Source organism: Euprymna scolopes, chromosome 26, assembly GCF_053919585.1.
Source record: "Euprymna scolopes isolate OS-2025 chromosome 26, ASM5391958v1, whole genome shotgun sequence".
Taxonomy (NCBI): domain Eukaryota; kingdom Metazoa; phylum Mollusca; class Cephalopoda; order Sepiida; family Sepiolidae; genus Euprymna; species Euprymna scolopes.
In genome coordinates this window covers 80,497,148-80,641,326 of record NC_136507.1, presented here as the reverse complement: position 1 = coordinate 80,641,326, position 144,179 = coordinate 80,497,148, and the positions used below count along the sequence as shown (strand labels likewise).

Genomic DNA, 144,179 nt, shown 5'->3' with positions numbered 1-144,179 from the left:
TATATAGATACACATATATATACACATATACATACATATATGCATATACATATACGTATATATACATATACATATATATACATATATATATGCATATGTATATACATATACGTATATATACATATATATATGCATATGTATATACATATACGTATATATACATATACATATATATAGATATACATATATATATAAATATATATACATATACATATATATAAATATATATGCATGTACATGTATATAAATATATACATATATATATAACATATATATACATATACATATATATACATATATACATATCTACATATATATAAATATATACATATTTACGTATATATATATATATATTTACATATATATACATATACATATACATATATATATACATATACATACATATACATATGTATACATATACCTATATATATATATGTATTTACATATATATATATACATATACATACGTATATATATGCATGTATATATACATGTATATACACATATATATCCATATATATATGCATATATATATGCATATATATACGTACATATATATACATATATATACACATATATGTACCTATATATACATATATACATATATATATACCTATATATACATATATACATATATATACATATACATACATATACATATATATACATACACATATATATGTACATATATATAGATATCCATATATATACTTATATATACATATATATATACATATACATATACATATATACATATATATACATATATATACATACATATATATAGATATATATAAATACATATATAAAGATATATATACATACTTATATATATACATACATATATATATACATCCATATATATATATACGTACATATATATATACATACATACATTTATATATATACATACATTTACATACATACATATATATATACATCCATATATATATACGTACATATATATATACATACATACATTTATATATATACATACATTTACATACATACATACATTTATATACATACATATATATAGAGAGAGATATATATACATACATATACATACATCTATATATATATACATATATATAGATATATATACATACATATATAAATACATACATATATATGATGATTCTAACGTCTTGTCAGACGAGTGCCACTTCCTCAGTCACTGAAATCCATGAGCCCGAAAATAACCTTTTTTTTTAGTCCTGCCAGCGAATTTACACGCTCAAGAAGACAAGACATTGAAGACGGTCCTTGGCATACATACATATATATACATATACACACATATAGGCACATACATACCCATAAACACATAAACATACACACATGCACACATCCTTACATACACAATACACATAAAACATACATACAAACATATACATACACACATGCACCCACATTTACATATATATGCATACACATATATGCTATCATATACAAATACATACACACATATACATACATATTCACATACATATACGTACACATGTATTCACATATACATGCATACAAATAATGTTACATACATATACGTACACATACATATATATGCCCCTATACCCATACATATATATATATGCATATATACATATACATATATATATATACGTATATACATACAAACACACATAAACATATATACACAATAAATAAATAAATAAAAATATATACACACATACATATATGCATACATATACAAATAAGTATACATACGCATACATACACTAGTACATATATTAACATACATACATACATACATACATACACACACATGCATATATAGAATGATGGCAGATCAATTATTACATGCTTCCAGCATTTCAGGGCTACACACATGACACTTTTTTCCATCGCCACGGACAATGTTTATATACATGCATATATATACATATGTATACATGCATATATATACATACTTATATATACATATATATACATATATACTTATATATACATATATATACATATACATACATATACATACATACTTATATATACCTACATATATACCTACATATATATGCATATATAGGTACATACATACACATACATATATATACATACATATATATACATACATATATACATTCACACATATATATACATATATACAAACATATACTTATATACATATATACATACACATATATATACATATATACATACATATATTATATATAGATACATACATATATACATACATACACATATATATACATACATACACGTATATATATATATATGTACATACATGTATACATACATACATATATACATGCATATATACATATACATATATACACATATATATATACATATATATATACATATATATATATACATATATACATATATTTATATATATATATACATATATATATACATATATTTATATATATATACATATATATACATATATTCTTATATATATACATATATATACATATATTCATATATATACATAAATACATATATATATATACCTATATACATATAAAAATATACATATATACATGAATACATATATACATACATATATACATACATTCATATGCATACATATATTCATATATATATATACATACATTTATATATATACATACATTTATATATATACATACATACGTTTATATATATATGCATACATTCACATATATATACATTCATGTATATATACATACATTCATATATATATACATTCATATATATATACATACATTCATATATATATATACATACATTCATATATATATACATACATTCATATATATATACATACATTCATATATACATACACTCATATATATGTATATTTATACATACATTCATATATACACATCCATTCATATATATATACATATGGATACATACATATACATACATGCATACATATATATATATATACATATATATGCATGCATATATAGTTATATATGCATATATATACATATATTTACATATATACGCCCTTATATATTCACATATATATATACATACACATATTCACATAGATATATACACATATATACACACACACATATATTCACATAGATATATACACACATATATATACACGCACATATATATATGCATATATATACACACACATATATAAACACACATATATATATACACATTATATATATACACACACATATGTACACACACATATATATACACACACACGCATGCATATATATATATATATATATATATATATATATATATATATATATGTATATATTACGAGGAATAATTTGCATAGTGGTGAATTCGCAAAAATAAATAAATAAATAAATAATGATAATATCGTCCATCAAATTCTCCCTGCCTTTGTTTACAGAATCACGTGAGCTGAAATTTGAACTGGATAATGAATGTCCTGGAAAAGTCACTTCTGATTAATGTTTAGTTTTAAAACATGCAAACGAAAAAAAATATTTGCGGGGATTTTTAATGGTATCTTCTTTTATCGTATATTGGACTCATTAATAGGAAAAAAATCAATCTAAAATGATGAAGTACACCCGTGCTTGAACAGGGGCTCATTCGTTCCGTAATCGAATTATCTACTATTGAGCCATATACCCAGATGCCAATAAATCTGTCTTTCTTTTTAAGAAGAAATGATTTGCTACGGTATTATTGTGTCTTGCAGGTGTTGTTACGTAAAACATTCCCCTATAAAAATTCTTCTTTTTTTATCCATAACAAAGAAAAAGTATTTTGGGGGTTGCATTTTGTCGATATTCGATAATTATCGATTTATTTCTGTACAAATTATATCTAAGAACACTGCCAGACATATAAATTAGCTTTGTGTTAAATTTGCAAAAGATAGGCTCAGCCGTTTCAGAATCTATCAGGAAAAACTTTTTTTTTTTACAAAGGCATCAACACTTATCAAAACCAAGATGCAACTCAAGGATAAGGGTTAAAGAGTGTACAGTAGACAATTGGACAATATAGTAACCGTTAGTAATGGAAATTCGGTAAATTTGTTAACTTACATGGAACGGCTCATCAAAAACTTGTTTATGTTAGACTTGAAGACAACCATATTGTAGTCAGCTGGAAAGCAGGAAAACGGAAGACAAATTACACTTAAACACACAAAGTGACTTTTCTATAATAGTAGATATGTATGTGTGTGCGTGTGTGTGTGTGAAAATATTTAGAAAGTACACTGTTTAATTTAAATTTAAATGTTTTGTTAAGACCAGACGAATACAAGTTTTTTTTTTTTAAATAAACATAATTGTTCATTAAAATTAAATTCTATTGAATTCGACCGGCGCCTTACACCGTATCGAATTTTAAAACAATTATTCATTAAAATTAAAACCTCAACTTCGAAATACATCTGAGGACATGCCAAGCATCAACACCAGAAGTGAACTTCTTCAGTGGAATACAAACTTTATTAAGTCACCTGACAAATACTTGTGGTCTTGACGGACCACTTGCCCGAAACTTTTAGCATGTCTAGTGTAGCGTTGTCTATATCAATAAAAATATGTCTCTATTTTTTTGAGCACTCTTAATAACCACGTAGAATTCACGAGAGTATTTCCTCCTGAATACCTTTTACTTATATATATATATATATATATATATATATATATATATATATATATATATATATATATATATATATATATTCAAGATTTTTTTAGGGGGGGGGATACAGTAAAAAGAAAAATAAAGTCAGCTGACTCCTTGTATTTTTCTTTCCTCTTCTTTGCGCCTTTTTCTTTATTTTAAAAGGCATTTTACTTCTAATCATGAATTAGAAAGTCTTCCCTCATAATTGCAATATATATATATATATATATATATATATATATATATATATATATATATTATGGCTATGTAAAGAGTAAATTTAAACTTGTTCGAAAACATTATTTATTTTAGATTGTGAAATTAAAAAATAAAATAATTTAATAATTCATCCCCCCTTTTTTATATATATATACATATATTCCTTCCCCCCCCTACTTTTTCATCTCCGATTCATTGTTCCCCGCCCCCTTTTCGTTTTAAAACGTAATTAAGCTCGACTTTAGCTCCGTTGAGTGAGCTTCGAAACCGGTCAGCTGACACATTCATTTTTATTTTTTAATTTCACAATCTAAAATAAATGTTTACGAACAAGTTTAAATTTAATCTTTACATAGCCATAATAAAATTTTGTACCCCGCAAAAAAAAAAAAATATATATATATATACATATATATATATATATATATATATATATATAGAGAGAGAGAGAGAGAGAGAGAGAGAGAGATAGATAGATAGATAGATAGATTGTATTTTGTATACAGAAAGTTGTTAGATGAGATAAGTCATTGTTACCGTCGGTTTCGAGCCCGATAATTAGGACCGTTCAAGATATCCATATCAAGCTCTCTTCAGCCAATACTCATCTCCTTTTTTTAAATTTATATAATACAATAATTTGAAATCTATAATACATTTACGATTAAAATCCAATTTCACAGACTAAAACCAATTTTAGCATTTAAAAGTTTAATAAATTTGTTATATATATATATATATATATATATATATATATATATATATATATATAATCAAAATCTAGGTTTTGTCTTTTTCACTGACCCAGTTTATTAGGAGTGCTTTCCTTCTATGTGTACACATTTTCAAAGATTCACTCCTCACATTTAAACATCTTATTCCTTATTGCCCAGAGGATGTGGTATTTTCTGCATTATAGAGCGAGCATTAACTTAATTCCGGGGCGTATGCTGGTTTGTGCTCGATTTTTCTCCATTTTATGGAACCAGGTGTATACTTTTCTTTAAGCTCCCGGGTTTCTAATGCTGTATTTATCCTTGTTTTAGCTCTAAAGGAGCTCATATGCGCATAGTATCTTTGTTTAAATGAGCCTTGTGTCATACCTATATATTTTCCGGTATGTTTGTAGATTGGTCCGTTATTGTGGCCTCATAAACAAAGGATTCAGCTTTACAATTGTCCTCCAATGGGCAAATATTTTTGGTCCTACAAGAGCAGCCTGCGTTATCTATCTTTCTTGGTTCCTTAGATATGATCGACTTGATTGATGGTTCTGTTGAGGAACTAACTTTCAGAGTATTTATATTAAAAATTTTATTCAGTTTGCGTTTTTCTGAAAAATGCTTATCTAGAAGTCTGAGAAAAAAATGTCCTACTCTAGTTTTTGTATTCAATGAGAACGGAGGTAAGAACTAAATTATCATCCGTCTCCTATTTCGTTTTTTATTTTCTCTTTTATCCTGAGTCTGTTGAAATTTTATGTTTTCCCCGAACCCACTTTTATGTAGTGCTTCATTATAATATGGTACTGCTTGTTCGAACACTCAGCGTTCGAAGAAAGTCGTGAAATTCTTTTGCTAATATTTGTTACCATATTTTTAAACACTGTGGGTGGGTGGCATGAACCCTTATTTATGTACATAAGTTTTTCATTTAGGTTGTGGAAGCGTTTATGTATTTTTTCTCGAGATCTACAGTTGCATCTAAAAAGTCTACTTCATCTAAATTTGTCTTTATGGTTTTTTTTAAGCCTAGCTCCTTGAAAAATTCAGCCAGGTCTTTCCTAAGCCTGTCTAGGGTGCATCTATTGTAGTCACGCGATAGGCAAAGTCCATCATCCTTATATAAACCAAAAAAGTGGCCTGGGGATTTATTTTTCATGGTATCTAGTAGGAAAAGCTCAACCAGATCGCAGATGTATGCACTGTCATACCCCATCGCGACATCAAAGGGGTCTTCGGGATTTGATTTTTTTTACCCATGTTTTATCGTCAAAAATTAAAAGGGTCTGCCTTGCTTGTATAATTGATTCCTTATCCAGCTTATCTTATCTTTTTATATTTTGATTGGAAAAACAATGATATTTTTGATTGGAAAAACAATGATATTTCTAGAATTTCCTTAGAAATTGAGGGGTAAAAATCGACGATATTCAGTTGTGTGAATTTACATTTGTGTGGTTCAGTTATGCTTTTAAACAAATCCAGTACGGCGCTTGTGTCTACCCACAAATTAAGATTTGATTTCCTTTTTATCTCTTTTATTATTTCTCTAATTATAGACTTGCTAGCTAGACCGATCTCGCTTTTAGCCGGGTTTATTAGCCTGCAGGCTGGCTTATTATTAAAATTTTCCTTGTAGTTATAAACACATTTTCCTTTGCTAACCTATTTACTCTGTATTCTATGCCTAACTTTGTGGCTACTTCTGTAGCCTCTTGGTTAATAGATTTATAAGTATCTTTTTCTGCTAATTGGTATTTTTCTGTAATAGAGTTTAGTACAAGCTATTTGTTTTCCTTTTCCATTTGATATAAATTTTTCGTTTAATCTGCGAAAACAATTGTCTCATTTTTTCTTTTCATTTTTTTTTTATATCAGTTACTATTGTTTTTGGAAATTCATTTGATCTATGTGTAAATTCAAGCTTTGGGATAAGGTCTAGTAAATTTTTTTCGAATTTTTTTAATTCATCGACTTTATCCGGGTATGAGTATTGGCCGAAGAGAGCTTGATAGGGATATCTTAAACGGTCCTAATTATCCGGCTTGAAACCGACGGTACCAATGATTTGTCTCATCTAACAACTTTCTGTACACAAAATATAATTACGCTCTTACATTTTTGATTTTCCTTTTAGTTGAGCACTCTGCTGGAATTCTTTTTCCAAAAGAAAAACTAATCATATATATATATTTAGCAAATATGGTAATTAGTAAAAACCTAAAGAAAGTGCTCAATACTATTGCAGAGCAAATATATGTTTTATTTTTTATTACCGTTTTATCTGCTTAGTTACACATGTTTTGGTTACCGAATCATATTAAACGATCCAGTAACTTCATCAGACATTACATTTTCTGCAATGTCTGATGAAGTTACTGGATCGTTTAATACGATTCGCTAACCGAGACATGTGTAACTAAGCAGATAAAACGGTAATAAAGAATAAAACATATATTTGCTCTGCAATAGTATTGAGCACTTTCTTCAGGTATATATGATGATTGCAACGTCTTGTTAGACGAGTGCCACTCCCTCAGACACTTACTGTCCATGAGCCCAAAAATGACTTCCATAGCCACAGGACCATTTTAATAGACAAATGTCTGAAGGAGTATCTATACACAGATGATGTTAGAGAGTCTTAGCTTTGTACGACAGCTAAGTCTCTCTCTCGGTTCAAACTGTTGACATACAGCAACAAGCAAGAGCAAGATAGCTAGCAACAAATGAGGGTACTGGTCTCCCGCTTTATGGTTTTTTTTTTAATCAGAGATTTGCTTCTCCTAGAAAGGTTGCCTTCACCACGACTTCACACACACACATACACACAAACACACACAGTGCTAGTTGGCCGTTGGCTCCGAAAAAGTGTTTATTCGCCTTTTGAAACGTCTTGTTTTTAATCCTTCAGGGAGATTAGCCACCCTCCTCACCAAACAAGTCTGGTGGGGGAACCAGTTTAGTCGCCGGTGACCCGACCATGAAGCAGGTAGTACTGGGTTACATGGTACCAGTAGCATATGACATGACCTGACATATATATATATATATATATATATATATATATATATATATATATATATATATTTTTATTTTCTTTTACACAGTGATCACCACTTATCAAGGCCCGGAAGCCACTCAGGGATAAGGGTTATTGCAAGTACATTACGTTAGTGAGGAGATTTGATGAAGTGTTTAATTAGGGGGGGCGGTTCATTAGGAATTTGCTAACATTAGACTTGAAGACATCCAAGTTGTAGTCCGGAGGGAAGCAGGCAGACGGAACAGAGTTCCACAGGCGTGCAGTTCTAAGAAAGAAGCTTTGTTCATGAAATCCGCGTTTTGATTTAAGCACAGATATATATATATATATATATATATATATATATATATATATATATATATATGAACGGCTATATGCCCGCCTGTCTATTGGTTTGTCTGTTTGTCTGTCTCCGTATTTTCAAACTCTATCTCCTAGTCTATCCAAAAGTCGCAGAGCGGCGCTAACAGCCTAAAATAATTGTATTTTTATATGGGTCGTTCTCCCATGGGTTTTTAAGGGGCCAAAAATAGGTCAAAAATGAAAAGCATCATTAAATATCTTGTACATTTATCTTACTTTATTTTGAATTTTAGATCGGTTTATATGCGTGTCACGTTGGAAAAGTGGTAACGTCACCAGGTTTGAATGCTAGAGTTTCGGTTTCGATTCTGGCTGATTACACTTAAATGCTTTTTGGGGGGTTTGGAAATCACGCCTCTGTAATACAGTAGAACCCCGGGATACGGCACTAAAAATCAATAACAAAATACAGTACAGTACACATGTATATAATCAAATGACATTATAACTAACACGGAGCAAATACCGTAATCAGGGGCCGTAAAAAAACATCGTATTCCACATCGTACCTGAAAAAAACGTATCCTATGGTCAACGTATCCCGAGGTTCTACTGTATATACGAAATGTTGACAAATTAAAATATATTTAAGCATATTTACACCCGCCGCTAGTAATATATATATATATATATATATATATATATATATATATATATATATATATATATATATATATATATAAAGAGAGAAAAAACAAACCGGTTAAACCAAGATAGAATATGTGTCTCTGTGTTTTAATATATTTATTTGCTTCCCCACCAAAGGAAATCAGGCACAAGGCCGTTTTCAATGTGGGGTAAAAACCAGCTCCCCTAAAATAGGCAAAAAGGGGGCACTCTGGTTACCAAAAATAATAATTGTTCCAGTATAGAGGGTTTCCCCTCCATTGACTGGTACAAATTATCTTAAGTGCAGCATCTGCAGAACAGATGGTATTTATTTGCTCCCCCGCCGAGCAAATTAGGCACAAGGCCGATTTTTAATGTGAGGAGTTAAGGGGAAATGGGGACCAACTCCCCGGGGAGTAGGGGAGCTGGATAGTGACAATTGGTATGAAGGGTTGCCCCTACATTGACCAAGGTCTTATATGTGGGGTTTCCCCCACATATGGTCTTTGCTTGCAGTATCTGCCGGAACAGATGGTATTTATTTGCTCCCCCACCGAGCAAATTAGGCACAAGGCCGATTTTTAAAGTGAGGAGTGAAGGGGAAATGGGGACCAACTCCCCGGGGAGTAGGGGAGCTGGATAGTGACAATTGGTATGAAGGGTTGCGCCTACATTGACCAAGGTCTTATATGTGGGGTCGCCCCCACATATGGTCTTTGCTTGCAGTATCTGCCGGACAGATACTACACTTTGATCCCGGTCCGAAGGCCAAGAACAACAGAAAAAAGACAAGCCTGCGAATAACCAACAGAATATGATTCTTTGTTTCTCATAGTTACTTGGAAATATTCCAGATTTTTGTTTTGTTTAATGTTTGCTTTTGTCGTTGTTGTGGATTTTTTTTTCTGATTTCTGATGGTTAAAAACCAGTGAAGTGTGACTGTTCCGTTTGGATACAGCTTTATTGAGGTTTCTATGAGAATGTCTACTTACAATTCAAATCCACGCATCGCTGGACAACACTTGACTGATGACATGTGCTGACACGCAGTTACTGAGTTATCGTCATGAGCAACACAAACCTCCCTACAACAGACACATTATATACACACACGCGCACACACGTACAAACACACACATACATATATGTGTGTGTGTATATTGAACTTAATTAATTGTGGTGATTTGGAAATGAATTTATAGAAAATATGCTTTAAAGTATATGTTTATATACAGGGTGACCCCAAATAAACGGGCCCAACTATAATTAGGCCCCGTTTCTTAGTGTTTTGTCTGAATGAAATTAAACTTTGGTCATAACTAGTTTATTATATTCAAGACATCTCATCAAAACACTAGGGCCTTTGGTCTTTTTTTCTCCGTTCTACAGAATATGTTCTAGATGGCCTCCATTTAGCTTTTGTTTTTTTTTGGGGGGGGCACCCTGTGTATACATATATATATATATATATATATATATATATATATATATATATATATATATATATATACTAGCAAAAGTACCCGTCGTTGACTAGGTTCAAAAACAGCCTACAGAAAATGGACTCTGGTTGATGATAGTATGATAGCTTATGAAAAGGAAGGGTTGTAAATTTGGGTTGAATTTGGGGGTATCAAAACCAAAGCAAAATATGATGAAAGTAAAAATAAAATAGATAAATCCCATAATTTATTATACCATACCTGTTCACACTGAAACACTTATCACAATATTCCGTGGATCTATATTAAAAAACCTTGTTAAACTTTGTGACATATTTGCATTCTATGGAGGTCAGGTGCAGACGAACACCCCATAATTTTATTATACCATATTTCTTCAAACTGAAACATAATAATCAAAGTATACTTGCACAGATAGATATGAAAAGTCTTTATGAAAGTTTGTGCCTATTTCCATTCTATGGAGACCAGGCGCGAATGCAGACCCCACAATTTTATTATACCATTCCTATTTAAGTTAAAACATACTTATTAAAGTATTATTAAGTACATCTATATCAAAAACCCTTGTAAACCTTTTTTTTTTAATTTTTTAATTTTTTATTTCCATACTTTGTGGACCAGGCGCGAACGCAGACCCCACAATTTTATTGAACCACTGTTCTGCCATGGATGGAATACTGTTGCCACATCTGGGCAGGAGCTGCTAGAAAAGTCCTGTCTTGATAGAGTTCAAAATAGACTTCGTAGCCTCGTAGGAGATGTCCTTTTCTCTTCCCTGCAACCTAAAGAAGAACCTCAGAGGAGAGATGTTGCGAGTTTGTCTCTGATGTATCGTTATTTTCATAGAAAGTGTTCGACTGAGCTTCAGTCTATGGTCCCCCCTCGCTAAACTTTCACAAGAAACACTCGTCTAGCTGAAAACACTATCAATAATTCCCCCACTCTTTATCTGTGCCTAAACCTAAACGTAGATTCCATGAACAAAGCTTCTTTCTAAGAACTGCACGCCTGTGGAATTGTCTTCCGTTTTCCTGCTTTCTGGCTGACTACAATATGGTTGTCTTCAAGTCTAACGTAAACAAGTTCTTGATGAGCCGTTCCATATAAGTTATCAAATTTACCGAATTGATTACTATATTGTTCAATTTCTACTGTACACTCTTTAACCCTTATCCTCGAGTGGCCTCTTGGCCTTGATAATGTGTTGATGCCTGTGTAAAGAAAAAAGTCACATAATCCGACCAATCATCTCTAAAACTAGTTTTATACTTAATTTGACGAAATTTCCACTACTTATGTTTACTACGCTATAATCACATTGGCTAATGTATACTCATTAACCCTTATCCTCGAGTGGCCTCTTGGCCTTGATAAGTTGTGCCTTCTGTGTAAAAAAAAAAGTCTGCAAAATTGTTATTGCTGCATATTTAGTCACGTACTTATCAGATGTTTACATTGAGAAAAAAACTAAGAAAACACACCATTTTAGGCAACTTACATGGTTCATGCAACCGACACGCTCTGCCGTTCCTTTTCGTTTAGAAAAAAAAAAAAAAAAAAAAAATATATATATATATATATATATATATATATATATATATATATATATATATACAAGCACATGCATATATATATATACACACGGATGTATAATATACATATATATAAATTATTTATTTTGACTATGTAAGTATATATATATGTGTGTGTGTGTGTGTGTGTGTGTGTGTGTGTGTGTGTGTGTGTGTGTGTGTGTACTAATGGCTGTGAGTATCTCCATTTTTGGCTAGCAAGAGTCATTTTTTTTATTTATATATACTCAATGATATGACGTCATCCATGACGTTATTGTAAAAAAAAAACAATCAGGAATATATCAGGAATATATATATATATATATATATATATATATATATATATATATATATATATATCCATGTTATTGTAAAAAACAAAAAGGAATATGAAGATTATATAATATATATATATATATATATATATATTCCTATTTGTTTTTTTTTACAATAACGTCATGCCATTAGTATAAACACGCGCGTGCGCACACAAACATAAGTATATTTCTGAATTTTAAAATTTGTATTAATGACTCCTTTTCTGTTTTCCTTCTTTCGCTGTCTCCTATTTCTTCTATTTCTATTACATTTTCTTTGGGACCTGATATTAACCCGATGTAAATGTCTAGGTTACGGTGATCCTAATAACCCAATTACCATTACTAATTAGTCTAGATCAAATATTTTATATTTCATTTATATTGTCATATTTGATGAGACCTTATAGTGTTTTTTCTCTCTTGTTGTGTCCTATATTCTATTATAATTTTAATATTTTTAATATATTAATTTAACTAAATATTTATAGGATAGCGTGTGCTATTTATTTTGTGTTAGATGTGTGTCATTTATTTTATGTGTCACACCTTACATCCGAGTAACTGTCATATAATTGTTATGGAATTCCATTTCTTGTAAAAATAATTTTACCAAGAATTCTGAATAAGTTCTGATTTCGGTTTCGATTATAGCTGGTAGCACTCCAGTAATTAGTTTTTATAAAGAATTTTATCAAGAAATCTTCATAAGTTTTGGTTTCGGTTTCGATTATAGCTGATACACCCATGTCATATGGATATAGTTTTTTTTTATTTTATTTTAGAAGTCGCCACTTTATAATATATAAAAATCGATAGAACATTAATTCTATAATAATGTATACGACATCTACAAAAATAAAATAAAAAAAGCGTATTAAAGCGTACTTTATGGCTGGGCTACGCTGTGTGTCCTTGCCAGCTTAGATAAATACTTTTTGCAGTTTTAACAAAAAGGCTACAAAAATATCTGGGCATCTCCATTTACGCTGAATATTTACAGAATGGCAACATCAATATATTACATATGAAGTAGACCCCTGTGGAATTTCCACAAGCTACGTTAGCAAAATACTAATTGTATAAAAAATATTTCCAGTAAGCATCATCTAACAAATGTTATAAAAAGTCTTTCGTATAATAGTTGGAAATGTCCCAAAAACCCAATTACCATTAGTAATTAGTCTAGATCAAATATGTTATATTTCATTAATATTTTCATATTTGATGGGACCTTACGATGTTTTTTCTCTCTTGTAGTGTCCTATTATAATCTTCATATTTTTAATATATTAATTTAAATATTAATTAAAATGTATTAATTGTATAAGAAAATTTTCAATAAACATCATCTAACAAACGTTTAAAAAAATATTTCGTACAATACGTTTGTGAAAATATTACAGTCTGCAATGAATTTGATCTAATAACGTTTAATGGATTGCTTAATACGTCCCTCTATTTGGATTATACCTTTCTTCATTGCTTTGGATCTAACGATTGTGTCTATGGTTTTTCATCGAACCTGACTACACCATGGAAAATCCTTTTTTTTTTAATTCTGGCTTCTTTTAGGCTTTTGATGCAAGCTTGTTAGTTTTTTTCAGTCTATTTTAAATAGCAAAATTTATGACTGGCTATAAACAGTACTTTGCTAAAATATTTACTCTAGCCATTTATTTAAAATCCATGAATTAAGTGAAAAAACTTTAAATCTTTTGTATTCCTTGCCGAATAATAAATTTGTCGTAATTTTTAATTTTTAATTTACTGAATTTCATTTCAATTGTGTCCCAAAAGAAGCTGACGGATTTGAAATTAAAATTCAACTGTAAGTACCACACTATGATAAATATCAACTCCTTGATGGTGTAACGACGCATGATGACTTTAGTAGAGTTAATCTAGATTTTCTGAAATCTTTTTTCGATAGTTTGGTGATTCTATTGTTCTATCTTATATTTGATTATTTCAGTTTCTTTTGGGGCAGCATATATATATATATATATATATATATATATATATATATATATATATGTATGTATATATATATACATATATATATGTATGTATGTATATATATATATATATACATATATATATATGTATATATATATATGTCTGTATATATATATGTATGTATATATATATGTATGTATGTATGTATCAGGTCATGTCATATGTATGTATGTTTGTGTCAGGTCATGTCATATGCTACTGGTACCATGTAACCCAGAACTACCTGCCTCATGGTCGGGTCACCGGCGACTAAACTGGTTCCCCCACCAGACTCGTTTGGTGAGGAGGGCGGCTAGTCTCCCTGAAGGATTAAAAACAAGACCTTCCAAAGGGCGAATGAACTCTTTTTCTGGGTCAACGGCCAACTAGCACCGTGTATATTTGTGTGTGTGTGTATATGTGTATTGGGGTAGAGAGGGCTCCCGTAAGCCGTGGTGAAGGCAACCTTTCTAGGAGAAGCAAATCTCTGATTTAAAAAACCATAAAGCGGAAGACCAGTACCCGTATTAAGCTGGTCTGCAGTTTAATTTGTTGCTGGCTATCTTGCTCTTGCTTGTTGCTGGATCTCAACATTTTGAACCGAGAGAGAGACTTAGCTGTCGTACAAAGCTAAGACTCTTTAACATCGTATTTGTATAAATACTCCCTCAGACATTTGGGCTCATGGATTTTAAATGTCTGAGGGAGTGGCACTCGTCTGACAAGACGTTGCAATCATCATATATATGTATATATATATATGTATGTATATATATGTATGTATATATATATGTATGTATATATATGTATGTATATGTATGTATGTATATATATATACGTATGTATATATGTATATATATATATGTATGTATATATATGTATATATATGTATGTATATATATGTATGTATATATATATGTATGTATATGTATGTATATATATATGTATGTATATATATGTATATATATGTATACATATGCATATATATATATATATATGTATGTATGTATGTATATATGTATATATATGTATGTATGTATATATATGTATGTGTATATATATGTATGTATATATATATGTATGTATATATATGTATATATATGTACGTATATATATGTATGTATATATATATGTATTTGTATGTATGTATATATATATATATTTGTATGTATGTATATATATATATATTTGTATATATATATATTTGTATATATATATATATATTTGTATATATATATATATATATATATTTGTATATATATATATATATATATATATATATATATATATATAGAGAGAGAGAGAGAGAGAGAGAGAGAGAGAGAGAGAGAGAAAGAGAAAAAAGCGGAGGAGAGAGATGTCAAAAATGTGCGCTGTTGCCAATATTTTTCTATTTGTGTATACCTATCCATTTTTTTTTAATTAAAAGCTTCATAGTTAAGCTATAACAAAGGAACATATACAAAAATAACTATTTTGCTATATTCCAAAGTCGAAGGCTTTATTTTTCTTACATTTTTTCCAGAAGAAGAAAGCAATATTATAATTTTCACATATATATATATATATATATATATATATATATATATATATGTGTGTGTGTGTGTGTGTGTGTATATATATTAAATTCATACAAACATTGATGGCTACATATGTGCATACATATCTCTGTAATCACCCGTTATTGGGGAGATTACGTCTTCAGACCAGGAATTACCCATGGAAACTGAAATTCCAAGATACAAGTATCTATAATAAATCATAGCTTTATTCATGTTTTGTGTAGAAATAGTTTCCTCTGTGTATGTGTATGCACGTAAGTAAATGTACTATATATATATGTGTGTGTGTGTGTGTGTGTATGTTTATGTTTTTATGCATACGTATATGATATGCGGGTGTGTAGATGGTTATATATGTAGATATATGTGTGTAGATGTAACTACGTGTATAGGTATTTATGTATATTATATGGATGTGCGTTTAGTTTAGTGTCAAAATATGGAACTGTATATATACATTTTATGTGTATGTATGTCTATGTATATATGTATGCGGGTGTATGAGTGTATAGATTTTATGCATGCATTTATGTATATTCATACATGTAGAAGTTGGTAGTTTTCTTATATTTTATATTAATTTATATTTTATATTTCTGCGCGTATGTGTTTACCAGACAAAAAAAAACTATTTATTTTATATAAAACACATTGTTAGACACAAAGGTTGAAATAAAACCAGAAAAAAATTTCATTTTTATTATTTTTTTATCACTTATATTCATTATTCAAGGCCGCTATATTGCTTTTAAAATTTGGCCTTTCTACAGTTTGGCAGATTGGCCTTTTTAAGCTCTTTCATTTTTGGCCGCCATATTTTTTTGTAATGAAAGAGAGTAAAAAAGCCAAATTTGGCCTTAAAAATGCCAATCTGCCAAACCTAAAGAAAGCCAAATTTTAAATGTGTAAGGCGTGCATATTTAGTCTAATAAAAAATGCTAAACAAAAACATAAAAATTATTTTTTTTTATTTCAGCCTTTGGGTCTAATAATGTTTTATACAAAAATAGTTTTTATAATTTTTTTGTCCGTCAAATAACTTATACCGCTAAACTACACATTTAACTTTATTTTTTTGTAAGGGCACTTTTTTTACTGGCTTTTTTTTTTGTAAATAAAGGAAATTTTAAATATGCTTTTTTAGGGGGGGGGGGCTTTTCGATTTGCTTTTTATTTGTCGTTTTATGTTTCTAATGTAATCCCCCCCCCAAAAAAAAAATTGAATTCGTCATATTTTTGGGTTTGTTTTGTTTATTAAATTGTTAGGTGAAAGTAGAGAATGGTCTCATAAAAAATAATTAAATTTATCGTTATTTTATGTTTCTAATGTTATCCCCCCCCCAGTTTTTCCCTCCCCTCAATCGCCAAACTTTAAAAAAAATGCTAGAGGTGACATGTCTCGTTGAACGCTTGGTGGCCAAAAGGTGGGTGCTCATTTTCCGTTAAATTTATATAGAAAAGTGATCCCCCACACTAACATGTTATTTTTTTTTCTTTTCAAAATTTCTAATTTTTTTGCACTTATTTGCACTTCTGCAAACTAATAATATTTATAAAGGCTGTTTAAATGTATTAGGCTGAAAAAAAGTAGATCTCCATTTTTTTTTAGGGGATGAACGCCGCTGGGTCACGTCCTATAAAGTTACCTTTTTAATTAGAAAATTAAGTTTGTAATCGATGAAATTAACGCGAAAAAAGGAAAAAGTGTAAATAAGGGGGTAGTTTCATTTTTTAGGTATTAAACGACGCTGAATTACGTGGAAAAAATTTACCGATTTCTGTATTGTCGTAAGCAATAACATAAAACAAATAAATGAAATCTTTTCAGTTTTTTATTGTTTTTTATATTAAAAAAAAAACAATAAAAGGCAAACATTTTTTTCTATCTACACGGAATTATTTTTCCAGCTAGAAATTAATGAAATTACCAAATGATATTTGGTAAACGTTAAACGTTTTTTTATGGACAGCATCTAGGGACAAATAACTCCAAAAAAAAAGTTTAAAAAAAAAAGGTCGCTGTTGGAAATATTAATTCTAAAAAAATTAAATTAAATATATTATCAATATAATTGTTGTTTCAAATTTATTTTAAAAAAAACAATTTTAAATAGAATACTAAAAATAATTCTCTCGCTAAAAACATCAACTAAGATACTATTTAGTAAAATCAATTTTTCTTAATGTCATATGCAAATAAGGTGATCTCTTAATTGTATATTTTTCCAAATATCGTACTATATATAGAAATAAATGAAAGATTAAAGTAAGACACGTTTTGTATATATTAATCAAATTGTGAACAAACAAACAGAAATACGAATTTATAGATATATATAAATGTTTAATTTTGTAAATATTGTTAATTTCAATGAATACCGTTTTCGTTTAACGGGTTGAGACTGTTATGATAAAAACTGAATCGCCGTTTATTTCGATTGAAGCTCAATGTATCTATTTTATAGGTGCAGAGCATATGTAACACTGAAGAGAGGCCACATCAGACCTGTAGGGTTGATGTGGCGTTTCTTTTGGTTAAAAATAATTTTTTGTTCCCGGACGATGATCGGGTTTTGAAGGAATAAAAATTATTATTAATTTTTTTTTGTCAATAAATTCTGAGCTAAGTCTGTTGTTGAGATGGCGGCGGCAAAAGTGCCTTTGTAGCGAAAAGTTAAATCACATTCTAAACTTCAAAAGCGAAAAAGAATGCATAAAATATTTTAGCCAAAAATACACAGGCGTTTGATCTGAAATAGCCGAAATCATAATTGTACAAGAACCAGATAATTGGGGATTGCACACCCGCAATTGGCAAAACTATGAGCCAAGTTTGATCTGTGAGTTTGACAGTTGAAAAAGTCGGGTTGTTTTTGATCTGAGAGAACGCGCAGTGACTCGGCATTGTGTTTTAGAACAAAGAATAGGAAAAAATGAATTGTCCGAAATTTCAAAAATATTTTTATGACGTATCGAGAATTGTCATTTGGTGAATCAGGTCGAACGAAAATTGAAGTTATGAAATATTTTTGCTCGGATGGGAAAATGTGTTGTCCGATAAGTTCAAAGCGACAAATGCATTCTTGGTCTTTTGACGTAATCAAAATGTCTGATATAATAGAATGGTCGACAACCAGAACTTAATTCAAAGATAAACTAAAATTCCTTTGAATTATCAAAGCGAAAAATGAGATCAATAGATAATTTTAAAACAAATAAAATCGCGTGATTTACTTTAAGTCAAAGGAAAAATAATTTTCCCGGATATGGAAAAATTCCATTAGTAAGCCAGGGAGGAGTTAAATAATACAACGTGTAAGTTGGGCGTTAATTAAAGGAAGAGTCAATCCAATTTTGGAAATGGACCAATGAAAAAGGGCCCTGTCGAAGTATAATCAACCAATGAGAAAAGGCCCCGTCGAATTATAATCAAGCAATTTGATTGGTCGATGACGAACATGGGTGTCGTCATCATTCCATAATTGTATTATAAAAGAAATGAAAAATCAGAGATTAAGTGAGAGTCCGGGTCTGAGATTGGGAATCAGAGTCAAAGAGAGCTAAGTCGAGTTGTTCCGTCTCGGCAGAATCACCTCTCCTCTCTCTCCCCCTCGCTTGTTGCCTGATAACTCAACGCTTGTAACGTGTCGATCACTTAACGAGAATTACGCAAAGTCCGCGATACCGACCAGGTATTTCAACAACAGAAGCTCAGTTGTAGAACTAACTGCTTGCTTGAATTAATTGTCAACTATATGTATATGCTGTAAATACTTCTTTTATGAATTTCCGAAATATATATTATATTAACCAACCTCCGGAGTTTTGTTGCTGATGTGCGTTGATCCCTATATGTGTATATTTCTTTATTTGCCATTTGTGACACCGTATCCGTCAACGAATACCCAGAATAACCAGACGATCCACGGAGAACAGGCCTTGAGGACCGAGCATCCGAGAAGAATCCCCAACGCCTTAACGAAGAACTCACTGGGTGACGCGACGTACTAACGGTTGGCAGATCTGGTTGCCCAGTCGACATATCATAACTGTACCGACCAGGGTGCAGATCATAACTGGGCCGCGATAAGAGGTTCAAGGTCGTGTAAGACCACGTTGCAAGGTCACACATATATAGTACAAAACGTGTTGAAATTCAAAGACTTACATTTTTTTCTTTTTTGTAACTTTTGTTTATTTCATCTTGAGTTTCTTCATTACAGCTGTTCCGTTAATGGGATGGCAACTTTATGATTTTATGTGTTCATAAAAATTTCCTGGTTACCACCAACTCATCAGATGTTGTTTCCATTCGATGTTACCCACAAAAAGTTGATTTTGTACATTATAAACCTATATATATATATGTGTGTGTGTGGGGGGGGGAATTTAATCTATGCAGTTCGATGTAACTAGAGAGTATACACAAATAAAACTCAAAGATAGCATAACTAAAAGAAAACTCAATTTTATCTTTTCTTCCGATTTTAAGATTCTGTAATCATGCCATATTCGTATATTTTCTTTTAAAGTTGAGTTCTTTTTCTCCTGATGAGTAATGGCGGAATAAATCCAAAATCTTACATAATAATTGCATGAATGATTCTATGATACGAAACAGGTGCTGACAAGCATTGAACATTTTAACATGCTTAATGAAATGGGCAGTAAGACAAAGTCCTGAAATTTGAAATATAGACCTTTTGTCATTTACATATATATATATATATATATATATATATATATATATATATAATTATTACTATAATTATTTTTAATACCTACGGACATTAGTGTTTTATATTTTCAGGAATCATCAGAAGAGGGAGTGACGATTACAATCGGTGGGGAGATTCCAACCCGGCCACAAAACTATCCTTGATTCAATCAGCAAGGAACAAACCACACGACTAACGTTAACCGCGAGAAATACAGCTAACACTGACATTTATATAAATGTGTCTAGACGGCTTGAGTGGCCTTATGATTATAACATCATGATCTGCGCATGTCGGCTTAATTGACCGACTTTAATTTCAGCTTAGAGTGCTCAACAATACAGTCCAAGTTCTCATATAAACTGATGTGTACACTTTTAAGTTAAGCTGCGTGCGTTCAATTTATACGGTTCAGCGATGAAACAGAATTTTATGTTATATGGCTTACAGTTTATATTGGACTGCCTATTATATACATATATATATATATATACATATATATATATATATATATATATATATATATATATACTAGCTGTACCCTGCCACGCGTTGCTGTGGCTTAATTTGGTGTAATGGAAAATTCTAATAAAAAGAGAAAATGCATGTTTCTTATATTCTTAGTACAGCAATCCACTCCAAAAGGTTTTTAAAAAAAAAGGCGAAAATGAAAAAAAATGGTAATCTTGCAGAATTGGATTCTGATCCTCGAGATTACCGTCAATCATGGCTTGGGCTCGACCAACAATCAGTGGATAAAGCTGAACGAAGCAAAAATGTTGAAACGCTAAATTTTTTGTTGTTGTTTTGTTTTCTGTGTACAAAAATGTGAGTTAGTAATTGATATTTGAGTGATGGGGGTTACTATACACAGATTCGAAAAGTTGTCCAAAAACAAATAAATGAAAGCAAAGGTAAGTTATGTTTCTACCTAACTGGATAATTGTTTAGTGTTTTTTATGTGAAGTAAAATGTTTAATCAGCTCGAAAAACAGAAATGGTTGCAGACTCTGTTGAATACGTTAAGTTTGGGAAAGTAAGTTGAAAACTAAAAACTATACAATACAGTGTCAAAACCCCACCGAATATATGTTACCATGACATAGGCTGACATAATCGGTGGGTTTGTGACAGTATTTTGTATAGTTTTTTTTAGTTTTATCTCACTTTATCAAACTTAACATAATCAACAGTGTCCGCCACCATTTGTAGCTTTCAAATACACCGATAAACACTGTTTTTCGAGCCGACTAAACGTTATATTAAATGAAAAGGGTTTGTATTACTAAACACAGATACAAAAAAGTTGTCAAAAAATAAATATATAACAAATAGATGTTATCAAAGGCAAGAAAATTAAATGTTCTACCTAACTGGATAGGATCGTAGTGCTTTTATGTAATGTATAATGTTTAATCGGTTCAAAAACATGCAGTGTTTATCGGTATATTTGAAAAATACAAATGGCGGCAGACTGTATCGAACACGTTAAGTTTGGGGAAATTTTGGGAAAATGAGTTTAAACTAAAAAACTAGACAAAATACTGTTAGGAACTCACTCAATATATGTTACTGTGACGTAGGCTGACATATAATCAGTGGTTTTAAACTTTTGCTTGATACAGGTGACGACTTTTAAGAGTCCCTTTTAGTGATTACCTGGTTTGAGGATATTTGTACAACTAAACGGCAAATCTGCCCCCAAAATTCGGTATTATTTTACTTTAAGGCCCGTCTCATGTTCGTATATAACGAAATATTTTATTGTAGATTTCGGTGTACTAAAAACGAATCTGCAAACCGTTTCCGTCGCAAAAAGAAAGTTTTCATGATATGAAGAAATTACTTTTTCGAAAAGTGGGTGATCACTTTTCAATGTAAATTTAACTTAGAATGAGCACCCGCTTCCTGACCACCTGAGAGAGGGGCATTTTTCTGTGTGTTTCTTGGCTAAAAAGTTTTTTGTTTGATTTCTTTTGCATGGTAATAACCCTCGAACTCTGGGACTATTTTGCATTTCACAGCCGTAGCCTTCGTTTATGCTACACGCGAGCATAAACGAAAGCTGTTTAGCCAATAAACATGGAAAAATCCCCCCTCTCTCAGGTGGCTAGAAAGTGGGTGCTTATTTTAAGTTAAATTTACATGGAAAAGTGATCGCCTACTTTTCGAAAAAGTAATTTCTTCATATCATAAAAACTATTTTTTGCGACGGAAACGGTTTGCAGATTCGTTTTTAGCACACTGAAATCTACAATTTTTTTTTTGTTATATACGAACGTGAGACGCACGGCCCTTTATGGAAAATTTTATCAAAAATCCGGCAGAAAATAGTTTTCAATAAAAACAGCAAATGAATTCAATAGAAAAAAATGGATGCTATTTTTTTTTTAATTTCTGTGTGTTTCTTGGCTAAAAAGTTTTTGTTTGATTTTTTTTTTTGCATTTTGCAATTTAAACAGGTAATTTTAAAGGATTTTCCAAGGGTAGAAAGAAAGTCTCCCCCCCAAAAAAATAATAGCCACAAAGTGGGTGATCATTTTACGTTAAATTATTATGGAAAAGTGATACTCCACTTTTTTAAACTAACATTTCTTCATATCTTGGAAACTACTCGTTTGCCTTAATTATAAACGTTATTTTCGTTTTCAGTGACCCCGAAAACCTAAAAGAGTAGTAATTTTAAAGGAATTTTCGAGGGTGGAATAATTCTTCATATTTACCTTCTTTTTCTCTTCCAATAACATAAGAAATTAAGAATTAGACAAATTTGTTTTAGGTAGGCTTCACCAGGAAAGCTTTTAAAAATAAAAAATTAAGATAAACAAATGGTGCTTGTGCACTTACCGATCCGCGTTATTTTTTAAATCGTATTTCCAAGTTTAATTAAAGTTTTATGATATGTTTTTTTATTCAATTATAAGGTTAAAGTAAATATATATATATATATATATATATATATATATATATATATATATAATTTAAAAAATAGGGAATTTTTTTTATCCATCTATTAAATAGATAGTTAAATGTTGTAATTCGAAAGTCGGCAACGTGTGATGCACGTGAAAGGCTAATTTCTACCGGAAATGAAATGGTGGACAGTCTCGTAGTTACGAAAAATATTTTTATTTTATTTAATATATTTTTCGATCTTAACGATCTTAATTTATTTTAATAACATGCAAACATTCCTAGACTTCACAGATAAATTTTCTGAAAATTTCAATTAAATTGGTAATGAAGAAATATGGTTTTATGAACTTTGAACGAACCAAGAATTACACACATATAAATATATATATATATATAATTTTCAGAATGTGAGAGATTGTATATAATAAATTCCACAGCCAAACAACGTCGCAGCCCACAAGAGACATGACAGTCAAAGAACCGGAAGTCCAAGACTCGAGTTTCGCCCTCATTTGGGCTCATCAGGTAGACACATCCGAGCTCAGGATTCGAAACCCGAGCCTCTTGCATGCAAGGCAAGCACTCTACTAACTGAGCAAACGCCCTGCACACAAGAATTTCTATAGAAACGCCCTGTACACAAGAATTTCTATAGAAATTCTTGTGTACAGGGCGTTTGCTCAGTTGTTAGAGTGCTTGCCTTGCATGCAAGAGGCTCAGGTTTCGAATCCTGCGTTCGGATGTGTCTAACTGATGAGCCCAAATGAGGGCGAAACTCGAGTCTTGGACTTCCGGTTCTTTGACTGTCATGTCTCTTGTGGGCTGCGACGTTGTTTGGCTGTGGAATTTATTATATATATATATATATATACATATATATATATATGCATACATATATACATATATACACACACACATATATATACACATACATATATACACATATATATACACACACACATATATATATATATATACACATACACGCACATATATACACATATATACACACATATGCACACACATCTATATATATATATATATATATATGGCATACAGTTTATATTAGATTGACTATTATATATATACATACATATATATACAAACCCACACACACATATATGTTTGTGGGTGGGTGTGTGTGCGCGCGCGTACGTGTAGGGTGATTGTTACAATCGAAACCTGAATTATTATAAGGATTGGCCGCATTGATTATGAAAATAGATTTATTGAAAGAAATCGTTCAACTGTAAAAGAATATCTCTTATAAATTAATCATGTTTGGACTGGACGAAAGTTGTTTTAATATTCTATATTTTTTATCTCTATAGTGTTTTAATTCAATGTAAAACACTGGAGATAACGCTCGTAGAGAGTACTCGATTGTAATAGTATTCAATTGTCGCCTCAGAAAAGACGACACGATTCCATTTTCGTTTGATGAAACCCGTTTTTTTTTCCTTTTCTCTCTCTCCCTCTCTCTCTCTCTCTCTCTCTCTCTCTCTCTATTGCAAGCCATCTACTAGTTGGCCAGTTGTATACAAATCCCAAGAGCGATAGCAGCCTTCTATCATGTTTAAGAGTGACACAATGTTCAACGAGAGAGATCGGAGATGCGCCTCTGTACAACTAATGCTCACTACTGATCCAAGTAATGGCAACAGGACTATTGCCAGCATCCTCCAAATGCATCGCCGAATTGCCACGAATACCAGGGACGTTCCCAGGGTGATAAAAACAAAGTTTCTGACCACATCAATGCCATCTTACATCTTCGAAGTCGGCTTGAAGGTCAACAATAAAGTGTACCTGGATGTGCTAAAATGTAGTGATTTTGTTGCCTTATCTCACTAGCCCCCCCCCACCACCACCAGCTTATTCTCCGACCTGAATCCGCTGGACTACTTTGTTTGGTCATACATCGAGGACATCACCAACATGACCTCCCACAACACCAAAACCAGCCTGATCATCGACATGGCATTTGTGTAAAAAAGCAGACCCGTATTGAGGTGCTGATTTGAGGCTGAAAGCGACTACATTGATTAGATGTCAGCTCTACTACATAAATAAGTTACCTGAATTTATAATAATGATAATGTCGTTCATAAAATTCCGTCTGTGTTTGTTTACAATATCACGTCAGCTGATATTTGGGCTTGATGATAAATTCCCTGGAAGGATTCTGATTAATGTTTAGTTTTAAAATATGCAAACGAAGAAATTATTTGCTGCGATTTTTAATGGTACCTCTTTTATCGTAAATTGAACTCATTAATAAAAAAAATTAAAATAAAATTGTGAGGTACGCCTACGCTTGAACGGAGAATCATTCGATCTGTAGGCGAATGCTCTACTACTAAACTACATCTCCAGATTATAATACATCTGATTTTTAGGAAGAATTGATTTGTTGAAATTTTATTATCTCCCTTGCCTGGTATAAGGTAAATTATTTCCCTGTAAAAATTATTCCTTTTTTATTTATAAAAGAGAAAAACTATTTTTAAGATCGGATTTTTTTTTTCAATTTTCGAGAAAGAGTGTTTAAAGATGGAAATTTTTCGATTTTCAATATTCATCGGATCATTTTTTTTTTTTTTTTACATTTTCACCCCAAACAAAGCATATTGTCACTTTGATGTAGGGGCTACTATCAGGGGTACTATGTAGGGAGTTTAGCAGCAAGATGTCTGTTCACATTGCACTTGAACTTCTGCATGTCAGTACAGTTGGGGAAGCAGGAAGCCGGAAGAGAATTCCAAAGTCCTGCAGTTCTGGGGAAGAAGCTATTAGAGTAAAAGGCTTTCTTACACCTAAAGATCTCAACTCTATAGGGGTGGAACTTTTCTGCTTGTCGGGTTTGTCGGGGGTATTGTCGTCGAGGGGGTAAAATTGCTTGTAGTTCGTCAGTGTTGTGGGGAAAAATAATAAGAATAATTATAAAATCCATAAGAAAAATGTATAATTACCCATATCTATTTTACTAATAACATTTCCTCCGATGAGATGAGCCATTCTATGAAAATCCACGGATTAAGACCGATTAAGAACAACCTAAAACTTTTTGCAAGAAATAAAAAGGAATTAGAGACGCTAATGGACACAACCAGAATCTTCAGCCAGAATATTCGAGTAGAATTCAGAATGAAAAAGTGCACACATATGAAGAGGAAAACTAGTGGCAACAGAATGCATGTAACTACGCAACCAAGCAGAGATGGGGACTCTAGGCGAACATGAAACCTAAAATATTTTGGATTTCTGGAAACAGACACTATAAAACCAGCATAACTAAAAACAATTAGAAAAGAATATCTAAGAAAACTAAAACTCTTAGAAACTAAATTATATCATAAGAACCTAATAAAATGTATAAATACATAGGCAGTATCGCTAGTGAGATACTTTGGATCGTTCAGAGGATAAACCAAACAACTGAGACATCTCGACGCTGGCTGATGGCTGGTTAATATAGAAGATGGATTTCGACATGGTTTGCTTGATCTGTATTAGTTAATAGACTTTCTTTTGTGTGGTGCGGTTGCTCAAATAGCAGAGTACTCATGTTGCAGGCAAGAGACTCGAGTTTCGAATCCCAAATTCGAGTGTGTCCAACTGATGATCACAAAGGAGGGCGAAACTTGAGTCTTGGACTTCCGGTTCCCGTTTGTTGGCTTTCAGGGCTTTTGTGAGATGCAAAATTGCTTGACTGTAGAAATATATATATATATATATATATATATATATATATATATTATAGACTACCCGTGACCCCTTGGGTCATTATATGTTATAGCTAGGTATGGAATGGTGAGTATACAGAATTAATGTATAAAAGTCCAAGCGAGTATATAGAATTAATGATTAAACGCATAAAAATTAACTGCCCGCGCACGCGAAAACAAACGTGGCGACCAGTGAAAATAATAATCAATTTTATGCGTACGCGCAAAAATTGAATGTAAGCCCGCATGAAAACAAACATGACAACTAACAAAAACAATACGGAATACATTGGATAATCGTAACATCATTGCCCTTCGATTAAATGAAAAATCTTTTATATAAGAAGGGTGTAATCCGTTGAAAAAAAAAATTGAAAAAAAAAAAACGAAAAGAAATACAAGGATAGAGTATGCATCATATAGGTTCCCCTAATTTTTTATGTGTGTGAGTGTGTGTGTGTGTGTGTGTGCGCGTGTGTGTGTGTTAACAGCCTTAAAAATATCAGGAAATAATAACTGATTAAGCAATATATAACAGTGAGACATTTTCAAAGTAAATCTACGAAAAAAATTGAAAAGTCCCCCCCCACACGTTTTGAAGTGTTTCTTCGTATTTTTAAAATGTTTGGAATTTATGTCGCCAACCGCACCCATTTTCCCTTTTTTACCTCCACCCTCGCCACCAAACTTGAAAAAAATTGAAACGATTACATGTCTCGCTACGTCACCAAGAAATGGAGTCTCATTTTACGTTAAATTTATGATAAGTGATCACCCACGTTAAAATCTTAAATTTTGACTATCTTTTTTTTTTTTTTTAAATTGCTTCTTTAATATTATCTTTAAACGCGGTTGAAACGCATTAGCCAAAAAAAACAAAGTAGATCTACGCTGGATTGAGTCGTAAAAAAAATCAGTTTTTTTTTTTAATATGTAAATTTATCAAGTAGTTTTTTTTTTTTTTTTACATCAGAAAACATATTTGCTTTGTTTTTTATTTTGTTTGAAAACAAGTCCAACTTGCAATAGTCAGGTTCCTAATGTAATTTCGTGGGAACTTTTTGGAGATTTTCAAACCTATACATTTTTGGAAAGGTTTTTGTCTCAGAAATCAGAAAATCAATGTTTGTATTTACCCAGATGCGTATATGGCGGCCATATTGGATTTACAAAATGGCTGCCGTAAGATGTATGTTTTGTAATATCTCGGCTTCTAAATAAGCTGAGACACTGATTTTAACTGCTAAACCTGCATTTTCAGGGTCATAGAAGCCAATGGTGGCAGTTATAAAGCAACAACATTTTTAACAATAACTTTTAGATGCATAACTGGGTTCAAACTGAGGTGGTGTTGTTTTATTGCAATATCTTTGTAATAAAAAATATGTATCATTTATAAATTCATACTTCAGCTGTTCCTAAGAAAATCTTGCTTTTACATCACTAATTCAAATTGTTAATTTACTTGTGATATTTTGAGAACGTAGTTTTTGTATTGCTATTCTAACATTACTAATTCTCTCTGTGTTTGTAGGTTAAGCATGAGTAATGAGTCGCAAAGTAGAGAGGAGGCATCTCAAAGCAAGGAGTCCATTAACTGGAAGCAGTGCATTCTCTGCCAGTCTGATGATAAAAAGAAAGGAGTATTGGTGCAACATCCTCGATTAGAATCCTATGGGCTCGTAGTGCAGTTAATTCTAGAGAGGGATAGTTTGAATGATGGGTCCAAAGGCGACAGCAGAACTGCACACCAGAAACAATGTGTGAAGAGAGTGCGGTCTGGCATCGCTCATGTCATTCGAGTGCAACTAACAAAGTTAAACTACAACGTGCAAGAGATTGCAACACACACGCTTTAGCTACAGGACACTACACTGTCAAAAAACCTGGCCAGAAAAGAGGAAGCACAGAAGACACTGTTCCAGGCCCCTCTACATCCGGTTCTGCATTGCAATTCACACGATCACATACATGTCTACTGGATAAGAAAGAGTATTTCTTCTGCCAATAGGACAATGGCCAACAACTGTACCAGATCAGGACTGAGAATGCAAGTAAAACTCTCAAAGATGCTGTGGAAAAGTTCCATAATCCTGCACTGAAGACTAGGCTGAACACCTGCATATCACCAGGTGATGCACATGCAATTGATGTCCTATACCACAAAGCTTGCTGGACCAAAAATGTGTTCTATGCTCTTCGAGATACTAAGACTAACAAAACTGCTGAAGAACCCTTTCTACAAAAGGCGATTCTACGTGAGCTGATAAATCTTATTGATGTAGAAACAAAAAACAAAGCATAACTTGGGATGGATGATATTGAAACGACTTATGTTAATATGCTTGGGTCGGAAGTTTTTGAAAGTCATGTACCTGTATTCAGTAGAAAATGGCTGAAAAAAAGAAGCCAACTGTCCTCTACTCCCGAGATGCGTGTGAAGAGGACATGGTTAATACCTCAATGACAACTGGTAAGGAGGAGGAGAACAGCATGGAGACAATCTACAAAGCAGCACAGGTGATAAGGAAAAGCATTGCAACCTTCAAAGAGCCCAAGGAAAGAAATGTTATGCAGGTATCTAGTGACAATGACGATGTTCCAGCTGAATTATACACCGTAATCCGTTGGATAATGGTTAGGCCTGCTGGAAACTGTAAAGAGAACCAAACATGTTGACCGAGCAACACTGACAGTGAGCCAGAATATCAGGTATGGGTTCAAATCCAGTAAACAGGTAAGCAATGAATAAGCATTCAAGTCACCCATGCACGAGGGAACACTCAGATTCTGGGACTGGCACTAACTGCCCACCATGACACATTCAACAAGAAACTGTTGAATCTTCTCAATACTCATGGCTACGCTATTTCACATCACCGTGTCCTTCTCATGGAAACTGCTCTGGCAAATGCTTTTGTAGAAAACGCCAGAGCATACCAAGGCCTCTATGTACCAACATTCCTGAAGAAGGGGACCTTTGTGTTTTTCACACTAGATAACACAGATTTTGCAGAGGACACTCCTGATGGGAAGGGAACCACCCACGAAACCATCACGACAATGTACCAGAAATTTGATCCTTCTAAAGAACCTTTGCAGAACCTTTTATCATAGGTGATGCAAAGAGTATATCAGTCACACCCTGCCATGCAGACATGCTCCACTGTAACAAACCAAAACCACAGGCTACCAAGAGGTCAGAACAGTTTGTCATCGGCCAGGGGATCTCAGGATCCTATCAGCTGACACAGCCTGGATGGGTTGTTGCATCTGCTTTATCCAGAATGAAACCTTGAGAAACCTCCAGCAAGATTCCAGGCTGAGCAGGATACAACTCATTGCTGTCTGAAAGCCTTCCCTTCACACAGGTTGGAGCCTTGCCACTACTCCCTGAGGTGGCACACGAATGGTCAACTCTGCTAACTGTGATCATACAAACAAATCAGCTGAGGAAGTTAGCAGTTGAGAAGATCACTCTACAGTCATAACCTTTGACATGGCTTTATCTGAGAAGGTGGTGCAGCTCCTAGATGCCCGAACTGACTTGAAACAAATGTTTGTTCTCAGATTGGGTGAACTGCATGTCATAATGGCTGCTCTCAGAGCGCTTGGCACCTCCATGGAGAGCTTAGGCATAGTTGATGCCTGGGTGGATGCAGGTGTGTATGGTCCTACCACGACAAATCAAATCCTGAAATGCACACACTACAAACGAGCTCTCCATGCCCATATCCACTCATACATAGCACTCTAATAAATGGCTCTGCAGGTGTTCTTCAAGGACAACCCACAACTGAAAGATGTGTGACTGACAGCAACAGAAGGAGTAGAAGCTGCTCTGAGGATAAAGACACAAAAGCTGAATCCATGAAGCAAGCAAACAGCAACATCCAGGAAGCCTTGACCACTGTTGAGGTCATCACAGCATTCCAGAAATGGAAGGATCAGAATGCAATGTCCAAAGCCATGATGAGGTATCTAGATTGGGTGGAAACAATTTTGTTCTTTGTAGCAGCAACTGGGAATGCTGATCTGGAACTCCATCTTCAAGCTGGAGAAGCACTGAGCAAGCAGTTCTTTGCACCTTTATAAGTATAAGCGACTCTAACTAAGATACATCGCAAATATGCATGACTTGAGGACCAATCACCCTTAGACATAGGAGGAATTACGAGCAGGCAATATATCAGTCATGCAAACTGTCATTCCCTTTGTGTGTGTTGGGGCAGACCATGCATGTGAACACCTGAACAAGCTGATGAAAACTAGCTCTGGCATCATAGGCATCTCCAACAATGGCAATGCCAGACAGAGATTTTTTTCTGCCAACACCAGAACTTTCATGTCTGTTAAAAATAGTTCAAGAGTCAGTTTGACAGAATCACAGAGCATCATGAGCTTGGACCAAGTGCAGTCAAGAGGGCACATGGTGCAGTCAACAAGTTCAAGGAAGCTATACTCAGCCATGGAAACCCCTTTACCACTAAAGGGGGAAAGCTGTACAGTGTGATCACTAATGCCTAAATCCCAGATCTTGAATGCTGATGTCACTGGAGAGAAGTTGTATAAGGATTACGTATCAGAACAGATCACATCTACTGATCAGCCAAGTCGGAAGATAGCACTGGTGGATGGCATGGTGTTTGTGCAGAAGCTGAGACAGAAACCAGCGACTCTAGTGACAGTCAAGGATCTGAGTGGCTGCTTCAATGACAGACTGATGCAACTAACACGAGATTATGATGAAATCATCCTCGTTTTTGACACATACAGGGCTAATTCTCTGAAAAGTGCAACCAGAGATAAACGAAGACAAGGAAAAGCTTCTGTTCAGTATCAAGTCAGAGATGACACTAACATCAAACACATCCCAATGAGGAACTTCCTCTCCCATGACAAGACGAAGGCTGATCTGACTGACTATCTTGCTGCCCATACTCTAGAATACAACAGATCTGCTTCTGGATACACTAAGAGCAACAAAGACCTGGTCTTTGAAGTAAATAACCATGAGGAACCAGACACGCTGCTGATCCACCAGGCTGTGCTGGCTTCACAACGAAACCCACCTGATGCACAGTTAGTATTTTCTCCCCAGATACGGACGTTTTAGTGCTAATCACAGCAAACTATGACCTATTGCTGAAAAACGCGTCCATTTCTATAGCCTCTGGTGTTATAAAAATTGAACCACTGTGGCGAGCTCTAGGTAAAAAAAAGAGCAAAGGCTTTGCTAGCCTTCCATGCGTTCACTGGGGCCGACAACACAGGGAGGTTCTCCCATATATGCAAGACAACCTGGCTGCAGATCTACCTCAAAGCAGATGCAGATGTTGTCAATGCTGTACAAATGCTTATGGATGAATTTATATTTAAACTATTGGATGGCATTCTGAAATCAATAATCACAGAGGTCCTCCCAGCCCCTAAGGCCATCCTTGAGATAGTCACATGCAAATGTATATTTAACTGTTCTGGCAGATGTTCCTGCAGGTCTAAAGACTTAGCCTGTACTGACATGTGTCAATGCAGCAGCAAGTGCGAAAACGATGAAGATTCCCAAACTGTGATGTATGAAAGTGATGTTAGTGATGATGATTATGCATAGACTATGATCAAACATCTCATTATGTTTATGATGGTTGCACAAACATTCAAAGTTTACATTTAAAAAGGCATTTCAATAAAAATAACTGATTTAGTATCTGATTAACTGCCAGGGTTAATTTTTTTACCCATATGGTGGATTATGTGTTTCAATGGGAGGGGGTTACAAAAGATGAAATGATAGCTTGGACTATTGACTTCCTTGACCCTGAAAATGTAAGTTTAGCAGTTAAAATCAGTCTTCCAGCTTATTTAGAGGCCGAGATATTACAAAATGTACAGACGCATTTGGGTATTGTATAGGTAGAGGACTGCGTAAGGAGTGATCCATACTTTCTGAAGGGGTTCATTTGTGAGATAATAGCACGATTAAAAGTGCTAATGAGCTATTATTCATCTATCTACCTATCTTGTGATGTGAACAACAGCAGTAACCTTGCTAGGCTAAGAATAGAAATATTGTTTTGGTAAAATAAGTTTAACTGAAAGTTAATTATGTAAATAGTTAAGTGATATGTTTATAGATTTAGCTGCAGTTAGCTATAACCATAAGAATTTAGAAATCCAAAATAATAATTGATAAGTAACACTGTTCACACAACATTTAGATAGGTGACCAGAGGACACGTTAAGGAGACGTTCTTTAATCGGTTACGTCACTGGAACTGACAGGTAAGAAAGATTAGAGCAAAGAGTTTGGGATTTGGTCACCAAAATGTGCGGGCGTACTCCAAAGGCCATAAAGTGAGGCTAGACCAACACAAAATGTAGACACGTAGCAGACTTCTGTGAACACTGACACATCCGAAATAAATTTATATTTATAAGATAATAAAGTCGTTGTCTTATGGTTCACAAAGAAGAAGAGTCAGGTATGTTTCAATCGTCTTATTGTGTCAATATGGTGGACATTCACAGCTCCCAGCAGCAGGAAGACAAAGGATCTCCAAACGGAAAGGTATGAAGCATCTTCTATATTTCCATATATCACCCCCTCGCTATAAAATACAATGATCCCACCATTTTTTTTCTATTTTTTTCCGGTGATTTTAGCAACAGATCTGATGTAGGTCTTAGATTTCAATTCAGGAGTAAAGAGAGTTGTGGTAAGCTATATTTGATTATAACAATATTCCTGTTTAAAATCTTTCATTTGGCGTCGTTTAATTATATGCAGTGACTTTTCTGATCTATTGTTTGGTACGCAGAAACAGGACGTTCATTTTTATACGTCTGTTTCTTATTGATATGGAGCGAGGTTTGTATGAATCATTTTTTTTACTTTGGTTATCTGATATCTCAATAAAAAGTGAGATTCTTCTAACGTCCATTTTTGTGTTGTTTTTCTTTGTTGCTGTGGCATATTAACAATGTTTGACCTGGCTCAGTTATTTATCCAAAGATATTGATAGAATGGGCCACACGCAAATAATGCATTAAATATTTCTGTCTGATTTTCGCAATCAATGGTTCTGAGATCAGATCAATTACAGTCCTAGCTTTCTTTTGTAAGAGTAGAGAAAATGGAAACAAGAGTGAAGGAGTGTATATATATATATATATATATATATATATATATATATATATAGCTATATATATATATATATATATATATATATATATATATATAGCTATATATATATATATATAGCTATATATATATATAGCTATATATATAGCTATATATATATATATATAGCTATATATATAGCTATATATATAGCTATATATATATATATATATATATATATATATATATATATAGAGAGAGAGAGAGAGAGAGAGAGAAAGAGAGAGAGAGAGAGAGCTAGTTAGTAATTTATAAAATATATATGGCGATTAAGCTACACTGAATATTCTGTGTTTCATCCAACTATAGGATTCGTCAGGCTTATGCGCGAATTTTGTGGTTGCTTCTTGTTTTTATATATGTTGAGGATTTCTAGTTGGCCAATCAGCTTTCTAGTATCCACCGCACCCCTTTCTATCAGCCAATGGGCATGCATTTTATCAAACAAAGGTTCTGTTTTAAAACTAGGTTAGTGGTTTTAGGTAGACGTTCTCCTTTTTTTTTCTTTTTTTTTATACATGCAAATATACCTATGTGTACACATACATAGGTATATTTACATGTATAAAAAAAAGAAAAAAAAAAAGGAGAACGTCTACCTAAAACCACTAACCTAGTTTTAAAACAGATCCTTTGTTTGATAAAATGCATGCCCATTGGCTGATAGAAAGGGGTGCGCATAAGCCTGACGAATCCTATAGTTGGATGAAACGCAGAATATTCAGTGGAGCTTAATCGCCATATATATTTTATAAATTACTATATATATATATATATATATATATATATATATATATATATATATATATATATACTAGCGGGAGTGGGGGATTTGCTCGGCCGTAAAATACGCTTAATATGATATTTTAATGTGTCCAGGTTTAGTATATATTATTATAGAGTCGTGATTTCAAAGGTAAAAAAATTATTTGGGTGCCATCAGCTAGAATCGAAACCAAAAGCAAATCTGTAGTATTCAAAGCTGGTGACGTTACCAACTGTACCAATATGGCACGCATATGTACGAATGTGACACACATATAAACTAATTAAAATTGAAAATTTTTAATTAAAAATAAACTAAATGTATAACGACTTTTTCATTTTTTGATCCATTTTGACTCCATAAAAACTATTTTAACTGGCTGAAGACCCATAAGAAATGCAATGATTTGAGTTTCCTTGCGCCGCTCTGCAACCTTTAGTTTCGGAAGAGATAGAGTTTGAAAATATGGAGACAGACAGACATATAACTTTTTATATTATATATATATATATATATATATATACATATATATATATATATATATATATATATATATATATATATATATATATATATATATATATATATACAGGTTAATTATTTACTTGAAACGTACTCGGTTTGTATATACCAATTGTAATGAAGTAAAAAATTCTTTGTCATAAAGTTTTTATAATCAAAGAAAAAAATATATATATAAATTTTGTAAATTTTGAAAATATTCCAACCTTAATAAATGCTTTTTTTATTGGGTTCCAGAACATATGTAATGTAATATAATAATTATCTTGAACAAGTAACAGATCTGGCAAGTCTACATTTTAAATGATCTAAACAAAAAAATTCCGATGTTGAACGGATGCTTATATCGAGATGGCGTACTACTTTTTGTAAACTCAACCAATAGAAAATGTTTGAAAAAAGAAAGAAAGTTATTTTTTTAGCGTTTAACATCGACAGTTGCAGATTTGAACCTTGTTATTAACCAAACCAGACTTTAATCTATATAGATTCCAATAACCCTAAATCTATGGAAAAGTCAATCATACCTATCATTTCGAGAAAAAAATGAACTATTTAATAAAATAATGCTATAATCAAGCATCATCTAGATCAGAATACAACGCTCAAATTAATTACATTGCGGATATGAATAAAGAAAGAAGTAACGAAGTTAAAACAAAGAAAAAAATAAATGGTATATCATATAACATGGCAATGAACAGATTTAGAAAAGGAAATAGTAAAATTAGAATTAAAATAAATTAGAAGAGTAGCAATAGAGATTCAGCATCTAATTCAGAAGAAAGAAAATAAGATGGAAGAACCAAATCTGGTTTAATCCACCTTTTAGTGAACATATAAAAAATAACACCCCGAAAGAATTTTGCCAAATTATTGACAAAGATTTCCTCCCTGAGAAGCAAATATGGGAAAATTATTAACAAGGACACAGTAAAATTATCATTTTCTACATCAAAAACGTAACTAAAACAATAATAAGCTCCAGCAATACAAAATTAAACCAAATCAATGACAACAGAGATAATGAAATACAAGAATCTAATAGAAGAAAAATGTAACTGTAGAAATCCTGATGAATGCCCACTTAATGTAAACTATCTAATATTGTCCATAAACGTGAGATTATTACAGACAATAATACTAAAACATACATAGGATCCATAAAATTCCAGTTTAAAGCTACATGGCGTAACCACTTAACATCTTTTAAGTTAACTATGGAAAATGAAAATAGGATTTCCAAAGATGAAAAACCGCATTAATGAAGAAAGCATTAGCAACAATGGAATCAATAGGAATAATAAAAATAAAAATAAGAAAAACTCAACTGGTGATTGGGTAAGAGAACTTTGAAAAAAATAAAACTAAATATAAATTAAAATGGTCTAAAATTTGGAGGGCAGGTAAAACAAAAAGATGTGACCATTGTATTTTGAAGCTTGCCACATATTAATATCGGATGGCGACTTACTGAATATGCTGGTTCTGGATATGACCTTAAACTATATCCGATGGAGTCCTTTGTATGTGCAGCTTACTTGCCAAAAGGAATCAACATAAAAACAATCCCTGAAATGCGATGGCATCTGTTCTGCAAGCATAGGGCAGAAAGTGACAGGCTCCCCCAACACCTGGAGCTCTAAAGCAGCATATTTTAAGAGTGCATGTCCAAGCAAAGGGTATGGGTAGAAGCAGTCATTGATGACCTTAAACTATATCCGATGGTGAGGCCACAGCTTGTTGACTTTGGGGAGTGTGGTGCCACCCTTTAATTACCATTGCTCCCAGGTCCACTCTGACCCGGAGTAACAGTACCTGTTAGGGTCCCAACTATGGGTTAAATAGAAACCGACTTGAAAAAAGACAAATATATTCTATTAAAAAATTATTCTTCAAAATCACTGGATTCGGCATTAAATAACCTGAAAACGGTTGATATGACGTAAAACAAAAACAAAAGAACCAACCAACTGAATAAGCATCAAGACGTAATTCAAGGATGGTTGCATAGGAACAGATACTTATTGTCCCGGCTTAAACCGGATTAATTATGATAATTTAAATTAAATAGTGATAAGAGATAGGCTAATCAGGATCAAATTATAACATAAACTCAATTCATAACAACTAAATAAAATATAAATAAATAACAGTGTAGGGAAACGTGCGACTTACCTAATTAGCACGTGTGCATAATTCAACAGGTCGGTCGTGAAATGAAATGAATGAAGAAGAAAGAAACAATAATGGCTGCCTTATCTCTTTATATGCCTGCAATGTGACCACCCGATATGCAAATGAGATGCTCCTGGTTGGAGATAAAAGAGGGTTGATTTTTTAGAGGGATGTTCATTTTGAAGTTAAATTTCGAAGAAATAAGTTGAATTAGAAGACGTTCGTTGGGAGTTGAGAGAAGGTGCGTTACGTATACAGAAGTTTGGAAGTTGGAAGTTTGGACAAAAGTGTTAACCTTACCCAGGAAATTATTGGTGTGACGGGCGGAAGAAATAACACTCAAGTTATTGAATTATAAACGGAAACCAAATATTATAAGCCTAAAGGTAAATACATTATGTTAAGTAAAAAATAATCTAAAGATATAAGATAGTAAACCCGTATATAGAATAAAGACATAAGATCCAAGCAACGTCATAGAATTAATAACATTAGAAAGTATCATAAGTATATAGGACCCTGATAACAATAATTTATTAATGATAGATGACTCCATAAATTGATAAATGATTATATACTATAGGTAGGATCAAAAAAAGGTTAAATTCATTTAATCTAACCGTACGACAAACTGAACATCTTAATCGGAAAACCATAAATATAAAGTACATATAGAATTTTAGGTAAAGTTAATATAAGGAAAATGTGATTTAAGATGTACATTATAAGTTATGAAATAATAATTAATAATTGGTATGGTCAGTTAATATAAATTAAAACTAACTGAAAGAAAGCCAAACACTCGTAGTATTTAATCGTAAACCGAGATACTATGAGAAAGTAAAAAAATAACTGATTATGTTAGAAGAAAACAATTAACTTAAAAAAAAATGTCAATTTGTAAAACAAATATTAAGTATTAGAATAAATATATTTGACGAATGTTTGATCGATACCAGTTTGAATATAATTTCTACCAGAATTTACAACTGTAGAATTAATTAAAACTAAAATAAATACTCATCAACCAATGGCAAAACATTACAATTAACAATATTAATAGTTAGGTAATTATGAATCAGTATAAATTAAGGTTTAAAAAACACAGACACATACGAAATCTTATTGATAGGAAAATAAAACTCATAGAAAATCAAGAGGTGTCGGCATAAGTGAAGTGAACAGAAAAATTGACAAGAAGGCATGAAGAATGGAATTAATATTAAGTAGTATTAACAAATGTGCATAAATTTATTAGGTTGAGTTCTAATATTAAGCCCATTAAATTTAGTAGATGAAAGTTTACTAGATGAAAGTCTGGTAGATGAAAGAATATTTAATGGTAAATAAACATTAAGCCCATTAAATTTAGCAGATGAAAGTTTACTAGATGAAAGAATATTTAACGGCAAATAAATATTAAGCCCATTAAATTTAGCAGATGAAAGTTAAGTAGATGAAAGAATATTTAATGCTAAATAAATATTAAGCCCATTAAATTTAGTAGACGAAAGTTTAGTAGATGAAAGTTTAGTAAATGAAAGAATATTTAACGGTAAATAAATATTAAGCCCATTCAATTTAGTATACGAAAGTTTAGCAGATGAAAGTTTAGTAAATGAAAGAATATTTAACGGTAAATAAATATTAAGCCCATTAAATTTAGTAGATGAAAGTTTAGTAGATGAAAGAATATTTAATGCTAAATAAATATTAAGCCCATTAAATTTAGTAGCCGAAAGTTTAGTAGATGAAAGTTTAGTAAATGAAAGAATATTTAACGGTAAATATTAAGACCATTAAATTTAGCAGATGAAATTTTAGTAGATGAAAGTTTAGTAGATGAAAGAATATTTAACGCTAAATAAATATTAAGCCCATTCAATTTAGTAGATGAAAGTTTAGTAGATGAAAGTTTAGTAGATGAAAGAATATTTAACGGTAAATAGATTTATTAAAAGATTTCAGTGAATAAGTATTAATAATATAACACAAAATAAATAGAAAATATTTGTTGGGAAAAAATCTTTCATCGCATGCTGGAAGGATTTACACTTGTAAACACTCAAGTTCAATAATCTCCACTTATCAAGACTCAGAGGTCACTCGAGGATGAGGGTTAATGAATGTATAGTAGTCAATGGGAAAATTTAGTAATCGTTAGTAGAAAATTTGGTAAGTTGGATTACTTAAGGGGACGGCTCATCAAGAACTTGTTCACGTTGGACTTTAAGACGACCATAGTGTAGTCAATTGTAAAGCAGGAAAACGGAACAGAGTTCCACAGGCGTGCAGTTCTAAGAAATAAGCTTTGTTCATGAAGTCTACGTTTAATTTTAGGCACTTATAAAAAGCGCAAAGTAAATATAAAGGATCTGTTGGGAAGTAAATCTAAAAAACACTTTCATGACATGCTGGAAAATTTAAATACTTAAGTTCAATAATCTGACTAATATTTGAACAATGAGATATGCATAGCTAAATACTAACTGAATATAACATGGAGAAAAATGGATAAAAAGTGGATGGCTAATTATAAATATACATATAACATTGGACTTAAAACAGCAAAGAATATACAAAATGTAAAATTAGTTAGAATGGGTTAGCAAAATAGGACAAACTAAGGGAAAAAGAAATAATGGATTCAGACAACTGAAATTCCATTTTTTTTTTAGAAAACAAGGTGAACAAAAGTCTGGGATATTGAGTTTACAAGATTTACCCCTCTTTGATTGCCAAAAATACTGTAATATATTGGACAGGATTATCTCCCTTGCACTTCAATGAACTACGGATTATCTCCCTTACACTTCAATGAACTACCACTAGAGGGCGCGACAGTCTTTAAATCTTTTTTCTTTAGTAAATAAAAGGACCGGGAGACGATCTTTCCCTACGAGACGTACCGTCTGCCGATCCATCTATAATGTTATTTTGTCTTGTGCATTTTTATTCATTATGCATTGTTAATGTTGATATACTTCAATTGGCGACGAAGAACGAATAATGCGGAGGAGTAACAAGACAATTTAAAATTAAAAGCGAACACCCACAACAAATCGAACGAGGAAAAGTTGCCGAGTAGCGGATAAAAATGGCTTTATTAGGCACCATTGGAGAATGGAATAGTGCGGAAGAAGAATGGTCGCACTATATTGAGAGAGTAAAGTTTTTTTTTTACTGCCAATGATGTGTTGAATGAAGGTAAGAAACGTGCTATATTTTTGTCGGGTATTTGGGCAAAAAATTATGCTATTCTCAGGGGTTTAGCCGAAAACAGGCCAGAGCAGAAAACATTTGAAGAACTATGTATTCTGATGGAGAGGCACATCAGGCCGGCCCCCAACGAGATACATGAACGTTTCTTATTCAACACGAGAGACAAACAAGAAGGTGAGTCCATTAGTGAATATGTGGCCACACTGAGAAAAATGTCGGAACATTGCAACTTTGAAGAAAAAGTAAATGAACACATACGTGATCGTTTGGTTGTGGGAGTGAAAGATGAGAAGATACAGGAGCGCTTGCTGGGCGAAAGAATGCTAAATTTGCACAAGGCCATTGAAATAGCAGTGTCTATGGAATCGGAAAGGAAATATTCCAAGTTGATGTTGGGAGCACAGACGAGTGGAAGTGAAACGTCCGTACACAGGTTACCATTAAAACGAGAGTGTTATCGTTGTGGAAGCACTGGCCACCAAGCGGACAAGTGCCAGTTTAAAAACAAGGAATGTTTTAAATGCAGGCGAATAGGGCATACTCGTCGGAAGTGTAGGCAAGAAGAGAGCAGGCCTCCTAACTCCGAAAAACGAGGTAAGGAAAGCAGGATGGTGAACAATGTGGAGGAAAATTGTTGTGAAGAAATGGAAATAAATATGGAAAGGCTAGACTTGCACACAGTTGCTAACCTGCGGACACCACCAGTATTAGTGGAACTGCTAATTAATCAAGAGAAAGTGGTCATGGAAGTGGACACTGGAGCTGCATGCACAGTAATGAGCCTAGAAAAATTCAATAAAATTGGCCAAGTTCGTGATCTAAAGGAAAGCCATGTCAAGTTGAGAACGTACACTGGTGAATTAGTGAAACCACATGGGACCACAGACGTGGAAGTAATCCAGGAAGGGTTAAAGCATCGACTACCTTTGCTGGTGGTGAAAGGTAATGTACCGACACTTCTTGGCCGCAACTGGTTGAATAAGGTAAAGCTGGATTGGAGAAGCATGTTTCCTTTATACCAGGAAGATTCCCCTTCGAGGTTGGAAAGGCTTTTAAAAGAATTTGATTCGCTGTTCAGTGAAGAAATGGGGCGTTTAAAGAGTTTTAAGGTCAAAATACCCATTGATAAAACGGTGAGTCCCAAATTTTGTCGGGCAAGACCAGTACCTTATGCCATAAAAGCGGATGTGGAAAAGGAGCTAGATCGCCTGGAAAACCAGGGAATTTACAAAAGAGTGGAATACTCTAGGTGGGCTGCCCCCATTGTACCGGTTGCCAAAAATAATAATGAAGGCATCCGGATCTGTGCAGATTACAAACAAACAGTAAACCGGGCATCACCATGTGACTATTACCCTCTTCCTCGGACAGAAGATATATTTGCTACTTTGAAAGGGGGTCAAAAATTTAGCAAGCTCGACTTGAGCCGTGCCTATCAGCAGCTGGAATTGGATGCAGAAACCCAGGAACTGCTAACAGTAAACACTCACCAAGGATTATACCAGCCCACCAGACTACAATTTGGGGTACACAGTGCTACAGGGATTTTTCAAAGGGAGATGGACAAAAGATTGAAGAACATTCCTTTTTGCAAGGTGCGTGTGGATGACATCCTGGTTTCAGGTAGTGATGACAGTAGTCATCTGAAGAATTTATACAGTGTATTTGCTGCTCTAGATAAGGCCGGATTAAAATTAAAGAGAAGTAAGTGCAAGTTTCTCCTTCCTGAAGTGACATATCTGGGTTTCAGAATTAGTAAGGAAGGCATAGCGCCTCTTCCAGAAAAAGTAGCCGCCATGACAGAGGCACCTCGACCGCAAAACATCACAGAATTAAGAGCCTACCTAGGGGCACTTAACTATTATCATAGTCATTTGCCAAACTTATCAACTATACTTGAACCGCTTCACAACTTAATGAGGAAGGGTGCTCCCTGGGTATGGGGTGCTGAACAAACCAGGGCTTTTGAAGAAACAAAGAAAATGCTGTGTTCTGCACCTCTTTTAACTCATTTTGATCCATCTAGACCGATTCTGGTGCAAGTAGATGCTTCTCCCTATGGACTGGGAGCTGTAATGGCTCACAAAATGGAAGATGGAAGGGAGAAACCAGTATGCTACGTATCACGAACGCTGTCTGAGGCAGAACGGAATTATGCGCACATTGAGAAGGAGGGGCTGGCCCTAGTCTTTGCGGTAAAAAAGTTGCACCAATATCTGTATGGGAATAATTTTACGTTGTTCACTGACCACAAACCGTTATTGGGGTTGTTTGCTGAAAACAAGCCGATCCCTTCTCTTGCTGCTGCCAGAGTTTAACGCTGGGCCATATTTCTGGCTGCCTATAATTACAGGTTGGAGTATCGTGCCGGGTCCCTTAATGGAAATGCAGATTGCCTCAGTCGTCTTCCAATCAGTGTGCAGGAGCAAGATGTCACACCTAATTCTAACAGGATACACATGATGAACTTGGCTGATGCTCCAGTGACTGTGGTGGCAGTAAGATTGGAGACAAGAAGAGACCCTACTTTGAGTCGGGTGTACGAATACATCCTGAATGGCTGGAGTAGGTGTATTCCAGACACGGCAATGAAGCCCTACTTCAACAAACGGACAGAGTTGACATGTGAAGATGGTACCGTATTATGGGGGAGTAGAGTAGTAATTCCGGCTATACTCAGAACAAAAGTGTTGCAGCAATTACATCAGACACACATAGGGATCGTGCGAATGAAGGCCCTTGCTCGCAGCTATGTGTGGTGGCCAAATCTTGATGCAGATATTGAGAGAGCCGGTAAAGCTTGTGGAACCTGCATACATTATCAAAGCAATCCCGGCAAGGCTCCCATTCATTGCTGGGAATATCCAAGTTCACCATGGGAGAGAGTCCACTTAGATTATGCGGGTCCATTTTTGGGGCACATGTATTTGATAGTAGTGGATGCTCATTCAAAGTGGACTGAAGTTTGCATTACAAAATCATCTTCTGCTATGACCATAATTGAAAAATTGCGAGGGATCTTCGCAACTCATGGACTACCGGTATTAATTGTGAGTGACAACGGTCCCTGTTTTACAAGTGAAGAATTCAAAGCATTCATGAATGCTAATGGAATTCGGCACATTTTCACAGCTCCTTGCCATCCTTCCTCGAATGGACTAGCAGAACGCAGTGTACGCACCTTCAAGGAAGCGCTTAAAAGGATGAATACAGACGGCAAGGCAACACTTGAAACCAAGGTGAACCGATTTTTATTCACTTATAGGATAACTCCAAACTCATCAACTGGGGTTTCTCCTGCCGAGCTGATGTTCAAACGGCAGTTACGAACAGCGTTTCATTTGGCAAAGCCAGACACGTACAAGGCTATGGATGTAAAAAATAAAATGGAAAGGGGGAGCAAGGTAATGGTGCCGCTCCGTGAATTTAAAGTAGCCGATCCTGTGCTTGTGCGTAACTATGGATCGACTCAGCGATGGATTGAAGGTACCATTACCAGACAGTTGGGAGCAGTGAATTTTGAAGTGGAAACCGGTAGAGGGCTAGTAAGGAGGCATGTGGACCAGCTTGTGAAACTTTCATCACCAGTAGCAGTGGAACTTACGCCTGAGATACAAGCAGATAATGCTGCAAAGAATCTTGAGAGTTTCGGCACACCTGAAGTTTCCAGCACACCCGACAGTCCTGAGGAAAGTTTAATACCTGAGAGCAGGCATATGGAAGAGGTTGCAGAGACTCCAGCAGTGGTAGAAAAATCGGCATCACCACCCTCTCGCAAGTCAGGGCGTATTCGGAGACCACCAAAAAAATTTGAAGACTATGTTCGTGATCCAGAGTAAGATTGAAGGGATGTAATATATTGGACAGGATTATCTCCCTTGCACTTCAATGAACTACGGATTATCTCCCTTGCACTTCAATGAACTACCACTAGAGGGCGCGACAGTCTTTAAATCTTTTTTTCTTTAGTAAATAAAAGGACCGGGGGACGATCTTTCCCTACGAGACGTACCGTCTGCCGATCTATCGATAATGTTATTTTGTCTTGTGCATTTTTATTCATTATGCATTGTTAATGTTGATATACTTCAAATACAATAGAAGGAAAGAATAATTTCACTTCTAATAATCAAAATTTAAAAACTTAGCATACACAACGTAAGTAAAGATCATACAAGAAATTATAATTTAAATGTATATGCATATAACCAATCATATTATAACTAGTGACGTTGCTAACAATTGAATTAATTTAAATGCAACTATCAACTAAACCTACGAAGAATGTAAACAAAAAAGGATAAATCAACATAACGTTTCGTATTAAAGGCAAATAACGTATTAAGTATCTTCTAACTGGAAAATAAACTATAAGTATAATAATTAATATAACTTAAAAATAGGACTCGAAGAATGGTAAAATAAATTTAAAAAATTAAAAAAAAAAAAACAAGGAGATAAAACACTTTAAATAAAATGAAAATAAAAGTATAACAATAATAATAGAAAAATACGAAAAATTTAATATAAGTTAAAATAAATTCAATATGTCCAAAATCGTGTTTATGCAGCAATAACATAATTTTTCAGACTTGTCAGTCGCAATACGAAACAGTGTTGTAATGGATACCTTTGAAAGAGTAAGACATGACCAACTGAGAAAACATTATATATATTACCCATGTTAATCCCTTACAAAGCATATCGCCACTTGGACGTAAGAGGCAAGTATTTGGGGTCATGTATAGGAAAGATTAAAAGATATTTGCATACATTACATTTAAACTTCTGCATATCAGTACAGCCAGGGAAGCAGGCAGCAGGAAGGGAATTCCGAAGTCTAGCTGTTCGGGGGAAGAAACTATTAGAATAGAAAACTTTCTTGCATTTAGGGACATCAACAGTGAAGGGGTGAGATCTTATTGCCAAGCGGGTTTGTCGAAGATGTGTACGTCGATGGGGCTACAAGTGAAACAAGTTCATCAGAACACATTCCATTAAAATATTTGTAAAACTGGCACAGTGATGCAACATTTCAGCGATGGGACAGGGGCTGGAGCTTAGTTGATAAAGTGGGACCGATTAGATTGACAACTTCTTTTTTTGGACTTTTATCTAAGAGGAAGATACTAGTGGTGCACCAGCCGAGATGTGGCAACAATACTCCATGAATGGACGAATGATGGCCTTGTAAAGGTACAGGATACTCTCAGGCGTGAGTAGTCTTCTAGCTCTATAGAGGGAACCAACCTTCTTTGCAGCAGCCTTTGCAGAGTCCTTTATGTATTTGTTCCAGTTCATATTGCCCACAAATGTTAGGCTGAGGAGTTTGAATGTAGAATATATATATATATATATATATATATATATATATATATATATATATATATATATATAATATATATATAATATATATATATATAATATATATATAATATATATATATAATATATATATGATATATATATAATATATATATATAATATATATATAATATATATATAATATATATATATAATATATATATAATATATATATATATAATATATATATATAATATATATAATATATATATATATATAATATATATATATATATTATATATATAGTCATCCACATACAGTATTGTTTCGCTGTACCATAGCTCACCAGTGCGACTAGACACATATCTTCCTCAAGCTAGGATGGAAACTCGACTGCACACGAGGGTCGTTCCAAAAGTAAGGCCTTCTATTTTTTTTATCTCAAAAGCTAAAACATTGAAGAACGATGAAGACAGAAGTGGTGCCATAAAAACGAGCGACGTTTTTTTTTTCCAGAATTTATTTTTCTATGCAGTCACCACCATTCTCAACGTCTCTATCGTAAAAGTCCAGGGCGCGCTTTGTCACTTACATCTCTCTCGCCACGCTGAAATCGACGAACTTATCACCTAACTATGCTGACATCTACTGAATCGATTTCGTTAACGTTCAACAGGCGCCGGTAAATGTTGATCCGCTCAAATTTTTCTGCATGGAAGAATAGAGTGACGCATTTCTGCTTCTGACACACGTCCAATTCTAACGTTACACACACACGTTTACACACGAAGACCCAACACATTGTAGCAAAAGAAACATATAACAAGTAATCACTCGACTCATTTTCTTTTGTAACAATGACATTTATTTCCAGGTACTTTCCTGAATAAAACGTGATCTCGAACGTGATCTCGAACGTTATCCACGTTTCTAACGTGATCGTCCTTTTTATAGTATTTTTCCTTACCAATGACGTCGTCCACACTGTTACACAATGACTCGTGGAATTTTAATCAAGACATAGTAATACTTGTGTCTAGAAACCTTTTTATAATGTTTATCAAAATCCATATGATTTTAATTGTAGAAAATGGCAAACATTTAAGGCTTAAGCTTCAGGATTCTTACGACTAAATTAACATTAACAGAATCTTGCTTAATTGCTTTCTAATAATTATGGCTCAAATTCAATGCAAATCTGAAATATTTTAAATAGGAATTTGTGTTTATTACACTTTCTAAAACTCTTTAAGCATACTCCAACGAAACTGAAATTTGGTGAACATGCATTATAATTGACTAGCTTGGGTGCCCGGTGTTGTCCGGGTGTTTGGAGGTGAGTTTTGATAAAAAAAAAAGAAACAGTGATAGTAGGCAGGCAGGCTCGAACCCATGCCGCGAAGGCGGAAAAGTAGTGAAAGAAAATCTGATGCCGAGGTCTCAATGACGCGACCGGAAGTCAAAAGCGTTGAAATTAACCGAAGTCAATCCAACGGTGACGATGATTTGCTAAAATGTCGGCGGAAAAATCGACCCCTTCTTGCACCAACGGCCAAGTTTAGGGTGTAGGAATTAATGCTTTTAGCCAATTCTTCGATATTTGTCGTCCGAGACGTTGAGCTTCAAAATCATACTGATCTTGTCAGGATCCGTCGCTTCTGTTCGAAAGTTTTTGCGAGACATACATACGTACATACATACATGCATACATTTAAACAGACAGGTGAGATTTATATTATAGATGATTCACAGGATGAAGGAATGTTATAGCAACATCGCCACTGACCCCATCCCAGCCTTTAGTGCCGTGAATTTCTTTTCTTTCATCTTCCCTTCTGGCCGTGCCGTTGTGTCTTACATTGGCGGTTGTCAAAGGGGGGGGCACGGGTTCACAAGTATTAAAAAAATAAAACACATAAAACATAAACTCCGACACATTTTGAAGAAAATCATCCGCTTGAAGGAATTCTTCAGATTCGAACCCCCAACAAACGCCATATAAATAGAACGTACTGGTCATAAATCGATCTGGTGAAACTTTCTAAAAAAAAAACTACTTATTGTTTTCAAAGTAACTTCCGGCAGTTGAAAGTTTGTAAGCGATATTCGGTACGAATTCGTTTCTTTTTAAATTCTGGTCAACGGAGGTAAGAACAATCGAAAAAAAAATTGGTGAGTTTTGCCTTTTTTTTTTTTGTCAACACTAATTAAATATATTTAAATATTGCAAAAATTAAAGTATTTATATAAATACAAAACGTACTTAAATAATAACGTCATTAATAAGACACTTGTGTTACTGCGCTATATTTCGTCCCCAGGTTAGTGGCTTTCTAAAAAATAATAATGTTCTTTCAGCCCGGTAGCATAAGTTCTGAAACCTATCCTTAACAGGAGGGGATTTTTAACATGATGTTGTACTTTCATCTAAAACTTGATAAAAGCCATTCTTAACATAGGGGGGGTGGTGTTTTGTAACTAATCTGTACTTTCACCTAAAACGTGATAAACAAAAGATATCGAATTTAACGTGAAAATTCTATTTAAGAATTAGTACGACCGTATTCTGCATAAAACAGCTTTTAGTATTTGTGCATCTATGTTACTGCATTGAAATAATAATGTTATTATTTAGAAAGCAATTCTTTACATGGGAAGGGTGTTTTGTAGCTATTCTGTACTTTCATCTAACCATTTAATAAACAAAAACATTGCAAAAATTGAATTTTACTTGAAAATGCTATTTACAAATAGCGCAATAACATAGATGCATAAGCATCCAGCTTTGTTTTTAGGGTCGGGTGGGGGACCTGTACAAAGGCTTCGTACTTTAGTCACGGGCGATATGAAAGATATCAAGATGAAACACCCTTCCGTTTTCTTTATGAACGTTTTACAAAACTGATTACTTTTCTTGAACACTTGTAAGAAAAATGGTAAATTTACTTAATATACAAAATATAAGGTGAAAGTGTACTGGGAACCACACGGTGTTTATTCCGAAAGCCGTTCTTAACTTTGGGAGGTTGGGGGTGTTTATTCCGAAAGGCATTCTGATTTTAAACCTACCCGTAATCAACTTCGGTACTAGTGCACTTTCTGATCCGTGCTGAAATAACGTTATTTAGAAAACCATTCTTAACATGGGGAAGGTGTTTTGTAGCTATTCTCTGCATAGTTTAAATATTTAAACTCAGAATTCCATAACTTTGGTAAATTTGTTGATCAACATCCCCAGTTAAATTCCAGAGACAGAAGTTACCGAGAGACATTTTCGTTGTGAACCCAGACCCTTTTCGTTTGTTGACACAAAACCACGTGGACGTATACAGTGGTAAGTTATTAATGCTTATTTCAAGGACAGTCACAAAAACCGGTTGACTTTTTGCCTAGAAATCACGTGGTATGCAACTGATTGAAGTAAACAAAATTTATAACTGGCATCGCTTAGATCGAGCGTAGCACGTGTCTCTTTGCATCTGGCATATACCAATCGTAGTCGTTCATTCAGTAAGTTCATATTTACTCTTCATCCCTGGTATTTTATTGAAAGGGATTGCAGGAGAGACGTTTAAATCGAATTAACTAGGACAGAACTATGAGTAAGAGTAGAAGTTATTTTACATTTGGAATAAATTGTAATGTAAGTGCGTTTTAACTAAAAACTTACGTAATCACGTGTCATTCATAAAGATTCCAAAAATTACGAAAAAGGAAAGTAGAAAAATTTTTTTAATCAAATAGTGTAGTTTTATTGGTTTCTTCTATTGCAGCCAATTTCGTATTACAAATTGATTTAACTTCCATGATTTAGAACGATAAAATAGTGGATTGAGAATATAGGGTGACCCCCACCCCCAATAAAAAAGAGGACATTAAATTGTTTTCCTGAGCATTTTACAGTCAATGGAGAAAAAAAAGGCACAAAAACTCTAGTATTTTGATGTGATGTTGGTACTAGTGCAGAGTGATCCGGACGTAAATAATAACGTTATTATTTAAAAAGCCATTCTTAACATGGGGGGGGGGAGAAGTTGTTTTGTAGCGATTCTGTACTTTAACTTCACACTTTAATAAAAACAGACATCAAAACTTTAAACTTGAAAATACTATTTAAAAAATAGCGCGGATCAATAAGTGCATTAGCACCTAAACTTTTTAAAGGTAAGTCTTCGGGTGGTCCCTTACCAAATAAAGATTAGGGTGTAATGCATAAATATTATACAAATTTACAAAATTTCACAAAGTAAAAATTAAACAAAACAAATAACTGGACAAACATTAAGGAACGATCTTGTTAATTCTTGATTGTGAACAAAATATAAACGAAACTTGGGGATTTAGCAGAGAAACCAATAAACGAAAGAAAGGGTTAAATATTTAAATATACGATAAATGTTGTTATAGCCAAGAGTTCGTTTTGTACCTAATTGGCTCATCTTTTACGTTCTATACTAGTTTTAAATGATCTTTTTTAAATCTCGAATATTAGATTTTTATGACGGTTTCTGCAAACAATATGGCGGTTTGTTTTCCATGAAGAATACTGTATGCCGCCATCTTGTTTGCAGAAACCGTCGTAAAAAAAAACAAAAAAAAAACCCGGATATTTGAGATTTAAAAATAACATTTAAAACTACTTTAAAACGCCAAAGGAAAAAAAGTCAGATATGTACTAAAGTAACTTTTATTAGCTATGGCAACACGTATTGTATATTTGATATTTTACCTTAGTTGTTTGTTTGTCTTTTCTACTACCCCCCCCTCTAAATTTAATATTGGGTAAACATTTCATTTTCAATAATCTGTCTTAACTTTCGACCAAATCTAATTTCTTGGTGAAAAAAAAAAAAAAAAAAAAAAAAAAAGAAACCCCAGTAGTTCCCTTTCATTTGACTTAAGAACGCCAATATATGATCCTGTCTTTTTTTTTTCTTCTTCTTCTTCTTGAATCATTTCTCCAATTATCTTCTAGATATTTATTAGATTCGGGTCGAAATCGAGACTGATCACTTCATTGGAACGATTCCTTCAAATAAGGTATAACCTTGCGGCAAGGTTCATATCCTTGCATGAATATAGATCTTTGAAGGTTATGGTGTCATCTTAGCACCACATGCTGCTGAATGAGCCTTTTGTAAGTGTTTGCACTGCCATGTATGTCAATAATAGGGGTCAACTCATACAGATGAAATCATTCCCTGCACCATCACACTACCGCCACCAAACATAGCGGTTTTCTTGACAATTTTAATTTAATTTTTTTTTTTTAATGGATTTCAATAATTTGAGTGCGTGTGCATTATAATAAGTAATATTATATTAAAATGCATTTTAAGTTTTAAAAAATTACTTACGTGTAGAAATTTTTTAAATTATGAAAAATGAAGATCTGCTAGAATTTTCTTTTACGAATAAAAGCATCGTTATTGTATACAGGGTGATCCCCCCCTCAAAAAAAAAAAACGGGCCCCAACACTAATTAGGCCCCGTTTCTTAGTGTATTCTCCGAATGGAATGAAACTTTCGTCATAACTAGTTTATTATATTCAAAACATCACATCAAAACGCTAGGGTTTTTGGCCTTTTTTATCCGTTGACTCAGAAAAACAATTGAATGTCCTGTTTTTTTGGGGGGGAGGGGGGGTCACCCTATATTCTCAATCCACTATTTTATCGATCTAAATCATGGAAGTTAAAAGCAGTTTGTAATACGAAATTGGCTGCAATAGAAGAAACCAATAAAACTACACTATTTGATTACATTTTTTTTTCTACTTTCATTTTTCGTAATTTTTGGAATCTTTATGAATTTCGATATGACACGTGATTACGTTTTTTTTTTTAGTTAAAACGCACTTACATTAAATTATAATGCACGAACATCACAATTTATTCCAAATGTAAAATAACTTCTACTCTTACTCATAGTTCTGTCCTATTTAATTCGATTTAAACGTCTCTCCTGCAATCCCTTTCAATAAAATACAAGAGATGAAGAGTAAATATGAACTTACTGAATGAACGACTACGATTGGTATATGCCAGATGCAAAGAGACACGTGCTTGCTACGCTCGATCTAAGCGATGCCAGTTATAAATTTTGTTTACTTCAATCAGTTGCATACCACGTGATTTCTAGGCACGTCAACCGGTTTTTGTGACTGTCCTTGAAATAAGTATTAAAAACTTACCACTGTATACGTCCACGTGGTTTTGTGTCAACAAACGAAAAGGGTCTGGGTTCACAACGAAAATGTCTCTCGGTAACTTCTGTCTCTGGAATTTAACTGGGGATGTTGATCAACAAATTTACCAACGTTATGGAATTCTGAGTTTAAATATTTTAACTATGCGCACCTACTGCCTCCGATTAATTAATATCAAGAGAGCAAGTAGGATTTGTTCTAAATAGGTGTCCTAAATGTGTTCTAAATATGTATCAAATTGATACTGCACTTGAGTACCATTGTCTACTGGAAACTTTCTTTTTTAACCTGAATCGCCACAGTATCTTCTTTAGATCAACACAATGAAAATTTTAAATGATCTAAATTCACTTAATCTTGCAAACAATTATCACCGGCGTAGTTAGTGGCATCAGCGATTCCTGTGAGTTTTCTTTTTCTCAAATTGACTATGAATGCCTTCATGTTAAACCTGCTGTGTACACTGCTTACAATGTCAAATTTCCTATTTTTCATGCACGGTTTTTTGTTTTTGTTTTTTTGTTGTTTTTTACCCCCGTTTAATTATATTTCGGTATCTCTACTTTATCTTCCACATCTATGACTTGTTTTAATTTTCGCCTTTAATTTTTGAGAGATGATGATGATGATGCGCGACTTGCTATCGGATGATCTTACACCTGTGGTAGGAACGCCGAACGCACCTATTAGTCGTGAAAATATTACATTCACTCCTGTGGTCGATGATGTCTTTTCGGAACCAGAAGGAACACCGTAAGTTGTTTGTTTTTTTTATTATTATAACGTTATTGTTTATTTTATATATTTTTTATTCTTGTTTACCAAAAGCGTATTACTATTTAAGATCATGTTTGCAGAGGACTGTCAGAAGATGAACGAGGTGTCAGGGTTTACATTACATGTAAATTTTTGTTTGTCAATACAGCCAGGAAGCAGGGAGGGAATTCCAAAGTCTAGCAGTTCAAAGAAAGTTATTAATGATTTTCGAGCATGTATGGACTTCTACAGTGAAGGGGGGGGTGATTTCATTGCTAAACAGGTTTGTCATGTGAGGTACAAGCCAAAGGAGTTCATCAAACTACATTCTATAAAAATACTTGTAAAACGAGCACTTGCGGGGATGATGCTGGTTGAAACTTGCTTCATATTGCGGGGCCTACTAGATTGAAGACTCCTTTTTTATTTATTTTTATACTCTGTATACGCGAGAGAGTATAGTGGTGAATGCTCCAGCCCAGATGTGGCAACAATACTCCATACGTGCGCAAATGGTGGCTTTTAAACAAAGGAGTTACCACATATCAAGTCAGGGAGGCCACTCGAGGATAAGAGTTAATGAGTGTACAGTAGTCAATGAGAAAATGTCGCAGTAATCCTTAGTGGAAATTTGGTAAATTGAATCACTTAAGGAAATGGCTCCTCAAGAATTTGTTCAGGTTGGACTTGAAGACAATCATATTGTAGTAAGTTGGGAAGCAGGAAAACTGAAGAGTTCTAAGAAAAAAAGCTTTGTTCATGGAATCTATTTAGGTTTATGCACAGATAAAGAGTGAGGGAAATTATTGATAGTGGTTTCAGCTAGACGAGTGTTTTTTCTTGAAAGTCAAGCCTGGAGCAACCATAGATTGGAGCCCAGACGAGCACTTGCCATGAAAATAACAATAACGCAGAGACAGGTTTACAACGTCTCTTCTGTGGGAAAGAGGTTGCAGGGTAGAGAAAAGGGCATCCCCCCCACTAGTCTACGAAGTCTAGTTTGAACTCTGTCAAGGCAGGATAAGCTGCTTATAGCAGTTCCTGCCCAGATGTGGCAACAGTAATCCATGCTTAGACATGTAGAGATACAGAATACTCTCAAATGTGATTAATTTCCTATCACGGTAGAGGAATCCACCTTTGTGCAGAAACCGTTTTAAGTGTCCTCAAGGCATTTGTTCCAGTTCATGTTGCTTGTAACTGTTAAGCTAAGGAGTTTGAAGGAAAATATTACAGTTATTAATCATGATTATATATACGGTTTGATAATTGGAAGAATTTTCAATTGTTTTAACCTTAAAATAAACCAAATTGATTCGGCGTATATTCATCATAGTTCACTATACAAATAAACTCTATTTGGATTATTCTAACGTTTCGGCCGATGTAACTTTCAATAATGTACAAGTGCATCGAACTTGTTAATGTAACGTAACTGAACGCTTTATTTAATCCATGTAGGTAGATTCTTCTCGTTCTGTCGTCCATGAAGTTTTAAATAATTTGTAATTCTATTCTTTGTATTGGTATTGCTCGTGACGAATCGGATAAAAAGTGCTCAATTCAATCGATGAGTCTTCTGACGGTTGAAGATTAAGTTCCTAGTACGTACGATACTAAAAATAAAATTACGGATTAAGACTTTTACTCGATTATGGCTGACCGAACGAGAGCAAGCTACCCTCGTGAATTAAAGATTCCGTTCAAAATTCTGTACAAAATTTCGATAATACATACGTGTAAAATGGTAATATCGACCGAAACATTGTGACGATAATCTTCCAGATGAGAACATAATCCGAATAAAAATTATCAACACTAATCTGGAAAAAAAAAAAAAATTCAAAAACAATTGAAAATAAAATTTTTTTGCATTTTTGCTTTTGGAGACATTATTTTTGTTTTTATTTTTAAACTCGAAACAGGGTAGATAATTTTAGAATTTATCAGAAAATAGTTTCGGGTAACCCTTTTTTTTTTTCCATAAAAGCAAAATTTATACATAGACGCACACACTAGCAGTTCAGAACGGCTTTTGTAGGGCCCTGCGTACTGTTCATAAGTTTATGTGCATATATATATATATATATATATATATATATATATATATATATATATATTGAAAAGTTTGAATCATGTCCAGGTAACATATAACTAAAATTTCAAGTGTTTACACCCAAAATTGGCGGAGGAGTTCGGTAGTGTCTGCAATAGACAACTCTTTCAACTTTGACTTCTTGGCAGCCAAATTTTCGCCTCAAAACTGATTAAAAGGGTTGCTGAATGTTTGAATACCTTATGTAAAAATTTTAATGTTTAGACTAAACATTCGCTGAATAGTTTGCTAGAGACCGCAAAGGTCAATTTTTTTTAACTTTGACCCCAATTTTGACACCTTAGCATTTGTTTTGGGCTCAAATTAAAGTTTCATCCATGTCCAAGTAACCTACATCTAAAATTTCAAATGTTTAGACCCAAAATTGTCGGAGTTTGGGAGAGTTTTCAAAGGTCAAATCGTTGAACTTTGACCCCTTGACAGTCAAATTTCTGGCTGAAAACAGATTAAAAAGATTTTCCCAAATCTCAATACTCCTTATGTTAAATCTCGAGTCTGTAGACTGAAAATTGACATAATTTGGAAGGGAAATGTACAGACACACACTTTCACTTATGTATATATATATATATATATATATATATATGTGTGTGTGTGTGTATATATATAATACAATAGCGTTATGTGTTATTGTTTTACGCTTACATCTTTTTCTTCCGAGTAACTGTCGCTAAATTGTTATAACCTTCCATTTCTTTCTTTATAAGTTTCGGTTTCGATTTAAGCAACCAAATCATATGGATGGAGATATATATATATATACATATATATATATAATTTATTTATTTATTTTTTTGAAACCACAACTTTATAATAAGAATCGCTAAAAACCTGTCTCTCTAATAATATATACGAAATCTACATGAATTAAAATATATTTAAGCGTATTTTACGATCGGGCTACTTCAGGCGCACCTGTTACCTTGGATAAATATTGTTGCAATTTTAACAAAAGAGCTACAATAATATCAAGGCGTCTCCATTTACGCTGAACATCCACAGAACGCTACCAGCAATATATTACATATGAATGAGTCCGTTGTAGAATTTCCACATGTCATCCTAGTAAGAAATTAACACGATAACACAAAATGGCACGCTAATTATCTGAATATTTATTTAATTAAAACTAATAATAATTTCAAAATAAATTACAAGACTTTTCTATTTTATTCTGATAGACCTCTGTGGACCGTCCACCCTTGTTTGACTCTTGTCCACTAAAAACCTGGTAATATATAAATTATCTTTTTATAAATATTTTTATATGTATCTCCGTATTTTCATCTGCTCTTTCCTTTATCCTTTTCCTATTTATTTTGCCCTTTTTCTGTCCTTCCCTTTTTCTCTTTTAATGATCACCATAACTTTTTTAACGATTCTCATTATAAATTTTAGTTTCGGTTTCGATTCTAGCTGATGACACTTAAATTATTTTTTTTTTTAACGATTATATATTGGGTACAATATAATATGCAATAATCGAAAGAGAATTTTCCATATAATAATAAATACGAAATCTGCGTAAAATAAAATATATTTAAGCGTAATTTACGACCGGGCAACGCCGGACGCCCCTGCTAGTAACTTCTAAAAACAAATTTTTTTTTTTTTTTTTTTTTTTTTTTTTACAATATTTTACTTTTCGTAATAATCATTTTCAAAAAGTTTAACAATCATTATTGGAAAGTGGTTTTTGACAACGAAACTTAATTTTGTGTAAGAGAAAAAATTTCTTAAGAACTATTTTAATTGTCTCCCCTGTTCTGGGTGGACATCTCCAAAAGTGAAAGCAAAAACAAGGCTTCAAAAACCAAAATGCACACGTGCCAAAAGTTTAAAAAGGAAATAAATTCCACTTTTTCATGTTTCTATTTCTTTCTCTAGTCCCTGTCCGGTAAAATGGGATGTGTTCGAATCTCATGAGCTCGGATTAAAACCCAACACTTCGAGTCTTCATTGTCTAAAGTTGTTCCTGAAGCTGATCTTTGCTTTTCTACTCTGCCTCTTCGTGCTTCTTTTCGGTTTGCTAAACAAGTTCTCTCTATACAAGATCTACGCCCACATTCACACGAACACGACCAATGGCACGTGCCATCAGAGGGTGTCCGAATCTGTTACCGAATCTACCTCTACAAACCTTACCGAAGTGACCAACCTTTGGGCGCTACTCCTCTGCCTCTGTTTTCCTTACCTGCAATCTTCCGTGCCGATCCTTCGCCGTGTCATCTTCAAAAACACTCGTTCAATTGAAACTGCGACGCTTCTTAAAGTAAGACATTTTTTTAACTTCCGGTTTCTTTTTTTTTCTTTTTCTTTTTAACATCGTTATATTGCCTTTGCTCCTTAACCCTTTATGAACTGAATTATGACATAGATGATTAAAAATACTAATTTTAGTTAGGTTAAAGGGTTATGATACTATGATTTTAAGACTTTTTTTTACTATAATGATCTTTCATTATGAAGTTCAATAGTTAAACTACCAATGAAAATTTTTGGAGAAATTAGAATCAGGGGGGAGGTTGAAAAGATACAACCGGTAGCAAAATCGAGACCAACAATACACAGTTATCATTAAGGTGACGAAGTAGCGAAATCTATACACTAAACTGGCCAGAGGCATTAAAGGGATATGGGGCATGAAGAAAGATAACACAAATAATAGTAGGAGCACTAGGAATAGTCCGGAAAAATTTCGAAAAAAGTGTAGTAGAAATTGGAATCGGGGGGAAGACTGAAAAGATACAAAGAATAGCAAACTCGAAAACCGATAAAATCTTCAAGAAACCCCTTTGAATACTGAGACTAACATAAACTACAAACGCTATTCGATCATATAGAAAAGTTCAAATTTTCTGTATATCACCCACCAAATTAAAACAACAGCTGACCCAGAAAACGCCATTTTTTTCTCGGCGCGAAAATTATGGTTCATGGAATGCAAAGACTAAAGAAAATAAACAACTCTGGTTCATTTCTTGTAAGAAATATATTTCACTGATAGATTTCAATTATATGAAGACTCTTTTTAATCCTTATGATGTAGATGGTTAAAAATATTTATTGTCTATTTAAGTTAGTTTAAAGGATTATGATTTTAAGAGTCGTTCACTATAACGATCTCTCATTATGAACTTCAATAATTAAACTACCAATGAGAATTTCTATATTTCATAAACTTACCATACTTATTATCCATATTGTTTGAAAAGTGTTTTAATGACAGCAAACGAAATCTTCCACTCTGAGACAGATGGCGGCATATTGAATGTAAGCAATGTACTGTTGCAATCTAGAAGTATCTGGCATCCATCCAGATACTGAACTGATACATACAAGGCGTGTTTGAATCAATTTCCACTTCATTTATGCTCTTATATTCATTTATTTACGACTGAACAAATTCGTTCAACCAGCTCATAAAGGGTTAATTACTACGGCTGTTTTCTACCTGTGGTTAAATATTTTTATAATTTTTACTACTGCTCTCATATTGGATTCTTACGTTTCCGCCGATGTAACTTTACTTTTTCGTCTTATCGGCGATTGCAACCCTATGCAAAAAAAAAAAATACCCTCATCACCGAAAACGAGGCCACTTGTAGGCCTTAGGACGAGATTGTTTGGCTAAGCTATTCTTCTACTTCAGTCCTTATTTGGCTAGAGAGAAGGTCGAAGAGACTCGGTCCGCCTGTGGTCATGTCATGTCCTAGGATCTATAAGTTCATCCCCAACCGTATTATACCATCCGATTCTTTATAAATATCTTTATAAATATATTATTTCTCCATCAAACAGATACTAGAAGGCGGTGGCTTAGGATAAATCGTGTTGAGAACAAAGATTGGCAATGGCGAACCAGTTATTTCTTAAGAGTAATGTTCTCGCTCTCTCTGAAAAAATTCCTTTTACGGACATAGTTACCCTACATTTATAGAATTGTTTGACAACTTTATTCGGCATAAATTAACCCATAGCTGATTGATATGCCGTAAAAACAAACCAAATCATATGTATCTTGTCGAACACTTAATTCACATAAGATAGCTGTCTCTCCTTCGGGTAAAAATATTGAGGAATCCGTAATTATTTTCTTAGGATTTGAGCATTCAACCGTTATTGAAGACTTAGCATAGTTTATTACTAACCACTCTATTCGTTACGCCACACATCTTTGTCTGTTTTAGTCTCTCTGCCTGTGTCTTGTCTCTCTGCCTGTGTCTTGTCTCTCTGCCTGTGTCTTGTCTCTCTGCCTGTGTCTTGTCTCTCTGCCTGTCTCTTGTCTCTCTGTCTGTCTCTTGTCTCTCTGTCTGTCTCTTGTCTCTCTGTCTGTCTCTTGTCTCTCTGTCTGTCTCTTGTCTCTCTGTCTGTCTCTTGTCTCTCTGTCTGTCTCTAGTCGTTGTTTTTGTATCCTTTGCTTATTTAAAATTTTCCAGTTTCTTTCAATTGTATATTCATTTTTTTTTTTTTTCAGATTCTGTTCATCGAAACCCTCCACTCTATTGGCCTCTTCATGCTGACCTTTCTAGTACTGCCCAAGCTTGGACTAATCCATTTTGTATTAGTATTTGAAGGTATTGGCATCTTTCCGATCCTTCTGAAGATAAATGAACATAAGCACCAGAATGACCTGACTCATTTTGGCAGAGTCGCCGATTGGTTCGTGCTCCTCTGTCAGCTGAGCGTCCCGCTTTACTGGTTGTTAATTCGTCCGTTCACCGATAAAAATTGGGATCCCATCTTGTCCATCGCCCTGCCCCTGTCTTTGCTGCTCGTTTCCTTGCAGTGGTGGGACAACTACGCAGGACTCCAGCCCGGCGGTCCTCTCTGTCGGAAGTTGTTGAAACTTAAAAGGAGGTTACAAAGAACATGCTCCAGAAGTTACCTCGTGATCAACCTCTGGAAGATATTTGTGTATGTTGTTTTGTTTGCGTTGTTAGTCGGTAACTGGAAGCTGGACTGTTTTCGGGTCCTCTTCTATGTGCAGGCACATGCCGACTGTTGCTTAGCGGATCTAGTTGGCTTGACAGCCACGGGCGAGATAATAGAGCCTCTGATAAACGCCCTGGTGAACATTGCAGCCACTTTCTTATGTTGGCAATGTGTAAAGGTTGCGTGCAAAGTCCTCTGTCAGATTCCCTCTTTCGTTCTACCATTGTCCCTCCTACCTCTCATCGCGATCCTCAGCTTTCCTGCAATTAACATGCAAGAGTTTCGATGGACCAATATACCTGGGAGCTTTCAATGGAGTAGTACCATCGATTGGAATGAGTATATGTTGCGTGCTGTAAAGCGGGATCACTTGCCAGTTGGTGTCTTGTGGGTTGTCTCCCTTTTAATGTTGGCGGATCAGATTTTTAAAGCGAGTACAGAAAGATTGGCGTCCATTGAAAAGTTAGTATACTCAATTTTCTCTTTTTTTTTTTTTCTATTTTGATTTTCCTTATATTCACTAATCCCTAAACAAGATAACAAACGAAGCAACATTCACTCTCCGTAGATTGAACTGATTTTTTCCGAAGAAAGTTTTAGAGAATGTCAACTTCACAAGTGATCCCCAGTCGTATGTATATCCAGGTTAGGGGAAATTACGTTAAATTTTTTTTCAGTTCTTGCAGGAAGGTGTAAAGGTCCTCCTAGATACAGCGCCTGGTATTTCTAAATGGTCACCTGTTTGCTACTAACCAGACCAAACATTACTTTGATGATCTAACCATTGGAGCGTAATAAGCTGACATTGGAGCGTAATAAGCTACTGCGAATTTTGGGTCTGATTTATATTGAGAAGATGTTTGCTAATATAATATTTAAATTTCTGCAGTCTGTACAAGCGGTTCGATAAAAATGGCTATTAGAGGATAAATTTTGCCATTCTTTGGGGATCTCTACGATGAAGGAACGTGATTTTTTTTTTGCTTGGTGGTGATGGTCAAAACTATTTACGTTGAGGAAGTACAAATATGAAACAGGGGCTGGAGCTTCGATGACAGTGTGGTATCTGTTAGGTTAGACTTTGATTTATATCCTGTTCTTATATAACGAGCAAAATTTAGAAGTGAATATTGCAGCACATCTGATTGGCTGAAAGAGTCGTCCAATCGTATTTGTAAATAACATTCGCCGATGGTAATTCCTCTATAGAAAGCATTTGATCATGGATCAAACATTCTAGAATTGATAATCAGAATTCTGGCGTTAACAGCTTATTGTTAAGCCTATTTTCTACTCGATGCAGAGTCTTCCCAGGCATTACCTTTCTGGGAGGAAGTATATTTATTTCCCCCACAATACGGGCAGATATACTGCCTGAAATGGTCTCCTAGGAAGGTAGTAAAACCTGTTATATTATATATATGCATCCCTATGTTCTGTGTGCATAGCAAAAAGCAACAGTAATAGTCGTTTTACAATGCGTCAGCAGTGATACTTTCATAGTTGTCAATTTTCTCTTTAACTCAAGACGAATCTATTCTTACATGAAACGTAATAGAGACTTTCTGACTTGCAAAGGTTAACCTATATCGATATTCTAATTTCAAATGTATGAATATGTATTTAGAAGATTGAAGTTGGCTGTTTGAATATCAACACTCTTTTTTTTTCTTTTTTTTTTTTTGCACTAAATATAACTGTTTCCTTTACCGAAACCCACAATGACTTCGTAGTCTTCACGCGCTTTATATTGTTTGACACTGCGTAATGTTTGGCCCAATCATACTTAATTCGAGGGTACTTACGTAATTTCACAGGCAATTTTACATGGTCCTAAATTGAATTCGTCTGACTCTGCAACTTGTATATTGGGATCCTACTCTAGTAGGCAGAAATTGCTAGCTAGTATGAATTTTGGAAGTGTCACATTAAGTATATGTAGGGATGGCCTGGCGGCGAACGGAAATGGGCTTAGTGCACCTAGCGAGTTAGATGATAATGATCAAGGGTTGTTTCTCGAGAAGCAGGTGTCGAATTGTTTGATTAAAATTGTGTTACATGTTCGTACAAGGTTTTCGGGCAGTTCACGTCAGAAGCAGAGAAAGAATACGTGCTCCCGCAATGTCTGGATTTAAGTGAATTTCCATTTTTTTTTTTTTTTTTTTTTTTTTTTTTTTTTTTTAAGCTTAGTAAGAACATAAAGAATTACTTGTAGCATTTTTATGGAGATAATATTGCTCTCTCTCTCTCTCTCTCTCTCTCTCTCCTTGTGAATGTATTTCTCTCCCAATTAAAACCTTTACAACCGCCAACACGTCTCCTTGTTTTCATACGCGAGTTTCATTCGTCTTGAGTTGAACAGCCGATTGGCAGTTTTGCAATGTCGTACGAATATTTTTGCAAACGTCTATAATTAATATAATCTTTTTAATGTACTTTTTATTTTTGTACCATTAATGGTTAACTATTTATCCGAAGTCCACCATTTTCCACTATTTCACGACTTCTGTTTTTATAGCCACAGACGACGTCGGGGAGCTCTGTTAGTATATCTATAAGAATAAGAGAAAGTCTCTAATCAAATCAAAACTTCAAAGGTTTACTTTCGAAAGTCGGTCCGTTTTTCAACAAGCGGTAAAATATCATGCAAATATTCCTTAAAATAAAATTTAAATTATTTACTAGCATGGATACCCGACGTTTCCCGGGATTGAATGATGATCAACGAATATTTCACACTCCTATATTTTTATTGTCATCGAAATCCGTGAAATCGCCCGGTAGGAAGCTTCACATGCATCCATGCAGTAACTTAGTTCAAAATGTTATTCTACATTGCACTCTAGAGAACCTATTGTTTCTTTTATAAATCATTTTAGTACTTGTACAGTTTAATCGAGACATTAAGAAATAAAAATATCGAAAAAAAAAGTGATATTGTACGTATCCGTTTTGAACTGAAGTTCTCCGAAAAGAAATTTCCCTTAATTCAATTGAGTAGTTTGTTTTGTTTTTGTAAATAGCAGAAAAACACGTTTTTATGACAGCGCATTCATGTTTGGATTTTTAGAACACGCCACGAGGAGATAACTCTAAAGCGCCGACACCCCTCCCCATGTTAAGTCATAGCTTTTCTCCCTAAAAATCGAAACATGGCTACATTTTGATCGGTGTCACAACCTTGTTTTTTCGCTGTAAAAAAAAAAAAAAAAAAAATACTTGATCAAATTAAGTTAATTTTTTTTTTTTTTTTCGGAAAACTTCCTTCCATAACGGATACGTACAATATAATTTTTCGATATTTTTTTTAATGTCTTGATAAAACTGTACAAGTGCCATATTTTATATAAACTTCTTTCCAGTAAACGAAAAAAAAACATAAGGAAATTTACGTGTGGGGTTTGAACCTACAAACTACGTCATGCAAAAAACAAAAAAAAAAAAAACGCTATCAATTTACCCACAGAATTTTCACGGACCGTTGTTCTATCATTGTTGCTAAGCGACGACATGGAAAAATGGTTCTACCGATGATAGATAAATCAAAATAACGGTTTCGATTATCGGTAATTATCGGGGGTATTCTGAGACAAGGGACGTTTAGAATTTTTAAAAGATCTCTGTTGGAATATACGTGATCGTGGGTGAATGTCTAGGTGTATCAGAAGCGGCCATTAAAAATGCGTGATAAGAACTAATAATTCAACTTACTATCTTTTCGAAGCTTATAACTACTTGAAAAATGTAAATGAAACCCTTTTTTTTTCAATTAAAGGAGCAAAGACCAATTTTTTAAAATAACAGGTTTAATAGCAAATTATGCAATATTTTTTTTTAATCGGTTGTCTTTAAAAAGATTTGAAGAAAATAAACGAAATTTAACTTACGTCGATTATAAAAAATCGATATAAATTCCAAACATCACTTACCTATAACAAAAATATTATTGAATGTTTAGTTCCATTCTTCATTGTTCAGATTTTATCCATATTTATATTTTAAATTCCATGTATTTTTTTTATTTATTTATTTATTTTTTTTTTTAATAAAAGGATTTTTTAAAGCGAGGGTCGTAGAAAATCGCATTTTCGTAACGTGTTTTGCGCCAAGCTTAAAAGAGCTCCTCCTGCTAATATGGAATTTATCAAATATGGATTCGTCAAAGGGACATAAATAATGTCTCTTTTTTTTTATTGCGTGTGTTAACCAAAAGTAGTATTTTTCGTCCTGCATAGTTTTAAAAAAAGACACACACATTCACTTAAGTTTTTTCCCTAAAACAAAAAATCCAGTTCACCGGTTTTTTTAATTCTCTTAATGAAATTTTGATTGATATATTTTAATACTTCCTTATCGACTGAAATTTTTTTTTTTATATCTAAAAAAAAAAAAAAAAAACTTTGAATGAAATAGAAAAATTTGCCGTCAGCGGTCGGTATTTACTTGACGATATAAGCATAACCTGAGCTTTCATTTAAAAATATAAAAAATCAACGTGGTTTAAAAAAAAAAAAAAAGGTTTTACACTTTGGACTTTACAGGTAAATTTCCAAAAAACTATATATTTTTTTAATTAGAATATTTTCTTTATCGATCTTTCTTCAATTTGTGATATATAAAACTTTGGTACATAAATTAATTAATTATTAAAATTTTAAAAGACATTTCAAAATAGGGGGGGTGAATTTAAAAACAACGTTTGTCTAAAATATTATATCTGGTTTATTGGAAAGAGCATAAAATTTCATTGACTCTAAAAATATTGTAAAAATTGAACCAATAGAAAAATTTTGATAGATTTTTAAAGTCTAAAAATTGAAAAATATTTAACTCGTAAAATTAAATTGATTTCATTACGTTAAAAAAATGGCTGCATGAAGGCGCGCCGACATTTTGTAAAAACTGTTTTTTAAAGAATAAAAAATATTTCTATTTTTTAAACAACTTTAATAGTTTATTTTGGAAGTATATTCCATATAGAAAATTAACAACCCACTTTAAAAAGAGAAATTACGAGTTTTTTTTTTATATTTTATTCGCAGTTTTCTGTTAGGGTTGTCAAAAATTCCCCCAAAATTTCTAATACACCTAGTGAATGTCTGGCATTCGCTAGGATGCGCCATTCCCAGTTAGAACAAAATAAGAAAAATATTTAAGTAATATGCCGTAAAAGAAACGTAACAAAGTAAACTTGTGTGTTTTTTAATGTCCTCAGTGTTTAATTTATCTTACAGGTTGTTCGTGAAGCCGTTCTACTGCAGTATTCTAATGGAGAATTTTTTATTTCTTAATCGACGAAGGAATGATTCACGGTTCAAATCGCTTGAAAAAACGGTGAGTTGATTTTTTTTACTAAAACGAATCCCGGTTACCTCCCTTGAATAAATCGCCAAGAGCATTGCACATAAGACTATTCACTTTTCGCTATATATATATAATGTGTGTGTGTGACGAACAATTTCTACCAAATTACTGTCAAGGATCCGTGACGTAGTGGATATAATACTTGTTAAAATTCAGTTGTAAAGTTACTCTTCTGGAGGTTGAAGATTCAATCCTCAGTGCGGGTGACACTTAAAATACAAGTGCGAATTACTTGGGACTTCTATCCAGTTATGGCTGACGAAACGAGAACGTGATACCCCCGTGGATTAAATAATAGGTTCACTTTGACAGAGATACTAGAGTTTGGCAGGACATGCCTGAAGAAGGCTGGAGGTTACATTGACCAAAACGCTGTGAAAATAATATTTGAGATTAGAACAGGAGTCCGAAGAATCTAAATACAATTAATCAATCCTCATTTCAAAAATTCAGAAACGGAAACTATATCTATGTATCTATAAAAGTGAAATTGTCTGCGTGTGTACATTTCCCTACCAAACTACTCTGGCAATTGTTAGTCTAAAGACTAGAGATTTGACATAAAGGGTGTTGAGATGTGGGAAAATCTTTTTAATTGGTTTTCGGAAAGAAATTTGGCTGTCAAGGGATCAAAGTTCAACGCCAATTTGGAGTCTAAACACTTGAAATTTTAGATGTAGGTTACTTGGATTATGGATAAAAAAAAATGTAATTCGATTTGATCCCAAAACAAATGTTAAGGGGTCAAAATTGGGGTCAAATTTTTAAAAAAAATTACCTTTGCGGTCTCTACCAAATTACTCAGAAAATTGTTGGTTTAAACATTTGAAATTTTACATAAAGTGTATTCAGACATAGGGCAAGCTTTTAATCGGATTTTGGCTGAACTTTGACCTCCAAAAGGTCAAAGTTCAAAAGAGTTGTACCTTTGCGATCTCTAGCAAACTATTCAGCCAATTTTGGGTTTAAACATTTGAAACTATTTGGCTGTTAAGCGGTCAAATTTGAAAGAGTTGACCTTTGCAGACTCTACCAAACTACTCCGCCAATTTTGGGTCTAAACAGTTGAAATTTTAGATGTAGGTCATCTGGACATGAGTAAAACATTTTATATAGCAGTAGAGTTTAGTACATCCAATGAAACAACATGTGTCTAGCAAAGAGTGCTCAATGAGTAAACAGAGCAGGTATATTAAATTTATTTATACAAACATTGATGGCTACATATGTGCGTACATGTTTCAGTAATCACCCGTATTGGGGAGATTACGTCTCCAGGCCAAGAATTATACTCTATAACTGATAAATGGTTACTGATCACCCCAGATCAGTTATCGGGGATAATTCTTGGCCCGAAGACGTAATCTCCCCAATACGGGTGATTACAGAAACATGTATGCACATATGTAGCCATCAATGTTTGTATAAATAAATTTTATATATATATATATATATATATATATATATGTGTGTGTGCATGCGCATAAAGTTATGAATAGTACATTGGGTCCAAGCAAAGCCGGGCTTAACTGCTATTGTTTTATATTTATGAAATAGGATGGTCTATTAATCTTCCTGGCACATTGGTTCTGTTTAATATACATCACGAGGGTTGTGTCTGGGTGACACTTTAAATGGTTAGACATCACCCCAGATAGAAATCGAAACAGGATTCTCGGCAGATATTTGCTATCTCTTGGCTGCTAAGACTTACACATTTTTTTTTCGTTCTTCTTTTTTTCGTTCTTCTTTTTTTCGTTCTTCTTTTTTTCGTTCTTCTTTTTTCGTTCTTCTTTTTTCGTTCTTCTTTTTTCGTTCTTCTTTTTTCGTTCTTCTTTTTTCGTTCTTCTTTTTTCGTTCTTCTTTTTTCGTTCTTCTTTTTCGTTCTTTTTTTTCGTTCTTTTTTTTCGTTCTTTTTTTCGTTCTTTTTTCGTTCTTTTTTTCGTTCTTTTTTTCGTTCTTTTTTTTCGTTCTTTTTTTCGTTCTTTTTTCGTTCTTTTTTTCGTTCTTTTTTTCGTTCTTTTTTTCGTTCTTTTTTTCGTTCTTTTTTTCGTTCTTTTTTTCGTTCTTTTTTTTTCGTTCTTTTTTTTTCGTTCTTTTTTTCGTTCTTTTTTTATTCGTTCTTTTTTTATTCGTTCTTTTTTTATTCGTTCTTTTTTTATTCGTTCTTTTTTTATTCGTTCTTTTTTTATTCGTTCTTTTTTTATTCGTTCTTTTTTTATTCGTTCTTTTTTTATTCGTTCTTTTTTTATTCGTTCTTTTTTTATTCGTTCTTTTTTTATTCGTTCTTTTTTTATTCGTTCTTTTTTTATTCGTTCTTTTTTTATTCGTTCTTTTTTTATTCGTTCTTTTTTTATTCGTTCTTTTTTTATTCGTTCTTTTTTTATTCGTTCTTTTTTTATTCGTTCTTTTTTTATTCGTTCTTTTTTTATTCGTTCTTTTTTTATTCGTTCTTTTTTTATTCGTTCTTTTTTTATTCGTTCTTTTTTTATTCGTTCTTTTTTTATTCGTTCTTTTTTTATTCGTTCTTTTTTTATTCGTTCTTTTTTTATTCGTTCTTTTTTTATTCGTTCTTTTTTTATTCGTTCTTTTTTTATTCGTTCTTTTTTTATTCGTTCTTTTTTTATTCGTTCTTTTTTTATTCGTTCTTTTTTTATTCGTTCTTTTTTTATTCGTTCTTTTTTTATTCGTTCTTTTTTTATTCGTTCTTTTTTTATTCGTTCTTTTTTTATTCGTTCTTTTTTTATTCGTTCTTTTTTTATTCGTTCTTTTTTTATTCGTTCTTTTTTTATTCGTTCTTTTTTTATTCGTTCTTTTTTTATTCGTTCTTTTTTTATTCGTTCTTTTTTTATTCGTTCTTTTTTTATTCGTTCTTTTTTTATTCGTTCTTTTTTTATTTATTTATTCGTTCTTTTTTTATTTATTTATTCGTTCTTTTTTTATTTATTTATTCGTTCTTTTTAAATAATTAAGTTTTATAAATCAAAATCGACGTCTCTGATGCTGATTATTACGGATTTCAGTTACGTTCTAAACGTTCCGGTCCAATGTTAGATGGTCACTCCATGTCCAGCATTACATCCGGAGATCAAAGACATCCAATGGTCTTCATCTGCGCCACAGTCTGGCATGAAACCGAGAAAGAAATGTGTGAAATGCTGAAATCCATTTTCAGGTAAAAACTTTAAGAACTGTTATTTTTTACTTTAGGTGGCAGTACATCTGGGTAGAGTTGTCCTATTTACTTCCTCGACTTGAAAATAGTTTTGTCAGAGTTGGAAAAGGCCACTTGTTTTATTAGACCGTTAACTTTTTTTTTCTGTCACTTCACCACTCTGTTTGCGTAAGGTGTTTCTCGCTAACGACTTTCTGTGCAGTGCGATTCTTTGGTATTATGAACTCTCCGAAGAGGATGCTTGTATATAACGTTGAACGTTGAGTCTACACAGACTAGGGCGGTCTTTTCTTGAACAAATAAAAAAATAAGACTGCCTGACCTAGCATGAGTGAGTCACATATATCAAATGGTGGTAAGCGTGAAAAAACTGCGGCTAAAGCAGAATGTAAATATGGTTTTATGCTTTTTTTTTTTTTTTTTTTTTTTTAATATTAATGTATGAGCTATCATTGAGTTAAAATCCATTAAGTATTACGCATGCAACTTTAAGAAAAAAAAACTCGTTTGAAATGCATTAGTATTATGGGGAATAAGCGAAATCAAGACCAGATGATGACCAAATTTGACCTGATGTCGTTTGATTTCACTTGTTCGACAAAAGATTGACATTTTTCAAGGGTGTTTTTCTCACGTTACATACGTAACACTGAATCGATTTTAACTCTAAATAATTCTTAATTTATTAATATTTAACGTTTTTAATGACTATACAGTATTTGTTCTTCCATAGGCCGCGATCTTTTAACGCTTACTTGAGTGGAAGCTGTAAGCTCATCAATTTTGCAACAATAATAATTCGCCTTATATACCTACTACGCTCGCCGCTTAACTTATTTGCCCACGCATTTACATCGAAGAAAACCTTCAGCATCGGTTCCCGATACCACAACAAAACTAACATGCGCGTATATTGGCCAATTTAAAAAAAAATTTTTTTTAGCTTATATATCTATATAGAACTTTGTAAGTTCGTTCCCTATTGAATCCGAAACGGCTGCGCCAATTTTTATTAAATTTCAAACAAATGTACTTTACCTATCTGGCAATGTTCTTATGTGGGTTTTATATTGGAATGTCTTTAATAAGTATCAATAGATTTATTACTACACAAGCAGAAAGGCCGGGCATATAAAATCAACAGCAGGTTCTCTGAAATGAATGTTTCTGTTTGGAGCACAATTGAAGCACAATGCTTGATTTTGCATATTGAACTTTAATTCGAGCCGTTACATATAAAATCATAAATTCAACAGTAAGTTCTCTACAGTGCAATGTAGACTACAATGTATTATGAATAGTTATTGTGGGGAGGAATGTGAAGCTTGTTCCTAGTGCACCGCGATGGCTTCTTCTTGGTACACCGTGATGGGTCCCCAACTAGAGCAGACAATGAATTGATTTGATTGAAAATGGGTGATTTTGCCGATTTCGAGGACAATAAAAAAATTCTCATTCAATTCCGAGCAATGTTGGGTCTTCCTGCTTTCTAAATTTATCTGTATTTTTTCTTGATCTTTTCTCGGTAAGGATCGTATTTGATGGTTTGCTCCACTTGTCAAACTTTGAATAGTGATTATCAAAACAAGAGGATCTTTTCTGCAACTGACCATGGTTGGATATTAACCCTCTAATATTTTTTTTTAATTTTCTTTTCAAACTTTGAATAGTGGTATCAAAATAATAGGGCTTTTTTTTTTTTTTTTTTTTTTTTGCAATTGACCATGTTTGGCCTTTTTAAACCTAATATTCTGCTTTTTTTTTTCTTTTTTTCTTTTTTTTTCTTTTCTTTTCTTTTCTTTTTCTTTTTCTTTTCTTTTTTCTTTTTCTCTTTTATTTTTTTTCTTGTTCTTTTTTTCTTTTTCTTTTTGGCTAGAGTTGTGGTAAGAGGGGACCGGGACCTTTTTTATAAAGGCCTGAAGGCTGGCGCTGTTTGTCTTCTGTCAATGCTATAGTGCCACTTCCGGATAAGATTTACACCATTATACCCCTTCTCGCCTGATGCATAAATGGGTGTAGGAGGCGGGGCTTTTTCTGACAATATTTACATTAAAATTTACTTATTTTTATTAGTTCTTTTGGTGTCTTTGGGATTTTACTTTATATTAGAAGCTACCCTTTATTAAATAGAGGACATGTACTCGTTTGTAACCTTAGGAACGTGGTACGTGGTTTTTGTAACAGTGCGGACGCGTGTATGACGGCTATATGCAAATACTGAGCCGTGTGCGAAATGACGTCACTATGAGGAAAGAGAAACAATAAAGGAGAGATACGTTTGAGGGGTCAAAAGTCGGACAGAAGGAACACAATCACGTTTTTTTTTTCTGAAAAGTACTTAGAAATGTCGTTGTTACAAAAGTCGTTATTTTTGTTCCTTGCGACGTACTCTGCTACAACGTATTGGGCCCAGGTGTCTACATGTTAACACGTGTGTAAACGTGTAGAACGATAAGCGTCTCCATGTCAATCTCTGGCAGTAAGAGGAAAGACCCTCTGTTAATAGTATTGTTTTTTTTTGTTTTTTGTTTTTTTGAATGTCCGTCAGTCAATTTAATGGAAAATAAAAGGACTTAGTTTAAATAAAACGTAGATCTGTTCATTTAAAATTGTAACGCTTTTATTTTTTGAAAAGTTCTAGCAGACCGCCCGGCATTGCCCGGCTGTAAGATACGCTTAAATATGATATTTTAATTCATGCAACTTGTGTATTTATGGTATACAATTCTCTATCGATTATTATATTAAACTTAATATAGTCGTGATATCAAAACTAAAAATATATACAGTAGAACCCCGGGATACGGTGGCCCTATGATACATTTATTTCTGGTTATGATGTGGAATACGATGTTTGTTTTTTCTGGACCCTGGTTACGGTATTTGCCTCGCCTTATGGTGTAATTTTTGTCAATCGATTATATATGTGTATTATATATTGTACTGTGTTTTGTTATTGATTTTTTAATGCCGTATCCCGTTTTTACTGTGTATGACTTGGATACCATCAGCTAGAATCGAAACCAAAACCTATCAATCTCCACCCTTATTCCTTAGCCCCTGAACCACGCCCAAATATATATATATATATATATATATATCATCTGCCATCACTTTTTTAAAAGATGGAATCGCCCGATCGTGGAAGACAAGATGCAAGCAATCAAGATCTACAGCGTTATAATTATATAAATTATCAACCTCACTGTAAATCTAATCCTATGAAAATAAATTACTTTCTTTCGTAAGAAATAACTGTCGGTGAGATTTTCTATCAATGGATAAAACGCGTCTTTTTTTTTTTTTTTTTTTTTTTTTTTTTTTTTACTAGCAGACCGCCCGGCATTTCCCAGTCGTAAAATGCGCTTAAATATATTTTAATACAAATTTTGTATGTATTATATTGGACCTAATATATAGTAATGATTAAAAACAGTTAAAAAATGGCATGTGCGCCATCACAGAGAATCGAAACCAAAACGTTTGGCTTACAATTTATTTTTTCCTTTGAGCTCTAAAGGCATGTTTGCTGCCAAGCTAAAAATTAAAACATGAACCAATAACTATTACGTTACGCATTTTGACCATCACCTGGAAAATTCCAGTCTTTTAATTTTCACATATTTACACCGATTTTCCCCGGCTAAAACCCAAATATAAAGTTTCGCATGAGTTCGAATATACCCTATATATTAAGTTTTATGTCTGCAGACAAAAAAATTGACAGTTTGGTAGGCAACATTTTTTTAAACAAATTTATATACGCATATATATATATATATATATATAACTACTTCATTTATTCACATAAATTTAATATACGAAAGTATAGATTTATGCGTAAACTTTAAGTATTTACTTCAAAAGTGCTCAATACGTAGGTAGAGCTAGTTAGTAATTTATAAAATATATATGGCGATTAAGCTACACTGAATATTCTGTGTTTCATCCAACAATCGGATTCGTCAGGCTTATGCGCGAATTCTGTGGTTGCTTCTTGTTTTTATATATGTTGAGGATTTCTAGTTGGCCAATCAGCTTTCTAGTATCCACGGCGCCCCGTTCCTATCAGCCAATGGGCATGTATTTTATCAAACAAAGGATCTGTTTTAGAACTAGGTTAGTGGTTTTAGGTAGACGTTCTCCTTTTTTTTATATACATATAAATATACCTATATATATATGAGAGAGAGAAAGAGGTTTGTGTTTGCTATAACATTTTTACGAAAGTATAAATCATGTAGAATATCTGCATGGATATAATTACACGTAATAGTTAACTAAAGATGATCATCCCATAAGAAAAGCGAAAAACTAATGGGGAATTAATTAAAATAATATGCAAATTAGCTAAATCTATTGTAGATGAATGCAATTCCACGAATCATGTATAAAAGTTGTATTTTCTTTTTAAATAAATAGTTTTTAATATGACTTGATCCATAAATCAACCCAAATTTATAGGAGTATAGATTGGAACGATTTAACCTTCTCCATTTCACCGTTAATTTAATGGTTAGCTAAATAGTCTTCAAATGCATAGAACGAATGCCACTTTTTGAATTTTTACAATTGTAATGTTTTTAATAAACGGGACGATATAATTCGATTATGTAACAATCTATATATCTATAAAAGTGAACGTGTGTGTGAGTACATTTCCCTACGCAATAACTCTGTCAATTTTAAGCCTACAAACTCGAAATTTGGTACTGAGATTTGGGAAAATCTTTGATCGGTTTTCGGCCAGAAATTTGGCTGTTAGGGGTTCAAAGTTCAACGATTTGACCTTTGAGAACTCTACCAAACTCCTCCGAAAATTTTGGGTCTAAGCACTTGAAATTTTAGATATAGATTACTTGGACATGGATCTAACTTAACTTGATTTTAGCCCAAAACAATAAATGTTAAGGGGTCATAATAGGGGCCAATGTTAAAAGAAATTGACCATTTTTTTTTTTTTTTTTTTTTTTTTGCTCAACATACATCTCCAAACACCCGATCAACACCGGGCTGAAATGCTAGTTCATTATAAAATTGAAAAAGTCGAAGTTTTCCAACTTAGCGACATCAGATTAAACACCATTCTCTTGATCTCATTTTGATGTGCTTGAAAGATAACGTACGTACAATCATTTATTTGCCTTTGCGTATTATTATTATGTAGACTAACTAGTATATTAAGAAATAGTATGTTTCCTCAGTGTTTGCAATTTCTATTCATTTGTACTAGTGGGACCTGTGGAAATTCCACAGGGGACTGATTCATATCGATGTTGGCATTCTGTAGATGTTCAGCGTAAATGGAGACGCTCTTATATTATTGTACCTATTTACAATGCCTCCCCACGGGACAGTTAGACACCAGGGTCGTTTTTTAACGTGGAGAAAAGGTACAAAAATAAAAAAATAAAAATTGTCTCAGTCGTGAAGGACTGCTCCTCCACCAAAAGAGAACAAGACATGAAAGTGCAGCATCTGAAGAACAGATACTACACTTTGATCTTGGTGTTAAAACTGTAAAAGTATTTAGTCAAGCTGGCATAGGTGCCCGACGTAGCCAGGTCGTAAAATACGCTTAAATATATTTTAATTCTTGCAGAGTTCGTGTATAGAGTTAATGTCGTATCGATTTTTATAAAGTTACGATTTCAAAAATAAAAATACATCTGTTTGACTTTTTAGTTCAGCAGCTTGAATCGAAACCGAATTCCAAACTTATATATATATATATATATATATATAACTTTAGTTCATTCAGCTATAACTGAAACTTACTAAAAATTCTTGATAAAATTATTTATTACAAGAATGGAAATATATAACAAACGACCTGGACGTAAGTGTGACACAGAAAATAACACACACGCTATCGTATTATTAATTTGTATTGCTGTGATTTCCTAAATATTAATCCAAATAAACACTGGTGTTTAAAAAAAAAATAGTGATCAATAACAAGTTGTATTGTTTAATTTTTCTTGATTTATACAAACATTGTTGCTTACATATTTGCATACATGTTTCAGTCGTTTTTTTTTTCTCGAATTCCAGAAAAAAAAATGACAAGAACTCGTATATTCATATTTGTAACCAATTGAGACTAGTGACCTGATGAGGCTGGTCGTGATAGGGTGTCTGTTTGGCTTCTGTCATGACTTTACTTCCACTTTATGAGAAGGGAAGGGTTACACTATTACTTACCTCTTCCCACCTGGTACATAAACGGTTGAGGGTCCCTTTTTATACTGGGTACCGACCTGCCAGCAGTTAGATTGAATTTTATTCATTTGAAATCAATTGCAACATCTATGCAGAAATATATAGCAAATATCTGTATAAATAAAATTATATAAATATCAAAATACCGAAATAAGAAAAATGGCATCGAATTATATCAGCAATATGAGTTTTCATACACCGATCACCTTTTTTTTATGGCCTAAAACTTGTTAGCTTTCTTTCCGAATTCATTACCGGTGACGAGGTAAGTTGGAGGTAGCAGTTTGATTTGCTTCTCTCTTTCCCTTCACAACTCGCCAATAATTTCTCCAAGGGCTAGAAAATAGCACGTGTTTTACTCATTAACTTTTGCGTGGCTAAATGAAAGTATAACGTGGAACGATAAAATTGTCGCCCTGTTACAATAGTTTTGAACCATAATGGGGGTAGAGACCCACCTCAGCAAAATGTGGCACAAGGCCGGAAAGTGGGAAACCAGCAGGCTCCCCTAAAGAAGGGGCACTCCTGCAATTGTAAAAATTGCCTGAGTAACCCCGTCGGCATTCCCCGGTCGGGGCGCCTCAGGCAGTAAGCGATGAACTTACTCCACCGGAAAGCCCAATGGCAAAGCCTGGGAGGGTGGACCTCCTAGGTATTACCCAGGCGGCATACCTCAGTCCAACAGGTGCTGGGCCAGTTCCCGGTCCCTCACCTGTCGGGCTGAGTGTCGGGAACAAATTCTTGACGAGTACTTCTACCCTGTCTACCTGCAGCCGAAGCCGCTAGGAGACCTTCCCCATCAGAGGACTAATGGGGGGGGTATGATCCCGCATGATCGGGAGATTCTATTTATAAACGATGCTGCTAGGAACTGACGAATCTAAGTAATTCAAGTTCTGCTACCAACCAATCAGAAACCAGAATTATTCCATAAATATTAAACCTTTCTGTAGCAGTTTCGCATATGTTTTATCTGTCTCAACACGGGGAGAATCTTTTGCTCTGTTGATTACAACTCGAGAACTGTCTACTGCAAACCAGTCATCTCTCAGGACTTGTGTAGACCAATGAACCATCGGAAACTGTTCTGAAACTAAACATGGCTTGCACTTCTAGACGCCCTAAAAGAAACATAATTACATTTCGGTTTGATGAAAACTGGTGTTGTTTTTTTTTTTTGTTTGTTGTTTTTTTTTTTTTGTTTTTTTTTTTTTTGTTTTTGTTTGTTTTGTTTTTTTATTTGCTGACCATCTACTACTTGACCAGTTGTGTACAAAATTCCAAGAATGATTGGAGCCTTCTATCATGTCTGAAAGTGACACAATTTTCAACAAGCGGGATCGGAAATGCGCCACTATACAACTCGTGTTTTCTACCGATCCAAGTTATGACAATAAGACGATTACAAGCAAGCTCAAAATGCAAATCCAGACGGTTGAACGCTTGAAGCACAGCTCAATGCATCAGATGACCCACGGTTGTGGCTTTTGCTGCGGTTTCACGTGAGGACCACATTATGCTCTTTCACATCTTCGAAGTCTATTTCAAAATTAACACCAAATTGTACCTGGCTGTGCTGAAGAGTGTAGTGATGCCCTGGTGCAGTCAGGTGGCCGCTGGCAGACTCTGGGTGTGGCAGCAGGACTCTGTGCCGGCCCACAAGTCCAAACAGACCAAGGCTTGGCTTCAGAACTTTGTACCCTTCTCTCACTTCCCCCTCCTCCACCGATCTAAACCCGCTGGAGGCCCTGTCGGTGGGGCATTAGAATACGCCGACTGCCCCCTGCAGAGGGTAAAAGTCGCTCAATGGGGTTCCTGGATATGACCTTAAACTATATCCAGTGGTGAGGCCCCAGCTTGCGGGCTTTGGGGAGTGTAGAGCCACTCTTTAATTACCATTGCTCCCAGGTCCACTCTGACCCGGAGTGGTAGTACCTGTTAGGGTTCCAACTATGGGTTAAATAGAAACCGACTTGAAAACAGCAAATATATTCTATTAAAAAATTTTTCTTCAAAATCTTTGGATTCGGCATTAAATAACCCGAAAAGGGTTGATATGCCGTAAAACAAAAACAACCAATAACCAACCAAACCCGCTGGACTATTTCGTGTGGTCATATGTCGAGAACATCACGAACATGACCTCTTACAACACCAAAGCCAGCTTAATCACCACCATCCGCCGTGTATTCAAGCTCCCGTCAGTGCTTGTGGAGAAGGCATGCTCCTGGTTTCAGCACCATATGAAGACGGTGATTGAGGCTGAAGGCAGCTACATTGATTAGATGTCAGCTCTGCTACATAATCAAGTTACATGACTTTTTTGTTTTTAATAAGTTTTTAAATAAAGCTGTAGTGTTGTTTTCGTTAAGGCGACAATTTTATCGTTCAGCTTATGCATATATTTATTTATATACGCATAGATACATATTAGTATTTAGTACAGCGTGGAAGACGTTGATTTTCTATTTATATTTGTGTCTTTTTTTTTTCTTTTTTTTAAACTTAGGTTAGATGTTGATCAAAGCGCTCGCCGCAATGCCAAAGAATATCTGAATGTAGAAGACCCGGATTATTATGCTTTTGAGGGTAAGTTTGGTTTGATTGTTTTGTTTTATGGCATATTAACTTTTTTCCGGTTATTTAGTGCTAAATCCGTTTTTTTTTTTTTTTTTTTTTTTTTTTTTTTTTTTTTTTTTTTAATATTTCATGTTACATCCCGTTCTTTTTTTTTTTTTTGTTTTTTTTAATTTTTTATTTCATTTATTTTTTTTTTTTTTAATTTATAGGTTTTCATTCATTCTTGTATCTTTAATCGCTAGTTTGTAGTGTTTGGTCGTTTTATAGTGGATTTTATTGTTTTTGTTCCCTGCCCTGCAAAACATGAATGAGTTTTGCAATGGGAGAGGGAAAAGGGTTACAGTATTAATGTTTGGTACATTTTAAGTAAGGGAAACAGTCGAAGTAGGGAGGGGTGTACAAATGGGAAGAAGGAAAAGCGGGGACGTTGGTTGTTTTTAGTTTTGCAGAACATATTTAAGTTTTGCAAAAGGAAGAAGAAAAACAAAAAAACATCAATGTTAGGTGCATTTCGTCTCAGGAAGCCAATATCTTCAGACGGCCTGATCTGGCAGCACCAGTTCGAGGGTAAGTAAATAGTGATTTAGTATTTTCATAGTAGAATCCAATGTGAATTCCTAGCATTTAGTTACATTACAATATATTGACAACGGATCGAGTGAAAACATTTTTTTAACTAAGACAAAAGCCTGCCACAGAAATAGCAAGAACGAGTTGGCAGAAATATACCGAGATCTTCCAAAAGAGGAACTTTAAAGAGTGGGACCAACATCAGCGTGCAAAGTATTTTCTGGGGGAACTCTCCCAGGAATACATAGACAAAGAAGGTTCCTTGGACTCTCTCAAAAGGGGGGCCCTCCACCACGATCAGGAAAGGGTTGTAATGGCCAGGGATTGATGACCAATGCATTCAAGAAAATGGCAAGTGTTACTAATGACAACAAATGCAGATTCTGCCACACGGAATTGGAAACTGTGAGTCATCTAATATCAAGTTGCAAGGTTCTTTAGGGGATGGCTACTACACAACGAGACATGGAGTATGTAAGTACCTCCACTGGACCATTTGTAAAAAATTAAACATCCAATGTAGCAGCAAGCCCTGGAAACATCAACATGAAAGAACAGTTGGAAATGACTTATATATCATACATTACGACCATGTAATCCCTACAGCCACCTACCTTGAAAATGCTGCTGTGAAACCTGACTTAGTTATATGGAATAAGTCAGAGAGAGTTGCAACCTTGGTTGAAGTGAGTGTCCCTAATGATGGAGGTCTGAACAGAGCTGAAAGAGAGAAACTGACCAAATATCAAGGTCTTGTGTATGATATGAAAAGAAACTGGAATCTTAAGATATCAATGATACCAGTTGTTATAGGTGCCACAGGGCTTATGAAGAACCTGAAGAACTATCTAACTAATATTCCTGGTTAACCAAGTGCAAAAGAGATCCAGAGCTCTCGGCAACTGGTTTGGCTGCCCCATACCCAGAATTACAATCTTCAAAGAAAGAAAATGCAAAAAACTATATATGGATCCAAAAGAATAGCCTGTTGACTTAGAATGAGTGTTTTATGCTAACTTGGTCGCTGACTATGGTGAAGTGTGTCCATTTTTGCATTAAATACTTTTAATCCTTAACTATACATCGAACACATGCCTATAACATAGTGTGTATAAGCGCATGGGGAAAATAGAAGCAGCAGCAAAGAATGGATGGCTTGTGAAGAGATTAGCAGCAGCAGTAGCCGAAAAATGCACATATGCAAATTAGACAGAAAAGATAGAAAAGGAGGTATTCTACTAATCAGAATTGAAAATACGTCTAACACAAAAATTCAATGAAAGCTGAAGTGTTCCCTGCGTGCATTTTCTACGACCAGGTTTCCGACATTAACGGATGTATAACATAATTATATACAGCACTGACAACCGATTAACGCCAGTCGAGAGATTCGAACCCCAGCAACCGATGTATAACATAATTCTACATACCACTGACAACCGAAACTGCTACAATTATATCCATCGGTGTGATTGAATATAGTGGCCGATGTTAGTTAACATGTTTTCCTTGCAAATAATCTGGGGCTTTGTAAGAGTTCTAAACAAAACGAACAACATTTACTTTGGAAAAAAAAAACTTGTCCAGAAATTGAAAACATTTTACTTTTGAAAACAAAACTTTTCAAGAATTTACAAGCAAAACAAATCTTTCAAGAAATTGACAATAAAAATAACCCTTTTTTTGCATAAAATAATACCTAGAGGTTGAAACATTCTTAAAAAAAAAACAAAAAAACCCTCACCTTTTTTATGAAGTTCATAACTAGAGATATGACAACAGCATATTCTCCATTGTTTTGTCTCTCGAGTATATATCCAACACAATTAATCAACCGAGAACCACATCACTCTATATAAAAGCATATAAGATATCAATGGATATATACTTGAGAATCAAAACCAGGAAAAGAATAAGCTGTTGTCATAGCCCTAGTCATAAAATAAGGAATCTGTGATGATCTACTGATGAAGTGGTTTATACTATAAGTTATTTAAACATTTTTAATTCTTCAGGTGTATCTTGTCGAACTCGGGAATCTGGACGAAATTTCAAACGGAACCCTTTATTTAGCATGCTATCGTTCTATCAGCCACAACTGGATAGAGATCCCAAGTAATTCATAATTGTATTTTTCGGTTGCCCACAGTTAGAATTGAACTTTCAACCTTCAGGAGAATATCACTTTTTACAATTGATTTTTCCAGGTACTCTAACCACTGCGCCACTGGTTCGTTTTACAATTGCAAATTACTTAGGACCTCTATCCAATCATGGCTGACAGACGAGAGCATACTCCCCCGTGAAGTAAATCTCCGTCCAGATTCTCGAGTTCGACAGAAATATTGTAACGTTCGACAAGATACACCTAAAGAAGGTCGGAGGTTACATCGACCGAAACGTTGTGAAAATGTCGCTCAAGATGAGAACAGTTGTCAGAAGAATCTGAATAAGTTATCAATATAGATCATTTATTGTTTACTACTTATCTCCCTTATATATATATATATATATATATATATATATATATATATATATATATATATATATATAAGCTTAACGTCTGTGTGTGTGGCTGGTCACGAATAGGCTCCTATATGGTTGACTATTATAGAAAACTGGTCACATATAATGATAGAAGATGTATCCAGACAAAGGAATGGGTATGTTTGATCTGGCATAATGATGATTCATTAAAATTGTGGGGTCTGCGTACGCGCCTGGTCCACAAAGTATGGAAATAAAAAAAAATTTAAAATTAAGAAAAAAAAACGTTTATAAGTGTTTTTGATATAGATGTACATAATACTTGGACAAGTATGTTTTAACTTACATAGGGGATGGTATAATAAAATTGGGGGGTCTGCGTTCGCGCCTGGCCTCCATAGAATGGAAATAGGCACAAACTTTAATAAAGACTTTTCATATCTATCTATCTAAGTATACTTTGATAATTATGTTTCAGTTTAAAGAAATATGGTATGATAAAATTATGGGGTGTTCGTTCGCACCTGACCCCCATAGAATGGAAATATGTCACAAAGTTTAATAGGGTTTTTTTTAATATAGATCCACAGAATATTGTGATAAATGTTTCAGTGTGAACAGGTATGGTATAATAAATTATGGGGTTTATCTATTTTATTTTTACTTTCAACATATTTTGCTTTGGTTTTGATACCCCCAAATTCAAAGCTATCTCTTTACAACCCTTCCTTTTCACAACCTATCATACTTTCATACATCAGAGTCCATTTTCTGTAGGCTGTTTTTTTCACCCGGTTAACGACGGGCACTTTTGCTAGTATATATATATATATATATATATATATATATATATATATATATATATATATATATAATTATTAAATACCTACAGACACTAGTGTTTCATCCTTTCAGGAATCATCAATGCAGGGTGTCACGATTAATGCCAGTCGAGAGATTCGAACCCCAGCAACAGAAGTCATGTCTGGCTTCATTAGCAAGGACCCGAACCACTAGGCTACCGTAAACCGCGTTGAAATTAAACATTTATTCCTATTAAATGCTTTTACCGTCAGTCAGTGATCTTATCATTATATGACGATCTGCGCGTACTAGCTCAGTTGACCGACTTTATTACAACTAAAAGTGCTCAACGATAAGAAACAAGTTTCTTAAAGGGGCTGACATTATTATTTACTGTAATTATTAAAGACACTAGTGTTTCATCCTTTCGGGAATCATCAGTGCAGGGTGTCACGATTAACGCCAGTCGAGAGATTCTAACCGCAGCAACAGAAATATATATATATATGGTATTTTTTATTACTTTTCATGCTCGCATTTTTCTATTGTAATCCATGATTTTTCCAGGCTTCTAGTAAATTCACTTGTTCTTTGCTTAATTTCAGTCATATTTTCTTGCCCCCATAAACATAACATGCACATTATGTAATAACGATGTATGACACACGTCTGCTTTTAATACTCACCATTATCTTCATTTCATTCTTTTATTCTGTTTCACTTGTAACTTCTCTTTTCGCGAGAGCGGTGAATTGGTAGCAACAGTAGTCGCTGAAGCGACACGGTTGCTATGGAAACTAGTCATATAAAACGTTGCTCATCTCTTTGCGTTTTTTTTATTTTGAACACCAATAAATTCATCCTAACTGTTTTGTTTTACTGAACAAAAATTGAAAAAGAAAATCTACAGTATAGCTGAGGTGATCTATAAACTGTAATAATTGTTTGAAATTCAGTCTAAAAATGAGTGAGCGGTGAAGATTTTGAACAGTTCTAAACGACTAAAATTGCCACTTAACCATATCATTCAAACATGGTAGTGTATCAATGATATTTAGAAAAGGTGAAATATTTATAATTGTGAAATTATTAATCGAGTTTTCATAGGGGAAAACGTAGCAAAATCAAATTAATATGTACGATCGTTTCGGAAACGATATCCCTTTTTATAAAAACAAAAATGGAACCACTCCCTCAAAAAGGTTCATCAAGTATATTTGCTTCAATAAGCTACTTAAAATTTGGCTTCCCCCAACACTATTTATGCTGACCAGGAGACGATATTCAGAAATATTTTACTTTATTTCTCGATGGTTTTATTTGTAAATATTGAATGAATAAAGGATTATCATTTCCGAAACGACCGTAGATATTAATTACACTTGTGTTAATCGTATGTCTGCAATACTCCGAGCACAACACCTTTTTAAATATATTTAACTGGAGCTTTGCTCTTTTAGACTCTGGTCTATTATTTTCTAGTGTGTGTGTGTGTGATACGGCATAATCGCGTTGACACACAGGTTCTCGTCAGATCGCCGAAGTTAAGCAACTTTGAGCCTGGCTAGTATCAGATGGGTGACCATATGGGAATTCTAGGCGCTGTATTTGCTCTTCGTTTATCTCAGCATTCATTTCCAGTTGTCTTGAACATACACTTCACTTGCTACTGGTATTTAACACCGACTCGGGAGGGGTGTGATTGATGATTGCGCAACTCTTGTCACAAATATTTCACGAGTGGTTTCCGGGCCTTCATAAGTGGTGATCACTGTGTAAAAATAAAACAAAAAAAAAAAAACGCACAGTTTGTCAAGACTGAAGGAAATGATGTATGCGATACATATCGAATCTATTATCATTGCATATTAAATTCACCAGTGAGATCCAGAAACTCTGAATTTTATTTTAAAAATATGAATGCATTCAGAACTATCTTTCTGTACTGCCTGTATGTCTGTGTGTGTGTGTGTGTGTGTGTGTGTGTGTGTGTGAGACGCGGTTTAAGTCAGCCTACTACAGGCAACCCACCCAGGCAATTAAGGTACCAAAATGAAGCTTATGACCCAGTGGATGTTTAAGTGGTATTTATATCCATGTTTGGTGTATGGAAATGCAAAATAAATGAAAAGAAATGAAAAATAGTAGTGGTGATAGGAGTTAAATTGGTGGAAGTAGCATCAGCAGCCGTTAGGCAAAGTGGTGGTGAGAGGTATTAAATCGGTGGTAGTAGCAGCAGCAGTCAACGATTAATGTTGGTTGAAAAATACAAGATTTTTTTTTATTTAAAAAAAAATTAATTCCATTTTCTCCGTCTGACTTAACAAAACAAAAAAGGACTTTCTCTAATTTTCAACCAAAAAAAAAAAAAAGTAAAAAGGTTTCGATTAAAATTGGTTGAAAAATACCAGATTTTTTTTTTGTTTACTTTAAAAAAAAATTACTTCCATTTTCTACGTCTGATTTAAAAAAAAAAAAAAAAAAAAAAAAAAAAAAAAAAGGGACTTTCTCTGATTTAAATAAAATAATACTTTTACTCATGTATCTTTTCTTTTTTTTTTTTTTTTTTTTTTTCGTTAATATTGGTTGAAAATACAATATTTTTTTGTTAAAGTAGTTCAAGGTGACATCTCCTACAGGAGAACCGACGAAAAATAAGTAATTGCTAACTTTAGTTTCGTAAACATTGGTTGTGTAAATACACTGTACTTACTCGCTTTTCTTTCACAATATGCAGCCATCTGGCTGCAACGGGGCTACTTGTTTTTAAAAATATCTTTAACTTTAGTGGATAATTTGTACCAATTATTATAAATATCTTTTTTTTTTTATAGCTCATTTGGTAGCAGATGATGCTTTCACTACGAAGGGGAACGTGAACTCTTTTGTCAAACAACTTGTTCGAGTTATGGATTCTGCGGCCAGGTGCGTGTCTGAGATTCTTGACATTGTCTGTTATTACTAGCGTTCATATTCATTCAATATAAATCCTCTTTCATAGAAGTGTCTAAAAGTTTTGTTTTTCTTTTTAGTTATATGTATAATCAGTTTTAAACTTTATTGTACATATCAGGCAACTGTTTCGTCGGTACGAAATCACAATATTTTATTCCTTATAAGTAGACACAAACGTATATTTAGTTGACTTCAGTTATGTCTAAATAACGAAATTTTCTAATCAAAAATATTTCTATAATACTAAACATATTGGATAATGTGCAGATACAGCGGCCTACAAAGAAAATGGCCGCTGAGTTTTAAGAATGCGTCAAAACAAGTCTTGTAAATTATTATTTTTTTGCTCAACACACATCTCCAAACACCCGGGCAACGCCGGGCACCCAGGCCAGTTCTTTATAATGAACAGTGAGCAATCTTTAAAATAAGCAGCTACAGTTTATTTTTTCGGATTCATTCTTCTATTGCATTTTTGTCGTGTTTTAAAGAATGGCGACATATGTGAAAATATAATATATCTCTCAGTCATATGAATTCTTGCAATATGCAAATTTAGCCGACCTACAAGGGCATAAAAGCGGGTGATTGAAAGACGTTGGGAGAGCGATGATTGACTTGGTCGGCAATCATGTTGCTGTTGCTTCTCGTGCCGTGTGGGTGTGAGCATATCTTACAGTTGTTGGGACCGTTCTGAGTAACCGATTGTTGGGTCCGTTCTGAGTAACTGTTCGCATCCGTCTAGGTACCTTGCTAGTTGTATTCTGTGCAGAACCGGTGTTTACTGGTTATTGAATTGCTTTACGTTGCTGCAATATTACACATCTACAGAGGGTGCAGAACTTTTAAAGGATTTTCCTTATACATCTACAGAGGGCGCAGTAATTTTAAAGGACTTTCCTTACACATTTTCTACAAGCTATTTCGGCTATTTGCCCTCTAGGACTATGACCGAGTCGAAATTCGACTTAAAGCTCATATCCGAGTTTGACGGGTCCATGTCCATTGGGTTGAAAGGGTCGAGCTGACGTGCGACCTTTGTGAGGTAAAAAGGGTACACACTGTGATTCCCCTGAGATTGGCTGGGGATGCCTTGAGTGTGTATCAGCAACTCAGTGCTGCCGAAAAGGGAGATGTCACCGCAATTAAAGCTGCGCTGTACAACGCATTCGCCATGGATCCTTGTACGGCCTATGAAAAATTTGCTTCCCGAAAACTTCTACTGGAGGAAAGCATGGACGTTTTCTTCACGGAGTTAAAGAAACTCGCAGTCCTATTCGGTGGAGGGGTGTCGGAGCGGATGCTCGCGTACGCGTTTGTGGCAGGCCTTCCCACTCGGGTGAAGCAGCTATTGAGAGCCTCAACCAGCATTTCAACAACGCCCATGGAACACTTGATGGAACGTGCTTGAGCCATCATCAAAGATGAGGAGGACCTGGGGAACCAGTTGTGATGGCGACACAGACAGGCCAGATTGGCGCTCGGGAGATTCCGAATCAGAACCCTGCGAGCAATGGGAAATGTTTTCGCTGTGGCCGATGCCGACATTTTGCAAGGAATTGCACCAACAGAGGGTGTGTGCGCTGTTTTAATTGTGGCGGTTTAGGGCATCTAGCCCAAAACTGTGCGGGAAACATAACAGGAGAGAGGACGTCAGCGCCACCCTGCTCCCCAAGCAAAATTTGAACAAGGCGCAACCAGTGATGACCGTCTACGTAAACAGGATACCCTGCTAAGCACTTCTCAACTCAGGCTGTTCGCATACTATAGTGAGCGCCAGGCTGTGTCCAAGTTGGACTAAGAGAAAGATCAAAGTCACCACGATAGGAGGCGAGACCCAGACATGCTGTGGAGCTGGAACTGTCGAGGTCTACACGGACACCGGTGCAGCCGCTAAGATCAATATGCTCGTGACCCAAGGAAATCTCCTGGGGTTTGACCTGTTGCTCGGATACGATGCCATCAAGGCGCTGGGGGGAGTCGCAATTCATCGGGATGGAAAAGTGCGATTCTTGGAGGCCCCAGTGTGTGCAGTGCTCCACATCGATCGGCCGGATTTTACAGTGGACTACGACTCTCGCAAGAGGGCCTGGATTGCATCTTGAAAGTGGACCGAGGGAAGGGCACCGACTAAACTCAAGAATGGGGTTGCAGAGTACCCTATACCCAGTGAGGCCCGAGCAGAATACAAAAGGGAACTAAAGGCGTGGAGCCAAGATGGCTGGTTAATCCCCTACCCTGAGGACAAGCTTGGGCCTCCTAAGGGTTTAATATCCTTGATGGCAGTAGTCCAGCATAACAAGTCGAAAGTACGGCCGGTGCTGGATTATAGGGAGCTTAACAAGCATATTGAAGCCTACACTGCCGATGCTGACGTATGCGCCAGCAAGTTGAGGGAATGGCGTCAGAAAGGCACTAAGGTCTCGATATTGGATTTGTGAAAAGCCTATTTACAGGTGCGAGTTGATGAGACGTTGTGGCCATTCCAGACAGTTTGGTTCCAGGGGCAGAGGTACTGCCTTACACACCTCGGCTTTGGCCTAAATGTGGCACCACAGATTATGAAGACTATTGTCAACACAGTATTGTCCCAAGAAAAGCCCATGAGGGACTCAACGTCAACTTACATTGATGACGTATACGTCAACGAAGATGTACAGTCTGCATCGTGTGTCAAAGAAAAGTTGGCTCAGTTTGGTCTGGAATGCAAGAATCCCGAACGTTTGAGGGAAGGAGCACATGTATTGGGATTGGATGTTTATGCGGAAGATGGCACCCTACAATGGAGGCGTGGCAGCGAAATTCCAAGCATCCCCAACATCGTTACAAGGTGGACCGTTTTTTCTAGGTGTGGAAAACTTGTTGGTCACCTACTGGCCTGTGGCTGGCTCCGCACAGCTGTTGGTGTAATTAAACACAGAGCAAATTTAACAACCACGGGTTGGGATGACATATCCGATGATGTCCTAACTCTGATGATTAAAGAGACACTGGAGAGAGTGAACAAGAAGGACCCTGCCGGTGGGCGGTGCTGTCTTAACGGAGACAACGTAGGTGTGTGGGTTGATGCCAGTTCTTTGGCGTTGGGAGTATCGTTGGAGTAAGGAGGAAACGTGTTTGAAGATGCATGTTGGCTGTGGCCCGTAACAGATTCTCAGCATATCAACCTGGCAGAGCTGGACGCCGTTGTAAAGGGGATAAATCTGGCCCTACAGTGGCAGTCTAAGAAGTTGACCTTGTACACAGATTCTCTCTGTGTCTACCACTGGGTGTCTGACACACTTTCAGGACGGACACGAATCCGTACCAAGGCAGCAAGCGAAATGTTAATACGGAGAAGGCTAGACACACTAAAAAACCTGGTATCTGAGTATGGGCTATCACTGAGCGTCACTCTGGTGCCATCACATTGTAATCGTGCTGACCAACTGACCCAAGTACCTCACAAATGGTATGAAGCCGCGAAGATGGGAATGGAGATTACTGCTCGATCTTGTGCAGTTGCAATCGACCCATGTCAAATACAAAAAATTCATGCACAGAGCGGACATCCGGGTATCAAGAGGACCCTTTATTTTGTGAGGCGTGTCACACAACTACAGAAGAAAGCAGTGAAGCGTCCAGTGATGAGCTGCCGATACACGGATTCAGTGAGCCCCCTCCAGAGACTGATAGTGATACTTCGTCTGATGAGGCGGAACCAGATCCAGAGCCCGAATCTGAACCAGTGAATGTACCTCCTCGCAGAAGCACACGCACTAAAATCCCCCCCCCAAATGCTCCCTATGTGATCATCAGCTCAGGGGGGAGTGTAATGTGCATCCAGGAGACAAGCGCCCGCGTGTTTGTGTGTTGTGTGGGTGCGTAAGAGAGATGGACGAAAAGGAAAGACTTACCTCGGGGGCTGGCTCGGCGTCGCCGACTGAAAATAGAGGAAGTAAGATCAAGATGGCGGCCGCCGTCTTTTGTAAAGGATGATATCTCGCAAAGTCACATGAATTGTTGCAATATGCAAATTTAGCCGGCCTACGACGGCCATAAAAGCGGGTGATTGAAAGACGTTGGGAGAGCGATGATTGACTTGGTCGGCAATCATGTTGCTGTTGCTTCTCGTGCCGTGTGGGTGTGAGCATATCTTACCGTTGTTGGGACCATTCTGAGTAACCGATTGTTGGGTCCGTTCTGAGTAACTGTTCGCGTCCGTCCAGGTACCTTGCTAGTTGGATTCTGTGCAGAACCGGTGTTTACTGGTTATTGAATTGCTTTACGTTGCTGCAACATTACACATCTACAGAGGGCGCAGTACTTTTAAAGGACTTTCCTTACACATTTTCTACAGAGAGCTCCACAGTCGTGCACTTCTGAGAAAGAAGCTCTGCTCATGGAATCTACGTTTGGATTTAGGCACAGATAAAGAGTGGGGAAAATTATTGACAGTAGTTTCAGCCAGACGGGTGTTTCTCGTGAAAGATTGGCGAGGGGGGACCAAAGATTGGAGCTCAGACGAGCACTTGCCATGGAAATAACGATAAAACAAAGATAGGCTCACAACGTCTCTTCTGTGGGAGAGAGGCTGCAGGGAAGAGAAGAGGGCATCCCCCACTAGACCACGAAGTCTATTTTGTACTCTGTCAAAGCAGGATAGGCTGTTTTTAGCAGCTCCTGCCCAGATGTGCCAGCAGTACTCCATTCTTGGACATACTTGGCTTTTATACATCAGCAGTGAGATATCTTCTGGAGCGGTAGAAGGATCCCATCATTTTTCCAGCGTCCTTTGCAACAGACCTGATGTACATGTTCCATTTCAGATCAGGAGTAAAGGTCAAACCCAAAAGCTTGTCAAAACATGGAGCCTCCCCAAGACGAGAGCCATTCATTTCAATTGATGCCAGATGGGGATCAGAGCGTTGATGATGTAAAGATAGAAGCTTGGTTTTAGATGCATTAAAAGTGACCAGCCACCTCTTCCCTCACTGTATCATGCACTCAAGATCAGAGGAGAGAGAATGAGAGAGAACTTGTCATTTCTGGCCTTTGATGTGTTGCCATAGATGGTCGTGTCATCAGCATAGATGTCAACGAATGATTTAAGTATTTGTTTTGGGAGATCATTGATGTAGATCAGGAAGAGAGTTGGGCCCACGATGGACCCTTGAGGGACTCCAGCATTAATACTGTGGGCCTCTGATTTCTGCCCATCAACCACTACTCTTATGAACCTATCGGAGAGAAATGATTTAATGATTGAGTAAACATTTCCAGTGATACCGTAGCTGGAAATCTTGTGAAGTAGGCCTTTATGCCATACCTTATCGAAGGCCTTAAATATGTCAAGAGCAATTGCTGAAAATCTGTCGCCTCTGTCGAAAGTTTTAGGCATGCATGCATACATACATACATACACACGTACATACACACACACGCATGCATACATACACACACACGCATGCATACATACATACACACACACGCATGCATACATACATACACGCACACGCATGCATACATACATACACGCACACACACACGCATACACACACGCACACACACATACATTTAAACAAACGGGTGAGATTTATATTATAGATGCCGTTTTTATTTTATTACAGTTGTGTTCATAATGTGATATTTCATACGAAAGCGCCTACGAAATATTCGACCCCCTACGGAGGTCGGTTGGAATGGACGCTTCCTGGAGGCAACTTGTTGATGTTGCATTTGAAGGATAAGAAGAAAATTCGAACAAAGAAAAGATGGAGTCAGGTTTGAACCTTAACGTTTATTAAATCTTTTACAACGGGAATGCTTAAGTAAAATGCCTATTATTGGCGTCGTTGTTAGATTTATAATCTTTAAGTGACGATACTCTCGTATCTTGTGATGCATCTTTTTGTTCTAAAAGGCCACAAAGTATTTCAGTCGAAACATGGACATCTTCACTTGTAAATAACTTTTTATTCGATGTTTAATAATATGACAATTAACTATGCTATTTAAAAAGTACGATTTTTTTAAATCACGCTTTTAAAGTTAAATTTAATTATTGTATCATTTAGTCATTAAATACTTAAAAAGTTATTGTAGTTTGCTTGAAGCATTGCTTAGTGTGTATACAAATATTTACATTTATAGAAGGCAAAGATGTAATGGATAAACACAAACTGAAGCAATAATGGAGGAATAAACTATGCAGATTCACTTTATATATATATATATATATATATATATATATATATATATATATATATATATGGATACTACCGTCGGTTTCGATGTATGAGATGCACCACAACAACTAAGTTGTCCAGAAATTCAAACAGACCATTTTTTTAATATAATGGTGAAGCCTATTTGAAGAACCATCCACTCTCTTTGTACAACTGCAAATCCCGGTTGGTGCAACTGCTACCATAAAATAGTGGACAGTAGACCTCAGATTCTATATCAGTTTTCTTTCTCCTAGATGCATTGGCCCTGTCGGTGGGGCATTAGAATACACCGACTGCCCCCCCCCTGCAGAGGGTAAAAGTCCCTCAATGGGGGTCCTGGATATGACCTTAAACTATATGCAGTAGTGAGGCCCCAGCTTGTGGGCTTTAGGGAGTGTGGAGCCACCCTTTAATTACCATTGCTCCCAGGTCCACTCTGACCCGGAGTGGTAGTACCTGTTAGGGTCCCAACTATGGGTTAAATAGAAACCGACGTGAAAACAACAAATATATTCTATTAAAAAAAATTTTCTTCAACATCTTTGGATTCAGTATTAAATAACCCGAAAAGGGTTGATATGCCGTAAAACAAAAACAACCACCCAACCAACCTAGATGCATGTCTTAACGAAGACTGAGAGTGCATCTCTTCCAGAAGATTAAACACACTCCAAGATATTAATCCGGAAATTTCTATGTCCCGGCACAGTACATACAGTGTAGCATTCCCAAATGATCACCCATCTGATACTGGGCACATATATATATATATATATATATATATATATATATATGTGTGTATGTATGTATATGTAAATTGCTTTAGATAGCAGATCTGTATTGTAATATTTCGGGAAAGCTTTCCTTCGTCAGACATGTGTTCAATTCTTAAACGTGCTTATTATCACCAAATATTTAATTTCACCAGAGTGCTATAAGGCTATAAATTCAAGAAGAAATAAGTTTTGTTCAAAAAGTTCGATCAAGTAAAACAAAATTTAAGTGAAAAAAAAAAAACACTCACGGTTTTGATAAATCGATTGATTTTAAACGTTTTGGTAGATTCTTCGTTGTCCAAATCAGTTTCCCTCATCCACAAAGAAACGATTTGAGTTGTAAAAGATGAATACTGCAAATAAAAACACAAACGAAACACAACTAGTATGTTTGCAAAAGCAGGTAGTAAGAAGAATTGTGCTAATTAAGTGGCAAATTCAAAGAGGGGGAAACTTGTCCTTTTTTATTCGGTCTGGTGTGTGAGCAAAGCACATGAGAATTTTATATTTACATTTAACTATTTTTAAACATTATTTTATTTTGCACAATCGTATTTATTACTGTATAATTTTTCTGGAGAAAGGGTAAACTTCATTTATATTCATCAACTGCTTTCCAAGAGTTGTTAAAACGCTCTTATAAATTTTAGTGAAATTTTAATTTCTTTTTGTTCGGTGATGCAGTGCACGAACTTATATAGATGCAATAATAAACCACTTATTGCTAAAATACAATTGAACTGCTTTGCTCCTTACCAAAATGGGTAAATTTCATCTTGAATGTATAGCCTATTGATTATAAAATGGCGTATGTACCCGTTGTCCTATTTATAGGAGAGTCGATATTTTCGCTTTTTAAATAAACTAAAACTTCTTTTCAATTTGTTTATTCTTATCTATAGCGTGTGTGCTATTTTGTCTTCTGAATGACTGTCGTTTAATTGTTATGACCTATTTCTTGTAATTATTTTACCAAGAATTCATAAGTTTGGGTTTGGGTTTCGATTCAAGCTGACGCACCCAATAATGTGGATTTTTTTTTTTTTTTTTTTTAACTTCCAACTTAATAATATATAAGAATAGAAATAAAAAAAAAAGGACTCTATAATAATATATACGAAATCTGCATAAATTAAAATATATTTAAGCGTATTATACAACCGGGCTATGCCGGGCGTCTGTGCTAGCTTATGCAAATGCTTTTGTAGTTTAAACAAGAGCTACAATATCAGGAAAACGACCCTGGTGTCTAACTCCCGTGGGGACGCATTGTAAATAGGTACAATATCAGGGCGTCACCATTTACGCTGAGCACCCACAGAATGGCAATATCAGTATATTACACATGAAAGAATCCACTGTGGAATTTTCATGGGTCCTGCTAGCTTTTAATGACTTAACTCTGTAGTAAAACATTTAGATACGCTTGGACTTAATGGGTAAACGTTGCACAGAACATGTTTGGTATCAATGCAATGTTGTTAAACACTTCAGTCAGTAATTCCAAAATACTTCAAGTGTTTTACCATTTTCTTTGGATTTACGGAATTTCATTTGTTATGTAAATCTGTGTTCGTGTGTGCTCACTGCACAGGCCGTGGACTTCGGCTCTTGGTCTTCGTCAGTATTCTGTGCTTGATTTCAACCCAGACTCTAATGTCAATCATGTCGTCTCGGTTATTGCTATATATTTTTCTTATCGCATTCGATATTCGAGTAGTACGTAAAGTAATAATTTTTTGATCCCCTGACAAAAGGAGAGTGAACCTGTAAATTCACCCTTGTCCGTTCATTCGTTCGTCCGTCCGAACTTTTCTCAATAACTACGCCTTGGAATATTTGGAAAACATAAGTATAAAAAAAAGTAACAGAACGGATTTTCCAGGAAAACTCCGCCCCCTCCCCTCTAGTGATGCCTTTCGGGTAAAAATAGCTAAAATATTTTTGTGCTTATATAAAATAAAAAAAAATAAAAAATTGATGCCTTGGAGTTTTATAAAACTTTCCCAAAAGTTGTAACTAACTAATTTCTATATAATTTTGTTTGTCTATACTTCAAAATAACTCTTGGGTGTGCCCCAGGGGTTCTTTTAGGGCTAATAAAAACACTCCATTTTTGGGACTATTTTACCATATTTGTTCAACATTTTCTGTGTATGTTTATTTAGCAGTTTTGCATGGTGCTGAATTCAAAGTTTTGAGAACTTTTGGGGCTTAATAGGGGGGGATGATGCACTTAGTCATTTTTTTTTTTTTGTTGCATCGTGCAGAACTAAAATTTACATATGTTAATGCCTAAAACTGCACCGTTTATTCATTTTCACCAGAATTTCACGTCACATTGGGACTTTTGAGGCTAAATGGGGGGAAGGCAAACGGTGAACTTAGTCATTTTTTTTTAATGCTTCGTTCACTGTGCACTCATGGGAGACAATACATGCTTCATTTGTTTTAAGTTGTAATCAGTCAGAACAAATATCTTCTAACTGAACACTCCCCCCACATCCCCTTTGAGGCCTAAAAGATCATACTGCCTCTCTGACCAACTGAAACAAAACCAACCTCTTAATTTTTGCTACAACGAATATGTAAATATCTTGTACTTCCTCGGCATGCATACTCCTGACTAACCTGACAAGCAGCAAAATCACACCTCTTCACTCTTGAAGTCCCAAGATGCTGGAAAGCCTTCTATTCGAATTATTTCTTCCCTCAGACTGCTAGACTTTGGATTTCTCTCTGTGGTTCCTGCTTCCATAACTATTAACTTGCAGCAGTTTGAATGTAATTTGAACAGACATCTTACTGCTCAACTCTCCACAGCCCCTTGTTAGACACAATCCCAACCCAAATAGTAGCTTATACCTTGTTTAAGAGTGAAAGAGTTTTTTAAAATACTGTTTTGAAGAATCTTTTTCTACTTTGCAGGTCATGTACATGTACTGGATCCTGGGTTACCGTATAATGTCGATTGACGGACCAAACCAGCTGAAACAGGCGGTTGCCGAAAATACTTACCTCCTCACTCTGGACGGAGATGTTGAATTCAAACCAGACGCCCTACTGAAACTTCTGGATCGAATGAAGAAAGATCCCAGCGTCGGTGCAGCTTGCGGTAGGATCCACCCAGTTGGCAATGGTAAATCCTTTTTTTTTTTTTTAACCGAATAAATAGAAACGCTGTGACCAAAAAAAAAAAAATCGCATAACGATAGGTAACAAAAATAGATTAGGTAAATTTGTTTTATTTCCCACACGTCGTTATGATCCCCTTATGTTAATCTGACTGTCCCTACTTAAAACTGGGGTGCACCCAAATCCCCTCTTAAAGTGCCTGACACTCATTGGCTGATGGAAATAACACTGGAGGAGGTAATAAAACCGATTTATCAGTAAGAATAAACGTTACTTCGTAGTATACACGTTTACAGTGTTAACATGTAGGGACCCAACACGTTGTAGACTTAGTCGCAGAGGAGACAAAAACAAAGAACAGAAAAAATTCAACTCGCTGTTTCAGGTTTTAAGAAAATATCTTGATTCCTAATTCTCCCGCAACGCGTGTCTTCTCGTTATGGCTGTGACGTCACCTACATTTCTACCATGATCAAGATCCTCTCGAACGAGATTTCTAATCTACGTGCACATTCTTTTTTTACATCTTTTTCTTCTTCACCTTGACGTCACTTTGCACACGGCCCCACATTTTTATACAAAAACCATACGCGTATCCGCGCTCTGTTAGACTTAGATGTAGAAGCAATAGCAAACTATATGCGAGGATCTTAATGATATTCTTCAAAATGAAAATTTAACGTTTTTGTGTAGCTTACTTGCAATACATATATTTTCAAACAACTAAGCTCTACTGCGTATTGGGTACTGAAATAAATGAAAGTAGCGTTTTAATCGATGAGGTTAACAGAAAAGACAAATCTCAAACCGGAAGTTGTGGAATAAAACTTATCCTTTTGTATGGAAATTAATGGAGGATTTATTGTAGATGGAGAGTGTCTGGTTTTCTATTTGCTTTTTCCTCCCGTAATTGAATAGATGTGTGTATATGTATTAGTTTAGGTAGTTGAAAGTACCATCTGTTTTCAGGTGAGGTCTTGTCTAACCACACTGAAGAGTTCTGATGCATCAACACTGTTTGTACGTAACTATATATTTTAAGAAAAGATAGATGAAAAAGACTACTGATTCATTTAATGTTGCAATTAGTTTCCTAACAGACTGTAGATTAATGTTTAAGGATTATATAGAGAAACCAAATTTCAAAGTTGATAATTCCTTAAATCAAGAAATATTATATATTGTACTCTACATTGCACTGAAGAGAACCTACTATTGATTTTCTAAATTTATTTCTGCATAATAGCTTGAATTGTTCTCTAAGCAGAAATATTCATTTCTAACACACTCGTCTCTTATCAAAATCTTACTAATAATGTTATACGCTGGGCTGTCTGCTTGTATGTTAATAAAACTTCTCAAATACACTTGTGATGCTAGGCAGTTTAAGGGTGTTAACTTTGATTAAAATTGAACTGTTTCTTCTTTAATCGGATTTTTTTTTTCAGTTATCTGGTTTTGATACGTATCGGAGACATTCCGATACAAAACCTAAGAACACTTCTAGATGCAAAGTACATTGTGTGACATTTCATAAATCATAAAAATCGACCCAGCCGTTTGGAAGTTCATAGAGAAGGAACTCTGGCACAGAGTGCCTTTTTATATGTAATTAGAGATAGAGATAAATTATTAAACTAGAAGGCTGAAATCGGAATTACTTGTAGGCATTTCAAATATCAACCTTGAATGAATATAGTTATAACCAAGAGATAATATATGTTCCTGTGAATAGAAACCTCATTAGAGACTATAAGTATGTTAGGCAACTTAAGTTACTTAAGTAATAGATATTAATCTAAATTCGTTTATAATATCTTGAATAAGACTAGTGAGTAATAGCAGCCAATATTTATAAGTTTTTAATAGGAATATAAATTAAGTTCGGTGTATCTTTATTATAATATATGTAGGACAAAAATAAAGTATAAAAGCCAAGTTTTTATACTGTTTATATTTTTAATATTGTGATGTTTTGTGACTATCTTTTCTTTCAATTAATATGTGACTATCTTTTCTTTCAATTAATATGTGACTATCTTTTCTTTCAATTAATATGTGACTATCTTTTCTTTCAATTAATATGTGACTATCTTTTCTTTCAATTAATATGTGACTATCTTTTCTTTCAATTAATATGTGACTATCTTTTCTTTCAATTAATATGTGACTATCTTTTCTTTCAATTAATATGTGACTATCTTTTCTTTCAATTAATATGTGACTATCTTTTCTTTCAATTAATATGTGACTATCTTTTCTTTCAATTAATATGTGACTCTCTTTTCTTTCAATTAATATGTGACTCTCTTTTCTTTCAATTAATATGTGACTCTCTTTTCTTTCAATTAATATGTGACTCTCTTTTCTTTCAATTAATATGTGACTCTCTTTTCTTTCAATTAATATGTGACTCTCTTTTCTTTCAATTAATATGTGACTCTCTTTTCTTTCAATTAATATGTGACTCTCTTTTCTTTCAATTAATATGTGACTCTCTTTTCTTTCAATTAATATGTGACTCTCTTTTCTTTCAATTAATATGTGACTCTCTTTTCTTTCAATTAATATGTGACTCTCTTTTCTTTCAATTAATATGTGACTCTCTTTTCTTTCAATTAATATGTGACTCTCTTTTCTTTCAATTAATATGTGACTCTCTTTTCTTTCAATTAATATGTGACTCTCTTTTCTTTCAATTAATATGTGACTCTCTTTTCTTTCAATTAATATGTGACTCTCTTTTTCTTTCAATTAATATGTGACTATCTTTTTCTTTCAATTAATATGTGACTATCTTTTCTTTCAATTAATATGTGACTATCTTTTCTTTCAATTAATATGTGACTATCTTTTTCTTTCAATTAATATGTGACTATCTTTTCTTTCAATTAATATGTGACTATCTTTTCTTTCAATTAATATGTGACTATCTTTTCTTTCAATTAATATGTGACTATCTTTTCTTTCAATTAATATGTGACTATCTTTTCTTTCAATTAATATGTGACTATCTTTTCTTTCAATTAATATGTGACTCTCTTTTCTTTCAATTAATATGTGACTCTCTTTTCTTTCAATTAATATGTGACTCTCTTTTCTTTCAATTAATATGTGACTCTCTTTTTCTTTCAATTAATATGTGACTCTCTTTTCTTTCAATTAATATGTGACTCTCTTTTTCTTTCAATTAATATGTGACTCTCTTTTTCTTTCAATTAATATGTGACTCTCTTTTTCTTTCAATTGATATGTGACTCTCTTTTTCTTTCAATTGATATGTGACTCTCTTTTCTTTCAATTGATATGTGACTCTCTTTTCTTTCAATTGATATGTGACTCTCTTTTCTTTCAATTGATATGTGACTCTCTTTTCTTTCAATTGATATGTGACTCTCTTTTCTTTCAATTGATATGTGACTCTCTTTTCTTTCAATTGATATGTGACTCTCTTTTCTTTCAATTGATATGTGACTCTCTTTTCTTTCAATTGATATGTGACTCTCTTTTCTTTCAATTGATATGTGACTCTCTTTTCTTTCAATTGATATGTGACTCTCTTTTCTTTCAATTGATATGTGACTCTCTTTTCTTTCAATTGATATGTGACTCTCTTTTCTTTCAATTGATATGTGACTCTCTTTTCTTTCAATTGATATGTGACTCTCTTTTCTTTCAATTGATATGTGACTCTCTTTTCTTTCAATTGATATGTGACTCTCTTTTCTTTCAATTGATATGTGACTCTCTTTTCTTTCAATTGATATGTGACTCTCTTTTCTTTCAATTGATATGTGACTCTCTTTTCTTTCAATTGATATGTGACTCTCTTTTCTTTCAATTGATATGTGACTCTCTTTTCTTTCAATTGATATGTGACTCTCTTTTCTTTCAATTGATATGTGACTCTCTTTTCTTTCAATTGATATGTGACTCTCTTTTCTTTCAATTGATATGTGACTCTCTTTTCTTTCAATTGATATGTGACTCTCTTTTCTTTCAATTGATATGTGACTCTCTTTTTCTTTCAATTAATATGTGACTCTCTTTTTCTTTCAATTAATATGTGACTCTCTTTTCTTTCAATTGATATGTGACTCTCTTTTCTTTCAATTGATATGTGACTCTTTTCTTTCAATTGATATGTGACTCTCTTTTCTTTCAATTGATATGTGACTCTCTTTTCTTTCAATTGATATGTGACTCTCTTTTCTTTCAATTGATATGTGACTCTCTTTTCTTTCAATTGATATGTGACTCTCTTTTCTTTCAATTGATATGTGACTCTCTTTTCTTTCAATTGATATGTGACTCTCTTTTCTTTCAATTGATATGTGACTCTCTTTTTCTTTCAATTGATATGTGACTCTCTTTTTCTTTCAATTGATATGTGACTCTCTTTTTCTTTCAATTGATATGTGACTCTCTTTTTCTTTCAATTGATATGTGACTATCTTTTTCTTTCAATTGATATGTGACTATCTTTTTCTTTCAATTAATATGTGACTATCTTTTTCTTTCAATTAATATGTGACTATCTTTTTCTTTCAATTAATATGTAACTATCTCTACTCTTATATAAAAGTCACTTTGTGTGTGAGTTGGTGTGAGCTTCTTCCTCGTAGGTTCTGAAACAGCTGAGCCTTTTTTGCAAATTTCACACGAAGGTAATTTATATGCCTGGCAGTGTTCTTAGATGTTTTCTGTAAAAATTCACCCCCCGTAAGTGTCTAAAATCGAAAAAAATCCGATCTTAAAGATAGTCTTTCTTTCTTATAGGTAAAAAGAATTTTTACAGAGGAATATTTGACATTACACCGCCAAACAGAGATAATAATCTTAGCAAATGATTTCTTGAAAAAAAAAAAAACAAAAAAAAAAAACAGAACTATTGACGCCAGGATATATAGTTCAGCAGTACAGCATTCGACTACAGATCGAATGATTCCGTGTTCAAGTCGAGTGTATATCACCATTTTATTTTAATGTTTTCTGATTAATGAGTTCAATTTACGATAAAAGAGGTATCATTTAAAAATCACCGTAAATCATATCTTCGTTTGAACTAAACATTAATGAGAAGTGACTTTTCAAGTATATTCATCATTAACCTTTTTTGTACCAATGTTCCTTAAATGGAACATAGTTTTCAACATATTATAGAAATTGTAATTTTGCTTTAAATTCAATTTTCATAAGTTATTTCTATTAAAGTAGCTTCATTTTACTCCAGATTTATGAAAACTTTTATAAATTATTCTTATAGTTATATTTAAAGCAAAATTACAATTTCTATAGTATGTTGAAAACTATGTTCCATTTAAGGAACATGGTACAAAAAAGGTTAAGCCCAAATATATGCTGACATGATATTGTAAACAAACACAGACGGAATTTGAATAACGACATTATCATTATTTTTATTTATTTTTATTTATTATTTTTTTTTATTTATTTATTTTTTTTTATTTTTTATTTATTTTTTTTTAATTTATTTATTTTTTTATTTATTTATTTATTTATTTTATTTTTTTTTTTTTTTGTGAATTATTCCACCGGGTACATTATACCTCGTAATATATAATAATCAATAGAGGATTGATTCTATAATAATATATATGCAATCTGCATAAATTAAAATATCGTGTTTAAGCGTATTGTACGACCGGGCGACTCGGGGCGGTCAGCTAGTCAAGAAATAAAATAAATACACAAAATGTGAACTAGAAAGCAAAGTCCGTGTTGTCTTAAACGATGTTTTTTTGGGGTTTTTTTTTAGGGGGAGGGGTCCTCAAATATTTAATCAGGAAGATTGCGTTTTAACTTACAAATTTTAATTTCAATTCAAAGAAAATATCTGATTCATTTCACGTGATCCTTCTGATGGAAACATTTGAAAAAAAATCATCTTTACTTTCCAGTAACATCATGGCACAAACTTTTGTTTACAAATTTATTTTATTGTTTATAAACGCACGCGCGCGTGTGCGCGCGCGATTTGGGAATCCCCGGTCTGGTAATGAGAACTTTAGTTTGAATGAAGCATTGACTAGCAAAGGTATAGTGACGAGGATAACCATAGACACTTCCTCCCCAATTTTTGAGTGGCCTTTGGTTGTAAATTTTTCAGAGTGAATTTAAAAAAAATATATAAAATATAAAACTCAAAGTGTAGTATCTGCTCTGATGCTGCACTTCAATTTTGTTAGCGGAGGAAAATCCTTTACAATTTTTATTTTTTTATTCCTTTTCTCCGCATTAAAAAACGACCCCCGGTGTCTAACTCGTGGGGAGGCAAAATAAATAGGAACATCATGCCACAATGAAGAAAAAAAATGGAAGCCCGAACAGACTCCATGATTACGAAAACGTATATCGTCGTAACTAGGTTGATGTTTGAATATTTATTCAAAATAAATAAAGATATATGTTGCATTGGCTTCTTATAAATTCTAATTAACGGTTTTTGTTTCATTCAAGGTCCTCTTGTGTGGTACCAGAAATTTGAATACGCAATCAGTCATTGGTTACAAAAGTCAGCTGAGCATGTGATTGGCTGTGTTCTATGTAGTCCGGGTTGTTTCAGTCTGTTTAGGGGTTCTGCACTCATGGACGATAACGTATTGAGCACCTACACTGCCGTGTCCAGTAAATCGATCGACTATCTACAAAGAGATCAAGGTAGGTATAGTGAAGATACTTTCTTTTGATCCATCCACAACAATATTTGATTAACAATGTAAAACTATCAATAAAAAGATACTAAAGACTGAGAGTAATCCTGTTCATTTCGTCTGGCGCCGTGCGATGGAGCGGTAACAGGCATTATAGAATTGTGTGGGTATTATCGTGCTTGCTTTGCTAATGACTGTATGAACTATGCATTAATTCGATAAGCAGTGTATATGCTGTTGCTATGTTTAATTAGCTTGTGTCTCATCTGTTGAAAGCCTACGGTGACAAGACACATAGATGAGATGTATGCACGTGTTTTCTCTGAAAGTAAACTAGAGAAGATGAAGAAAGTTGTTTGGCATCCAAAACTGTCATATTACATAGTCAGGGGATAGGAGGATAATATATAAGTCATATGTCATGTAGGGAGGTGCGGAGATGTTTTGTTCTTATAGCATCCGTTATAAACGTATAAATTCTATGTATATTGTTTAGCCAGGGGATATGATATCGACGTATAAACTGAGTCATATTGTATCAGAGTTATCACACGGGAATCTATTACAGTTCATATTTACATAAGGTATCATTTTTGTATAAGTAGAGTAATATATGCTTCATACATTCTTTCTACAAGAGTTCTATCTTCCTGCTGAGCTCCGTGACGAAACATGAAATGACCAATACCATCCAATGTTGACCTCTGTTCTCCCTTCCTTTGTGAAACCACAGAACAACACTTTATATTTTTAAAATATAAATTTATTTCAGTGGTCTCAAATGGTCTCCACAAGAGTCTACATTTCTTGTCTACATGCTTGTTCTACCCAGCCTCGCTTCCTGGCTGTGTGTTCACTCCCGTGACCAAGCTCCAACTCTCGACTGTTTACTCTTGTGATCAAACTCCAACTGTCGATTCTAAACTTCTTGACCTCAGTTCTGGTGACATAACCAATTAAAAGATACGTCTCCTTAACGTGACCTACTGTCACGTACGTCTGTTCAAGGTTATTTTGTTTATATTTAACCTAGCTAATTTATACAAACATCTTCAGCTAAACCTAGCTAATTTATACAAACATCTTCAGCTAAACCTAGCTAATTTATACAAACATCTTCAGCTAAACCTAGCTAATTTATATAAACATCTTCAGCTAAAACCCATTGCTACACTTTATTCTATTTAATGTTCCGTCTGCCTGCTTCCCTCCGGACTACAACTTGGATGTCTTCAAGTCTAATGTTAACAAATTCCTAATGAACCGCCCCCTTAAGTAAACACTTCATCAAATCTCCTCACTAACGTAATGTACTTGCAATAACCCTTATCCCTGAGTGGCTTCCGGGCCTTGATAAGTGGTGATCTCTGTGTAGTAAAAAAAACAAAAAAAAAAAAAACAATAAATAACTCCCAATATAAACTATTTTATGAATATCATTGAATAGATAGATAGACAGATAGATCGATAATAACTAATTTTTAACAATGTTAATTATCTACCATTTTTATAATACGCGCACATTTTCAATAATGATTATGTTCGTTTTTGCAATTCCCTACAAACCTAGTCGAGAATCAATACGTAAAAAACATTTGCTGCTGCTTTCGGTCGAGCATCGGATAAAGTGATAATCAGTTCTAAGTGAAACTCATGGTAGAGGTTCCTGGAAAGCCTTCTACTCCAATAATTTCTCCCCCTTGTTTGTTTTCTGCACTGGCATGCAAAAATGCTGTATAATCAGGTGGGAGATATATATTATAAAACGTGTGATATGTTGTCTGTGAATATGTGTCTGCTTGTGATCATCTAGGCTGTATATTTTAACATTTTATATTTTATCTGTATATTCATGTACGTGTAAATGCGTGTATGTATTTTACGACTCGGCAACGCCGAGCAGCCTGCTAGTTTGTTATATATTTGTTTTATATAATGGGGCTCTAAAAAAATGTTGTGTAATGTATATGTGAATATAACGAACGTACTTGTTGAATAGTTGGGTTTTATATTTTATCTGTATATTCATGTACATGTAAATGCGTGTATGTATATACATCGTATCATTTAATTGATCGTCTAGTGTGTATATTTTAACATTTATGCAACAGTTCTAACAGGAAACGATTGACGTGGACGTATCGAAACAGTTGTAGACAAACAGTTCTTTTTAACATGTGTAAATAACACAACACATACCTGAATTATTTACGAACATTTATTTTCATGATCTGGTCAGCATTTTTAGAGATTATAGTTCTTACATCTTGGCTATCCGAAGTGATGCCGCTCCCACGTCACCTTTGTCGTCTGTTCACTCTGGTGGTCAAACTTCAACTGTCGACTCTAAACTTCTCGACCTCTGACTTCAGTTCCGTTACATCACTAATTAAGACACGTCGCCTTAACATGACCATTCCGTCACGTATACCTGTTAAAGGTTATTTTTTTATATAGATATATTTTTTACATGGTAGTCACCACTTATCAAGGTCCGGAAGCCACTCGGGGATAAGGGTTATTGTGTGTACAGTAATCAATGGGATAGTATCGTAGTAATCATTAGTATTGGAGATTTGATAAAGTGTCTTAATTAGGTGGGGGCGGTTCATCAGGAATTTGTTTATGTTGGGCTTGAAAACATCCCAGTTGTAGTCAGGTGGGAAACAGGCAAACGGAAAAGCGTTCCACAGGCATGCACTTCTAAGAAAGAAGCTTTGTTCATGGAATCTACGTTTTGATTTAGGCACAGATAAAGAATGGGGAAAATTATTGACTGGTTTCAGCTAGATGGGTGTTTATTGTGAAAGATTGGCGATGGAGGGCAGAGATTGGAGCTCAGACGAGCACTGGCCATGGAAGTAACGATAAAACAAAGACAGGCTCGCAACGTCTCTTCTGTGGGAGAGAGGTTGCAGGGAAGAGAAAAGGGCATCCCCCACTAAACCACGAAGTCTATTTTGTATTCTGTCAAGGTAGGATAGGCTGTTTTTAGCAGCTCCTGCCCATATGCGGCAGCAGTACTCCATCCTTGGGCGTACTTGACTTTAATCTAGCTAAATTATATAATCATCCCAACTTAAGTCTATTGCTCAACTTAATTCTATAAACAGTTAATAACTCCCTATATAAAGTATTTTAAGCATATCCTTGAATAGATAGATTGACCGATCGATAATGATTAGCTAACTTTTAAGTGTTAATTAGCCAACAAAAACAGATAAACCCCTACATAGTATCCTCATAGATATGTTCTCAAATAGTTACCCCTTAGGCCCAAGTGATACTCTGCCTTGTTTGGAATAAAAAAAAAAATGAATTAAATAACCGGAAGATTGATGATTAAATCCTCGATATTATTGATAAAATTACTTAGGACTTCTACACTTTCATAAATAATCAATTGTAAAAGACGCATATGAAGAAGGTCGAAGGTTACATCGACGAAAACATCTGAATAATATCTCGAATAAGAATAGGAGTCCGAATAATGTAAATTATCATGCTTCATCTGAAAATTACCCAAACCATAAAGCCATGGGAGGCTAAAAGAATCCAGCAAAAAAAAAGGCAAAGAGTTTAAACCGTTAAAATGTAAAAGGGAAAATATTAATATTCGATGATTAAATGTCACAGTAGAATTTTTATTTAACTGTATTGTTCCTCAATGTTATTTATTTTCTAACGACATTCATGGCGGCCGTCTCTTTTCAATATAACGGACGTTAATGCCTCCATTCAGTCTCAAGAGACAATGGATACTCTCTGTAATTGTGAGGCAAGGGTTGCGCAGTCCTCAACCACACCTCTCCTGAATCGGCACTGTTTGAGTCCAGTGGCAAGGAGAAGTCCAGGACGACTGAAAACAATGCGAAACGGATAGCACATACAGCACCTAAAATTCTCAAATGGTCACCCATTTAAGTACTGAACCGGCTCAATGTTGCTTAACTTCAGTGATTTAACGTAAACCGGTGCGACTTCTAAAACATCCGATATTCAGATCGACCGTTTCTTTTCATAACTGATTTTTTATAAAACATTCGAAGTAAGTGACTTCGTATTAGGATTCTTCGGACGATTGTTCTCATCTTGGGTGTTTTCGCAACATTTCTTCAGGTGTACCTTGTCAAACTTTGCAATCTGCATGGAATTCTGAACGGAAGGAAGGGGTAGCATGATCTCAAAGTCCTAAATAATTCGCAATTCTGTTTTGAGTGTCGCCCTACTGAGGATTTGAACCTTCAACCTCTAGAAGCGTATAACTTTACAACTGAATTTTACCAAGCATATTATCTTTTTTTTTCTTTTTCTAGATATACCATCTTACTACTAATCTTTATACAGGATGGCTCAGAAATAGTGACCTATTTTAAAATTAAAGTTAAAATAGGTCACTACTTCTGGGCCACCCTATATATCACAATTACTAATATATAATTTTTTTTTCTGTAAAATATCCGATATTTATGTAAAATGCAATCTAGCATAAAGTCTTACATTTTACCAATATTTTTTCGTCTTTCAGGTGAAGATCGCTGGTTATGCACTCTGCTTCTCCAGAGGGGCTACAGGGTGGAATATTGTGCTGCTGCGGATGCGATGACATTTGCCCCAGAGCGGTTTGATGAATTCTTCAACCAAAGACGTCGCTGGATACCGTCCACCCTTGCCAACACCATTGAGATCCTCTCCAACTGGAGACTCTTCATTCAGAACAACGATAACATATCTTTACTATATATCGCCTATCAGGCGCTTCTTTTGGTCATCTCCTTTGTATCGCCGGGGACCATCTTTCTCCTCATTGTTGGTGCCATAAACAAAGCCTACCCATCCATCACCCTGGGTACTTCCTTCTTTCTCAATCTGGTGCCACTTCTTGTCATGATCCTTATGTGCAAATACGCTTCGACCGAAAAACAGGTATGTAATAGCCGCGAACGCCATTTTTTTTTTTTTCTCTTGGGCCGTGTGATCTGCATGGACAGGTGCTTGTAAGGCAAACCTGAAGCAAAATTGCTATTCCACCACTTATGTTGTCAGGTATACAAGAACACAAAAATAGATCTAGAAGAATAACAATTCACGATTGGATAAGGTCCAAGAAGCAGTCCTTACTCTAATAGGTCCCACTTTGTCAACTAAGCTCCAACCCCTGTCCCATCACCGCAGTTGCATCTCTGTGCCTGTTTTACAAGTATTTTAATGGAATGTACATTGAACTCATTGCACCTGTGTCCGCTCGGCATACACCTCTCTGACGAACCCGTTTAGCAACAAAATCCCACCCCTTCATTGTTGAGGTCCCTAAATGTCTGAAAGCTTTCTACTTTAATAGTTTCTTGCTTCGAGTAGCTAAACTTTGGAATTCCCTTCCTGCTCCACTGACTGTACTGATATGCAAAAGTTTAAATGTAACGTAAACCAACATCTTGTTAATCTTTCCTGGACATAGTCCCAATTAGTATCCCTTGCATTCAAGTGGCGATGTGCCATTTTAGAAGTGAACAAGAGTAAAAAAAAAAGATAAATAAATAAAAAATTAAAAAAATAAGATAAAATAAAAAAATAAAATAATAAATAAATAAAAATAAATAAAAATTTAAAAAAAACTATTACAGTTCAGAATTTTGAAATGAGGATTGATTATTCATATCATTTGGATTCTCCAGACTACTGTTCTCATCTTGAGTGTGATTTTCACAACGTTTCGGTAGATGTAACCTCCGACCTACTTCAGGTGCATCTTTCTGTTGAACTCGAAAACTGCGCCCAATTTTGAACCCACAAGAACTTGTGGCTGAGTGGAAAGAGTGCTTGGTAAAATTCAGTTGTAAAAGTTATTCTTCTGGCATTTGAGAGTTAAGTCCTCAGTGCGAGCGACGCGCAAACTGCCATTGTGAATTACTTGGGACTTCTACCCAATCATGGCTGAAGGAGCAAGAATATTTGGATTGAATAAAGTGTTCTGTTCGGAATTTGGTACAGATTTCAGAGTTCGACAAGATACGATTGAAGAAGGTCGGAGATTACATCGACTGAAACGTTCTGCAAACACCACTCAAGATGAGTACAGTAGTCAAAATAATCCAAGATAGCAATAGTCCGAAAAATCCGAATTCTAATGAAAAACTCATCATCTTTTTTTTTTCAACCCAAACAAGGCTATTTGGGATCATGTCTATAGGGGACTGTTGGGAGATGAGCAGCGAGATGTCTGTTCGCATTACATTTAAGCTCTACGTTAGTACACCCATGGAAGTATAAAACAAGGAAGGAGTTCCAAAGTGTAGCAATCCGAGGAAAGAAACTATTTGAGTAGAAGGCTTTGCTGCATTTAGGGACCTCAACGATGATGGGGGTGGAATTTTGCTGCTTGTCCAGTTGGTCAAGACTCTGTACGTCGAGTGGGCACAAGTGTTACGCGTTTATCAGAGCGCATTCCATTAAAGTACTTGTAAAACAGGCATAAGGATGTAATTTTGAGATGATGGGACAGAGGTTTGAATTTGGCAGATAGTATGGCACCTACTAGATTAGACTTTTTTTTACTTTGTTTAAGAGTGAGAGATTAGTGGTAGATGTGGCAACAATACATCATACCTGAGCGAATACTGGCGTTAGTGATTTTTTATGAATGTTTGAAGAGGAATTTACAGGTTGTCTTGGTAAGATGAAAGACATTTTTTTTTATCGTTTATATTGAGGCATTTCTATTTTTGTCTCCATCAAAACGGCTCCTTTTAGAGAACTGGATTTCTCCACATAAAGAACGCACACTTGTATCTAACTCTGCTTTTGTGGGGATTGGCAATTAAATAGGTACTTAACAATCCGCTTTCCGGCTAGGATGAAAGTAAAATTCATCCTTTGATTGTATTTTTTTTTTTACCTCCGTAGAAAACTAGCAAGAAGCTCGACATTACGCGGCTGTAATATACGCTTTAATCTAATTCATACAGATTACGTATTTATTATTATAGATGCAATTTGTGTATCGATTATTATTTTGAACCTAACATATAGAAGTGAGAATAAAACTAATATATATGACTTAGGTGTATCAGCTAGAATTGAAAATCTACAACTCTCCACTTTCATTCTTTAGCCTTTGAGCCATGCCCATACGCGCGTGCGTATATATATATTCACCTGTCATCCCGTTTTTTAAAAGATGAAATCGCCCGATCGTTGAAGACAAGATGCAAGAAAGCAACCAAGGTCTACAGAGTTTTATAATTATACAGACGAATAATTCAAAGAACAATATTTGTTCTGTTGTTGGTCAGGAGAGAAATTCGGCGCTTCTATAACATACAAACGAAAGAAATATTGAATTTCAAGGGAAACAAATGGTACCTACATAATTATCAGGTCTCAAATAGTAACATATCCAAAAGTCACAATAAATACTACCTACGTAATCGTCAGGTCTCAAATATCACGATAAACGACCTTAGACTAATCTTGCAACGAGGGTAGATAGCATGATTTATTTTTCCACATATAAAAATTGCTTCATATCATTAAAGTGTAATACGCAGTCAGTTAGAACAGTCCACCTTTTGTACAAGCCTATATGACATGTATGCGTATTATAGACTAGTGGCGGATACACTTGACCAGATGTAGCAACATTACTTCATGTATGAGCGAATAGTTCATAGTGTGTAGAACAGCCTACCTTTTGTGCAGCGTCTGTATCACATGTATGTATCTTTCTTTTTTTTTTATACATACTTTCGTCTTATTTTCCATATTGGTCAGGTTCCTAATGTAATTTTGTGGGAACTTTTTGGAGATTTGCAAACCTATACATTTTTATAAAAGGTTTTTGTCTCCGGAATCAAAAAATCAACGTTTTCATTTGCCCAGATGCGTATATGGCGGCCATATTGGATTTACAAAATGGCCGCCGTAAGATGTACGTTTTGTAATATCCCTGCTTCTAAATGTGCTGGAACACTGATTTTTAACCGCTATACCTACATTTTCAGGGCCAAGAAAACCAATGGGGGTGGTTATAAAATTTTCTCAGCTGTGTATATGACGGCCATATTTGAATTTATAAAATGGCCGCTGTAAAATGTACGTTTTATAATATCTTGGCCTCTAAATAAGCTGGAACACTGATTTTTAACTGCTAAACCTATATTTTCAGGGTCATAGAAGCAAATGGTGGTAGTTATAAAGCAACAACATTTTTAACATTAACCTTTAGATGCATAACTGGGTTCAAACTGATGTGTTGTTTTTCTTCGAGGTAGCAAAACTGATGAAGAACCCTTTCTACAAAAGGTGAGTCTGCTTCAGCTGATAAATCTTATTGATGTAGAAACAAAAAAACAAAGCATACATTGGGATGGATGATATTGAAAATTGGGTCTGAAGTTTTTGAAAGTCATGTACCTGTATTCTGCAAAGAATGGCTGAAAAAATGATCCTTACTTATTTGCCGCACCTGAAGTCTGTTCGACCGAACATAAGGAAACCAACTGTCCTCTACTCCCGAGATGCGTGTGAAGAGGACATGATTAATACCTCAATGACAACTGGTAAGGAGGAAGAAAACGGCATGAAGATAATCTACAAAGCAGCACAGGTGATAAGGAAAAGCATTGCAACCTTCAAAGAGCCCAAGGAAAGAAATGTCATGCAGGTATCTAGTGACAGTGACGATGTTCCAGCTGAATTATACACCGTAATCCGTTGGATAATGGTTGGGCCTGCTGAAAAGCTGGAAACCGTAAAGAGAATCAAAGATGTTGACCAAGCAACACTGATGGTGCGCCAGTAAACAGGTAAGCAATGAATTAGCATTCAAGTCACCCATGCACGAGGGAACTCTCAGATTCTGGGACTGGCACTAACTGTCCACCATGGCACATGCAACAAGAAACTGTTGAATCTTCTCAATACTCATGACTACGCTATTTCACATCACCGTGTCCTTCTCATGGAAACTCCTCTGGCAAATGCTTTTGTAGAAAACACCAGAGCATACCAAAGCCTCTATGTACCACCATTCCTGAAGAAGAGAACCTTTGAGTTTTTTTGCAGTAGATAACACAGATTTTTTCAGAGGACACTCCGGATGGGAAGGGAACCACCCACGGAACCATCACGACAATGTACCAGAAAGTTGATCCTTCTAAAGAACCTTTGCAGAACCTTTGATCATAGGTGATGCAAAGAGTATATCAGTCACACCCTGTCATGCAGACGCCTACCAAGAGGTCAGAACAGTTTGCTATCGGCCAGGGAATCTCAGGATCATATCAGTTGACACAGCCTGGATGAGTTGTTGCATCTGCTTTATCCAGAATGAAACCTTGAGAAACCTCCAGCAAGATTCCAGGCTGAGCAGGATACAACTCATTGCTGTCTGAAAGCCTTTCTTTCACACAGGTTGGAGCTTTGCCACTACTCCCTGAGGTGGCACACAAGTGGTCAACTTTGCTAACTGTGATCGTACAAGCAAATCAGCTGAGGAAGTTGGCAGTTGGGGAAGATCACTCCACAGTCATTACCTTTGACATGGCTCTATATGAGAAGGTGGTGCAGCTCCTAGATGCCAAACCTGACTTGAAACAAATGATTGTTCCCAGACTGGATGAACTGCATGTCATAATAGCTGCCCTCAGTACTTGGTGCCTCCATGGAGAACTGAGCCAGCTGTCCTTTGCAATGGACCGCATCAATTCTAAGCAACTCTAGCCAAGATTCATCGCAGATATTCATGACTTGAGGACCAATCACCCTCAGACATAGGAGGAATTACAAGCAGGCAATATATATATCAGTTACGCAAAGTGTCATTCCCTTTGAGTCTGTTGGGGCAGATCATGCATGTGTACACCTGGCATCATAGACATCTCCAACAATGCCAATGCCAGACAGATTTTTTCTGCCCACACCAGAACTTTCATGTTTGTCAAAATGTGAACACCTGAACAATCTGACATCTGCTGATCAGCCAAGCCAGAAGATGGCACTGGTGGATGGCATAGTGGGTGTGCAGAAACCAAGCAAGAAACCATCGACTCTAGTGAGTCAAGGATCTGAGTGGCTGCTTCAATGGCAGACTGATGTAACTAACACGAGATTATGATGAAATCATCCTCGTTTTTGACACATACAGAGCAGATTCTCTGAAGGGTACAACCAGAGATAAACAAAGAAAAGATTCTGTTCAGTATCAAGCCAGAGATGACACTAACATCAAACATTCCAATAAGGAGGTTCCTCTCCCATGATAAGACGAAGGCTGATCTGACTATCTTGCTGCCCAAACTCTAGAATACAATAGATCTGCTTCTGGATACATTAAGAGCAACAAAGACCTAGTCTTTGAACTAAATAACCATGACGAACCAGACACGCTGCTGATCCACCAGGCTATGCTGGCTTCACAGCGAAACTCACCTGATGCACAGTTAGTATTTTTCTCCTCAGATACGGACGTTTTAGTACTAATCACAGCAAATTATGACCTACTGCTGAAAAACACTGCCATTTCTATGGCCTCTGGTGTTATACAAATTGAACCACTGTGGCGAGCTCTAGGTAAAGAAAGAGCAAAGGCTTTGCCAGCCTTCCATCCATTCATTGGGGCCGACAACACAGAGAGGTTCTCCCGTATATGCAAGACAACCTGGTTGCAGATCTACCTCGATGCAGATGTTGTCAACGCTCTACAAATGCTTATGGATGGAGCAATGAAGCAGAAGTGACAGAGAGAATGCTGTCAACACTGGAGTCCTTTGTATGTGCAGCTTACTTGCCAAAAGGGATCAACATAAAACAATTCCTGAAATGCGATGGCATCTGTTCTGCAAGCATAGGGCAGAAAGTGACAGGCTCCCTCCAACACCTGGAGCTCTAAAGCAGCATATTTTAAGAGTCCATGTCCAAGCAAGGGTATGGGTACAATCAGTCATTGCTCTGCAGATTTCAGAACTGGATTCCCTGGAAATGGGTAGTTTAAACTATTGGATGGCATCCTGAAACAAATGACCACAGAGGTCCTCCCAGCCCCTAAGGCAATCCTTGAGATAGTCACATGCAAATGTATAGTTGACTGTTCTGGCAGATGTTCCTGCAGGTCTAAAGACTTAGCCTGTACTGACATGTGTCAATGCAGCAATCAGTGCAAAAACTATGAAGATTCCCAAGCTGCTGTTATGTATGAAAGTGATGATGATGATTATGCATAGACTATGATCAAAATTTTCATTATGTTTAAGATGGTTGCACAAACATTCAAATTTTACAGTTAAAAGGCATTTCAATAAAAATAACTCTGATTTAGTATCTAATTGTCAAGGTTAATTTTTTTTTTTTTTTTTTTTTACCGATATGGTGGATTATGTGTTTCAAAGGGGGGGGTTTACAAAAGATGAACTGATAACTTTGACCATTGACTTCCTTGACACTGAAAATGTAGATTTAGCCGTTAAAATCAGTGTTCCAGCCTATTTAGAGGCTGAGATATTAAAAACATACATCTTACGGCAGCCATTTTGTAAATTCCAATATGGCTGCCATATACACATCTGGGAAAATTTTATAACTATCACCATTGGATTCCTGGACCCTGAAAATGTAGGTTTAGCGGTTTAAATTGTTGTTCCAGCTTATTTAGAAGCCGAGATATTACAAAAAGTACATCTTACGGCTGCCATTTTGTAAATCCAATATGGCCGCCATATATGCATCTGGGCAAATGCAAACATTGATTTTTCTGATTCCTGAGACAAAAACTTTTCCAAAATTGTATAGGTTTGCAAATCTCCAAAAAGTTCCCACAAAAGTTAAAATTGTGCCATTAGGAACCTGACTATTATGTATTTTTTGTGGTTTTCATCGTCTTGGTAGTTTTTGGTCCCCCCCAACAAAAGGAGGGTGGTTCTGTAAATTCACCCTTGTCCATTCGTCTGTCCTCACTTTTCTCAATAACAACGCCTTGGAATTTTTTTTTTTTAAATTTTGCACAAACACTAAACATGATATCGGTAAAAATGTAACAGAACAGATTTTCCGGGAAAACTCGAATTGTCCCCCTAGGGGGTGCCTTTCGGGTTAAAATGGCTTTTGTGTTTATCAAAAAAAAAAAAAATGATGCTTTAGATTTTTCTAAAACTTTCTGAAAACTTGTAACTGATTTCTATATAATTTTATTTGTCTATACGTCGTGGTAACTTGGATGTGCCCCAGAGGCTCTTTCATGGCTAATAAAACCACTCCATTTTTGAGACTATTTTACCATATTTTTCCAAAATGTTCTGTGTATGTCTATTTAGCAGTTTTGCATGGTGCTGAACTCAAATTTAAATATGTTAAGGCCCTGGGGACTTTTGGGGCTGAATGGTGGGGTGGGGGGGGGCAAATGATAGACTTAGTCATTATTTTTTTTATTTTTTATTTTTTTTTTATTTTTTTTTTGTGGTGCAGAACTCAAATTTGCATATGTTAGGGCCTAAAACCGTTTGTTCATTTTCACTAGGATTTGACGTTCCCTGGGGACTTCTGGGGCTAAATGGGGAGGGGGGGGCAAATGGTGAACTTAGTCATTTTTTTTATGCCTCGTTCACTGTGTACTCGCGGGGGACCATGCGTGCTTCATTTGTTTGTACATACTTTCGTTCGTCTTATTTTCTATATATTTTTGTGGTTTTCATCGTCTTAGTAGTCTTTTTTTTATATTTTGGAGCAACCATCACAATTTGCACAAGCCAAATGTTAGAGATCCAAACAATGTTTCTAGTTAAATGTTTTTCTATATACTCCTTGTTTTAAATGTTTTTCTATATACTCCTTGTTTTAAATGTTTTTCTATATACTCCTTGTTTTAAATGTTTTTCTATATACTCCTTGTTTTAAATGTTTTTCTATATACTCCTTGTTTTAAATGTTTTTCTATATACTCCTTGTTTTAAATGTTTTTCTATATACTCCTTGTTTTAAATGTTTTTCTATATACTCCTTGTTTTAAATGTTTTTCTATATACTCCTTGTTTTAAATGTTTTTCTATATACTCCTTGTTTTAAATGTTTTTCTATATACTCCTTGTTTTTCCTAATTATTACAGCTGAATTTCGCCTGTGTCCTGTCTATGGTCTACGTGGTGGTAATGATGGCAGTTTTGGCCGGTCTCTGTCTGGAGATCAGTGAATCTCTTTGCTCAACAACATCGGTGTTTGCTGCTCTTGTCTTTGGCGTGTTTGCACTCTCGGCCCTCTTCCACCCACAAGAGTTTTCGGCCGTCCTCGGGGTTTTCTTTTACTTGCTTGCCGTTCCTTGTACCTCCGTTATTTTGCTAATTTACGCCATGGGTAATCTTCACATTGTATCCTGGGGGACGCGAGAGAACATCCAACCACAACCGGAACTGATAACGCAGCAGGAAGACGAGGATCCAAACCAAACGACTGCTGGCCCCACTGTTGGTATCTCCTTTTTAGGTAGATCACCGCACAGAAATACTGTCTTACAACGTCTGGCAAGGTTTGTATCTCTTTCTCTATGTACATATAAAAGCACTTTGTGTCTGCGTTCATTCCCTATAGACTCCAAAACAGCTGGGTCGATTTAAAAAAAAAGAAAAAAAAAGCTTCATGAATGTTTAATTATCCAAAGAGCGTTCTTAAATAGGTTTTGTATCGTAATACCTCCAATAAGTATCAAAAGTCGATAATCGAAAAATCCTATTCAAGAAGGAACAGTCTAATTTTTTACCAAAGTTAACACTTTTATACAGCCTAGCATCTCAAATGCATTTGAGAAATTTTATCACCACACAAGTAGGTTGACCTTCCATACAAAATCAACAGTAGGTTCTTAGGTAGGACAGGGGCGCATTTATGATGAATGTTTCTGTTTAGAGCACAATTGAACCCTGACACTTTTTTTCGTTTTAAAATTTAATTCAAGCTAATAAACAAATTTTATAAGATCAATAGTAGGTTCTCTACAGTGCAATATGACAGGTGTCTTCAAAATATTATTTTCTGTTTAGATCACAACTGAATTAAGATACTGACTTTTGGATTTTTAACTTTAATTCAAGTCATTATATAAAGGAAGTAATCTTATAAAATCAACAGAAGGTTCTATACAGTGCAATGTAGAGTAGAATATCTTGTGGACTGTCACAGCAGGGAGACAGGTGAGCTTCTTCCTGGCGCATTGTGTTGCCGAGTGTAGCATGCAATCAATATTCATTAATCCTCATTCAATTCTGGGCAATGTCAGGTCTCTGCTAGTTATTCATAAAATTAGATCGGATTTTATATTTTCCAGGCTATCTGAAAATACAGTTGGATCAAGTGTGCTTCCTCTTGCCAATTGCCGGCAACCTTAACGCTGTTTCATTGGATTTCTTTTTCATCTCTTCTGGCCGTGTCGTCGTCATCTCACATTGGCAGCTATCGAAGGGATATGCATAGGATCACTAGTATTAACAAAACTCAAGATAATACAGGAAACATTCTGTATATATCGGTAGGACCCTGGGTACTTGGGTGACTACTGCTAACGTTCACATCTACGTTGAGGCCTTTTTGTCGGTTGATGTCGTATTCCGAGCCACGGCCTGCCTTCAACTGTCCCAAACTAGAAACTATACTCAATTGTGGCAAATGCAAGACTGTCTCTAAACGGTTCCTCGCTGTCGTAAATTTTCGCAAAACTTGTAGGAAACTAACTCTAGTTTTTGTTCCCACCATAACCACACCTTGATTAACAATCATATTTCAACTTTCTTTTGTGTTCCATTGTATTTCGACCAATTCCACTTCCTGTGTCTTCGTTCCTTCTGTTTTTAATTCCTAACATATGGGGCAAAAACATCGAAAGTATCACAATACTAGCTTCCTGACCTAAAATACACCAAACATTGATGTTATTGTTTTTTTTTTCTCTTTTCCTTTTCAAAACTCTATCATGTTCTGCAAAGTCAAAAACAAACAATTTTGTCATACAAAACAACCAAACCAAACACCAAAAATAAATATTTGAAACTATAAAACACTCGAAGCAAAAAACCGTTTTCCAAAATTAATGGAATCTACATTAAATAACCTGAAAAGGGTTGATATACCATAACACATAAAAAAAAAACACCAAACCATTTTATATCATATGACTGTGTACATATCAGACATCTCCATCATTGGCGCCGCCATTTTGGATACCTGAATAAACATGATGGTCAATATTAAATGGGAAAGGAGACTTACATAAATAAACATTGATTTATACTTACTGTTTGTCAACGGACGACATACGAAACACTACGATTTCGCTGACATAATTAAGGAAATTAAAAAAAAAAAAGAAGAAAATGTATAACAAAAAAAGAGGAAATAAATTTATCAGTCGAACAAAGGTACAGGAAGTTGTTTACAAAGAAACACAAAAAGCTTGAATAGGATTGTTAATCAATATATGGCGGGAACAAAGGATCGGTTGATATATTTTAGAGCTAGTTTTAGGAATGGTAATGAGTTTTGCAACTGTTGGTGATGGTTTTCGGACAGTCTTGAGTTTTCGGCAGTTGAAGACAGTTGAGAATAGTTGCAGGTTTAATACAGTTTAAGGAAGGTCGTGTCTTGGACCAGATTGAGAGAGCTTTAGAAGACTGAGATGAGCTAATACCAACTGGCGAAGATAGCTTTGACAGAACGTAGATGTGGACCTTAGTGTGTTTAGGGTCAATGGTGTTGCACACACAGTGCAACTGATATTTGCAAAATGTATCGGAGTTATATACTTGTGGACCTGTGTACGCTCCACTCGACAACCATCTATGTGAGAGACGACGACACGATCAGAAGAAAAAAATGATAACCATGGAAATAACGATTGGGTTGGCGATCGTTGTCGAGTGGAGGTAGCATGTAGTTTTGTCACATAACTAGCAGGCCGCCCGGCATTGCCTGGTCGTAAAATACTCATAAATATTATATTTTAATCAAAGCAGATTTTTTTATTTATTATAAACAGAAATACCGTAAATATTAAACGTAAAGTTAAATTCTTTTTACAAAAAAAATGAAGTAGAAAAGGGAAGAAACTGAGACGTGTGCATGCGAGTATTTTTTTTTTTAAACAGTTCACTTCTTGTAAATAAAAAAAAAATACTGATTTGAGATCGAAACCAAAACCTTAAGAGTCAAATATGATATCCATTAGGCTAGCTTGACATATCTTTAAAACGGGTTTTCAAACGTACTTATTCTTAACATAAGAAATCTGTCATGTGAATGATTCCTGCATGCATATGTATCATAATTATACAAGTTGTACAGATAAATTGCAATGTTAAGAGCTAGCAGTTTGGCGACCCCATTTCTGCACCTAGAAGCTATTTTTATCTAGACAATGAAGAGCCAAACGATAGTGTGTAATCATGTCTAAGCGTAGGTGTAAACCAGACTCCTCCGGACAACTCCAACGAAAGGGGGTGCCCATCAATTTCCAATCTGGTACTAAGCATGTATTAGTGTTCGGACAATTAATCGATATCGGAATCGGAAAAATTTGTACCGATTTTCTGATGCCAAAGCGATTCTTTTTTATTTGATTTTGTTCAAAAATCAAAATCTTCCATTGCTAGTAATAAAAAAAAATAAAAAAATATTCATTGATTTTAAAATACCAGTTAAGCAAACAGCGATAAATCCTCCCCCCAAAAGTATATTTTTACGTTTAGGAAAATATTTGCGCATTTAACATGCGTGTTTTTACGGTAATCGGAGAAAAATACAACTATATAGTTAAATATTTTGAGATTTATAAAGAATCGGAATCGGTAATTGTATCGCAATCGGAAATTTAGTACAGAATTGGTAACTGTATCAGAATCGGGTAAAATATTGGAATCGTCCCATCACTAGCATGTATGAATCTACTTTTCTTATTTTTACGGAAAATAAAATATGAAGATTCAATTCGCACCGTGACCGATAAAAAACAAGGCCTTTAATTTTTTTTTTTTTTTTTTTTTTTGCAAGGACGGAACTCTGGATATACTGTGTTAAAACTTTTTCTAGTAAACATTTAGATTCTAAGAATGTTGGAACAAGGTTTTTTTTTCTTTTTTTTTTACTCTTGGTTTTATCACGTACTTGCGAGGATTGTGCATTACAAGGCAATTTTTGTTCAATTCTCTGTATACAATGGATCGTTTACAATGGTTATTGCGCTTTCTTTCGCATTAAATAACATGGACGCATGTAACTGGGACGTTTTACAAATAAGAGGCTTTAATTCAATCTACGCATGCGTAATATCACGTGCTGCCGCTCGACAACATCACCGACTCCAAAGTTGTTTCCGTGGATTTCTTTGCTTTCATCTTCTCTTCTCGTTCTGACCATATCATTGCCTCTCGCACATTGGCGTCTGTCAATAGGGCGTGCACGAGTTTACAAGTATAAAAAAGAAAATGCAATTTAAACTCGGACACATTCTGTGTGTGTGTGTGTGTGTGTGTGTGTGTGTGTGTGTGTGTGTGTGTGTGTGTGTGTGTGTGTGTGTGTGTGACACTATCGACCGTCTACATGCTAAAATCTACATTTATTCTCGAAGCTATGTTCGTCAGTTAATTGATCTTCATTTGCTCCGAGCCACAGGTTCTCTTTAACAGGAACTCTTTGACCTCTCTCTGAGGACTCTCAAGCCGCCAACTCTCCCAAACTGGACACTGTCCTCAACTTGTAACTGTAGATAAGCGTCACAAAATCCATAGCCATTCCCAAAATGCCTGCAAACCAACTCTAAATATGTGTACATCAATTTGTTCGCTTATTTCGTTGTCACCGCCACAACTTAACCAACAATCTTATATCTGTGTCCTTTTGTGTTATTTGATAAACGATTTCCTGTCTATTGTCGTTCCACTAACCCCATTTTCTATATCTTTTTTTATCACCCGACAGTCGGAGGGTTGACCTGTAAATTCACCCTTGTCCGTTCGTCTTTCCGCACTTTTCACAATATCTACGCCTTGGTATTTTTTGAAATTTTGTACAAACATTAAACATGATAAGAGTACAAAAGTAACAGAACGGATTTTCTCTGGAAAACTCCGGCTGCCCCCCCCCCAGGGGTGCCTTTCTGGTTGAAATGGCTAAAATTGACACTTTTGTGCTTATTAAAAAAAAAAAAAAAAAAAAAAAAAAAAACCATGCCTTGGATTTTTATAAAACTTTCTGAAAACTTGTAACTAACTGATTTCTATATAATTTTGTTTGTCTATACTTCGCGATAACTCTTGGGTGTGTCATAGGGGCTCTTTTAGGGCTAATAAAAACATTTCCATTTTTGGGACTATTTTACCATATTTGTCCAAAATTTTCTGTGTATATCTATTTAGCAGTTTTGTATGGTGCTGAACTCAAATTTAAATATGTTAAGGCCTTGGGGAATTTTGGGCCTAAATGGTGGGGGGGGGGCAAATGATGGACTTAGTCATTTCTTTTTTTTTTTTTTTGCATGGTGCAGAACTCAAATTTGCATATGCTAAGGCCTAAAACTGCGCCGTTTGTTCATTTTCACCAGGATTTAACGTCACCTGGGAACTTTTGGGGCTAAATGGGAGGCGGGGACAAATGCTGAACTTCATCATTTTTTTATGCTTCGTTCACTGTGCACTCACGGGGGACCATGCATGCTTCACTTGTTCACTAATGGTTATTTCCTCTTGTCATACTCTTGTAGTTGGGGAGTGGGGGAGAAAGAAAAAGTATCACACATGCAGCAATAAAAATCCTATTTTAAAGCTAAAGCTTGGCGGACGCGGGCGAGAATTGCTTCGTATAGTCATCGCCATGAGAAAAGAGTACTGCTTGAGAATTTAATATTCGCGAGAAACTTGGTCTTTCAAAGGAAGCAGCTAAACCGTCCACTGTGAATGTCATGGCAGGTGCCCGGAAAATGGTTCTCAGCATTTCATAAATATCCTGAAAAACGGGCTCCAAATCGATCCAAATGGCTCCGATTATGATTTACGGAATAGGTCGCTAAACAATCAATTGGGAGGCCGTGACAGTAAACAGCTTTTTTCATATTCTTCAATTATTTAAGGTTAAGGCTGATTAAGAAATGTTTAATTTTTTTTTTTTTTTCTCAAGTCAGTTAAAGTTTTTTTAGTTCATTTGGGTGGGAGAAGTTTAAGCACTAAAAATTGTTTTACCTGTTCGTAATCATTTTGTATAGTTAGTTTTTTATACTTTCAAATACAAAAATATCTACTTCGGTCATTTTCGGTATGTTATGTAAATTTCAATTGGAAACCTTTTGGTTGATATGGACTCCTCTCTACTCTCGGGCATTTATTCATGGCGTTGCTTAAACACGTGATTTATTGGTAATGTATAGACTACGAAATAGAGTTGAATTTAATCTGTATAGATTGGATGTTTTGACACATAAACCCTTTGCAGAATATACATTACGATTGAGACTACGGGGACAGACTAGCACCAGAGAGAAAGACACTAGCGAGACAAACTGGCGCCAGAGAGACTAGCGGGACAAACTGGCGCCAGAGAGAGAGAGAGAGACTAGCGGGACAAACTGGCGCCAGAGAGAGGGAGAGACTAGCGTAGAAGTACCAGTATTTTACATTTGATTACAAATCGCATAAAAAAAAACTTAATCAATTTGCCGATAAAATAGATTTTTTATTAAGTAAACAGAAAGGTTTTTTTTTTTTTTTTTTCAGAAATAATGTTCATGCTACCGTATCGAACGAGATTACACATGATACTGCGTAGATTATTCTGCTCTACTTGTTCGTGCGTGTTGTTGCCAGTACTGCGTACGACAAGATGGTATTGTTTAATAATTCTGCCTTTGATCCTATCAATTCACAAATGTACCGGCAGAGACACGCAATATTATTGGCAAAATCTTATTTAAATATGAATAACTATATAGTGTTGAGGAAGCAGACCGGGTTGCAATTGAATAGAATCGGCGCGAAGTAAATATAAAGTACAGATCAATGTACTGAATGCACCAATCATCTAATCCTGATAGGAAATCGATTTTCATAGAATAGTGGATTTGCATAAATAATCTCTTACGTAATGCTATTGATGTTAATTTCAATAAAATCACATGTCAAAAAAGATTGTATGAAAGACCTAAACGCCTTATGGCGGGCATTGAACTATATCCGGACGAGAAGCTTTCATTAGAAAGACCCCAAAACTTATTTTTGCAGTTAATTCTAAACTTTTAGTCTCTACTTATTTTCGAAACCAAACAAATACTTTCTCTATCGTGTTTAGTCTCTAAATATTCCCGGTCTCTATATCTCTATTGGTTTGGCACCCGTCTGTCTGTCGGTCTTGCAGTTGGCTTCCGTCCGTCCGTCTGTCTGTCGGTCTTGTAGTTGGCTTCCGTCCGTCCGTCTGTCTGTCTGTCGGTCTTGTAGTTGGCTTCCGTCCGTCCGTCTGTCTGTCTGTCTGTCGGTCTTGTAGTTGGCTTCCGTCCGTCCGTCCGTCTGTCTGTCGGTCTTGTAGTTGGCTTCGTCTGTCTGTCGGTCTTGTAGTTGGCTTCGTCTGTCTGTCGGTCTTGTAGTTGGCTTCGTCTGTCTGTCGGTCTTGTAGTTGGCTTCGTCTGTCTGTCGGTCTTGTAGTTGGCTTCGTCTGTCTGTCGGTCTTGTAGTTGGCTTCGTCTGTCTGTCGGTCTTGTAGTTGGCTTCGTCTGTCTGTCGGTCTTGTAGTTGGCTTCGTCTGTCTGTCGGTCTTGTAGTTGGCTTCGTCTGTCTGTCGGTCTTGTAGTTGGCTTCCGTCCGTCTGTCGGTCTTGTAGTTGGCTTCCGTCCGTCTGTCGGTCTTGTAGTTGGCTTCCGTCCGTCTGTCTGTCTTGTAGTTGGCTTCCGTCCGTCCGTCTGTCTTGTAGTTGGCTTCCGTCCGTCCGTCTGTCTTGTAGTTGGCTTCCGTCCGTCCGTCTGTCTTGTAGTTGGCTTCCGTCCGTCCGTCTGTCTTGTAGTTGGCTTCCGTCCGTCCGTCTGTCTTGTAGTTGGCTTCCGTCCGTCCGTCTGTCTTGTAGTTGGCTTCCGTCCGTCCGTCTGTCTTGTAGTTGGCTTCCGTCCGTCCGTCTGTCTTGTAGTTGGCTTCCGTCCGTCCGTCTGTCTTGTAGTTGGCTTCCGTCCGTCCGTCTGTCTTGTAGTTGGCTTCCGTCCGTCCGTCTGTCTTGTAGTTGGCTTCCGTCCGTCCGTCTGTCTTGTAGTTGGCTTCCGTCCGTCCGTCTGTCTTGTAGTTGGCTTCCGTCCGTCCGTCTGTCTTGTAGTTGGCTTCCGTCCGTCCGTCTGTCTGTTGGTCTTGTAGTTGGCTTCCGTCCGTCCGTCTGTCTGTCGGTCTTGTAGTTGGCTTCCGTCCGTCCGTCTGTCTGTCGGTCTTGTAGTTGGCTTCCGTCCGTCCGTCTGTCTGTCGGTCTTGTAGTTGGCTTCCGTCCGTCCGTCCGTCCGTCTGTCTGTCTGTCTGTCGGTCTTGTAGGTTTTTTTTTTTAATACATTTTCACCCCAAACAAGGCACATTGCCACTTTGGTGTAGGGGGCTACTATCAGGGCGACAACTACTGGGGTACTATGTAGGGATTTGGGCAGCAAGATGTCGGTTCACGTTACACTTGAACTTCTGCACGTCAGTACAGTTGGGGAAGCAGGGACCTGGAATGGAATTCCAAAGTCTACCGGTTCTGGGGAAGAAACTACTGGAGTAGAAAGATCTTTTCCATCTAGGGATCTCTACAGTGTGGGAGTGGGATTTAGCAGCCTGTCGGGTTTGTCGAGGGTGTTCACGTCGTGGGGACATAAGTGCTTGCAGTTCGTCAGAGCATTCACCATTAAAATACTTGTAGAACAGGCAGAGGGATGCAACATTTCGTTGATGGGACAGAGGCTGAAGCTTAGATGCCAGTTCAGGGCTTATCAGATTTGCGACTCTCTTTTGAACCTTGTCAAGGAGCGAGAGACTAGTAGCAGATGCACCAGCCCAAATATGGCAGCAATACTCCATACATGGGCGAATGGTGGCCTTATAGAGGTACAGGATACTTTCGGGTGTTAGTAGTTTTCTAGCACGGTAGAGAGAGCCTACCTTCTTTGCAGCGGCCCTGACAATGCTTTCAATGTAATTGTTCCAACTCATGTTTCCTGTGAACGTTAGGCCAAGGAGTTTGAAAGATATACTCTCAGATAAAGAGTCTTTGACCATTGCTATAGGTGGTAGAGAAGGTTTCCTGTAATTATTGAATGAAACCAGTTTTGTCTTGGTGGCATTGAACGTTACCATCCATTTTTGTCCCCATTCCACTACAGATTGGAGGTCATCCTCTACTGTTTTTGCCATTTCTTTAGATATGTGTTCATTTGTTTTCCTGTCGTGCCTGTTATAGAGTGTGGTGTCATCAGCATATATACCCATCTCAGAGGCAGTTTTGTCGGGGAGGTAATTTATGAATATTAGGAACAAAGGTCGAAGGATAGACCCTTGGGGCACTCTCGCATTTATATCATATTGTTTAGATGTACGACCGTCGAGGACAACCTGGATTTTTCTCTTATCTAATAAGGATTTAATTATGTTAAGTATTCTATCAGTGATACCGTATGATCTAATTTTTCTGAGGAGACCCTCATGTCATATCCTGTCAAAAGCCTTAGATATATCTAGAGCTACCGCTCTGCCTTCTCCCGCTTTGTCCAGTGAATGGTATATACGTTCAGAGATTACAGTTAGGACGTCTGCTGTGGAACGGGCTTGTCTAAATCCATATTGTTTGTCAGTCAGAAGTTTAGCATCTGTAAGGTGATGGACTAGAGCATTGTTAATTAAGGTCTCAAATATTTTGGAAAAAGTGGGAGGAGGCTAATAGGGCGATAATTTAATGGGTCAGTTCTTTCGTCAGAATTCTTGAATACTGGTACCATAGAAGCAGCTTTCCAACAGCCCGGAAAGCAAGATTCATTGAGGCATTTGTTGTAGAGTTTGGAGAGAACTGGAGTTACTTCGGCTGAGCACTATTTTAATAGGACAGCTGGGATGAGATCGGGTCCACATGCTTTTGAAGTGTCAAGGTTTTTTATGATAGCACGCACCTGAGCAGGGGTGATTTTCAGATCGTCTAGCGTGGCGTCTGTCCGCATACGAAAGTCAGGTAGGGGTGGTTGAGAGGGTCCAGTGTGGAGTTTGAGGCAAACCGACTGGCAAGCACGTTAGCCTTCTCGGTTGCTGAGCAAACAACCTCGTGATTGTTGGTTAGTGGGGGAATTGTTGATTGCCCATTATTTACTACACTGTTGTAGATTTTTCAGAAGTCACGAGTTCCTAGTTTTTGTGCTTCGATGCATTTTTTAGTGGTTTCCGTAAATTCTCTCTTAACAGTCGCTATTTCTTTCTTAACGTTATTTCTAGCTTCTATATATTTCTGTCTGTTTGAACTGGACTTATGTCGGTTAAATTTGCGGTATGCATGCTGCCTTTGAGCAATCGCAGTTGCGCAAGTCGAAGTAAACCATTGGGGAGAGTGGGGCTTGCTATAAAATTTCCGCATGGGAACATGTGCTTCGATTGTAATTTTGAACCATTCAGTGGTCTCGTTTGCACAATGTTCAGCAGGAAGAGAAAAAATATTTTCCCATGGGGCATCTCTGGTAAGATCTCTGATGGCTTCCCAGTCAGCCTTTTTATAATATCTCGTTGTTTTGAGCACTGGGTTTTCAGTTTTGGCTCTAGAGTTTAGGGCAATTTCACCCATTATCACTGCATGATCAGCGTTCCCAAGTGGGCTGTCGGCATTCGTTATACAATCATCGGGAACTGTAGTCAGAAACAGATCTAGAAGTGATGCATGTTGTTGTTGCTGGTCAGGGAAACTGGTTGGAAACGTAACCATTTGTGATAGGGAGTGAGATATAGTGAAGCTATGTGTTGAGCTGCCCCCTTCATCTGTGTAAGTAGAGAATCCAAGCCAGTTTTTGTGGTGGACATTAAAGTCACCAAATGCATGTACAAGGGAGAGTGTTGTGTCTATGCTGTCAGAGACTTTATTTATTATGGTGCAGTCCTGGGTCGTGGGAGAGCGGTAGAGAAAATAAAAGTAGCTAATGTTATGTTGCATGATTAGTCTAAAGCACATAAAGACCTGATCATCTGTTTCTAGGTTTGTTTCTCTAGTCAAGGGAAGGGTATTACGAATGTAAACTCCAAGTCCGTGCATGTGTCTGTCAGAGGACTTACAGCAGAGTGGGAGATATCCAGGCATGTTAAAGTAGTTAGAGGGGATGGAGGAGTGTAGGTTAGTCTCACTTAGGGCTAAGATATCCGGGGTATTTGTTAGGAGAAATGCTTCAACATTAGCTAAATTAATTCTAAGCCCACGAATATTTGTGAATGCAAGCCTCACGGAAGGAGGCAAGTTGGATTTGCTTGACCCTAAGCCTGGTTTAAGCTTATTTTTAGATTGTACTGTCGTCATATTTTTGGCTTCCGTCTGTCTGTCGGTCGGTCGGTTTTGTGACTGGCCGTCCGTCGGTCTGGTTTTTCTCTCTCTCTCTCTCTCTCTCTCTGTCGCTGTATGTCACTCGTATTCTGTATTCCACAAATGATTAATGTGTCGTAAAACGACTAACCTATACAGATTAAATTGTACTCTATTTTCTGTTCTATACATTACCAATAAAGCACTTGTTTAAGCAAACGCTATGATTAAATTATCTTGAGTAATGTAAACGATTTTTTTTCTCAAATAACTGAATTCGATATTAAATAACCAATTATTATTATTATTTATATTTTTTTATTTACATTATTTTTATTTATTTTATTATTATAATTATTATTATAAAAATGTTATAAAAAAAAAATATGCATATTTTTTTGTGTCTATTCCAGGGTGGTGGATAGTGTGCGCAAAGTGATTCACAAAACATCATCCAAAAATCATAATGAACAAATGTTACAACGGATGCAAGAAATGGATCACAAGATTTCCAAACTTCTTCGTCAACAACGCAATGAACGCACGTCAGTGTGTTCCGTTCCGCGTACTCCTGTCTTTCTGAGATTTAATGAAAACAACGGTAAGACGACGCACTGGTTATCTTTTTTTTTCTTCAAAATGGTATAAGGATTATCGGATTATTTACAGGGAAATGTGTAGCTAGCGAAGTCCAAAATGAAAATGTTTGACCTTGTTTCTGCCCAACCAGATATTCGTGCATGCATCCAACAGAATTTATAAAAAATAACCCTATGATTAACTTAAAATATTTTTCAGGATTTATTCAAAATATCCCTTTAGGATCGACCTCGACTTCATAGGACAGATTTTACATTTAATAAACAATTGAAATATAAAAAAATTCAGAGACTGTGCCAATTATACGTTGCCCATTAATCTAAATATTAATTTACTTGTCTGTGCGTCCAGTGTCGCAAAAAAATCATAATCGCAAACCTTATTTAATGAGAAATGAATTACCTCCGTTTTATAGTCGCCTTTTATCAGTTAAAAATCATTAAAAACTATTTCCTCTCCAAAAGTTTAAAAAAAAAAAACATGGCTGTTTGTTTCGTTTTAAATTGACTTTTTTTAAATTTCATAATTAAAAGAAGTCATGTTGAGAAGAGACTGTAAGTTTGTTTTATTTTTTTTAAAATGTGCAAGTCAATTATGGTCAGAGATATAAAGATCAGATATTTAGGATTTCCGGTCAAAAGATATACAGCAAACGTGTAGATTGCTTAGATTAAGTGAGGTAGACTCAAGGAATCGGGATTGTTCTAGGAGACGAAGCAGAGCGAGTCAAGCACAGAGAGACGAGCGAGACAGGCTGGCACCAGTCAAGGCAACGGATAGGTTACTTCGACAGACAAATGATCTTATTACGTGATATACTGTAACAACGTAGACGCTAGCAGCGATGATCCAACAACACACACACATGTGCGCTTCTTACCAACAAGTCATATATACAGTGTGTATATCTTCGCTTGTTTTTTTGTATTCTGCGTTGCTTGAGTTTTTGTTTACCATATGTAATACGAAACGACACGTCCAGGAGGAAGATTGAGAAGAAAACTAGGACAGGAGTGGTTAGATATATGATCGTCGAGGAACCACATGGCGCTACGAATGCAATTTTTATTTAATTCTATTTACGTAACTAGCTGGACGCCCGGCGTCGTCTGGTTGTACAATATGCTTAAACATATTTTAATACATACGCAATCTGCATAAATTATTATAGAATCAATCCTCTATTGAATATTACATATTACGAGGAATAATTTGCTCGGTGGACTAATTCGTTAATAATAAAAAAATAAATAAATAGAAAATAATGATGATCATGTCGTTCATCAAATTCCGTCTGTTTTTATTTACAACCCGGCTTTGCTTGTACTGTTCATAACTTTATGTGTGTGTATGTATATATATATATATATATATATATATATATATATATATATATATATATATATATATATATATATATGTTTGATTCCTGTCTAGGTAACCTACATCTAAAATTTCAAGTGTTTATATCCAAAATTGGCGGAGAAGTTTGGTAGTCTGCAAAGGTCAACTTTTTCAACTTTGACCTCTTGTCAGCGAAATTTTCGACCCAAAAACTGATTAAAAAAACTTGTTACATATCTGAATATCCTTTGTGTAAAATTTCAAATGTTTAGACCCAAAATTGGCTAAGTAATTTGATGGATCGCAGAGGTAAATTTTTTAAACTTTTACTTCAATTTTGACCCTCAAAAGTTTGATCCATGTCCAAGTAACTTACATTTAAAATTTCAAGTGCTTAGACCCAACATTGATGGAGGAGCTTGGTAGCGTTTTCAATGGTCAAATTGTTGAACTTTGGCCCCTTGATAGCTAAATTTCTCGACGGAAAAGCGATGAAAATTTTTTTACCAAATTTCAATACCCCGTATGTCAAATTTCGAGCCTGTAGACTGAAAATTCACAGTTTCGTATGGAAATGTACACACACACACACACACATTCACTTTTATAGATATATAGATATCCTTGTGAAATCGGTCCTGGATATGACCTTAAACTATATCCGATGGTGAGGCCACCTTGCGGGCCTTGGGGAGTGTGGAGCCGCCCTTTAATTGCCATTGCTCCCAGGTCCACTCTGACCCGGAGTGGTAGTACCTGTTAGGGTCCCAACTATGGATTAAATAGAATCTGACTTAAAAAATATATATACTCCATTAAAAATCGTTCCTCAAAATAACCAGATTCGGCATTAAATAACCTGAAAAGGGTTGATATGCCATAAAACAAAAACAACCAACTAACCTTGTGAAATCATACAAAATGCGTACATTTTCTAATACTAAACCTAATTTCGGTGATAACACGAATATAAAGAGATTACGATTGGTTTTGACTTTGCCGGTCGGACATAGTTAGTGGTAAAAAATTTGGCCAGCTGTCCTAAAAGTTGGAATGGCCCAGAAATAGGGGATAATTTTACGCTAAATTTGTATTCTCAGCAAACCCCCACTCTAAATTCTTAAATGATTGTTTCTTTTTCGATATCTTCACACAGAATCGCCTAAAAAGAGAATATCATTTTATATAAATACTAGACTACCCGTTGGCCCTTGAAGGGAAACAGAATAAATGTTCCCAATAAGGTGATTTGGAGATAATATTATCTTGAAGACATTTTTATGTGATGCGTGAAAAAAAAATAAAACTCAGGCCTTCAGAGCACTGCTGCAAACACTGATTAAATTTTAAGAGGCCCCTAAGAGTACTACTAAAACCAAGTGCCTTACCCTCTCTATAAGAGAAAATATTTTAAGTGAAGACTAAAAAGAAAACTCAGGAGGCTACAGGAATACTACTAAAAACAATGAATATAGTTATATGAAGTAATTATTGCCTTGGTTTATAGTTATGTTATATATTTGTCGTTAAATAGGTAAAAACAACGTTTATTTGTAAGCAAAACTGGTTAAACTGCGTGATCAAGATTTTTAACATACCAAAAACATTTTTGGTTTCTACGTTTGTTTGAAAGCCATTTTTTTACCATTATTTAATGTTAATTATCGCGTTTATACTCATGTCACCAACTTCCGGTTCGTTCATTGACTCATTGTTTATGTTAGAATTGTTTAAAATTAAATTACTTAAATAGTTACTCATCTCCCTTCAAAATGACCCCGCTAATTAAGTCCCTGATAGTAGCCCCCTGCTTCAAAGTGGCACTGTGCCTTGTTTGGGGTGAAAATTGAATAATAAAAAAAAAAAGTATTTGCATAATTTAAACGAAAAAAAAAGAAAGAAAAGAAACTGAACATGCCTTGTAATGAAAATACAAAAAAATAATCGTTTTGGAAATTTTGGACGCTAAAAACGTACATTTTTTTTTTTTTTTTTTTAATCAAATTCTAAATTTCTATCGCTTGCCCTTCGCTAGATGTGTGACCATTTCCTAATTTTAAATTAGTAAAACAAATGTTTAACCTAAGAAGAGGGAGAAAATCAATAGGGGGAAAGTCTATTTTGAAAAGAAAAAAAAAATGGCAGTTAAAAAAAAAAAAAATGAAGAAAACCATTTCTCCAAACAATCTACAAATGAATAACAGTTAAAATAGAAAAAAAAAATATTGGTGACAAGAATAATCTCTGCAGTCATATAAATGCAACTTTCTGTGAGTTCCTTACAGACTCCGGAACGGCTGGACAGATTTTCTGTAAAGTTTACAGAACTTTAGTGTCTGGGAGTTATTTTAGTAAAGTTTTTGTCTCGGAATACTCCCGATAGTCGATAATCGAAACCGTTATTTTAATTTATCGATCATCGGTAAGGCCATTTTTCCATGTCGCTTAGTAGCACTGATAGAACAACGGGCCATGAAAATTCTACTGTGGGTAAGATGATAGTGTTTTTTCTTTGTATGGGGTGGTTTGTAGGTTCAAACTCCGCACGCAAATTTCTTCATTTTTTTTTTCATTAACTACAAAGAATTTTATAAGGCTTGAAAATGTACGTGTTTTCTTTTGTTCTTTTTGTTTTGTTTTTTGTTTTTATTTTGTTTGTTTGTTTTTTGCATGACGTGGTCTATAGGTTCAAACCCCGCACGTAAATTATTTAATTTTTTTTCGATAACTGAAAAGAAGTTTATATAAAATAATTTTATAAAAGAAACAATAGGTTCTCTAGAGTGCAATGTAGAATAACATATTTTAGACTAAGTTACTGCATAAAAGCGTGTGAAGCTTCCTCCTGTGCGATTTCACGGATTTCGATAACAATAAAAAATATAGGAGTGTGAAATATTCGTTGATCATTATTCAATCTCGAGCAACGTCGGGTCTCCCTGCCAGTAAAATATATATAGTCGTTAGAAAAGTGTCAAGTCTATGGGCTTGTAACCTACAAAAATAATATTGGTATTAATTGAAATAAATGATCATTTTCTTTTTAAGCAGACAAATTTTTGAAACCGGAAGTTGAAAACCAAAGGACGGTTTCGACAGGGCAAGCTAATTTGAGTTAGATATATATATATATATATATATATATATGTGTGTGTGATGAGAAATATGGAAATAGTATTCCGACAAAATAGAGAAATAAAAAGGAACAAACCGTATTATGTGTTCATCAACGTTTCGTCTTTATATATATTAGGAATGAGAAATGAAGATCAAATTTTACCGATTTCAATGCTCCAAAAAGTTCCGTGTAATCGTCCCAATTCTAAGACAATATATGTGTGTGCGTATCTATACACATAAAGTTGAGTTTGGCCCAATGACCGTGATATTAAAAGCCTTCTTTTCCATTAAAAATTAAAACTAACTTAATATTAACTCGGTCATGGATAATGTGAGCGATTTTATAATGGTTGACTAATTTGCATATTCATTTGAAATACGAGCTTTCATTAATAATTTTTTCATTTTTATGTTTTTTTTTTATTCGATGATTGGTTTCATTTAACTGTTACGCTCAGTTTTATTCATGCATAGTTTCTACATTGGGCATACTTGTGTAGCATTTGGGATGAAAAAGTTAAGCGTATGTGTGTGTGTAATTTTCTTATGCATGTTTCATTGGACAATAGGGATGAATCCTGTTTGTTTCCCTTGCGATTCGTTTTTTTTTCTTTTCTTTCTTTGCATTTGGTTGACCAACGTTAGAGCGTTCTGTCCGAGTGTAAAAAGAAATTTGCTATAGTCACGAACGTTTTCGACTTCCATGAGTGGTCTTCAGGCGAGTGACGAATAAAAATTTTTAAAAAATCCGTTTAGTGAAATTATTGAAAAAGTTCATGTAAATCGTTAAAAGCACTTAAGAGTGCCCCCCCCCCACCTCACATTGAGCCGGATTGAAGGTCGGTTTGTTTATGCGAATGAGTAGGGCTTCCATGATTGGGCGGCACAGGTTACAATGTGAGACTGTTAAAACTGCGGTGTTTATTATTATTATTATTATTATTATTGTTTCTAAATTCGTTTTGGGGAGCTTCATGTGCTAAAGTGTTGGAGCTGTTGGGGGAAGACAGGTGACATGTAAGCCGGCGAGATATATTGGTTCTAGTCGTGCCGATGTACGAATTGTTTTTACTGTTAGGCGGACGTATATTTGGTGGATTTCTATGTTACGGTAACATATAATGAGTGAGTTTCTGACAGTATTTTGTATAATTATTTAGTTTGAACTCATTTTCCCAAACTTACCGTACTCAACGGCGAGCACACCGCCAGTTTGCTTTTTCAAATATACCGATACACACTGTGTGATTTTCGAACTGATTACACGTTTCAAAATGAGTAAAAACACTAAAAAATCTTTTGCAGTTAGGAAGAACAGTAACTTATCTTGCCTTGATAACATTTATTTGTTATATATTCGATTTTTGACCACTTTTTGGAATCTGTGTCTAACACAACCCCTTTTCTTTCTCGTTTCTATAAAGTGGTTCCATCGTCTGATGCTGCCAAGTGCGACAGGCCGGCGTTGTGGTACAACGATGAAGACTTGGGCGACGGCAATCTAGCCCAAATCTGTACACACGAAAGCAAATTCTGGAAGGACTTTATTCGCAAGTATCTGCTTCCTTTACAGACCAAACGAGACGACCAGGCACAGATCAAAGCCGGCCTTGAGAAACTGCGCAATCGGTTGGCTATCATCTATATTCTATCCAACACCTGCTTCATCGCTCTAATCCTTTCGCTCGAGTACAGCAGCGTCTCTAACAATAAGCTTAGTTTCGAAATGCCTTGCAATGTCAACGGCGTCCACGTAGCGCGAATTCGACCGTTGTCCATTGTTTTCGTTGTGGTCTTTGGCATCCTTCTGGTCTGCCAGCTAGTCGCCATGTTTATTCATCGTGTTTCGACTTTTCTTCATATTGTTGCGTCGATAGATCTCAGTTTCAGCATGTCCCTAAGCCGTAGAGCTCAACTGGGGAACCTGCAGCTGATGAAGGATATGCAAAGCCTCGACAAAGACGTCGTCAACCCGGACTCTTTTCTTACCACTTCTCCTTGCGACGAAGAAACTTTTGTCATCGGTGACGGTGATGAGAATAACGATGAAATATCCCGACGTAGAAGGACAAGAACTTGTAACGATGTCGTTGCCCGTATAAGGCAACCTGCTTGGGCCAGCAGGTTGGATAATCATCACCGACAACCGGACAGTCTGAGAAGCCATTTCCAGGTGAACTTCGAAAATATTACTGCTCGCCGATACAACAAAAGCGAGTCTGAGCGGTTGCTTCGAGAACGGCACATGGCGGGTTTCCACACCGTTTCCTTGCCTGCTTTGGCTATCATCGCCCGCAACAGCGAGTTTATCCGGCAACGCTGGGAGAGGGCCACTCGGAAAATTATAAAACAATGTAAGCTTGATAGAAAAAAAGGGCCATCGCCGCAGGCGAAATTCGTTGGGATTGTGAATCAGGTGATGACTCTGAACTGCTCTAGTACACCAGCTTTGCCTGGAGTTCAGCAGAGGGCGAAGGCGGCGGAATCTCTAGAAACGCCCTGTGTTGCCAATCATAAAGTAGGTCAAAGGACAACGCGGTTTGTCTTTCAAGATGATCAGACATCAGAGACGTCGACATGTACGAATGATAACGGGTGTGACGTATAAGACGCATTTAATAGATCGTGGCGAATATAGAAATAATATCATGGCTTTACCAGTAAACATTAACAAATTAGAATTATAATAGTATTACTGATAAAACATTTCAAACTAAAAGTGGTGGTGGTGGTACTAGTAAATAGTATTGCCTTTTGAAAATTGTAGATAAAAGTAAACGTGCTTTTTGTGCGGAGGATCTCTGTTTGGTATTTGAAGCTAAGGGATGTTCTAGTATTTCGCCATCTTGATAAACTAATTACTGCTTCATTGTTTTTACATTGTGTGCGTAAATACTTTATCGTATGTCATGTTTATGAATATTGGATTGAAAAGACATAGTTTTTTTTTTTTTTTGAGGGGGAGGGAGATCCCATTGTATCGCTACCAAAAGCCACTTGAGGATAAGGCTTATTCTATGCCCCTGTTTATCAGATTTCCATCAAAATTACATTTCATACCGATGAGCAATCTTTTACGCAGTTTTTTTTTTGTTGCTGTTTTTTTGTTGCTGTTTTTTGTTGTTTTTTTTTGTTGTTTTTTTGTTGTTGTTGTTTTTTTTGTTTTTTTGCCATAGCCATGATCTTTTGGCTAGGGACAAAGTGTAGTGTCTATTCTGGTACTACACTTCACCTTTTCTGTCCTCGGTCAGTGGAGGAGAAATCCTTCTATACCGAGGCAATTTTTATTTTTATTCCTATCTGGATTTTCCCCACAGTAAAAACCGGCCTTGTGTCTAACTCTGCCCTCGTGGGGGAGGAAAGTAAATAGAAACCATGCAAGGATTAAGATTTCGACAAACATTTCCACGTTTTGCTCTGTGTGTGGGTGGGGGCGTCGTTTTTATTGTTTTGTTTTTGTTTATTTTGTTGCGTTTTTAATGACGAATAAAAAATACTTTTAGTTGCGATATGAACGCGTTTGAACTTGTTTGGTGACGTATACGGAATATCGAGGCGCAGCAGAAACCATTAAAATATTTATTATTAGACTGTTTATGTATCTTTTGAATTCTAACACGCAAAAGATGCTGCCCAAGAGTATTGGGATTCAAAACATAAAATGGTCATATTTCACACACACACACACACACACACACACACACACACACACACACATACCTAGCAAAGACATTCTCTTATATCTAAAAATATACGCACACACCAAAGTTTATACTTTACCCAACATCGTCCATCTATAATATAAATCTCACCTGTCTGTTTAAATGTTTGTTTGTATATATGTATGTATGTATGTATGTATGTATGTCTAAAACTTTCGACAGAGGCGACGGATTTTCACGAGATCGGTATCGTATTGAAGCTTGACCCTTCGGACGACAAATACCAAAAAAATTGCTAAAAACATAATTCCTCCACCCTCAACTGGGCACTTTTCTACAAGGAGGGGTCGCTATATCGCCGATATTTTCGAAAGCCATCTCCTCTTTTCGATTGACTAGTCTTAATTTAAACCTTCGCCACTTCCGGTTTGGCGAGACACAACAGCAAAGACGTCACATTTTTTTTCACGTTCTTTTCCTCTTTCGCGGTACGTGTTCGAGTCTGCCTGCCTACTACCACTTCTTTTGCCTCAACACACACCTCCAAACACCCGGAAAATGCTGGGCGCCCAGGCTGTTCTATAATAAAGCCCAATGTGTATTTATTTTATACGTAACATTTTTGTAAACAAAAGTTACACGAAGACAGTGTACTCACACGTCATTTCCAACAAATATGTACTTGTGCACCTGTTGGGTTTTGCCAGTGAGCGATTAAGACAAATAAGTTTTTTGTTTTTACATACATGCGCGGTCACTGGTCTTCATTCTTTTTATCGTAGTTTTTCCATGTTTGGACCGCGGTTCTTTTAGGCCTGTGATCTGTTTAATCGAAAACGAATCCACTTATGCATGGAAAACAATCGACATTTGTTGGCTTTCAAAGGTTTTATTTAGAAAAAGGGCGTTTATGGGAGGAGACACACCTAATTCTCATTACTTCTTAGATTCTTCTTTTTTTTTCTATGTAGGAATTGAGATATGCAGACGACATCGGGGTGACATTCGTGTAGTTTATCTCCACATTTTTTTTTTTTTAGAACGTGTGTCACCCCCACTCTTTCACCAGTCGGTTGAAGACGATCGTCGACCTCGGAACCCTTCCACTGCCGGTGATAATTCTTGGCCATCTAAAGTTACTGGTATGGGGAAGTGACCGAATTATCGGTTGATCGTCTAGTTATATATCCTGAACCAATTCGTTGTGTACCCTCTTAATGACGAACATCGTCGAAAGAGAGCGGTGGATTTTTTTGTGTAGTAAAAGAAAAAAAACAGGATAAAACGATTCTGCACCAAATATATATTTAAAAAAAACAGTACAGTGTTTATAATTCTCTCAGAGTCCTGAAGGAAGCGATGTGTTATTATGCTAAGAATATGGTCAAAGGCATCAGCTTGTAACCTTGTGGAGTGTCGGTCTCTGGGTATCTGAAGAAATGTGTCAAGTCAAGAGCCAACTCTGCTTTGACTGTGTTCCTCTCTGCGCATTTCTCCAAGAAATGCCTGCGTATTCACCCCTTCGTCCATCTGACTTGTTGATATATATATATATATATATATATAACAATTATATCGCCCTCTGAACATCACGCGGATATTTCTTTTTTGTTTAGAAATTCAATTCTCAGTCCATAATCTAAATTATTATTTACAAAAATAACACAATGGCTCGCCTCAAAGATCTGATCGAACTCAAATAAACAGTTAGTAAATACAGTTTTTGTTAACCTTTAACACACTGAGTTCTCAGGTTTCTTAAATAAACAACTTGATACCAAGTGGTTTTGCCTTTCTTCCTAACGGGGGGGGGCATCAACCTACCCACACCCTTACTTTGTAACACGTGTGCTATCTCTCCCGCTTCCCAAGTTCGACTGTTCAGAAACGGTATGCCGAACACGTGGCTATAATTTCTATGCAATATCATTTGACACCCGATTTTCTAGCGCGTTTTGTCTTGGGAGCTAACCTTCGAACCCTTGCCTCAATCATGCAACCTGCACTGGGTCTCTTTCTTTATGCCACCAGGTTATCCCAACATGTCTTTCTGTAACCCTCGCTGAAATCTTAGAACCTCAATATATAACATATAAATAAATATACGTCCGCCCTATCACACTAAAGTTAGTAAAAATAAAATGTCTTAAAATTTACTCCGTCATAAAAACTTTATCATAATGTATTCTGTTTTTATTTTTTATTATAGGTATACTATATCGTATACCACCTTTTTTTGTTTTTTTACTTAAGAGTCACCATATATCAAGGCCCGAAGGTCACTTGAGGATAAGGGTTCCTAAGATTCTCATTTATGATTCTGCTCTCGATGAGAAATCAACCTTAAAACTTGGATTTCGTAAGAAAAACTAATTTGGCCTTTATCTATTAGATTTTTTTTTTTTTTTACATGGTAGTCACCACTTATCAAGGCCCGGAAGCCACTCGGGGATAAGGGTTATTGCGTGTATAGTAATCAATGGGATAATATCGTAGTAATCGTTAGTAATGGGGATTTGATAAAGTGTCTTACTTAAGGGGGCGATTCATCAGGAATTTGTTTATGTTGGACTTGAAGACATCCAAGTTGTAGTCAGGTGGGAAACAGGCAAACGGAAGTGAGTCCCACAGGCGTGCACTTCTATGAAAAAAGCTTTGTTCATGGAATCTACGTTTTGATTTAGGCACAGATAAAGAATGGGGAAAATTGACAGTGGTTTCAGCTAGATGAGTGTTTTTCCTGAAAGATTGACGGGGGGGGGCAGGGGTTTGAACTCAACGAGCACTTGCAGAGATCCATTACTCTTTCTGCTTCTCGTAAAATCGGTTCTCTACATCGCACTATCCACTTTCTTACACCTGAGGAAGACAGACCATATATGGAGTATTGTTTTCATATTGAGGCTGGTAAATCTGTACCATTTTAAAGTTTCTTTATAAATTGTAGAAACGTATATGTAATTTGATTGGCTCAACACGTAGTGGGGCAGATTGCTGAAACAATCTTTCACTTGGTGCTTGTATCACTAAGTGAAAGATTCTTATGGAATATTGAGATAACCTGCCCCACTAACGTTCTTTTTACCGTCTCTCTCAAGCGTGACGTTAATATATAAATATTAAATGCACCCCCCATACACAATTTTTATTTATTCACATAGAAAAAAATCTGTTTTCATAGTTGATTTTCTTTTTTTTTTTTTTTTTTTTTTTTTTTTTTTTTTTTTAAATAATCAAATATAACTGCTTTATCGGGTCTGTTTTTAGTGGATTACGTGTATAAAGACTTGGTTATTCAGACTTGGTTAATTTTAAAATATATTTGTAGTAGGACGACCCCCAGTGTGCTTCAGGTAATGTGGTGAATGAAAACGTTAACTAGGATCTAGCAAAGGTACAGTGACGAGGATGACCAATTTTTTGATGGCCTTGTGCCTAATTTTTTGTTTATCACTGTTTTGTTCTTTTTGTAACTCTTCAGATTAAATAAAAAAAAAAATATATAAACCTCAAAGTATAGCATCTGTTCCTTATACATTTTTCTTTGCTTGAGGTAGCTATTGTCTGTGCTATTCTGGCGACACATTCTCGTACCCGGTACACACTGACAACGTCTCTCACTTTTGTAGGGTTAGTGTTCTGTCCACAACACCCACTTTATCTATCTCTCTCTGCTCTCTTCCCCCCCCCCCGTGAAGGGGGATCTGAGCTGTTAATTATGACCTTCCTGCAAAGAAGGGTCGGACACTCTTTCTCTCTTCCCTCCAATTAACTTCTCGCTCCCTCTCTGTTTTATCTCCCCCATTGCCGCTTTTGGTGCCACTTCTTTTTGGCACTAAAGTTGGCTCTCCACTTTGGACATCGGTCAAAACTGTAATTTTTGGCCTCTCGATTTATCGGAGAGGGACCCATGTTTTTGGTGGCGTCTGTCCGCACATCCATTAGTCCGAACGATTGCCAGATATCCGTCCATTTTGTTTTTCCTGAAATTTTGCCACAAATTGTATTTCATTAAATGTGCACAGTAAAAAAAAAAAAAAATTTTTTTTGAAAATTCCCATTACGTCCCCGGGGCCTCAAGAGGTCAAAAATGGCCAACGACACTTTTTGCCCTATAGCGTTTGATCCATCGATTAGATTTTGCTGAAACTTGGCCAAAATGTGGACCCCATTGTTCTTAATATAAATCCAGTATAGATGACCCGGGTAAAATTCTGGTTTGTGTCCCCGAGGACTTTTAGTGTTAAAAACGCCTCTTTTTATGGTTCTTTTTTTCATATTTCTCAAAAACTTGATATGTCTGACTATATAGTGATTTTTCACGGTGGTTAACTCAAATATACACGTTAAGGTCTGAAACTGCACCGTTATCCATTTACACTGGGATTTGGTGTCTCCAGGGGCTCAAGAGGTCAAAAATGCTCCAAAATGTCCAAAAATAACACTTTTTGCCCCATCCATTGAATCCATCGATTGGATTTTCCTGAAACTTGGCTAAAATGCGGAGGCCATTGTTCTTAATATAAATTCAGTATGGGTGACCCTGGCAAAATTCTGGTTCCTCTGGGACTTTTAGGGGAAAAAAAAAAAACATGCCTTTTTGGAGATTTTTTCATATTACTACAAAACTTGATATATGTCTATATAGTGGTTTTTCATGGTGCTGAATTCAAATGTACATGTATTAAGGCATGAAACTGCATCGTTTGTCCAATTTCACTGGGATTCGGCATTTCCAGGAGCTCAAAAGGGGTTAGAAAGGCCCAAAAATTGCAAAAAAAAAATGACACTTTTTACCCCCATAACTTTACCGCATTCATTAGATTTTTCTAAAACTTTGCAAAAATGAAGTCAATATTAGCCCTTCACACATTCATCATTTCTTCGCTATTTTTGTGGCGTCATCTCGCATGCAGCACAAGAGGGCGACCACGCATGCACGGTTTGTTGGATTTTACCTTACCCTTTGACTGACCATGGGGATTGCAGACACTGGAAGAGAGAATAAAGAAGCAGCTCTCAGCATGGAAGCGATGGCTCCCCCGTAAAGGACGACTCCCCAAATGGGGGAGCAACACCAAATAACAAAGAGTATGCCGCCTGAATAACATAGAGACAGGGGCAGCAGCCCCAAAAGACTTTGCCCGGAGAGATGCTCCCCATGATGGCAGCTTCTCTAAAGAGGGAGCTAATACAAAAACTGAGGAGACTGTCCACACAAAACATCCAAACTAAACACCGGCACTCACACACTGGCCACTTACCCTGATGATGAAGAACCAGAGAGGAGAGAGAGCCAATTGACATCTCCGTCTCGCCTAAAGAAAAAGGACCCTAAAGCCTTCCCCTTTAAATTGAGGGAGAACATTTGCAAGATTTACCCTCTGCTCAGGCAGAGAAGACATTTAGGAAGAAAAAAACTATTGAACCCTGAAACAACTTCCTGAATGCCACCCTTGTAATAGCCTTCATCAGGTCGCCTGTCTGCTGGCCGCAAAACCCCGGTTCGGCGAGAATGTAATTAGTGAGAAACTAAACTAGAAGAACTTTCGACCTAATGCAAAGAAAGGTCCCAATCCTGATGCACCCGGCTTGGATATCAGTAGCTTTGTGCAAGAGAACTCACAACTCTGCGTATGGCGTACTGCATCAGCGTTCTCTCACCAGAGGACTTTGGAGTCATGGGCGACACTAAATAGGTGAGTAACCAACCATGGCTCTTAAGTTTGAATGCGAGGAGCTTGAGGTCCTCAGATTGGACAGCTTGTGTCCAGAGAGAGCTCCTGTCCCTGGAAGTGGATGTGGCCACACTACAGGAAAGGCGTTTCATTTCGTCTGTAGGTACTCAGGTGCTGTCGAAATTATGATGTCTTTTTAGCATATGGGAACTCGCAGGGGAAAGGAGTCTCTCTGCTGGTGAAATGCACCCTGCCCACGACAATAAACGTTGTCCATAGGGACGATGCTGGCAAGTTGGTCATGGCTGATATTGCTGTCAAAGTGTGTTTCAAGTCATTGCGGTTCATGCACCTAACCCCGCTTGAGAGAGGGTCTCCTACTTTCACAAACGATGCTTTTATCGCAGGTTCGAAGCATGTAGTTTTAATGGGGGATTGGAATGCCATTCTTGACCCCAGTATAGATAAGGTACGAGAGAATCAGAGAGGTGCAAAGCCAGCCTGGCTGAACTGATGGCTATATGCGATCTGCTCGACAGATTCCGCATCGAGCATCCGGAGCAGGAGATGTGGATGAATGGTGTAGACTCCTGGATAAGATGTCAGTTAAAAGAGGCGACATAGAGCTCCTAGATTGTCTCATGTTCCACTAGTTATGGCCCGTCTGAATATGAGGACTAGGCCCAAACTAAGAGGGTGCTGGAAGTTGAATACCTTTCTACTGGAGATACAAGACTTCTAGCTCATTCAAGAGGTTTTAGTGGGGACGGTTACAGAGAGTATATAGTGGGTTAGTCTTAAAACTAAGATTAGGGACTTCTCCGTTACATACTCTCAATTCCTTTCAGCAGATAAGGCCAGGATGAAGAAGCAGCTAGAGGAAAATTAGTTCGGGCCATCGGTCTGAGAGATAATGTAAGTCAGGAACTAGCTAGGCAGGACCTTCAACACGAGGTTAGTGAGCGTTACAAAGGCGAAGTAGTTAGGGATAGGCTAAGGAAAGTAGTTAACAAAGTCGTGAACTCCATCGCAGACACACATATGGAGGTCTCCATGCATGCGCAGACAAGTATATAGCTAGCGTCAAGCACCCGGATGAATGCACCCTAAAGTCAACTCTGGAGATCTGCGAGGGATTTTGAGAGCATTTCGAAAAGCATTTCACACAATAGCCTAATAACCACGAATTTGGTGATTATTTGGCCGACTCCTCCGACCTCGAAGTGGCTAGAGTAGCTAGTTGTAAGGGAAGAGTAACTGAGTAGGAGGTTCTGACTGCACTGAAGCAGGTCAGCTGCAACAGATCACCGGGACTCGATGGTTTGCCTTATGAATTGTATTTGAGGCTGTCACCCATGTTGATACTGATTCAAACAGATGTATTCAATCCCTTGGTGACTTGTACCGGTATGAAACCCTCGTCAAATCAGTGGTTGAACACATTGCTGAGGAAAATGGATAGGCACGGCAGGGAAGAACTAGATGATTACAGACCCATAACTCTGTTAAACACGGAGTTAAAGATTTTGGCCAAGATCCTATTGAATCGGCTGCAGGTCATTATCAGTGAATTTATCAAATCAGAGCAGAACTATGCTGTGGAGGGGAGATCGATTCAAAACAACTTGCACCTGATTCATATGATCTTAGAGGGAAGGATAGAAGATGGAAACCATGTTGCTCAATTTAGATCAGTCCAAAGCTTTCGATATGGTCGACCATCACTTCCTGACATTTGTTCCTAATGCCGTCAGATTCCAACCAGGCTTCCGCAAATGGATCTCTGACAGCAGTGGTACAGGTAAACAGAAAACGTTTGAAATCCTTTGCTATCTTCTGGTCTGTGCATCTGGGTTGTCCGCTGTCTCCCCTGCTTTATGTCCTTGGAGTTCCTACTGCGCAAGCTGAGGAAGAAGGAGGCAGGTCCAGTCTTGTGCGAGATTGCTCTACCTGGTGGATCGACAGCCAGATTTTCCACATTCACTGATGACATCACCGTCTTCGTGTCGCGCTTCCGAGACATCGAAGCAGTAACAGAAGCGCTCACACGGTACGAAAAGACTACAAGGGCCAAAATCAACCGTAGCAAGTCGACCAGTCTCCCTTCTCGTTTATTTCAGCTGGACTGACAACCTGGTATGGATCCTTGGCATATAGTTCAGACTGGACATCCAGCTGGAAAAGAATTGGTCGGAGGTAAAGTCAACTGTCGATGCTGCGGGCGATTTTTGGGTTTGAAGGAAACTATCCTTGAAGGGCAGGGCAAAGGCCTGAGAACTAAAATCCTTACAGAGCAAACTGTCCTCACTTCCTTGCCACAAAGGAAAACATTGCGTTTGCAGACAAGTCTGTGTTCAACGTCCATGTGAGGGAGGTTTGGGAATGCTCGACTTGAAGTGTCATCGAGATGCCAAGAGGCTGACCTTCCTGAGCTGAACCCTTACAGAAGAGTCGAAGCCGCTTTTCCTGACCTCATCCTCGACAAAAGGTCGAGGCACATCAGAAACCATAGAGCAACACGCAGTTCTTGAGTTTAGGGCTGCACTAAGGAAACTTTCAAGGTCCAGCAGCTTTTCACAGCTTACTAAAAAGAAACTATATAAGGAATTGGTGATCGGAGCCGCTGACGACCTGCTTATTGAGCGTCTTGGGGTTGTCGAAGGAGATCTGGTCCCGATGACGCTGGGCACCAGGTTCGAGTCATCCCGACAACTCTGAGTTTTCCTTGACCTGGCGATTGGCCTGAAATGCATTGCCCCTCAATGCCATATTGAAAAGTGCTGGATTAGTGGGTTGTCTGGGTGTTCCTGTTGCCGGACCCCAGCTGAGGAAATGCCAAAACACATTCTTTGAATGCAGTGGACTCAGACGGCACTGGGTGTATGTCAACGAGGTGATGGCTTGCATCGATCCTGAACAGCCTCACCTACTGGATGTGTCTTATGTCATCCACAGCTCAGAGCCGTCATGGGACAGGGAGAGACGAATGGTGTTTTTTGCAATCTTGGTCATGGAATTCCAGAGTGCAAGAGAAGTGCAGGGTTGAATCTCTTGCTGATCAGGATCTGGTCCCCCTTTTCAAGCACCGGCTGAAGGTAAAGATCAGATGTGATAGGAAAAGATTACATTCAGATGCCTGTGATCATGGATGGATAAAGATAGCGAGTCTGTGTGTGCATAGAAGGTGCCAAGTAGGAGTTAGTGTTCCCTTACTTAAGCATGGTATGCATGGTTCCAGATCATGCTGGACTCCAGACCCCTAAAATCAAGTGCT

The 144,179-nt window shown here is 35.6% G+C and overlaps 1 protein-coding gene across 1 annotated transcript; it reads left to right on the top strand.

The window, feature by feature from the left end:
• Window positions 1–53,785: 53,785 nt before the first annotated feature.
• Window positions 53,786–135,076, top strand: LOC145248217 (chitin synthase chs-2-like). The gene is made up of 14 exons (XM_080110083.1): window positions 53,786–53,995; window positions 58,002–58,386; window positions 60,592–61,511; window positions 66,284–66,383; window positions 69,437–69,588; window positions 78,320–78,399; window positions 85,086–85,176; window positions 90,816–90,969; window positions 95,120–95,330; window positions 101,807–102,007; window positions 106,529–106,926; window positions 115,095–115,510; window positions 126,915–127,102; window positions 132,990–135,076. The coding sequence occupies exons 1-14, from the start codon at window positions 53,859–53,861 to the stop codon at window positions 134,171–134,173; spliced, it is 4,617 nt and encodes a 1,538-aa protein (XP_079966209.1). The 5' UTR covers window positions 53,786–53,858; the 3' UTR covers window positions 134,174–135,076.
• Window positions 135,077–144,179: the final 9,103 nt, after the last annotated feature.

Coding starts and splice junctions, on each gene's coding strand:
- LOC145248217 (XM_080110083.1), top strand. CDS start 53,859: ATGATGATGATGATGCGCGACTTGCTATCGGATGATCTTACACCTGTG. Junction 58,387..60,591: donor AAACTGCGACGCTTCTTAAA/GTAAGACATTTT, acceptor TTTTTTTTTCAG/ATTCTGTTCATCGAAACCCT. Junction 95,331..101,806: donor GATCCACCCAGTTGGCAATG/GTAAATCCTTTT, acceptor GTTTCATTCAAG/GTCCTCTTGTGTGGTACCAG.